The sequence below is a fragment of the Desmodus rotundus genome, chromosome 7 (genome assembly GCF_022682495.2).
Source record: "Desmodus rotundus isolate HL8 chromosome 7, HLdesRot8A.1, whole genome shotgun sequence".
Lineage (NCBI taxonomy): Eukaryota > Metazoa > Chordata > Mammalia > Chiroptera > Phyllostomidae > Desmodus > Desmodus rotundus.
The window spans coordinates 130,626,242-130,756,997 of NC_071393.1; the positions used below are offsets into that span (position 1 = coordinate 130,626,242).

General features: G+C 47.4%; 1 protein-coding gene across 4 annotated transcripts; it reads right to left on the reverse strand.

The window, feature by feature from the left end:
- Positions 1–49,942: 49,942 nt before the first annotated feature.
- On the reverse strand, positions 49,943–117,019 carry DICER1 (dicer 1, ribonuclease III). 4 transcript variants are annotated; one of them, XM_053927660.2, is made up of 29 exons: positions 116,389–116,689; positions 97,138–97,201; positions 96,099–96,199; positions 92,448–92,635; positions 91,662–91,824; positions 90,585–90,715; positions 89,483–89,617; positions 88,914–89,074; positions 86,918–87,086; positions 85,239–85,711; positions 78,645–78,777; positions 77,214–77,456; positions 76,485–76,639; positions 73,908–74,040; positions 73,031–73,106; positions 72,243–72,382; positions 71,280–71,459; positions 70,839–71,052; positions 70,486–70,639; positions 69,532–69,714; positions 69,176–69,281; positions 68,005–68,180; positions 66,380–67,160; positions 63,608–63,763; positions 59,409–60,297; positions 57,520–57,788; positions 55,012–55,174; positions 54,841–54,916; positions 49,943–54,488 (listed from the first exon to the last, which is right to left on the reverse strand). In XM_053927660.2, the coding sequence occupies exons 4-29, from the start codon at positions 92,592–92,594 to the stop codon at positions 54,323–54,325; spliced, it is 5,772 nt and encodes a 1,923-aa protein (XP_053783635.1). In that variant the 5' UTR covers positions 92,595–92,635; positions 96,099–96,199; positions 97,138–97,201; positions 116,389–116,689; the 3' UTR covers positions 49,943–54,322. The 4 variants fall into 4 exon arrangements, with proteins under 4 accessions (XP_053783635.1, XP_024423167.2, XP_053783634.1 ...); XM_024567399.4 differs by lacking the exon at positions 116,389–116,689 and adding an exon at positions 116,015–116,331; XM_053927659.2 differs by lacking the exons at positions 96,099–96,199; positions 97,138–97,201 and having other exon boundaries at positions 116,389–116,583.
- Between the last annotated feature and the right edge of the window lie 13,737 nt (positions 117,020–130,756).

The window sequence follows — 130,756 nt, forward strand, 5'->3', positions numbered from 1 at the left end:
ACAGCAGCTGAAAGGAAATATAAACTTGACCTGCTTGCAAATTCATCCCCCTAAGTAAAGGGCCTCCATAAGCTCCAGATTTCTTCTTATAAGCTGTGCTGCTTTCTGAGAAGGGTAAGCCACACATGGGTACTCAGCGTCATTTTGGAATCTGTACTCTCTGCTGGAATCTCTTTCTGACCTGTGCCTGGCACCCTCCTCCAGCTATTCAGATAGTGGAAGTAACCAGAACCCTTTGCTCCTAGCTGCCTCAACCCTTTGGGAAGAAGAGGACACAACACTTTACACATCATTGAGTCCTTAACCCCCTGGGCAAGGCTGAGTGCGTCTCTTCACCTTCCCCGCCCTGACATAGAGGGGCAGATGTGGTCAATGGGTCAATGATGGAAGTCTGGGGGCCTCAGATTTTGCTCCTGGTCTAGGAGCACCAGAAGAGGAAAGATTAGGGACAGAAAGTGACATTCACTGTTCACTGGGAGAAACAGTGAAGGCTAGTCAGGAGAAATCCCGAAATCACAGCCAGAACTAGACCAGAACCAGAGACATTTGGCAGCCTCCAAGGAGGCGAGTGGTTGAGACATGGAAGTCACATCCAGGAATCAGAGAGGGTGAGTGAGTCTTGTAGGCACACACAGGCGCCGTGGGCCTCAGGCCGGCAGACCATCTTGTGGCCACACCCGGCTCTGATGCCATGGTTCCCCCAACCCTGATACCGGAAACAACTCCAGGACGATGGTTTCTGCCTCAGCTTCCACTGGGATCAGTCATAGCGATGAAACCTTTCCAATGACACTCCCCTGCTAATACCCGACTGCGGTTTTCCAAGAGGCCTGCCTCCAAGGAAGAGTTTACGAATGTTGGGATCTAACCAAAGGCACCGGGGTGGGCAACCACGTGGCTGGCTCCTGGCAGGGGGAGCAAACCCCGAGACACGGAGTCCCCGGGGACGGGGTGGGCAGCAGAGGAGGGTGCTCACAATGCAGCTCCGTGGAAATGGCTCAGCCCACCCTGCAGTCCCTCCACTGCTGTGTCCCCAGCCCATCCCACAGCCAACGGAGCCACAGAGGCCGCGAGTGTCAACTGGTCACCCCTTTGGTCCCTCCTCTGTCAGCATCCCTTCTGGAATGGAGCGAGGTAGCTCACCATCCAGCTGTGTCTCGCTGACAAAAATATTCAAAGAACTTTAGTGTGGGGTAGGGATGCGGAGGCAGGAAGGGAAAAAACCCACTCACATGTTCTTCAGCTCAGGCTTCCCCCCAATGCAGGACCTAACAGGAGGCACCATTCATAAATAGAGTTAACCGCTGGCTAAGATTTTCTTTTTCTTCTTTTTTCAAATCTGGTGTTTATAATTCCAATTGGTGTAAAATTTCCTGATGGTTAACACATCCCATTACTGACACTTTTGAATGAATGACTCATTCCCGAATAATTGACTAGCTTTGTAATTTGGGAAGTAAAATCACATTTACGAGTCCCCCGAGTGGAGGCTCTATATTGTCGTGCATAAAAAGTAGATAAATCATAAAAGCAAAATCTGCAAACACTCCCATTAGCCTTTGTCCTTGCATTAAAGGCAGCGCCTCTTAAAAGCGTGCAGCTGCTTAGACTCAGCCGAGCGCTTTAAAATCGAGCCCTGTTGTATCTTGATGGTAAAATTGCACGTTGGTTGCCCTAATCCTGTCTGTGTCCGGCGGGCTGGCCGTGCTCCGAGTCCCCCTTTCCCAGCCCAGCTTCTCACTCCCGTTCCAACCACCCAGGCCACGCCAACTCTAGGTGCTTTGTGGCCAAACGTGGAACCCCATCCAGGAGAAGCACTCCCAAGGAAGCCAGATTCGATTACAAGCAGCACCCACAAATAATAAATAGGTACGTGGCCGATTTAGGGTTCGACAAACCCACAACATGATCCTAATCAGACCTGACAAGAGCAGTTTTGTTGGGTTTTTTTTTTTAGTGGTCAAGAGTCAACTATTATTATTTTGTTTTAACTCCGCACATGCATGCATTTTTGAGCCTACCTGTTTTTAAGGGCAGAAAGTACGCATGGCGTCCTAAAGGCAGACTCGAGCGCGCGCGGTCTGGTGCCGAACTCTAATTGTGTTTTTATGTGCTGGGGATTTGAAATCTAGAAGTCCTGGGATTTTAAGCCTCAGGTTCTTTTCCCACTTTTCCAGAGGACTGTAAATTAGTTTAGTATGCTTGAAAGAACCCCTAATTGTAACTGCTCTTGTTGACATATCAACTTGAGGCCGCACAGAGCTGGCTCCGGCCCTGTTGCCCTTGGTTTTGTAGTTACAGTGCATTTTAAGGGCCTGACAGGTCCGGTGCTAAGATGTTCTGAATTAGATTTGAATTACAACCGCTAAATGCCCTTGTCAAAGATCGTTAGTCCTGACACTAGCCATATACCTTCAGCTGACTGTTCTGATGGAAGGCCGACGGCTTAAACAAAGACATGCCCCGAGTTTCATTCCGAATTGTCAAAACGTAATTGAGTTAAAAAGAGCAACTACAGCATAAGAATTGCAATCTTTGCTGCTTCTTTTTGCTTTGAAATAAATCCAAGGGACAATTTAGCGGCATCATAGGCGCAAAATGAGAAGAGGGTTTTCCACCAAGATGCGGTATGCTTAAAAAATAAAAATCCAGACCCGACCCTGTGTTGCAGGATGAGAACAGCCAAAGACCTTTGCTGATGCCTTTCAGTTTTGGACTTAGTCCTCTCAAGTGAAAGAAGTAGAAAGAGCCAGCTACACAACTGACCTGGCAAGGCCAGGTCCACGGTTGTCACTCAACAAATGCTGGCCACAGAAGTGAACGAACGCATTTTAAGATAGATGTGTCATGGGTAGAGATATGGGCCATTGGAGTCAGGCGCCCCTTTGTGCCGCCAGACACGTGCCCTGACCGGTGAGCTATCTTTGCTGGGCCCCACACCCCATCGGCAGCCTGGGGGTCATCATGCCCCCCTCCTCAAACATGATGGGGTCCGTGGCTATGAAAGCGGTGTTGGCACATTATAAGCCGTGGAGACATTCTCTCTTCTTTCTTCAAAAGATGACTCACAACAGGGCTTCATGAAGCTACACTGGAGGCCTCTGGCCAGAATCCATGGGGGAGCAAGGCCAGGAAAGGCTGGAACGGGGTGCCCACCTCTCAGCAGGGAGACCGGGCCGCATGTGTACCTGGAGGCTCTCGGTGCCATGCAAAAGGGGTGGGGATCGTGGGGCCTGAAGAGCCCCTACCCTATCTAAAATGTCCCAAAGTCCAAGTTCAAATACATCAGCAGAAATAAACTTAGCTGCTAGTGGATTCAGCCAGGGGCAAATGGTTTGCAACTGAAGGGTTCCTATCTTCATGTATCTTAGGGAAGATGGCTGGTGATTGGAGAGTGGGTTTTCAGATAAAATACAGCATGCCCAGTTAAGTTTGAATTTCATATAAGCAAATAACTTTTTAGTATATGGAAGTCCTGAATATCACATGGGCATATTTTTAAAGTATCCATTATTATCCAAATTTAAATTTATGGGGGAGTCTTTTTTCCTTCTTCTGACAATCTTCATTAGAAAGAACTTAAAGCTGAAAGTCGAAAAGGACCAGAAGTAAAGTCCTGCCCCCACCCCCACCCCGACCCCCACCTCCGTAGTAACACAGTTTACCTCTGGGAGCCTTGGGTCTCCCAGCAGGAAAACGATTGCAGCAGCCCTAATTCCGGGGCGGGGGCGGGGAAGGAGACAGTGAGCCAGGGAGGATTTTGGATGCTGTGAAATGTTCTTATGTTCACTGCTGCTCTTACTTCACACCTGGCGAGAGCCATGGGACGCAAATGGAAGAGGCTAGTCCTTACCAGAGGGAGAAGTCCTTCCCTCCCTTGCTGAGAGAAGGTCTCATCGCCAAGCCCTTACTATATGAAATGTTAGAGGGGCTTATCTAAGAAAAATAAGACCAAAACTATGTATAGTAAAATGACAACAAAGTCATAACTATCAATAACTGAATATAAAAAAACCATAACAAAAACAAACTAAGCAAACAACTAGAACAGGAACAGAATCACAGAAATGGAGATCACATGGAGGGTTATCAGCAGGGAGGAGGAGAGGGGAGAATGGGGGAAAAGGTACAGGGAATAAGAAGCATAAATGGTAGGTACAAAATAGACAGGGGGTGGTTAAGAATAGTATTGGAAATGGAGAAGCCAAAGAACTTATATGCACAACCCATGGACATGAACTAAGGAGGGGGAATGCGGGAGGGATGGGGGGTACTAGGTGGAGGGGGGCAAAGGGGAAAAAATTGGGGCAACCGTAATAGCATAATCAATAAAATATACTTTAAAAAAGTGGATTAAACAAAAAATTGGAAGACAACAAAAGGAAAGGTCTCAGTGTCTGACTACACACGTATTTCTTAGCAGGAATGGAAATAGCAAGTTATCGAATTGTAGTCGGATTCTTGGACTCGGAGCATGGAGCACAAATCCGGGCTGCTTAGCATGAAAAAAGATTCCCCAGAGAAGATGTCCCAGGGGCTTGTTTGGGGGATCCCCCATCCAGGGACAAGGGGGTGAAATGAAAGATGAGGTTCACGGCCTGCATCTGGAAAGACCATTTTGTGCTTCATTAGGGAAAAGCATGAGACCCATCGGAATTCTGGCCCTTTGCAGAGTGGACGAGAAGACAGCAAGAGCAGGTAGCGGACAGGGGCCGGGAGCTCGCTACAACTAGAGGTTTTCACTTGGCCTTAAACTTTGACCCAGAGGATGGGAGCAGCCGCCCGTTCCTCTTCTGGGTGGCACAAAAGTCTCTTCCGTGCTCTCAAGTAAATACATGAGAGGAAAAATAATGATTTCTGTGGGCCATGCATAAAGCCAAAAGCAAAATATTCTCTTTTTCAAAAGGAGGGAAGGGGGAGCTGAAATGATAAAATACGCACCTGAAATTGCCTACTGGCACAAACCTTGAGGGACACACAGGCCTTTACCAAAGTAAGGTATTTCTCAGTTCGGAGCAGACTCAGAATGACCAAGGAGAACGAGAGCCTTGTCTCCCGGCCCATCTGCTCCAGCGTTTAAACCACAGGTTGGGGGCAATCAGCTCTAGGAGACACCCCTTCCCCGGTTTGGGTGTTAGTTTCCGATTCCATTAAGGAGGCGATGGGCTCCGTGCAGCCCCCACCCCCTTCCCACTGGCCTGATTCGGATGCAAGTCCCAGCCCCCAAGTTCAAGCTGCTGCCGCTTAAGAAGGCTTATTTTGACACAGTAATTACAGGGCTCGAACGATGCTTTACATTAGAGTATAAAACACTCATTAAATTAAAATTCTTCCATGAAATCATGAAAATAAACAGTCTGTCCAAACTGGCATCAACAAATTCACAGGGCGCCTCTGCGTTTTCTCAGGCTGGGCCAGCTACAGGCTGCATTTAACCACGAAGTGTGAATGGCTCGCATTCCTTTGAAGGCCCGCATTCTGCTTCTTTTTAAGATTATTGCTTTAATTGTTTTTACAACTTGTAAGATTTTAAAGCTATTAAGCTTCAAAGTTGGGGGTGGGAGAACTTAAAATGGGGGCCCTTTGTACCCAGGCCAGCTTGTGGGTGGGGGGACAGGTTACCACTCTCAGCCCCCAGACCCTTCTGGGACAATTAAAATCCAGGGGACAAGTGGGGATGGGCAATTTTTCCATGACCCCTTAAGGGATAGAAAATAAACCTTGTCTTCCAGAGACTGTAGGCAGGAGAGCAGGGAGCTAGGAGGTGGGGCAGTGGGGCCAGCCCAGCTTCGTGGGAAGAGCAAGGGCCTCAGAACCAGCCAACCTGGGCATGAACTTGGCAACTGCCTTCTCTGAGCTCACCTCCCTTGTGTATGAAATGAGAAGGGTAAGTAAGCACAGTGGATTCTCATTATTCACGGTAGTTACGTGCTATAAAGTTGCCGTGCACACTGAGTTAGCAACGACGGAGCCCTCGCCCCTCAGAGAAACACAGGGTTAGGCTCCTGCGAGCATCTGGTCACGACACTTTCGTTTACCAGTTAAGACATAAGCTTGTTTTACGTGTGTTTCTGTTTAAAGATACCTTATTTAACATGTATTGTTGATGTATGAATATTAAACTCACAGCCAACCGCACTGTAACTCGTGCCTGAAGGAACACGTATTTTCTGGATGGAACACGTCACAGTCTTCTTTTTTATTTTCATTATTTTTAAAGATTTTATTTATTTATTCTTAGAGAGACGGGGTGGGAGGGAGAAAGAGAAGGAGAGAAACATCAATCTGTTGCCCCTGGCATGCCCCCCAACCAGAGGCCAGGCCTGGATCTGGGGCATGTGCCCTGATTGGGAATAGAACCAGTGGTCTTTCACTTTGCAGGACGACACCCAACCAACGGAGCCACATGGCTCAGGGCTTTTTAAAAATTATCATCATCGTCATCATCACCATCACCACCACCACCACCATCATCATCACCACCACCATCATCATCATCACAGCCTGTGCTAGCCTAGCCAACATCATGCTTCCAGGGGCATTATAACAGGACCACCACCAGAAAAACGTGCAAAAATGCAAAACAAATATGCCACAAAGTACCACAGGACTCTGGCTTACAGCACGTGAGCATGGACTAGGGGCACAGCGTCACCTTGTTCGGCCTCAGGTGCAGATGGGCACACCTGCAGACTCCATTCTCAAGGCTCTGCGCGCGCGTGTGTAAAATGGGAGTTACAGACAACAGTTCAGCGAGGAGGCAAGTGCACAAATACAGAATCCGAGAACAAGGAGGGTCGACTGTGCCTTAGGGGCATGAAATGGAGAATGTTTAAAAAAAAATAAAACAACTGAACATAGCCACTTTGCCTTCCAAGCAGGGGTTTTGGGGAAGGGAGTGCAAATGACAGATGACACAGTGTCATTTGTATCAGAGAAGGAATAATCTCAGTACTGCTCTCTGCCACCTACAGAGACCGAGGAACAAACACTGTGACAAAGAGTTCAAGTCCAGCGAAGAGGAACTTTAAGCCACGTGCATCGCTGTGGTGCCAGGGCCGGAGCTCGCCTGTGCTCCAGCTCCTGCCTCGGCCTTTCATGGGTTGTCTGGGGGAAACCCCGATGGAGGGAGGGAGCGGAATTGTGGGCCAGAACACGGGAGGTGGATGAAGGTGCCGCGAGGAACTCAGTGGAGGCAGGGCTTAGCGTTGGTGGACACTAGCAGACGTGGGCACCGCCCACCAAGATTCTCCAAAGAAACTGGGGGGAGGGTGTTGATGAGGGTCTCATCACAGGTGGGTAGGGGTTCAAGTTGTTCTCCTTTAACTCTTCAAAGGAAAAGTGACCCCAAAGCAATATTAGGGAACACCCAGGAGGCTAAATACTTGGGACATATTAGATGGCCGTGAAGATTCCAAATGATTTGTCTAAAGAGCTGAGAACATAATGGAGCTCAAAAACAGTAATTCTTTTGCGCAACAGTTTCAGATAAAATGTATTCTCCTTTACCTCCAATTCTAACCCACGCTTCTCAGTCTGTGATAACTCCTCAGAGCAGAAGCTACCTCAGCCATTTCTGAACCCCCAGTGCTTCAGACAAGGCCTGGCACCCACAGACACTCAGGAAACATTGGCCACCAGCAGAAATGCGCATGGATTCCACGGAGACCATCACCTGCTTCTGAAGGGAAGGGTTGCTTGATGGGAAGAAATTTTCAGGGCCCACAGTCTGTCACTTAGACTCTTGAACTGGGGGCAGATGTGGGGGTGGGGAGAGGTCAAGCAGAGGGAAGGCCAAGCAGGCCTGGTTCTGGAAGCCCCACTCAGCATCCTCCACCCGCCAGGCAGCAAAGCTTTAAGTTTATATTCATTGGGATGACAGGGTAGATATTATTCAACAAAAAGGAGCACTTGACTTAAAAAATAATAAAACATACCCCAGACGCCATTAATACCCAATCGCTTGATATTGGAGATGAGAAAACGAAGATTCAGGGGAAATGACTTGAGTAAGGTCACAAAAGGGACAGACTTCAGCCTAAAAACCAGGTTCTACCACACCACAGGATGGTCCCCATGGAGGGCATCCATCTATGTGTGAGTTTCTTGTATTGGTCAGCTCAGCTAGGCTGCAGTAACAAACGCTCCCCCAAAACCTCAGTCACTTAACACAAAACTTGATTGCTTACTCACCCAAAGCTCTCGACACAGGTCTGGGTGATTCTCCAGGGCAGCCACCCTCGGGATTCAGGATGCTTCTTTTGTGTGGCCCCACCATACGCCCACATGGGTGCCCCTCCTAAATCACGTCAGCTGGGGGTGAGAGAGACAGGAGACTCATTCACAAAAGAGCCCTTCCTGCTTCAGCCTGGAATAACAGGCGTTACTTCCGCTCATCCCCGAGCCAGTCATATGACTCCCACTGTGTGGGGGCTGGAAGTGCAGTCTCCCTGTGCCCAGGAAGGAAAAAAGATCTGGAGATGGTGTAGGCACTGCTCACTCTGACCAGGTGTGGGTTGTTATTCAGTCCCTCGGAGTAGAAAATCTTTGGGAGCTGGAGTCAGAGAACAAGAGTTCAAGCTCTGGTTCCGCCAACATGTGATCATGTGATCACAGGCAAGTCAACAGAACGCCCGAAAACTCACTTTTCTCTGAAAAATGGGTGTGATGGTAATACTCACCTTCTCTCAGGAATAGTTTGAGGTTCAAAGGAGCTGAGGCATGTGAAGTTGATTTGAAAATTACAATGTAGTCTACAAACATTATTTATTTTAATTGTTACCCAAAGGTTAGGCCCTTGTCAGAGCTAAGCCAGGAGAGTGTTAAGCCCAATTAAAGCACATAATTAACTCTCAAATGAGTTTGCATTTGACAAAAAGAACCCGCGCAGAGCAGGAAAGAAATCTACATGCCTGTGTGTGCCTGAGAAGGACCTGGGATTGTAGCCCACATCCGCCGGGGCTGCAAAGAGCCGCGAAGACCCGCTCGCTCCTGCTTCTCACTGACCAGAGGAGGAGACAGGGTGCATCATGAAAACTCTGGCATTTGAAGTATAAATACCACCATGCACTTAGGAGGATTGAATGAACCCCACTTCTGCAACAACTATTTTGGCCCTTCCCCATCTCGTTCATCCTGGAGCTTCGTGTCATGCTGAGCACTCAGCCAAATGCAGTTGTGGTGGGAAACCGAAACCAAACCAAACCCTGATGGTGTTTGGGGACGTTGAGCTTGAAATGAAACGGACATGTGTGCCTTGCTGGTCTGGACACGGGTCTGAACAAAATACTTGAATAGACTTATTTCAATAGCAACATGTCAGCAATCTTTGACCCAGTAATTTTACATTGAGGGATCTATTTAAAATATATGCAGCTACGCATGGAGATGATAGTCGTGACATTTTATGTAATACTGAAAGATTTTAAACTCTTAAAATATGGAACAATGGGAGACCAGTAAAGGGTTAAGTGGCAGAATGTTATGCAGCCATTGAAAGTAATTACAATAAAGAGTTTGTAATGAAGTGAGAGCGTGTTTCTGATAAAAAGTTATGAAAAAACAGCACTTAATTATTTTCTTGAATTTTAATGGGAAGCTACTAGGTGCCAGCCTGGGGGCTGAGATAAAAAGTGTTCATTTATTTTCTTGTTTATTCATTCAACCAAGATTTACTGATGGCCTACTATGTACCAGGCACCCTGCTAGATCTGGGACGCAGTATCGCCAGTTTGCTTAGCCATTCATTGATTACGTGTTTGCCGAAGTCTTCCTAGCCAGGCACTGTGATAGGCGCTAGGCAGAAATGGTATGTCAGTACGTAAATAATAGCAATGTGGAAAAAAGACTGGAAGGAAACCACACCAAAATGTTCTTAGTGATTAACTGTGGGAATGAGATCCTGGATGATTTTGATTTTCCCCCTTAGATTGTCCAAATTGTCTGCAATAGACACCTACTGCTCTTGAAAATGGTGACTAGAAGGGAATGGCTGAAGCCAGGAACGGGTTGCAGCTGTGAACAGGAGTTTGAAGAGAGCCCGCTACAGGGGACAGTGAACTCAGATGCAGACATCGTCCCCTTGGACCCCGACGGAATTTGCTCTCTAGATGAACGGGGTTCCCCTCTCCTTCCCCAGTGCAGTCAGATTTCTCTTAGAAACACAAAAATCATGGAACTTCCAGTTAAATAGATCTGGACTGGGGTCCTAGTTCTGCCACTTGATAGTCAGAAAACCTGGAAAGATTGTTTAAGCTGTCTGGCCCTGCTTCCTGATCTATAAAATGGGGATAGTAATACCTGCCCCATTAGCTGTCCTCAAAGGGTAGGGGACATGCTGTAGGCAAGGCACCTGGTACATACCTTAGAGGTGTTTAGTACATGTCATTTCCTTCCTCCAAACATTCCCCATCCTCCACCCCTCTGGGAAACACAGGAATTCTGGTATGATATTCCAAAATACTTTAGGAATGACAGACCAATGAGAAATATTCTGAGAGTCCAGAAATAGGGTCTAGGGCTGAGGCACCCCCTCCATGATGTCCACAGTGGCCAGGGTCCTTCTGTCTGTCTGCTCCACCAGCCTAAGGGGCGGCTTCCCTCCTCCTGGTCTCAGAATTGCTCCTTTTTAAACCAGAAGTCGATAGTTTTCCCAGGCATCTGAAGTTCGGGCTTCTGCTTGCTTCTTGTTGAGGCAAAGGGCTGGGCCAGCTGCAAGGGAATCTGGGAAAGCAATTTTAATATTGAACAGGATCTGAGGTGCTGTTTATAAAGATGAAGAGGTATTGTGTAGACAACTGTGTCTGCTGTGGTTTAATACCGTTTACCAGGAATGTTCCTCTGGGACTCCATCCTAAAGAAATCATCTAAGAAGACTTGGTGCATAAAAGTATTTATTGCTGAATTGTTTTTAACAGTAAAAAGTTGAAGGCAACTCAGGTATCCAAAAAGAAGACATTGGTTAATCAAGTTGTAAGGTACATTCACTCAATAAAATATTATGCAGCAACTAAAATTATTCTTCAGGAGGCTAGGAGGCAACATGGGAAAATGTTTATGCTATTATGTTAAGTGAAAAAGCAGAATATAACATCGCCTCTGTTCCTGACTCAAACTATGTAAAATATGTGTGCATATGGAAAAGCACGGAAAGGGGCCACAGCAAATGATAGCAGATCTGATGGGGTGGTCTATTGGGCAGGAACAATTTTATTTCAAAATGTTCCACAATGTTGTTATATTAGTTTTTCCAAAAAAAAAAAAAAGCTATACATAAAAACTTACATTATCCCCAAAGCCTAGCAGAAAAACAATCCAATATTTGTCAGGCTCCTGGAGAAGCAGTTACTTTCTAAGCTTTGAAGCCAACGAGAAAATTGCAAAGGAAAAGGCACGCAAGTCTGATGAAACGAAATATAAACATCAGGCCAAATGCAACCTTTAACCAATCCACTTTATTTAGCAAACGAAATCGTTTTAACAGGACACAAACTTCTGGCAATAGTAGAGTAACCCAGGGCTCTCTGGCGGGCGGGGCGGGTACGCAGCCTTTTTGGAGGGAGGTTTGGCAGCATAGCTCAAGCGCTGTAAGTAGGATCCCAGGTCTGGCCTGGTCTGACCACCCTGGAGGCGATATGCTGAAGACACAATTCGGTGTGTCCAGCTACGTGCAGATGGACGTCCCTTGCAGTGTTGTTGATAAATACGGCGCGTGTAAAACTTCTTGAGAAGGACCAGCACCCCGCGCAGAGTCCTCGTCAGCCTTCGGCTGTGAGGACGATGCCACAAACTGGAAATGTGTTTTGCTTTAATAATAGATGTTATAGAACAAAACTGACAGGGCTGCAGAGGCAACTTAGTCAACAAGCGTTTATTGAGCACCTGCTGTGTCCTAGGTGCTGGCGATAAGTGCAGGGCTCTGGGAGGGTGTCTGAGGGAGGATCGTTGAACTTAACCTTGTCTGATGTGCAAAATGGCAGTGTGCGCATGTGTGTGAGGAATGTGGAGCGCGATGCGGGCGGTGTGGACGCGTACCCGCAGGCTACCCACGCATGTGCAAGGCGAGGTCATGGGCGATTGTTTTCTCTGTTCCAATTTCTCTTACAGTTGTTATATTGCTTTTAAAATAAAATTTTAAGCTTCCAAAAATAAAGTAATTCCATTCCTGTTCTTCAAGCACAAGAAGCCGAGAAAGGGTAGGTGTCTGAACCATTACAAAATGTAACTTCATTCCAAAAGTTGGACGTTAGACAGTTAAGAGCAAAGGCTGAGCCACCGCCACGTGGAAAATGTGATCAGCGCTACTGAGGAACTGAGTTTTTAATTTTATTGAATGTATTTCAATTTAAAACCTGAGGCGGTTTGAGTATTTTTCATTAAAACTTTATTATATATGCTACATATTGTTAACATGAATTAAAACTAATTTGATCCGCTTCTTTTTATTAAGACTACCAAAAAAATGAAAGTAGACATGTACCTTCCATTATATTTCTATCGGGCGGGGCGTTCTACATGTCAGTCTCACGTCAAGAAAGCTGAGGGCCTGGAGGGCCGAAGGGGGCTCCGGTTGTCAAGGGAAAGTGAGTTCCTGACGGCTCTGCAGCCTGTTTCTGGCGTCTTGCCTCCTCTCTTTTGCCTCTGGTGGTCTGAGCAGTCCTGGAAGCCCACCTCTCACTTCTTCGGGGACAAAGCTAGACGAGGCTGGCCTCCATCCATCGAGTGGGGCAGGGACGCCCCACATTAGGGCCAGCAGACAGAGCTCTGGAAAGCCAGCCTGCTGTCTGCAGGAGGAGCAGCGCCCCCCTGGTTGGAGGCCTGGGCCCGGGCTCCCTGAGGCAGGGCTGATGCAACCCCGGTGGTTGGGAACATTCTTGGAACATCTCTGTCCCAGCAGAGTCCTTAATTATGGTGCCGGGGCTCCGTGTGAAGCCGTTCCAGGCGATGGCCCGCCTCCGTAATGGCCCCATTTTATCTCAAGATGCAGATCTGGAGGCTCATCTCCCAGCCTCGTGACGTTACCACCAATGCGGTGCTTTTTCCATTTGCATAAGACAAATCTGAAACATACACAAACAGGAATTCTGTCTTGCATTTGTGAACACGCACAAACCCCAGCGACTCCAAGGGGAGGAGTCTAAACTCCTAACCATTGAATCACCCAGGTTGTGCATCCCAGACCACCTGGGGCTGGGGACGGGGCGGGGGTGGGGGCGTGGGGGGGCCTGTTTCCATATTCTGACAATTTCATGGGCACATCTTTGGGTGTCATGGGGGTTTTACCTACTTCAGCCACACATATAAGTGGATGGTGGGAATACTGGGGACAACCACCTCTCCCAATCCATGCCACAGCTATGCCACACAGGTCTTGAGATGACTTGGCGCATGCACAGTGTCCCCTCGAGCAGAGGACCTTGAAGGTCTTCCTTCTCTACAAGCTCAAAGGATTCACAAATGTGAGAGGTGGGGCCCGGGAGCAGGGTCATGGACTGGGATTCAGATGAGGCTCACTAGTGAACTTTAACACCAAAGAAATGAAAGGACTTATTAAATGCTGGGTTACATTCTTCCAAGAGTTTTTATCCTTTTCTGCAGGACTCCTCAGAGCCTTTCACATTCCAAGGTGCCTTGTGAGTTTCTAAGAGGGAGACCTAGCTATGGCATTTCCCAAGCAAAGACCCACAAAGCCCTTCAGGAGCAGGTGCAGTGGGCATCCGTGACTTTCTGCTTGCCCGGCACCCTCCCCTCTTCTTCTGGTGACAGATGCTCCTGGTTTCCATGGTGGTTTAAAAGGGGCTGAACCGGAACCTCTCCCAGAAGTCTTGTCACAAAAGTGGACGGCTGACGCAAGGCTGTCCGAAAGCGTTCTTTCTGTCGGCGAGCCCTCTTTTTGTCAGGGCCACTGAGCTGATAGGGTGCAGGCCTTCAAGCCTAAGTATGCGTCCCAGCAACATGGGGAGTGACTTTGGGTCCAGCCATGCCTGAGGCCGTCTCCCCCGCCTTGGGGTTGGGTTTCGTTCCAAGGAGCCGGGAGAGCTGGCAGCTACAGAGAATCAGCTATGGGACAGCACTGGAGTGCACTTCAGGGGATGCTTCCAGCTGCCAAGAGCAGAAACCTCCACTCCAAGTGGGTTCAGCAGTGAAGAACAGGGAGTCCCTCATCCACACAAACATGCCCGTGGGGCGGCCCCCAGGCTGCTCAGAGACACCTCAAGGCACTGGCTCCTTCCTGGGGGCCACCCACGACGGGTCCCTTTAAGAAGTGCTTCCAGCTTCCTGAGACTCAGTTTTCTTATTTATAGATGAAGGAAGAGTGACAGTGAATGTCCCTCCCATCCACTGAGGGCCACACGCCTGCATACTGTCACCATGGTCTCCGCTAGGATGTCCCCCATGCTGTTCGCACATGTTCAACCAGAGCTCCTAGTTTTCTCCTCCCAAAAATGATGGGGCTCTCCCTTCCTCCTCAGTACATGGTGTGAATTTGGGGGGCCGAAACCCCGGAGTTGCCGGATTCCCCTGCTCGCCCCCACCCTCCGTGGCCACCCCATTCCTGCGACGCATCGCACCTGTCATGGTGCGCCACCCTTTTTGTACCTGACCGCGTCGGTCAGAGAATGTTTGTTTTCTTCAATATTTGCGAGAGATGTTGGTCTCGTTCTCGTCATGATATCTGTGTCTGGTTTTGGTGTCAGGGTAGCGGTGGCCTTATAGAATGACTTGGAAAGTGTTCCCTGCTCTTCTTTTTTGGAAGAATTGGTGAAAAATTGGTATCAACTCTTTAAATGTATGGTAGAATTCACCATCTGAGCCTGAGTTTTTCTTTGTGGCAAGTTTTTTAAGTGACTGACTCAATACCTTTATTTTGCAGAAGTCTATTTGGATCATGCGTTTTGGTAGATGGTGTGTTTCTAGCAACTTGTAGGTTTCATCTGTTACCTAATTTGTTGGCATAGTTACTCGGAGTACTCCTTTGTAATCCTTTTGATTTCCATAGAGCCAGTTTTGACGTCTCCTCTTTCATTCCCAATGTGAGCCACTTGAGTCTTTTCTCCTCTGCATAGGTCGGTCTAGCTACAGGTATGTCCATTTAGTTGGTCTTTTCCAAGACCCAACTTTTGGTTGCCTTGATTTTTTCTATGGTTGGTCTATTCTCTATTTTATTTATTTCCTCTCTAACATTCATTATGTGCTTCCTTCCTCTCACTCAAGGGTTAGTTTGCTCTTTTTATTCCAGTCATGTAAGATGGAAAATTAAGTGGCCGACCTGAGATCTTTTTTCTTCCTTAGTACACACATTCACGCTCAGAAGTTCCCACCAAAGCGCGGCTTCGGCTGCACCCACGTGTGTTGGATGTCATTCCTCACTTTCGTGAGTCTCACAATATTTTCGAATTTTCCTGGGTTATTTAGGAGTGGGTTAATTTCCACGTATTTGTGAATTTCCCTAGTTTCCATCTGTCATTGGTTTCTAATGCCATTCCTTTAGAGCCAGAGAACACACTTTGTTCCGACCACTTACGAATTTAACGAAGCTTGTTTATTTATGACCTAGCATCTGGTCCACTCTGGAGAACGTTCCACGCACCCTGAGGAGACTGCGTACTCACTCTGCCGTCGTTGGGTAGGCTGCTTTATCTGTGAGATCTTCTTGACTTATATTGTGGTTCAGGGCTTCTACGTGCACGCCGGTCTCCCGTTAGGGAGTCTCCACCTTGGGAGCAAGCTGGCACCCGGAGCCCCAGTAACCCTGGCCTGCCCACCTGGGCTTCAGCTACCACTCTCCCAGTGGGGGCTAACGGGATGCTTGCCTCGGGGAGAGCCTCTGCAGCCCAGAGCTGGGGATGGTGAGAAACACTGGCAGCTCGTTCCTCCTGAGGAGACACTGTAGCTTCGGCTGGGGGCTGGGGAGAGAGGGATCCTGTGTTTTTGGACAGGAGGGAGTGGATTACAAATGCATTGCCACGGATTTAATAGATTCTCTTGGATAAATGTTTCTTCGTTTGTTGTGTGTCCTTAGAACAATTTCCAGAGACTTTAATAGTTGCTCTCTAATATTTTTACCAGCCCTGCCTATTTCATTGTCGAGAGGATTTGCAGAGCTCCCAACAGTGCCGGGAGCTGTTTCTTCTCCCCTGGATTTTTGCAGCAGCCTCACAACTGGGCTCTCCATTTGCAACCCTATTTCCCTACACCGTTCTTCACCCAGCAGCCAGAGCAGCTCTCCAAAAACATAAATCAGATCATGTCATTCCCTTGCTTATGACTTTCTAAAGCCTCCCCATTAACTGTGGAATATAAATGGCCTACTGACTCCAGAACGGTGCAGCCACTGTCTGCCCCTCCAACCTCATGACACACCCCTTCGCTCCTTCCGGTTATAGGAGCTCTCCTTCTGATCGCAGGCTGTTTCCCTCCTCGGGGCTTTGCGCTGCCTGTTCCCTGTTCCAGAAACATGCTTCCCTCCCATTGTCTCATCGCTGGCTCCTTCACATCATTCAGATCTTGGCCGAGATGTTACCTTCCCAGAGAGGTGACCCTCCACTCCACCCACCTTGCCCTCTCTCTGCCCAGAACTACGTGTCACTTCTCCCCATCACACCGTCCTGCTGCATTTTCTCCACGGCTGCTCCCACTCCCTGAACTTGCCTCGTGTATGTGTCTGCTCGCTCCACCGCCAGGCTTCCTCCAGGGGGCTGTCTGAAGCCTGGCCCCCCAGTTTCCCACACATTCCCCAGTACCGCAAAGAACACTCGGCTCATCGGAGGGGCTGAGCAACTAGGGGAACTCCACACTGAACTGTACAAGTTGTGGGCTCCTTTCAAGTTGTTTGATAAACACACTGGTTAATTTTACGGGTCAACTTGACCAGGCTCCGGTACTTGGCTATTTAGTCAAACACCAGTGTTGCTGCTGCTGTGAAGGTATTTCTTAGATGAGATGAATACTTAATTGGTAGAATCGAGCAAAGGGAAGTACCCTCCATAATGTGGTGGGCCCCATCCAATGGGCTGAAGACCTTCAGAGCAAACACTGAGGTTTTCTGCCGAGGAGGAATCTGCCCCTAGGCTGCCTTCTGACTCAAGGCTGCAGTGCCAAGTCCTGCTGGAGCTTCCCGCTTGCAGGTTTCGGACCTGCCCCCACAATCACATGAGCCAATGTCAATATAAATATCTAGATAGATAAACGTAGGAATATAGAGATAGACATACAGATAGATAATACATAGATAGATAGATTCACACATATATACGATGTCTGTCTGGAAAAAAGTCCAACCATCGTTAATGTAACGAGAACAGTTTGCACTACGTCAATGTAAATAGGCAGCCAAGGAGAGTGGCCTGGAATGTGCATTCGTGAACAATGATGATTTCACTGTGCTATCGGTGTGGGTGGTAGACGCCGTGGAGTGAGCATGTGTACTGTGTGGCCATCACATTCAAATGACTGGGCGAGTAGAGCAACAGATCTGCATCGAATTTGGCGTTAAGCTTGAACATTCCTCTGTGGGAACTATTTGGGTGACTCAGAAGGCTGCAGCGATGGGCACCTGGTGACTGGCAGCTTCATCACGACAGCGTGCCTGCTCATGCCTCACGTCTCATGCAGAGCTTTTTGGCAAAACATCAAATCACCCAGGTGACTCAGTCCCCTTATTTGGTGCCCTGTGGCTTCTGGCTTTTCCCAAAACTAAAATCACCTTTGAAAAGGAAGAGATTTCAGACCGTTGATGAGATTGAGGAAACTACAACGTGGAAAGTGATGGCGATTGGGAGAACTGTGTGAAGTCCCAAGGGACCTACTTTGAAGGGGACTGAGGCATCATCGTCCTGTGTACAGTGTTTCTTGTATCTTCTCCAATACATGTCTCTGTGTTTCATAGGACACGGCTGGATGCCTTCTGGACAGACCTCTACACATATACACAGATGTGTAACTTACTCTGTTTCCCTAGGGAACCCCGACTAACACATTCAGGGTCAGTCTTATTTAGCAGGAGGACTGAGATTCCTTGAAGCAGGAACCATAACCTACGACTCTACCTGTTACTCCGCGTCTCCCCAGCACCCAGCGAGGTCAGACAGGCTCCTCCACGGGGCGTCAATGACGTGACTGAAAACCAAGGAAGATCCCTGGGTACCCTTGCAGTCAGACCCTGTACAGCTGTGCAGAAAAGGGGGGGCAGAAGAAAACCTATCTGTGCCCCAGGTCTCCAATCTGTTTCTTTTAAAAACAGCTCAGTTTATGTTATACGGGAGCCTCTTAAAAACAGCAGGCTTTATCCCATTGAAACTGAGTCTGTAAATGCAAAACATTAAAAAAAGAACCAATTGGTATTTGATATTCCTATATTTCAATATTCTTTTGATATTCCAATACGAAACTTAAACTTCTGGGGTTTTATGCATTCCTTGTTTTCCCTTTGATTTGGCACAGCCCTTTGCTTTGAATATGTTTGCTTTAATCACCGGACCACGGAGCAGGAGGGACGTGCATCTTGTGTGGGGCAGGGCTGGGGGCGCAGCCATCTGGGCCCAGAAAACGCCTGCCTTCTGCAAGTCACTGAATCTTCCTGCTGGAAGCCGCTGGAGGGGACTGCCAGGCCCCCAGGGACGGGTGGGCCCCCTGGCCTTGCTCCAACCGGACACTTGAGCCTCTACCTTGCAGTTCAAAGGCAGAAAGGCAGAAAAAAGCAGCTGCAGCAGGGCCCCTGGCAGGTGCCAGGACCAGGGACAAGTTCTGGGGACATCTGATTATCAGCTGACCTGGGACGCAATCGTGTGGAGCGCCTGCTGCCAGCGTGCGTGCAGGGTTCGTGGGAGGCAGAGAGGGCGGATGGGTAAATCTGCTACATTAGGCAGCCGGTCCACAGTGCAAACATACTTTGATGACCACGGTGACGGTGACAGTGGCGATGCCAATGACGGAAGCGGGTAATGATACAGCTACAATGACCTCTGTTCATTAAGCACTTGTTTCACTCCAGGTATGATGCTAAGCTCTAGAGACAGATGGTCTTGTTTTACCCTCAAAGCCATTGTCTCCATTTGCATTCCCCACAAGCAGACCCGGAGACCAGTCCTTGGGGACAGTTGTTGATTTCCAGTTTGTCCCAGGAGGAGCAAGTGAAGGATGGAGGACAAAGCAGGGCAGGAGAGGTGGGCTAACGGCTAGTTGCCTCTGTGGGCATTGGGGCCCCACCTGGCGGCGGCTGTCTGGGAAATCAGAGACTGCACCCCAGGACTGTCCCAGCGGGGGACAGGAGGCTGGCACAGGTGTCCACTGATCTCCTTCCCGCTCTGCGAAGAGGAGTGAGGACCACAAACCGGAGGGCCCCCACACCCGAGTGTCAGACCCCCCCAAGGCAGAGCACAGGTTACTCTCAGAGGGACAGGCCAGCATTAGGGAAGCAGGCCTGGAGCTGCCCCAAAGGGGAATGACAAAGCAAGAGTGGGAGCTGGGACACGGAAACCTGATTTTCAGTCCTGGCTCCACCCCTTCACCAGTCACTTAACCAGCCACCCAGCCTACCCTTCTGCTCTCCATGCCTGGCCACCTAGCTCCCTCTTCACACCAAAGTGCCCCCAGGCCTGTCATCCCCTCAATCCCCCTGTACTTACTGCTCAGGGTGCCTTTGGGTGAACGGGATGGACCCAACCCACACCAGCTGGGCACAGGGAAGGCAGGTAAATTGCCTCTAATGGAGCCCAAGTGAGGCTCCGCCCTGTAACAGGCTGGCCAGGGAGCACCAGGGGGCTGGAGGAATGGGCCTCAGTCTGGACCCTGCTTCCTCCCTCGTGGGTCCACTCCACGCATTTCAGGGCTCTCAGTCCACCAGTGTAATTGAGGGGACAGCCTCCTTCTGGAAAGTTCCAGACAAGGGCCGCCGTTGGCCAAGCTGGGCCATGTGCCCGTCGTTGAGCCATGGCACGCCTCTGCTTGGCCAGGTCTGGCTCCCTGAGCTCCTGAGCTCCCTGGTGGGGTCAGCCCAGGCTGAACCCTACATGCTGAGCCCAGAGAGGGGCAGGCCCCTAAAAGAAGTCCAGGCTGCCGATGCTAGGAAGAGGAAGAATGTGTGCAGGCCGGAGGGGGGCTGGTGGTCCACAGGGGGAATGGTGGGGCTTTCAGGAGAGAACGCCCACCCCCCGCTCTTCCCTGGGGCGGGAGAGTGCACTGTGGAGGGGCCTGTGTGTGCACGTACGTGTGTGTGTGTGTGTGTGTGTGTGTGAGCACCTGGTTGCTTGTGGAACTGTCCCTGGGACCAAGCGTGTGGGCGTGGGTACGACTGCTTGAACAGATGTGTGGGCGATCAGAGTGGGGTGTGAGTGAGCACCTGGGTGGGGTACAGCCCCATGGTGGCGGGAGTGTGGGAGCGTGGGGGTAGGGGGACTTGAGAGAGGACGGGGTCTGCTTGTGACTGCAAGCGCCCACGCAGGGTGAGGTCTGTCCTACCAGGCTGACACACCAGGAGGCCCGGCCGCTGCCCCGACCTTTCCCAGAGGCCTCCTGCAGGCTCCAGGACCGGAGCAGCAAGTCGCACCAATGTGGAGACCGTGGGCCACCCAAATGCCCCGCATTGCACAGACCAGATGGGACAGTAAGGGGGCCCTGTGCCCACCTGTGTGTATGTGAGAGCAGCGCCCCTGGGAGGGAAATGGATCATCACATGTTCCATCCCAGAACAGGGACCCCGGAGCAGGCTGCGCAGGGCTGGGTCTCAGGCTCCCAGCCCAGGCCCAGGCCCGGGGCCCCGGTCAGTTATGGTCACCACATCCTTATGCCTGAACCCCTCACCTTTCCACTGAGAGTTTCAGCCTCTGTGGGGAAGACGGGCTCAGCCTGAACCCACTGCTGGGCTGGACAGTCATCCTTCGCTTCTCTCTAGACAGCGCCCGCCATGCCCACGGGCTCCTGGGGTGTTTACGGGACAGAAGAAAACTCAAACAAACACTCCAGGAAAGGAATGTGCCCAGGCTGGGCAGGGGTCCCCAGGCCTTCGGCCTCCCGGATCGTTCAGGAACAAGGAGTGGGCATGGGGGCGGGGAGACGCCATGCTCGCAGGGAGGGGTGCTGTGTGTGGTACGAGGTGGGGGAGGGGTGCTGGGGCAGGGGTCTCGGGACTAGACGCCACCCTGCTTCTCATAGCCCTGGACCAGTCCCTAAACCTGAGAGTGACACAGAGCACATGCCAACAGCCACAGTGTCTGTCAGTCAGTCCACCCTGCCTGGCTCTAAAGCTTACAAGGGCTGGGGCAGCATGAAAGGACACATAACGTGTAACAAAAGAAAGCATGTGGAGAAACCCACCTAGACAAATACACGATGCCCCGAGGCAGATCAGCAGTCACGCGGAGGCAGAGGGCTAGAGCCTTGGGCCGTGGTGGCCTGCAGGCTGAGCTAGCGCCTTCCTAGAAGCCCACCATCCTCAGAAGTCATTCCGCCAAGGACCACAATGTGTAAAAAGATGGGGCTGGGAAGGGAGCATTCAGGAGCCTGACCTCACCCCACCCATTGCCCCACGCCCACTGCTGCCCTGAGCCACCTCCTCAGAACCCCAGGCGCCCGGTCCCTCCGTCTGAAACCTCTGGGCTGGTCAGGTCAGTCCGTGAGCTCACAGCAAGCCCAGCGAGGCCCGGGGCGGGCAGCCCAAGCTGTGCCTGGGACTGCAGAGACAGAAGTGTCCACCTTAGGTCCTCACAGGACATGCTGCCAAGTGCCGACTAGTGTCCTCCTAACCCGGACAGCACAGAAGGAGCTCCTAGGGCTCCTCCCCTGTCCTGGGAGGCTCCCTGTATCACCACGCCCCACGAGACGGGCCCCGGGGCTATCCGCACGTCGCAGAGGAGGGTACACAGAGGGATAGGTAGTTCGGAGCTCAGACCCACGCTGGTACCGCCACCTGTCTGAAGGGCTGTCCTTTGGAAAAGGGAGGAGCTGGTCCACTCTGTCCCTAAACCATAGGCTGAGACTGGAGGCTGTGAGGGAGGAGCAGCCTTGTGTGTAGGAGTCAGAATGGCCCACAAACAAGTGGGCTCCCTCCTCACCCAGGTGTCCAGCACCGCTGACCTGCAGCAGCACAGGGGACCAGAAGCCGTGACATCAGGGACTCCCACCCCCAGGAACTCTGTGCACCCAGAGCCCAAAGGGTGTCTCCTCCCAGCAGCCCTCTGCCTCCCCCTCCACCCCGCACATGCTGACCCCGTGCAGGAGTTTATCTGCTTCCGGAACTGGGTGCCAGCCGAGTCTGGTCAGCACCAGCCTCTCTCTGCGGTTGCCTAGACCCCGCACCACTCACGAAAGCATAGCTGTGACTATCACTGCAAGGGCCAGGGTGGAAGAGAATTCTTTCCCTCTGACTGCGGGCCTTGCCACAGACATCCTGCTTTCTGTGCGCTTCCTACAGCACACGTGTCGCGGATGGGAATCCTTCTCACTCGGTGGTTTGCGTTGTCAGAGGGTGAACCCTGATGCATAGCAAATGTCTCCAAGTTCACCAGTAACCACCCCCGGGAGACCGCGCTGAGGAAGTTATACACTACCAAATAATAAAGCATCTCCATCTATTTTCAGAAGCTTTGGACAGCAAAGAGAGACCGCCAGGGGCCTCGGAAAACCTTCAGACAGGCTCTGTCTGGCTCACCCAGCCTAATTCATAGTGACTTAGCACGCCGGGGGAGGGGAAGCCAAGCACAGCCAGATTTCTTCCCTATAAAACGACCATCAACTGAAAGATTTAACTACAGTTCTGGGGGACAAAACACACCCAGATGCGTGGTGTGTCGTGACTTCAAACACACTGAGAGTAGGAGGAAAGAAAGAACGTTGACTTCAAATGAAAGAAATACAGTAGGCTCCTTCCCCTCTGGACCTGCTAAGTCTTCACCTCCAACCCCTTCCCCAGGGGTGTGCTTTGAAAAGCTCCCACAGCCATGGCGTAGTGTGGATCTAGAAATGAAGGAGAGAACACTCCAAGCCCAACATGTCAAAGGGGCCCCGGCAATCTGATCTGTCTCCGGAGCCCCCCCTCCCCCATAGCCACCAGCACTGTCCACGTGTCTCTGGACGAGAAGACTCTTGAGGAAATTCAAGGAAAGGGAAGAACTAGCGAGCCTTTATGGAGCACCTGCTCTGTGCCGGGCACTGGCTCTGTGCTGGCCTGACAAGGCCAGACAAGGCCCGAGGCCCGCCCGAGGCGACGGGTGTTGGGAAGATGATTATAATTTATTGATGGCCTGTTGCGTCCGCCGCTGTGCTGGGTGCCACGCACATACCATCCCATTCGGGTCTGCAACAGCTCCATGAGACAAGGACTATACCCATTCTACAGATGGGGAAAGAGAGGCTGCAGAAACTAAGTCACTTCAGCAGGCCCAGGCAGCTGGTAAACAGTGGAGCAGAATCTGAACTCGGCCCCTCTGTCCAGAGCCGGTTCGCACCCTCTCTGCCACCTCACTCAGCGCTTCCCCCATAACCCACGGCGCGGAGTGGCGATGCGGGCCCACGACAGTGGCGTGCCCAGACTTGTCTCCACCCACACCTCCCATGGTTCCCATCTATGGTCAGCCTCTATGGTCAACCTCTCTAGTTGGTCCAGTTCTCTAAGTTTCCAGTGCCGAATGCTTAGACCAGTCGGCCACGGTCATGGTCACAGGAGGCCACCGTGACCTCCCAACAAGTCTCCAGCTGCCACCCACGCCCTAGGGTCCGATAGCCACCCACACTGCAACCAGCGTGTCTGTGAGAAACCCAGGCCAGGCAGTACCTCTGCCATTTCAAACACTGGAAAGGTGTCCCCTTGCCCTGGATGTAAAAGGCACCACCTACGAGGACCCAGGCGATGACCCAGCCTTACCTCGGGCCCCTGGGTCATGTTCCAGCACTTCCGTCTTCCGACAATTTTCCCAGCGAGTGAAATGATAGAAGTCTATAATGACAGAAGTCTATCATTATAGACTCATAAGATATTATGAGTCTCCACTAGCACAAGGCTGTGGGCATGGCATTACCTTAACCTGGCTAGCCCTGAGTCCTGCCTGTCTACCCGTGCGAGGGGCGGGCAGAGATGGGGCTCTCCGAGGCGACCCGGTAACTGGATTGGTCTGGTATAGGGGAATGAGCACTGGACTTGGAGTCCCTGATTGACTGTGAAGCTCTAAGTTAGCCCCTTCCCCTCCCCAGGCCTCAGTTTCCTGACTTTCAACGTGCCTTGACCTCTGAGGTCCTCGTCAGTCACTGACCTGCACCTGGGCCTCTCGATCACAGCGCAGCAGACACTGTGAGGCAGACCGCTTTGCTGGGGGCCGTTGTGGGCATTGTAGGATGCTCAGTAGCATCCTTGGCCTCCACCCACGAGGTGCCAGAACAGTACCCCCCAAATGGCTCCAGACCCTGATGGCTGTCCCCTGGGGGGTAAGATCACCCCTGGTAGAGAAACACTGCCCTAGATTCACAGGCACCGAGAGCCAGGAGAAGCGAGGCGTCGAGACCCTCGCCTGATGGAGGAACCCCGCACGCCTGCCCCCTCCCATGACCCTGCTTCCCCCTCTGGTCCCTGCCTCCTGCACCAGAGCTCTGAGCAGGGTCCCTCCCCCAGGGTGGCGCCTCATTCAGAGGCCCCTGCACTGAGCTACGGTGTCCCTCGCCGGGACCTCCGGCACTGGGCTGAGACTGCCCCTGGGTCCCAGGCCATTGTCTTTTTGCAGAGAACACTGATTTCCCTCCTTTCCCAAAGCCACACTCGGGGAAGGTGGGGCAGATGACACCAGTGGGAGGGCTGCCTCTTAGGGGCCACCTTCTAACTCTGTGCTCACGTGACCCCTTCTCCACGTGTGAGCAGAGAGAACTCTGGTGTCTCTTCCTCTTCCTAAGAGGGCACTGATCCCACCACGGCAGCGCCACCCAACCACACGGCCTCATCTAAACCCAGTGACTCCCAAAGGCCCTGCCCCTCACACTGGGGGTCGGAGCTCCCACACATAGGTGAGGGGGGACACAAACATTCAGTCCAGGGCACCCCAAACTCCCAGCAGCCCGCCCATGGAGCACCATTAGCCTCAGGTGCCCAGCCCTGCACTGCAGCCAGCAGGTGGGCAGCGGCTCCGCCAGTGTGACCAGGCCACACACCTGTGTGGCCACCTGGCCCTGTCTGCCCCTGCCTCATCCCCATCACTGTCCCCTCACTCCCACTTCAAACCCCGTCCCTGCTCCTGCCTCCCAGCCTTCGTCCCTGCTGTCCCCCGGTCCCCCGCCTGGAGTCCTCTTGTCCCAGATGCCTGCATGGAGTTTTCCATGGAAAACTGTTTTGGATTTTTACTCAATGTTAACTTCTCAGTTAAAGCTTGCTTAGTCACTCTTCCTTAAATGTCACATCCCTGCTCTGGACAGCCCATCGCTGTCCTCTGCCTTGCGTTCTCCCTGCGCCTGCCCCCAGCTGGCTTTCCACGCAAACAAGCAGCAAGAGGCTCCTGGTTGCCACTCTCCAAGAACTCCTGGGTCCGCTCTAACAAAAAGATAATGGGATTTTAAAGGAAAGGGGAGGGACAAAGGCAAGAAAATTTCTTTGTTTTTTTTTTAAACCTTCACCTGAGGATATGTTTTATTCATTTTAGAGAGAGAGGAAGGGAGAGAGAAACAACATCAACCAGCTGCCTCTCGTGCGTGCCCCGACCAGGGAGCAAACCCACAAGCAAGGAATGTTCTTGAATACCCAGCACCATCTGTTAATATTCTCTTTCGTTCTTCACAGGAACCTATGAATTGGGTGCTGTCACCCCACGTTTCAGACATGAAAATCGAGGCTCTGAGGGTTGAAGGTCAAGATCACAGAATCATTCGGCACAGAGCCAGGAGCAGCCCCGGGACGCCCAGCTCCGAAGCCCGAGCCCTCTCTCTGCGCAGCCTCCGCAGGGAGACAGAAACGAAACCCCCCGGGCCAGAGCCTTCTGCTCAACTGGGCCCCACCAAGGGTCCCCCCGGCCTGGGTCTCAGTGGCAAGGACCTGACACTCGGGAGACAGGAGCTCGCGTCCCCCACTCGGAGTGCCTGCCTGTCAAGGCTGTCCGCTCCCATCAGGACAGGGCTTCTGACGAACAAAAGCCAGGCCCTGCCCGGGCCGCTCTCAGGTTTCCACCGCACAGTGAATCGGCGTGTTTTTATTTCTCCATCTGTAAACATCTCTTCATCTAATACGGTAACTGCCGTTTACACAGAGCTGTAAAAACAGCGGTCCGCGCACAATGCGATTATAGTCTTACTTCAATACGTCCAATCCATAATAAAGTCGAATCCTGCACACGATCCCGGGGAGCCGCCCGGGGGTTCTGTACGAATTAATGTCCGTCGTATGTAAGGATTCTATCTGGGCATAATATTTCCCACAGCTGTCAGGGCCTATTTAAAAGGCAATATCCTTTCACTAGCATTTGATTTAGACTCTGTTTATACCATGTGGAGGATTGTTAATTCTGCGACATCTGACTCGGGTGTCTGATTACACCGGGGCCACCGTCAGGGGGATGACATGATGTACTGTGAGGTCAGGGAGCGGGGCTGTGGCCCTGCTCTCGCCAGGCCCCTGTTGCTGATGAGGTGCGCCTGCGGGGATGGGACCCAGCAGCGGGGAGGTGACACGTTCAGCTTTCCAGGCAGCCCGGGCTGGTGGCAAGAAGAGCTTTGGCACGCAGTGAACGGGACGTGGCCCAGCCGTGTGCTGGTGATGGGCTTCAGGTGAGTCATTTGCCTCTGGGTGACTCAGCCTCCCAATGAGTTGGTGGAGGACAAGGAAGTCCTGTCCCTTTCGAGGTGGTATGGGCTGAATTGTGTGTCCGCTAAATCCCCACGTTGAAGTTCTAACCCCTAGTGCCTCGGAATGTGACCGTGTCTGAAGACGGGGCCTTTCAAGAGGGGATTAATGAAAAATGGGCAACTTTGGGCGGGCGCTACTCGAGTCTGACTGGTGTTTTATAAGAAGAGGGCACAGACACGCCAGGGGCAGGACCAGGTGAAGACACGTGGGGGAAGAACAAGCTGTCTGCACATCCCGGAGAGAGGCCTCGGAACAAGGAGCCCTCTGTGTCTCCAAGGGCAGCCCCCGCGGGAGTTGTGGGGGACAGAGCCTGTGAGCGCTTCAGAGGAAGGCCGGGTCAGTGCCTCACGGCTGCCCACTCCAGGAGTTCGGTGGCAGCGGCCGGCGTGCGTCTTTAAAACACGCATTAGGTGCCAGCCCTGCGTTATCACCTACTTCATCCGCAGAACAACCCAGCTAGGTTACACTGCCGCCCCATTTTGGAGGGAGGGAAAGTGGATGCAGAGTCCAAGCCAGTGTGCCCAAGGGCACACAGCTAGCAGGTGCTGCAGCAGGACCAAGCCCCGCTCTCCTGCCGGCCGTGTCTCCACATGTCCCCACTGGAGGAAGGAAGCAGTGGTCCCTAGCAGGTGTCCACACGAGGGTGCTGGCAAGAAGACATGGGCTTTCATGCGGTTCTTTGTTCTGCTCTATTCCTCTGGAGGTCATTGAATACCCCAGACAGGAAGGACCCCAAAGCCCATCGGGTACACGGGGACACCTGGACAGAGGGAAACAGCAGCATGTAGCAGGACTGCGGCTTGGCCACGGTCCCAGAGCACAGACATGGCAGGGGGCTTAGTCTTGGGTGCTCTGTCTAGACTCCACGTGTTTTCCTCCTCTGCTTCTACCTGCTGGGAAGCCCACTGTGCTCCCCACAGCGCCTTGGCTTCACCAGGCTTCCCGGGCCACTCTGGATGCCAGAAGCTTCCATTCAAGTCAATTTCAGGTTGCCCAGTCTTGGGCTCTCTCTCCTACTGTCATCCACACTCTTGGGCAGGTAGATTAGTCAGGGTTCTCCAGAAAACCAGAGCCAATAGGATGGATGGATAGACTTTTAAGAAATCAGCTCGCACAATTATGGAGATCAGCAAGTCCCAACTCTGCAGGGTGGCCTGGCAAGCTGGAGAACCAGGGAGAACACCAGCATTCAAGTTCAGCACCTGTCTACTGCACAATTCCCTCTCGCCAAGGGAGGTCAGTCTTCTGTTCTATTCAGGCCTTCAGCTGATTCGATGAGGCCCACCTGCATTAGGGAGTACAATCTGCTTTACTCAAAGTCCACCAATTTAAATTCCAATCTCACCCCAAACACCCTCTGTGGAAACATCTAGAATAATGTTTGGCCACATATCTGGACCCCGTGGTCCAGTCAAGTTGACACATAAGTTAATCATCACAGAAGGTGAGAACGTCCGTGCAACAAGCAGTGAGGCAGGTCCTCCCACAACACAGCGGCTCCAGCTCAGGTCTGCTGCAGCTCTACCTGCCCCCTGCTGGGGGGTGGTGGATGAGTCACCTTGTGTGTCTGGTGTCCTGCCATCCACTGGAATGGCAGTAGGAGCCCTTTACCTTGATGCTGAGGTGCACGTTGAATGGGACAGTGTCCATACAGCTGAGCAGAGGGGCCCGCACGCAGGGATGTCCAGGAAATGCTACTTCAGTGTGGCAGCAGCATCAGCGAGGCCCCGTCGTCTGTGGAGACGAGGACCTGCTCCCCACCCTCCACTCCCCTGTCCCTCACCTGCCAGTCCTCTCTGCATCTATCACACATCTGACTCGTGCTGAGTCTTTAGCTCGATCCCCTGCCTTCCTCTTTGGGGGCAGATCCATTCCACTCTCTCCACTCGCTTGTGGATGCCCTGGCCCCTGGCTGAGGCAGCAGGCCCTTTGGACCCCTCCTTGGCTTCTGTCCATGTGGCCACCAGCACAGCCCCCTCTGGAGCGGATCTCCGTTCCCCCACCACACACGTGTGCACACACACAGTGCATCCAACACATACACACACATACACACACCCCGGCACACTCCAGGATTGGGCAGCTCTCCTGATTTGTAGAGGAGAATGTTTGGTGTATAAATCTTTTGTCTCCAGGCTAACGTGAGAGCCAGTCACATCCCGCCCTCTTAGCAGGCCATCATCCTGGACTAAATGGGTCTAAATATTATACAGTTCTGTTCAAACGTTGTTTACAGAGCCCCCCGTGCCCGCCCTGTGCTGCATTCTGGGTGTACAGAGACAACAGCAAGAACGGGTGACGTCTGCTGCTCGGCACCGTGGTGTTACTTGAAGGGGTTATTGTGGCTGCGGGGCAGATGGGTGCCTGGCACAGAAAAGGGGCCGACCGCCAAGGAACTTCCCTTCCACCCAGTTACCAAGCCCCCATGAATGTGCCAGGGGCATGACTGACCCCTCTAAAAGCTCCCATCAGAGGATGTCGTTGTCCCAGCTGTGAGCCGTCCCTGGGATATGCCCCTTGGGTATGGTGCTCTGCCCTGCCCCCATGGTTGCTAGAAACCCCAGCTCCAGGTGTGGTCTGTGACCCCAGAAATGCTTCTCTGCAGAGCTGGAACAGGGAGCTCCCTCGCTCAAGGGCAGCAGGACCCTGACTCTGTGCTATCCAGCACTGCCCAGGTTCACAGACAGGGCTTGCCATGGCCCTGTTCCTGGGGAGCAGGATAACCAGCAAACCCACACGGGGCATCCGTCCTCCCTGGGTAAGAGACGACACCAGCACCGAGGGCAAGAGCCCACACGTACCTACCGGCACTCCAGCACCTCCCACTGCCTCAGGGTGCCCTGCTGCCTGGCCTGGGGTCAGAGCCACCTCCTGGGGAGCCCACCCAGCCTTGCCCCTCCCTGCACTCCCATGGATCCACTTCCCCACCCAAGCCCCAGCCCACAGAGCTGGCGGGTGTGGAGCCAGGATGGAGGAAGAAGTGTACCTGGGAGCTCCTGGTACTGCTGCCCCCGGCTGGTCCCAGGCACCGTCTGTGGGGTGGTGGGGTGCGGGGTTGGCAGGGAGGAGGAGTCATCTGCATTATTTAATGTGGCTTTTACACCCGTTTTTTATTTGGGCACATACAGTTGAGTGTAAACCCAGTGTCGGTTGTGTTGTGTGACTTCCAGGTGAGTCCTGAAATCACAGTTCCGAGGGGCGTGTCTATGACATGGGATGCGGTTCTCGTGGGTCTGTGACGTGTCCCGTGATGTCATTGTATGTAAAGATGCCCACCAAGAGCTCCAGCCGTGCCCCAAAGCTGTACAGGCTGCTTTCACGTGGCACATGCAGCTTCACAGAGCAAAGCGACGAGTTCAGGCAGGGAGGCCGGCTCTCTCAGCCCAGCGCCACCCTGTCACTTGCCTCGTCTGTGCCTGCGCCAGGAGCAGATTAGAGGAGGCCCTGCTGGCTCTAATACTCTTGTGCAATGTGGGCTCCGAAGTCAGGCAGACCTGCCTCCTGACCCTGCTCTGCTCCTTGCAGGCTGTGTGGCCTTGGGGAAGTCACTCTACCTCTCTGAGCCTCAATTCCTCTGTCTGCAAAGTGGAACTGACGACCACCGCACCGACCACAGAGGGAGGGCTACAGGTGAGAGCATATCACACAGGAACTGAAGGTGAGCTGCCGACAAACACTAGGTGTTTCCCAACGCTGCCGTTGTTGTCCCTGAAACCTGTGCCCAGGGTGCACGCACGCAGCCCCTTCCCCCGCGGCGGACCAGCCCCATCCCCAGCAGCATTTTGCCTGTGAAAACATTTTGGTGCAATTTTCTGACCCACAAAAATATTTTTACAGCGAAAACGCATGTCTGGCGTGGAGCTGCTCAGTCTCGCTGGCTTGTTTAGCTTCTTGGGAAAATAAACAGAAGTGAGTTTGTGGACACCAGGGGATGGACTCGAATCAAACAAACGAACGTGGCACTCGCCAGCGCCCAGCGTGCCCCCCACACACAGCAGAGCAGCAGAGTCTCAGACCCGGTCACTCCACCAGGCCACCTGAGAGGCCACCGAGCGCAGAGCCCCGCAGCCGCAGGGCAGCTGGGACCGTCCTGGAGGGCAGGAGCTCTGCTTCTGTCTCCCAGTCCCAGGTCCCATCCTCAGCTCCCCCAAGTGTCCGATTCAGTCATCAGTCACATGCTCAGGACCGTGCCCTCTTCACTCCCAGGTGGTGCCTGCACCTTCCTGCTCACCAGCTCCAGGGCCCTGTGGTCTGGGAGCACCAAGGACCTCGAGACCTGCCAGGCCACCCTAAGGGCGCGAGCCATCCCTGCTGCAGCAAAGCCGAGCTGAAGGGGCCCAGGGAGCGTCCAGGTGAATACGCCCAAGGTAGGGTGTATGGGGGTCTGAGCCCAGAGAGCCCTGGGTGGGCGTGCACAGTGAAGGAATCCTAGCAGAGGGCCTGCAGGCGGGAGGCTGCGTCAGTCTCCCGGGGCGGCCGGAACAAGGACCCACATCTGGGTGTCTAAACGCACGGAGACCCATCCTCTCCCAGTGTTGGAGGCTGGCAGTGCGAAATCGGGGTGTCAGCAGGGCCCTCTCCCTCTGAAGTCTCTTGGGAAGAATCCTTCCTGGCTTCCGTGGCTGGCGGCCGTGTCACTCCGATCCCTGTCCCCATCTTCACATGGCCTTCTCATCAAAACACCAGGCGTATTTGATTAGGGCCCTTCTCCACCTGAACTTGACTACATCTGCAAAGGTCCTATTTCCAATGAGGTCACATTCACGGGTATCGGGGGTAGGAATTCAACCCGTCTTTTGAGGAGACACAACCAGCCCACGACAATGAGGAAACCAAGACAGTAGGTGGAACAAGGCGGGAGCCAGAAGCCTCCCAGGGCTGCCCACCAGCACGCTCGTCCCCGGGGCCCCTCGCAGGCGAGGACCAGCTAGACGCCTGCCCTTTCCACAGCCTCTTGGGCTGCCCAGCAGTGAGGTCCCGGCCTGGAAACTCTGCTCCATTGGCTGTAAACTGTTTGTAAGGTTTTAAATAAACACCCACAGCCCTCTGAAGTCTGGTGGCTCACAGCTCACCCAGGGCTTTGGCAATTGTCAGCAAACTCCATCGCCTCGGGCTCTGAAAACTAACCAATGGGCAGAGCCACCCACACAGGCCAAAGAGGAGGTTCCCGCCAGGCGCTCACACTGGGCCCACCCCCCACCTCCCCCACAATGGTCCAACCAGGCTGTGCCAGCTGTGGGGACAGAGCCCAGGAGGCCAGGGACAGGGCGGGTTCTCCTCTGCTCAGACACTGCCTGGAGGGTGGGAATTAGTAGCCTCCCTCCCCTGCCCACATGGGCGTCCCCTGGTTGTACAGGGAGGTTCAGCTCAGCCCCATATGGCGTGCGCCAGTGAAGAGATTTCACCCCCGACCCTCCAGCTGGGCCCAGGAAGGGGTCCCCCATGCACCGTAATGGAAGTTGGGGATCTGGGTTTCTCTAGGGAACAGGAGACAGCAGGCACAACCTTGCAGCTCTGGCTGGTGTCACAGCACAGCCAGGGTCACTAGCTGGCAGCTGTGGACAAAATTCAGCCCCCAGATGGGGACAATTGGGCCACCAGAGGGAGGATTTTAAATGTCTCTAAATAGCGGCCAGTATCTTAAAATGGGAAGTTTCATCGAGAAATTGGGATTTTGAACATTCCATGAAAAATCCCAGCCGACGGCATGGAGCCGGCACTGCCTTTGGGTGGGGGGGGGACGTGAGCCTTCATCCGGGCTGCTGACCAGGGAGGTGCCCTGTGCCCCGTGTCTGTGTCAGGTGGGACAGCAAGAAGGCTGAGTGGTGACCCATGAGGAGTGCCTGGCCCAGAGAGCTTCTGAGTTCCTAGGACTCCTCAGCACCACCTGGATGATGTCCACCTTGCTTTCCCCAAGTCATGCTTCTGGAAGTTTCCACCACAGGGCACTGATCAAAATGGCTGTTTGCCTGGAGGTTAGAGGTCACTCAAGACTCTTCAGGAGCTGGAATCCCAGTGGCCACTCACCAGCTGTGTGGCCTGGGGGCACTCTCTCAACCGCCTGCTGGGGAACCAGGAGATTAAGTGAAGATAGGGTGGGTGGGTGCGTGAAAACGATTAGCACGCCAATTGGCAGCTGTTGTGTTGTTGTTATGGTTGTTTTCCTTGCTGGCTGCTGGTGGTAGACAGAGTCCAGTCTTAGCTTCACTCTCCCAGAGGCAGGCTCCGGAGATCAGTGTGTGAGAGGAAGAACCCCAGGACCACCCGTGGGGGCTGGGACGGGAAGGGAACCACCCCCTATGCTGCTGAAGCCAACGCAGCCCACACACCCGGAACCCGCACACCTCAGAGCTAGGCGCCCACGCTGTGCCCACCTCCGCAAGCGTGGTGGTATGGATACACCAACGCCAGCTGCTCATTGCTAGAGGGCTGCTGCCAGCAAGCGGGGCGTGTCTCCTGGCCCTGCCTGTGAAGGGTGAGGAGACATGGGCAGGCCACCAATGGTGTCTGCTAAAGCATTCAATGCCATAATATGTCCATGGTTTTTTTTTAATAAATTTTGTTAATTTTTCTTTTTTCAAGTACAATCGTCTCCATTTCCCCCCACCCTCACTCCAGCCATCCCCACTTCCCACCCTTGATCCTACCTCCCCCTTTGGCTTTGTCCATGTGTCCTTTATACCTGTTCCTCGGCAACCCTTCCCTCTGTTCCCTCAGTTATCCCCGCCCACCTCCCCTCCAGTTACTGTCAGTTTGTTCTTAATTTCAATGCCTTTGGTTATATTTGGCAATGGGGTGGATGCTGGTGTCACTCCCTGAGCATAGGAGGAGTGGTTTTGGAGGGGCTGGGGGGACACTCCCTCCTCAATGAGCTGATGTTGAGGGCCATCCAGGGGGAGAGTCCTGGAGGTGGATGGAAATACGGATCTGGAAGTGGGAAGATTGTTCTGGACAAGAGACTGAGGCCTCAGGAGCCATTGGCACCCAGAGTAATTGTGGCCGTGGGGGTCGAAGACAGAGACTGAGGAGGAAGGGAGAGGGGGACAGAGCTGAACCCACGGCAGAGCCTGAAGAGCACCCCCACTTCCCAGAGTCGGGCAGAGGACAAGCCAGGAGAGACGACCCAGCTGTGGTCGCAGGCCGAGCAATACCTGGAGAAAGAAGAAGCTGGTGGCCAAGGGCAGAAGTTGGGCTCCTGCAGCCTCCCTCCCTGGGACTGGCACACAGCGGTCGCTCGAAGGCTCTACCAGCGGTGTCCAACCTGGGACGCACAGGCCGCGTGCAGCTCAGGGCGGCTGTGAATGCGGCCCAGCGCAAAATCGTGAATTTACTTAAAACTTTGTGAGATCTTTTTGTGAAAACGTGTCACAATGTATTTAATGTGTGGCCCAAGACAACTATTCTTCTTCCAGCATGACCCAGAGATGCCAAAAGTTTGGGCACCCCTGCTAGACCGAAGGGGTGGACAGATAAATTGCGTTTCCTCAGTGCGTTGCAGCCTGCAAAGTTGTTCCACAGCTACGGGCCCATTTGTCCCTTGCAGGAGGCCTGCAAGGCTGAGCCCGAACTCCGTAAACTTCCTCCGCGGGTGGAGACCTGGACTTGTAGAAGCTCCACAAGGTGATTTCTCCTGCTTTAAGCCTGCTGGACAGTTGGGCCTTTCCCCGGCTCCCCATGGCTCTGTCTGGCCCTGAGGGCAACTAATTAGTGCCCTGGAGTTAAGTGCTTTCCCAGAGTCCCCCTCTCCACCCCTCCCACTGCCTCTCACTCCCCTAAAGGCCAGGCTGGTTGCTTGCAGGAGAGGGGATGTTTGGTGTGTGAGAGCTGATTGGTTTTTGACAAATCCAGCTTGGCCTCTTTTTAGCACCTACTCGTCCCCCAGAGGCTGGAAACCTGATATTTTAATGATTCGCTCCAGACCCTTTGGGGGGTGGGGCGGTGACGGTGCTGAGCCAAATTCCCGGAGGGGCAGGCCTGGTAGATGTGATTAGCAGGTGAGGACTTGCTGGGGGAACTTGGGGTGCTGTCAGCGCCCGGTGGGCTGTGCTGGGAGCCCACTTTCCTCCCAGCAGCGCAGGGCCGGCCTTCCCAGCCGGGGACGACGGAGACTTTCAGGACAGGTGGCTCCATTGTCTCATGACCACACAGAAGCTTCCCTCTCTGCTCCTGTTTGTTCAGCCACAACTTGCCTGGTTTCCTCCAGCTTTTTTCTTTTCTTTCCTGAAACGTTTTCCTGCCTCCTCCTGATCCTTTCCCTGGATCACAGAATCTCAGAGGAGGAAGAAGGCTGAAGTTGTACCTCTTCATCAATGGAGAAACTGAGGCCCAGGGAAAATGGAGGGCTTGCCCAAGGTCACACAAGGGGGTTAATATTATCACCATCATCATCATCACCATTGTCACCACCACCACCATGTCATCCTTCATCATCACCAACGTCATCACTGCTGTCACCCGCACTTACATATTTGTCCAGACCCAACATTATTCCAAAAAGATTCAGAGTACCTTAGCCCCCCAACAAAATCTTGGGTCTTCAGCCTCCTTCCTTAGGGACCCTTCCGCCCCATTGTGCCCCTCTCTCTCTCTGCGGGTGCCCCACTTCCACAACTCCTCTTCCTCCCCGTCATCCCACAGCCCTCATAGTGGAGCTGGCTTCTGTCACCTAGGACCTTCCCTCCAGTTCTCCCACCCCTCCCAGTGGTTTCTCATGTACACACCCCTTTTCAAAATCCCCTCTGTCATGGCTTCTTCCCTCGGCTGAGGGGATGACCGAGACAGAAAGAGCCTGGAGAAGAAAAATATAAAACATGGAGGATGTGGTGGGGCTGGGGGAGGAAGTGAAGAAGGAGCATGGGTGTTAAGTGAAAAGGGTCCCTGGCAGGCGGCTGCTTCGGGGCCACAGCCAGGTAAGTGCCAGGCAGGCGGGGATATAGGACGAGCCACTTCCCCTCTCTTTGCCCCATTCTCCCCGTTAGAAAATGGTCTGGGGAGGGAAGGAAGGATTCTTTTGGGAGATCTGAATGCCCCACACAGCTCTCAAGTTGCATGATTGTGGAGGGAGCAGGAAGGAGGCCCCTCATCTGGGTGTTCCCCGATGAGGGCAGAGGAACATTGCGTCACAGTCCCCAGCCCCCGAAAGCTGCCCGGCCCCAGAGTTGGGGCTGCATCTCCACAGCCCGTGACAGGCCACTTCTTTTTCTGGATGCCTGTTATGGGAACCTCCTTAGGTAGGGCCCAGGGTTTGGGGTTCATGCATGGGGGGCACCAGTGATCTCTGCAGGGACAGCTACACCCACCCTGGCGCCGCCACCTTCTGGGCTGAGCCTGCCTGGGTGAGCTCCCAAACACATAAGTCCCCAGCCTCCCCCTTCCCACCCACAACCCCGCCATGTCCTCTTCCCCACGCTCCATCCTCCAGCCCTGCCCTTTGCAGCCCGACACTTATAAATGTGGGGCCCCTTTTTCAGCTGAGTTTGGCCAGAAAACCTCCATCCATCACGGTCGCATCTTTGGACTGAGGATGAAATTCACAAACCCTCCCACAGGAGCTCCAGAGTGACGAGTGAAGGGCCACAGCTGAATTCCAGCTGCTCAAGGGCCCTGTGAATCCGTGGGCTTGTGGCTCAGCCGAGGCCCAAGTTCTGCCAGGCAGAGCAAGGACTTCCCAGACAAGGGCTGCGAGGCAGCCAGGCCAGAGCACAGGTGACAGGGACACCAGTTCAACCGTGCCACACCTGACCTCAGCAAGCTTGGCCCAGCAAGCAACTCCAGGCTGGCCTGCAATTCTGGACTGCTCCACAGTCCATGGTCCCCAAGAGCTGGGCCTTTTGGGGAAAAGGCATCCAGGGTGGCCTCAAAACAAATGGGGGACAGCCAAGAGCAGCGCCCTTTCCCATCCCTTGGGGGTGGGGCCAGCTGGCAGGGGACGTGTGCCTGGCCCGGTGCTAAGCACTGAAACAACCCGATGGTGCTGTCGGGCTCGCTTTTTCCAGAAGGTCATACAGCTGGTAAGTGGCGCAGTCTGGGTTCGAACCCAGCCCTGCCTGACTCCACGCTAGACTGTTCTCCGTGACGGCATGTCACCTCCATCTCTGACTGCTCACTCCAACCAACACATTCATCTTAGTGACACGAGAACCAAGAAGGGTCATGGGGCAAGTAGCTAGTCCAAGGTTACCCAGCCAATGCATGGAGCCTAGAATGTGCAGCCCCAGTGAAGGCGGTGGACGGGCAGGGAAGCAGAGATGAAGGAGGAAGGCAGGAGCCAGGTGGCCGCTGGGACAGGCCAGCTGGGATGCTCAGCAAGGCAGAGGGGCCAGAGCTTGGAGGAAGAGGGAGGAGGAGGAGGCATGTGAGGAGGGCTGGGCGGGAACTGAGCAGTCTTTGTCCAAAATTTTGACAGCTGCCCAGGACGGGGTTGGCGGGAGAAGAAGGCTGAAGACAGGCAGCCACGTGGGAGCTATGACAAAGGTCCAGACAGGCCGGCAGGAAGGGCAGAGCCTGGCGATGGTCGTGGCAGGAGAGCCATTTCTACAGCAGCGGGGAGAGAGGGAAAGGAGGGGGGCCGGGTGTTTCTGGAGAAAGAGGGAAGCAGGTCCAGCACCCGGCGGAGAAGACCAGGGGCACAACAGGTACCCTGCACAGGCTGCGTTTGGGGAGAGCGGGAGGCCCTGGGGAAATCAGGCTGGGACTAAAGCTCAGGGTTGGCGTGTGGGTTTAGGACCTGCTCATACATTCAACTTCATTCGTTCATCCGATCATTCATTCAGTATGCATCGGGAACCTCCTGTTTCAGGCTCTGGACTAGACCCTGAGGGAGACTAAGATGACTTTTGATGGCCCTTGTACTGCAGGAGCTCAGACTGTCCCCACCCCCGGCACTAGGAATGACAAGCACAGAGAGTCCTCACCTCCTTCCTCTCAGACAAGATCCAGGATGTTGCATCTCCATCCTTCCCTACCTCCCTGGCCCAAATGCGGGTTCTTCTCACTGTGTTGCTCTCTGTTTGCCTCTGTGCCGCCTCCCCACCTGGCAGGGTCGCCCCCATGGCAGGAGCCACCAACCCCCACAGAGCCCAGTCCTCTGCAGACGCTCAGCAACCAGATGGGGCCACCTTGGTCACAATGCTGAGTTACCTAAGAAAGATCCCCAGAGACAAATAATCACCAGAGTCCCAAGTTGAATGTTTTAAAACAACAAATCAAGCAACTTCCAAAACTGGTGGATGGAGAAAGCTCTTTGGGATCAGTTCCTCCTCTGGGCTTCCCCCTTCATTCAACAAGAGGCCACCCCCTCCGGTGATCCAGAGAGGAATCTGACTCCCGGCCCCCCAACAGCTCACCATGGGGCTCCAGGAACACAAAGAACAGGACTGACAACACGTGATAGGCAGGCCTGGAGGAAACTGTCAATTCCACCAAGACCTGGAATCCAGGAAGGCTTCCCAGAGGAGGGCTGGGTGGGGATAGAAGGCTGTTGGCAGAGCAGAGGTGGAAGGCAGAGGCCACGACAGTGGGGGCATGTAGGGTGGCTGGACTGTATGAATTCACTCCTTTGGGGGCTTAGGAGCATCTGCCAACCTGTTCATAATTTGTGGACCAAGCTAGGCTATTCGGCTGAACGGACCCTGGGGTCTCCCAATCAGGAGTCCTTGAGGACAACGTTCCCAGACCTAAAACCATCTGACACTGGACCACTGACCTCCGGAGACCAAGTTCTACCCAGAATACCCCACTGCCACCACAGCTCACGAGTCCTGCCCAGGACTCGTCAAGAGTTTCCACCCCTTTGTGGGAGGTAACACAGCACAGTGGGTAAGTGTGGGATCTGGAGTCAGGATAGCTGGGGGAGGGCAAGGGAGGAACCGGAAAGCTTCCTGGAGGAGGTGACCAAACTGTACTGTGGAAGGTGTACAAGACTTTGCAAGATGAAGAGGAGGGAGGAGGAAGAGAAATTCCAGCAGAGAAAGTAGCACAGGCAAAGGCTGGAAGCATGAAAATACTTGGCAAGGGATTGGGTGAGGCAAAGTGTAGGGGGCTTGGTTGAATAGGATGTGGAGTTCGTGGGGTGGGGTCATGATGAACTGCTCAGGTGGTGTCCAAAAAGGTAGAGACAGTCCCTCTGAGCCCCTGGACTGGAGTGCACATCAGAGGCCACCGGCAGATGTTGGCCGCAGAGCCTCTTGGATGACCCAACGCCTTCAGCCGGCCCAACCCTGCAAAACACCAAGGCGGCTCCTAGAGAGTCTTCTCACTGACCCCACCAGTGGGTAGCTTTCTGGCCGGACCCAGCTGAGCCCTCCCTCTCCCCTCCTATACGGGGTCTCCAAGTCTGCGATCCTATCAGGCGTCGTTCCTTTTTTTTTTGTTCATCCACTCACTGATCATTATCCTCCGCCTTCCGATGCCGCAGACAGACCATCCATTTAATTCTGGAAAACTAAACAGCACGCTCAGCCCTTTCAGGACGCACTCTGAGCGTGATATGTTCTGGGGAATGTTTTTCAGAGCAGTGAAAAATTTAATTTTTTCCCCCAGCATCGAGATGTGTCAAACATAATTTATGCCTGGACATAATTTATCCCTAAAGATAAATATTGAAACCCAAGAGAGGAGAGACGGCTGCAGAATTTCCAGGGGCGGGGGTGGGGGAGGCCAGGGGGTCTCCCTTCCTGATCCCACCACTGGAGGGGCAAAAGAAGTGTAAACTGAACGACAGGAAAGCAGCTAACTCCAGGCCTGGTCCCAGTCCCATTCGAGACTGGCTACAGACTTTTTTTTTTTTTTTTTTTTTTACAGGCCTCTTTTGTGTCTGTTGAACTGTTGCTCTGTCTTGCATAAAACCTCTTGCAATCGAAGTCCTCAATTAAAGTCACCTGCTGGTCTTTGTCAGCTGAGCTTGACGCTGTCAAATCAGGCAGAGCTCCTTAAGCCAATACAAGTCATTAGAGATCCGATGTGGCGGACAGGAGCCATACATAATCAATTGATATCTTCCTCTGCGGGGGGTGGGGTCTCGGGGACCCCCCTCCCCACTCGCCTGCTCCTCAGGGGCCCCTGCCCCTGGATCTAATTAGGCTGAGCCTCAGCAGGGCCGAGGCAGCGCTGAAAGGCCATCAGTAGGCGAGCCCATTAATAACTCGCCGGTGCCCTGCGTATTGTAATTGTCAGGCCGCAATTTACAGTAATCCTCCGATGCAAAAACCTAAATCGGGGCAGCTGATTGGAAATTCATACGCCCATTTGAAGGAGAAAAACACAAGATGCGTGGGTTAAAGAGTCAAAGCGTGCGAGTGTGCGTGTTGAGTGACAGACACTTTAGTACTAGCCTGGGACCGTATTTTAAAAGGTCACTGAAAACTCGTGGCTCGGGCCCTCTGACAAACAATGAACGTTCCATATATTTATTTGCCATCTCTTTGTTTTTACAGCGAGCAGAATAAATGAGTGAAATGACGTTGTGCGGGCCTGCATATTGTCAGCACAGGTTATAAGTCATTATTAAACGCCATCAAATCAAACCAAACCCAGCGAAGGCAATGAGACTAAAAGTTATTTGCATTCCTTCTGTCATAAAAAATCATATCCCCTTACTCAGGACTTTCGTTTCTTTATTAAATGCAGCCACAAGAGTATTTCAGGTCTGGCAATGTGAGCTCAGGAAACCCTTTCTCGGTATAACTCAGTGTAACAGCTTAGACCCGATTCCACTAAAAAGTCCCAGCTGAGAGGATCTGGGCACTCAATCAAGACATACATATTACTTTTAAATAAGATTAGCCTTTATATTTTGCTGCTTAAGTTAAAACTTTTCATGTCATTCTCTACTTTTATGTAAACTCCAACATAATTCTGTTTTAGCAAAACACTTCAAACAAATTAAAAACCTCAAGTCGAACGTGTCCTTAACAAAAACTTTCCTAATGGCATCGCAGCGTGTTTGCTGACACTAAAACACTTTTAAATAAGATGGATTTTCCCTCCATTTCCCTGCGTTTGTAATTACAGCCCTGCCGAGGGCGCCTCTGGTTACAACGGCGCGAGCAGGTATCTGTGCGCCAGAGACGATTTGGCTAATGGCCTAGCGGTGACCTGTAGCGGCCGCGCAAACGGACGGTCTCCTCCTCTCTGGGTCCAGCTGGGCTCTGCATTGATTGTGAAATGGAAGGTGATCAAGGGGACTACTGGGGGGGTGGGGGTGCCGGGAAGGAGGGGGCGTGTGCCCCCGAGCGCCACTCACGGGCGGTCACGGAGATGCTGAGTATGGCATCTTTCTGATCTCAGTGCATGGCTGGGAGGACATCAGAGTCGAGGTAAGCTCTGGACACTGCATCCACTGCTAAATCCGCCCCTCAAAACACATGTCCGTGGCCACTGCTCAGAGTGTGGGGATCGGAAAAGGCAACTGCTGTGAAAAGTGGGCGCCGATAGGAGCGATTTCGGTGCCCGTTTGGACCACTGTTGAAAGGAAAGGAAGGGAAGGCTTGTCCCCACTGTCTCCCTTTTTATGTCCACTTAGGTGCTCAGGTGGTATCTTCGGCCCCAAGCAGAGCTGCAACATTAGTAACACGCCCCACATCTTCGCCCACTCGGGGACTTCCCACCTGCCCCTCGCACGCGGAGCACTGCACTCGGGGCTTCCCCACAGTCTCTCGTCAAGGCCGACGGCAACCTCCAAGACAGGCAGGAACTCCCATGGCTACGTGGCAGCTGTCGAAAGGAAAGCTCCAAGATGAGAAGAGACTTGTCTAAGGTCACAGCCATAGTGTGACAGGTGAGATGGCCCCCGGGACTCCCACCCCTTGGTATATGTGCCCTGTATAACACCCTCCCCTTGAGGGTGGGCAGGACCTGAGACTAGGATGGGATGTCACGGTCCTGGTTAGGTAATATGGCAAAGGTGAAAGGGTTTTGCAGATGTGATTAAGGTCCCTAATCAGTTGACCTTGAATTAATCAAAATCGACATTATCCTAGGTGGGCCCAACCTAACGAGGTGAACTCTTGAAAAAAGGGGCCAGGCCTCCCCCGAAAAGAGACTGAAGTGGGAGTGCAGCTGCCTCGCTGGCCTTGCAAAAGCAAGCTGGCAGGAGTTCCGCATCTTCAACCACGGGAGCTTGGGAGGCTCCGGAGCCTAGGTGAGACCTCAGCCCAGGTGAGACCTCAGAGGCAGCCTGTGAGCCCCTAGGCAGAAGGCCCCGCAGAGCTGCGCCCAGACTCCTGAGCCACAGAAGCTGGGAGGGAATGAGTACATGTGGTTTTGAGCCATCAAACTTACGTGAATTTGTTACACAGCGATTCAAAACAAACACAGTGGCCAGTAATGAGTGCCTGGCCACCACCCTAGTGGACTTGCCCCAACTGCCACACTCTGGCCACATTTCAACCCATGTATGTATCTCTTCCTAATAATTACAGCCTAAACATCAAATAAAAGCTTGCTTTCAAGTTGCTTATTCTAAAATATATTCTTAAAGATACTAAAATCTACTTCTTGATTTGGCTATTACTGTGAATATTATCAAAGAGCTTTCTTATAATACAAAAAAAAAAAAAACCCACTACAAAACGGCTTCCTTCTTCATTTCAAAGGCCCACAAACAGCAGCACACTGACACCAGTATGAAATTTTCTTGTTAAGCCCATAAAAGTTAGTACCTTATGAGAAAAGTCATACCTTTAAAAACACCTGACTAAATATTTCATAAACGCAACACACAGCAAATTCCTATAGTAGATTCACTGGATTTACAACCATCAAACTATATTAAACTTACAACATCAAGATTTATCACCTATTAAATGGAGTCTCGTTTAGTAATATCTTGCATCGGATCCCAAAGGATCTCAAATACCTTCACCCCTTCACCAGGGCACTCGGCAGTAACTCACAAGGAGGCAATCAAACCCCTCATTGTAATGCTGCGTGACCACATTCGGGGATTAGCTCACCTATTCAGGAAAGGTGGCCAGACCTGGGAGTGAGGCTGCAGCTGCTTTGAGTGCAGAAATGGTACCGACCCAAATTGTGCAGGTGGGGGTGGGCTGGGAGTGGAGCCCCACTACAGGGAACCACAGATGGGGAGTCCAGTTGGGGGGGGGGCTCCTAACAGGCTTCTGTCCCAGTGATTTTCAAACGTTAATTTTTGACAGTCAAGCCCTTTCTTCCAACATAATGTTCTAAGAAAGCTCAAAAAGCAGAGCAGATAAAATCGGAAGAGCTGTCTGGCTGAGAGAGAAGAAGCCCAGCCCTGCAGACGCCCCCCTTCCTGGCCCCACCAGCCTTTGCAGAGCCCTGTGGGAGACCCTGTTTCCACCTCCTTATTTCCTCACCTCAGCTGCACGTTCAAGTCACCTGGGCAAACTTTTTAAAAATGCAAACACCTGGGCTCACTCGGGGTTCTGATTTTGTTGTGATTCTAACTCAGATTCACTTGGTCTGCTTCAGGCCCTGTCTTATGCTTGAGGAGCCTGAGATGCAGAGAGGAAAAGAGATTTGCTTAAGGACACACAGGTTTAAAACTACAGTGAAGAAAAATATAGCCTGCTCTCAGAATATTTGCAGGGCGTCACTCTCCGCATTGAAACTGTGTATTTGGATTCGAATGTGAGAGTTAATTTTGAAGGTTTACAGCGATCGCTTACCTCCAATAATTCCTCAGACATCCAGGACTTTATGACACGGGCAAATACGAGCCATCTCAGGGGCCTCCCTGGACCCGTCGTCCCGAGAATAACGTGGTCTGTTGAAGAGACTGCAGACGTCCACGGCGCCCCGACCAACTGCTACAGCAAGAACGTCCACTCACCCCTCAAACCCGTCAGTAAACATTCCCTTAATCCTCCAGCCTTTTTCTACTGTGCCCAGGTCAGTCCTTTACTGGGGCGGGGGGGCACTGGACCGAAACTCCTTGGTTACAGGTACACAATTGTCCCCACCTAAACGTGAGGCGCTGTGTCTTCAGTCTCCCTGCGTATCTTTACTCATCTCTAAAGTGGAAACGCCAGTAGTACTGACTCTTCTATGACACTCAGCGGACGTGGTCAGAGCAGTAGGGACTCAGTAAACGTTTCTTCCCGTTGTTTAAACGTGGCCACAGCGCTCTACCTGTCACTCGATTACACTGCCCTGTCTCACTGTCTTCCTAGCAAGTATCATTCCCTAAAATTATCAGGTTTATTTAACGTTCGTTTCCCCAGCCCCCCTCCAACCCCCCCTCCTCCACCACTGGATGGTGAGACTGTCCGTCGGACTGGTTCCTACTGACCCCACAGCACCCGGGGGGCCCAGCCACAGTCAATGCTGGATTATGTTTGTGGATGAATGCATACATGTTGAGCAAAAAGGTCATGAACGTGACCTTGGCCTCTAGGAACTCACAGTCTTGACCAGCCATGATTCAAATCTCTCTATGTCTGCATTCACAAATTAAATTTGTGGCTTTTGTCAGTAGATCCCGTGAGCCCACTCCTTCACTGTATAGACAAGGAGACCAAGAGGCCAGAGGTGGTGGATGGATCGAGGCTACCTTTGGGTGCAGGGGCCCGGCCCCAGCGGACTGGCTCCTTCCAGCATCCCTGGCACAGGAGGGTTAAACTTGAGTGGCCCTGGGGGCATGTCTGCCGCTCCAGAATCCAGCTGCCTAAAAATGCTCACACCACTAGTTGACAGTACCTCCCCTTTGTCAACAAAACTGGTTTGAGTGAGTTTTAGTTCTGGAAAGCCTAGATGGTCTATTTATAAACATGACCTCAAGTTGGAATTCTGGCTTGTTAAGAGGACTGATTCAGCCCTTTATTCCTAAATAGGTAAATATAAGCAAAAATAACTACCCACCCAACAAAACCCGAAGTGGCCTTATACTCTTAAAAGAACTTACAGCCCAAACACACTTTCCCATAAAAGCAACTTGCGTCCCACGGTGTCTGCTCACACGCAAGCCTGAGCTCCCAACGCGACAAAACTGAGAGCACAGTGCCCCGTCTCGTGGGGAGCCACGCGGGCTGTCGTCTCCCTTGTCTTCACAAAAGCGGCGCGCACGCTTTGGCAGTACCCATGTACCACGGTGGCCCACTGCGACCTCACAGCAAAGGCTCAGAGCTGCAACTAGAGAATGCTGCCTGCCTCCTCGGGAACCCCTTCCTCACCTAGGCCAGCTCCCGTCCCACCCCTACTAGCTGCTGTGGGAATGCATTTTGGACTGAGCACATCCATGTTTGATACAGCTCATCTTGTCCCCAAAAGCACCCGTGACAACGAGTGTACAGATGACGTAACAGGAGGAAGGGAAATTAGGAAGGAAGGAGCTAAAACAAGCACAGGATTTTATTTCCAGGAAACAACCACCCTTTGCTGTGGCTGCGGCCGGTCCTCCCCACCTGGGTCCCCTCGGATGCAACTGCCGGTAACGAGGGCAAGAACTTCACGTACATGCTGCTCTGTCCCCTGGATTTCAAAGGTGCTTAATAAATATTTAAGTGAATAGATGAACTAGACATCTGCTAGGAATCTGGCTCCAAGTTGCCCAGCAGTCAAAGCAAACAAGGACAAGATCAGCTGCAAGATTCACAATGTCGGTTCAAACCCAATCTCCAGGCAACGCACGGGCTCTGGGATCTTCCAGATGTTTCTCTGCTGGGTCTCCAACCCTACCTGTAGCAACGGTGTCAGACTGGCCGGCCGTCACCCAAGACTATGACACACATTCAGGAGGGACCCGGGTCCCATTCCCCTTGGTGGTAGAAAGCAGAGACACCCTTTACTCTGCTAGAAGCCACCCCCTGCCCTCACCCCTTCCCCCCTGACCCTTTGCTTCCACTGACTCCTGAAGAGCCACCCACGTCTGCACAGAGGGCAGCGCAGCAGCACTTGGGACCCGGAACGTGGAGGGGTGTGTTTAGAACAGTCCTTTGCACCCCAGCAGCTTGGGGACAGGCAGGTGGTGAAATGTGCTGGGAGAAGAGATTGGGCCTGTGGTGGGGACCTGGGCCGAGGGCGGGGCTGGGTACCGGAAGGAGGTTGCTGGGGACTTCAGCATCCAGGTAGCTCTGCGGGGAAGGGTGGTGTTACTTGAGTAAATGTGTCCTAAGGGCATTTGGGCAGAGGTGACAGCACCCAGAAAGGCCTCCCTACAAACCACAGCCTTGGGGTCACTGGGAAGACAACAGCCTTCGACCCTTTGAGGGAGGCCAGCTCCATGTGTCACAACCTGCTCTGGGACTGCCAGGGTCTAGCACCTGGACACACCCCAAACCCGTTTTGACGTAAAACATTTTAGTGGCTTTACTTTATGAGTCTTCATTGCAAGCCCAGTTCAGCCAGGACCACAGGACCTAGCTCACTTGCCATGAACGGGGAGCCAGAGTGGCCCAGGAATTGGAGAGCCTTAGCATCCCCTTCCAGTCCACCAACTACAGGGACCGCTGGTCAGCTTCCCACGTGACCTCGGGCGGGCCGGCTGACAGACCCGTCAGGCTGAGCTCCCATCACCTCCAGGGATGTGGCTCGCCATCTGCCCAGGACCCTGGGTAGGGCACGTCTTCAGGTCTGCTGCCCAGATGCTGGTGCCACAAGGCCTACTGTGAGGGCCTGTGGTTGGACCCGTTTGGGAGAGCAGCGCTCTCCACGAGCCCCAAGGCACCGTCCAGAGCCTGAGAAGGCCCGCAAACGGCCCCTCTGACTGTTTAACCGCGACGTCCAAACTTAGGTAACCACGGTCCCCCTTTCTGCTGGATCACATGTGTTTAACACCCCTGGAAACTGCTGCAGTGGGGGAGGGTGGGAAGTCTTACAAGTGAAGGGCAATGTTCAAAGCAAAAACAGACGGGGGGCACCATCCAGGCTAATATGCAGCTCATCAAAAATGATTTCCAAAAAAGTCAGAAAAAATGTTCAAGGTAAACACAGCACCCAGTAACCCTTCACCGTCTACTTTAGACTCCTAGTTAGACCCTCAGTTGTGCTCACACCAACCGCTGCCACCCTCCCCCAACCACCGGGCAAAACTGCACATGGTCACAGGGTCAGAAAACATCCCCCACCCAGGGCAAAGTGCCGCCAGGGGCCGCGCTTCTGCTGTGAGGCTGTGTGTGTGTGTGTGTGTGTGTGTGTGAGAGAGAGAGAGACAGACAGACAGACAGACAGACACTGGAACTGAAGCCCCGGCTCCACTACAGTCCGGTGACAATTACAGTGACACCTCACAGCACAACGGGAGTGGCTTTACTGAGGGTGGTTTGCATTCTCAAAATACTGGGAATGCAAGCGCAGGTGGGAAAAAGCAAGAGGTCCAAGCAGAGGCTGGCTTCTTGGCTGGGCGTCATCTAAAACGGGGAAGCGATGGTTTTTCTCCCCGAGGCTGGCCTCCCGCGCAGCCCTTCAGTGGCCACTGGGCAGGTCTAGTTGCTCAGGCTACTGTGAGTCGCGCAGCAGGGTAATAATAATAGCAGGTCCCGAACCTGGCTCTCTAACGAAGGTCTCTCTTCCTCATTTGAAGGAAACGAGCTAGCAGGTCACCTTCAAAACAAAGGAAAAGAAATCCCGAGACTGCTGCCTGCCCTGCTCCCGAGTCAGCCTCTGGCTTCCTTCTCCACAGGAGATACATGTAACACATGCGTACAGCCCCATTTCTTAACGCCCCTTTCATCTCAAAAGACCCACTGAGTTAGAGTTACTGAGTGATGGGTAAACATTTCTTGACTTAGGCAGACATGGGTTCAAGGCCCTGACTCATTACTGTGATGTCATTCAAGTAACTTCACTTCTCTGTGCCTTATTGTCCCCATCTGTAAAATGGGGGTCGTGGTAACAATCAGCATTAAGTGATGGGCTCCTCGTGTGTAGGGTTCTTCGCCCAGCGTCTTACAGGAACTCTCCCTGATCCTAACGACTGCTCCTCATGCTGCAGGCCAGGGCGTGGGGCTGAGAGGGCGTAATGAACTTGCCCCAAGCAATGGTGCTGGGATCCAGGTGGTCTGCCTGCAGTTCTCAGGTTCAATCTCTGCGCTTTAATTTCCCTCCAAAAGGAGCCATTTTTGGTGCTGTGGTGAGGAGGAAATGGCATAAAACCGCCAAACTGCCACACAGCCCGGGCACCTGGCGTGTGTTCGACACCTTCACTATTGTAGGCCCAGCCGAGGTCGGCGGGTTTTGCAATTCAGAATTTTCAAGAGAGAATTTTCAAGGGAGTAAAAAGATAATCCACAGACTGGGGAAAAAAATCTAGTTCGGGTTTATTATCCAGAATATATAAAGAACTCCTAAAACTCAACAACAAAAAATAAACAATCCAATTCAAAAATGGACAAAGGACTTCAATACGTGTTTCTCTGAATATATATTAAGGGCCAACAAACACCTGGAAAAAAATGCTCAACATCCAAATCAAAACCACAGTAAGATACCAGCTCATGCCATTAGCACAGCTATTATCAAAAACAGCATCAACAAGAAAACAAGTGTCGGTGAGGAGGAGGAGGGACTGAACCCCTTGTGCGCTGCTGGCGGCAATGGCAAATGGTGCAGCCGCGGCGTTAACCTGTGTGGTGGTTTCTCAAAATGTTAAGTGTGGCACTGCCAATGACGTAGTAACCGCACGCACTAACCGCACGCACTTCTGGATGCGTACACTGAGGAACTGAAGGCGGGGATTGGGTGTGAGCACCCCGGTGTTCACAGCAGCACCATTCACACAGCCCAGTGGTGGCAGCCGCCCAGCATCAGCAGATGAATGGACAAAGTCTGTAAGATACCACTCAGCCTCAGACAGGAATTTGTGACATGGCACAACAGGCACGGGCCTTGAGGATTCACTTCCTGTGCTGAGTGATAAAAAGGCCAGACCCCAGAAGACATATACTGTCTGATTCCAGTAGAGGAAGGACCTAGAACAGTCAGACTCAGAGGCAGAAAGTGGAATGGTGGTTGCCAGGGGCTGAGGGCGAAGGGAAGGGAAGCTCGTGTTTACCGGGGAGTTTCAGTTTGAGATAAAGTGCTGGAAATGGACGGTGGGGGCGGTCACGTAACAATGTTAATGAACTTTGCGCCACTAAAGTATACACTAAAACATGGCTAAAATGTTAAGTTTCCTGTTCTACCACAGGAAGAAACAAAAAGATGGAAGAGGGGTTCACGCCACGCCTGGCAGACAGGCTGGGAAGCCCGCTCCTGGCCCGCACACCCACGTAGGGGCTCCCCCAGCTCCGAGTGTTGTCCAGAAACCACAGCCTGGCCCACAGCTGCGCCAGCGGAGTCGGCGTCTACCGTTCCATGTAAACGTGCACTATGGTTATGGAGCTGCACAAAGAAAAAATGTTCCCTTCCATCTGGATTCTTTTCACGCACATCACGATCTGCAAACTGATACGCCTGGCCTGGCTGTATGCTCTCTGCTGGCCAAGGGGCGCAGTCGAGAGGTGGCAGGAAGGAGCTGTGGCCGAGGCTTGGCCTTCGCTATCCAACGGATTCTGGGCGGTAACACCAACACATGCAGGCGTGTAGCGCTTAACCCAATTCCTCAGGACAGAAATGCATGCACTTTTTCTCCTTCAGTTAGAGAAGTGAAAGGGAGGGGAAAGGAAGGAATTAATTTAAGCTCTTACAAAGGAAAACTAAAATCTTTTTCTTGTTCTAAGAAACTTACATTTACCATCTTGTTCCTACAGCCAAGTCATTTCTATTAGTGCTTAGTTTACTGCGGTTACAGAAAGGTTGGGTCAAAGCTTGAAATAATAAAATTCTTTCTTAACCAACAATTTGGAAGTGGGTCCTGCAAGCCTGGAAGCTGAACACTCTGTGCACTTGATTTCAGAATAACCAAATTCTCTTAAGGAATGTGTCAAATCTATCATAAGTAACCAAGGGCTGGAACGCATCAGTCGGTGGGGCAGAACGGCAGAAAAACACACTGGGATTATTTAAATCTTGAGAAGAAAAAGACAATTGTTCCTGTGCAACTCTACAAGTAGATGTGAAGCAGAACTTGGTAAACAAAATTTCATCACATTAAAATACGCATTTTCATATGACCATGGAATTAAAACATTTTAAAGATCATTTCTGCTACGACTACTTGAGGTATCACCCACTCGAGCCGATCAAACTGAGCAAAGAAAAAGATGAGAGGACACGGAGTGAACATGAACAGACCATAGCTTTATTGGAGATTTACTCGGCTACAATTATTTAAAAGAAAACAAAAACGAAAGGTAATTGACCCATAAGGTGCAGACTGCAAATTTCTGCAGCATGATTACCGTATGAATGAGTTCCATCATGTTCCTTAGAAACATATGCAGCATGTAATGGTAAATATTTTGTTGTCAAATTATATGTGAGTTTTACTTGATTTTAGTCATTTTCCTTCCCTCTATTTACAGCAGCAAAGCCAGAAATGTTATTTCCTGTTCACCTTCGCAGTTTTGCTGTCACCTGCCGCCGCAGTGAATTCTGAACACGTCTACAAAATTTAAATTGTCTGTGGTTGATGTCCAAATAAAAAGAGACTGGAAAAAAAAGCAATTAATGATTAAAATATATTTACAAGTTAGTTTCGCAAGATCGTGGTCACTGCCAGTGGAAAATACAATAGTCTCAATGCAAATCCCCTAGACGGGCCACTGGCATCTCCAACAACTTTTAAAATCACTTTAATATTCTTGATCTTCAACACATCTCGAAAACTTTTCATGTCCAATATAAAATAAAGACATTTATTAGGAAGTAATTAAATTCCTGAAAGGTAATCAGTGGCTGAAAGAGCACGCCTAGCTGAATGTGACGGGAGGGACCGTGCAGGTCCCGGACACGACAAGGACTTCTCTGCGGAGAACACAGGCCGGTGAGGGACTCAACCTCGTTTCAGACGCAGTTTAAATACGAACACCAAGGTGTCAGTTTGGTGGCTTAAATTTTGTGTAAAAGAATTAGATACTCCAACAGAGCAAGATATGACTGTAAAACCCACTGGGCCTCAAGACTGAACCGCGGTGGGCCTGGGCTCTGACTGCTCTCTGCCCTGCGCAGCCGCCGTCTGACCTCGGGTAACGACTGCAGGAGCTGACTGCTCGGTGAGTAATCGTGTTCACGAACTGAACCAGCGGGACCAAAGGAGCCTCAAGTCTCTTGCGATTTAGGCAGGGTAATTTGAGTCTTTCTGAGGGTAAGCTATTATTAAGAAAATAAAAATATTAGTATTTTAAAAGGTAATTACAGGAGTGTTAGAGGTCACTCTAAATTTAATCACTTCACATAAGGTAAAAGAAAAAAGTAACAAACATTTTAAAAACATAACTAAGAGTTCAGTTAACAAATCTTTGTCATACTTTCACAAACAGTAAAAATGCCACAGACAAAAATGGTCTATTTAAGTTGTGCAAGGATGTGACACATTGCAGGCATTACAATGATCTTCCTCGGATTCGGTAAATCAAAACAGCAGCGAGGCCAAACCCCGTTTTTCCTCTCCGTGAAGCCTGTTTCCTTGAACTGAGGTAAAGCTCGGTACCAAGTGCACGCTCATCTGTGCCACGCGAACGGAAGGGGAGGCTGTGACAACACGAAATGCAGCATCGTGAGGACTGCGGAAGGTACATTACAGAGGAAGCTAAGAGCGTCTACAATGCAGGTCCAGGCTGACTAGCCTCCACACAGCCACCGTGAGGAATCTCTGTAGTTGCTTTTCAAGACGGGCTGCGCCGGCCCTTTACAGGGGTGCCGGCCGCACGAGGACACCCCCGCGGGTGGGGCTTCCGTGGTACATTCAGTCGCACGTCGCAGTCACAGGACAAAGGGATAACACACACAGTTGCAAAGTGGGGCAACACAGAGTGATTTTCTTTCCCTTAATTAATGGACACAAAACATTTCAACAAGCTAAACTGGGGAAATCGTTACAGCATTAAAGTCAGCAGCACAAAAGCATTCATAACCATCTCATAGATCTAACTCATAGCTTTTCATTTTTAACCTAGTAACCAGGGGATCATAGGGTGCTTCAAAGTGTGAGTCACAAATTAAAATCAGCTACTTTTCTCCAGCAAAGAGAGAGACAGAGACAGAGAGAGAGAGGGAGAGAGAGAAAGGGAGAGAGAGAAGGGGCGGAGAGAGAAAAGAGAAAGAAATAGCTTAGGTTCGCTGTTGATAAAACATTTTGAATGGTAGTGGGAAATTTGAACCCCTGAGAATGTATGACCTAATCATATCGAAGTCTGAACTTTTTAGTACTAAAAAAAAATACTCTTCTTAAGGTTACAAAATATATTGAGGCATTTTTCTCCCAATGGGAATTGTAAGTGTGGAACGATCTGGTTTGGGTGCCAGGAGGCGAGAGAATCCCTTGACACTGGGATCAGTGCATTGGGCACAACGCACGGCCCGAGCCCCTGGCAGCAGGTAGTTTACAAATTACTCAGAGATCTGTGATGTGACTTCATCACAAATCACCCTCGTAAGTAAAATTCACACCCAGCCTTACTTGTTCATTGTACGAGCTTACAGTTATATTATTCAAGAATTGCTTAGTTTTAACTTGCCAGGAGATCTTACGTTGAGATTTTTTTTTAAAAAAAAGAAAAAAAAGAAATCTATGTTGCCAAATCAGAATTCAGTATTTTAAAAATAAGTCCACCCAAATTAATTTGCTCAAAAACTCAATAATTTAGAGCCACTGCAATGCAAGTGTAAGACTGGAGGCAACACACACCGGAGGGGCTTCGCATCCCCTGCACTCAGGTCTCCTCAGCCGGCGAGGCTGACAGTTTCTGGACGACGGGCGTGCAGATGGGCTCCCCTGGGGCGGGTGGTGCAGACAGAGCGAGGAGTACAGTATTCAGCTGCAATCTGCAATGCGAGGGCAGCACTGCGTGAAGCATCGAGTTCAGAACAGTGTGCTAGAAAATGTTAGACACCTCTGCTCAGCGTCCTTCAACTTCAAGCATAATTAACGGGGCAAACTGTGGCAAACCTCTACTGGTATGTTGGTGGGAGTGCAAGACTGACCCACAGCTTTTATAAAGGTAAATTAAGAGGTATTATAGGTACAGTGCAAAAAAAAAATTAAAACTTCAAGCATAACACATAAACATAGCACCAAACGGGGAAACGCGTGCCAAAGGAAAGAAGAACTGAGGTATTTAAGTGAAGAGTGCCTATCGGTCTAATTAAAGGAACTCAGGCAAATGCCTAAAAATGTCTTTTTTTCCTTTTCCAAAGATGGAAACAACGAGCTGGTGTATCTAAATTAACGAGCTAAATCACAGATGTATCAAAATTGCGGCAGTTTATCGCAAACATGAACTTTCACGGCGTGAAGAGCACAGCTTTGGTAGGTGAAATACACTGGCAACACTGTGAAAAGTACAGTAAGAAACTCATGTGAGAAGGTGCTGGGTCCTGCTTCTTTAAGTAAGTGACCAACGGGTTATAAAATCTGCAGCATATTTTAGGTGCGATATGTCTAAAGTTTACTTTGTTAGAGAAACAGCCTACAGGGCAAAAGTATTTGCCACAAACAATTTCCATCAGTGGAACTACCTAGTAGGAGGGTTTTTTTTTTTTTTTTTTTTAGTAAAATTGGGTATTTAGCCAAAGATCATTTTTATTATGGTGTTTTAAAAAATCCATAGGCTACAGATTCTGGTCTTTAAAATGTTTTCAGTACATGTGACAGAAACCCTAATATCCTGTTTTAACTAGAGTCACAACTCTACTAGTGAACTGTGAGCATCACGCTGTCTCAACCTCTAATGCACAACAAAATGAAGGGAATGTAAAATTAGTTTGTTCCAAAAAAGATCCGAAATTAAGGACTATTCACGAGGATATTACTTTTAAGGCAAGAACCTTTTTTATGCAAGACCTATGTGGCATGAGAAAACTAAAACTGGATTCACCAACACGCCAGCCAACGTTCACTGAAACCTGGCCCTCACCACTAAGTGCACTGGCGCCTGGGGAACGTCACCTCGCACGAGGGAGCACGGAGACAAAGACAGCACCGGCTCGCTCCCTGCTCCCTGCTCCCGCAGACCGCAGCCTCCTGCCGGCTCCCCGGCGAGGCGGGACTGGCGATACCCCACAGACTGAGGGCGGCACAAGGGCTCTAGTATCGCTCTGGGGGCTGTCTGAGGGTTCAGCTCCGCGGCCTCTTAACACTAAGCAAAGGTGACAGAAATTAAACCAAAAACAAAACAAAACAAAACACCCCAAACCTGTCAATAATTATTTTGAACACTTGCTAAATGTCATCATTAAAGCACTCTTGTGATTTAAACAAAGCAGAAGTGAGGAAAGAAGACAAGATTGTGTTTGCGCAAAAAACTAAAACTACAATTAGTTCCAAAGTTTTTATACACATGTTAAATGTTTTATTCTGTAATCTATCTTGTTATCAAACAAACTTTAAATTCTGCCTTCAATTCGTTCTGCTCAGTATCAACTTTAAAATCATCCTTTTCAATTTAAATATTTCCACCTTAATTCTGCCTTTTTCTTTTTTAATTTTAAAAAGGGGTTTCAGCTGTTGGGAACCTGAGGTTGATTAGCTTTGAGGCTTCGAAGGGCTCTTCTTGCTGCTGCAGATTTGGCGATCCTGTAACTGCGGCCAACACCTTTAAACTTCCCCTTGCCTACTACTTCCACGGTGACTCTGACCTTGCCGTCGTAAGTTCTCTCAGCCGGGCTGCAAAGAGGCCGAACAGCTTGAATTAGCAGTCAGAAGTATTTATTATGACTGTCAGTCAGCCGCGAGCGCGCCCTCCGGGCCGAGAGCCCCGCGTGCAGGCTGACGGCACAGAGGAGGCATGCACCACGGCTTACTGCACGCCCGGCAGACGGGGCTGCCGCTCCTCCTCCTAAGGCGGCATCGCTTTGTGAAAACAGAGAGACAAGTCAATCAGACTCCAAGTGGAAATTGCATGAGAGCGTGCCCCAGTGTAAATATTTTTCAGAATCATTCATTTATGGCATCTTTGAGAACTCCCCCTGCCTCGTTTTTAAGTAAGTTAATTTTTTCCATGCACATTTTTGCTCACCTAAATTTGGCGGTTTCTGGTTCCATTTCAAGCAATTCTCGCACAGGGGACCGGGGCACATTTGCAGAAAATTTTTCTATAATCGAAATGAAAGAATAATGTAAATAATACCCTTGAAGTTGTTTTTAATTCTGACTTTGCTTCTTTCGAAGGGGAGCCAACAGTACCTACCTATTAGCGGCCGCATCATAGGGTAGTACACCTGCCACACCATCTCCAGTGACATCCCGCTGTCCATGTAGATGGCACCAGCAAGTGACTCAAAAATATCTCCCATGGCCTTTGGGACTTCAATGTCCTCTTCCTTCTCTTCGTCCTCCTCAGACCTCCTAAGCTATTACAGAGAGAAAAGTGACTTGTCAGCACAAAGGCCGTTTTTAAAGGCAGTCCACGGAAGCATGTTTCTTTCCCTGGCTACGACTTTTACTACACCTGTAACAGAGGTGACAGTACCAACCGCTTACGGCACGCCTACTGTGTTGTAACAGGGTCTTCACACACAGCATTCATCCGAAACTAAAAGTGTTTTCAAACTTCTCAAGAAAAAACAAAAGAAAAAAAAAAATCCCTCCCATTTAGTATTCTACACCCAACAAAGAAAACAAGGATTATTTCTTAATAAAAACAAAAACGACTTTTAACACAAAACTAGAAATAGTCAATACATGTATTTTAAAAACTTTTCAAATTCCCTCACCATCAAAAACCTGTACATGAACGATTCTACCTCCAGTGGCTTGGCAAGGATCAGGCAGAATACTTTTGGCAGGGAGATGCCATCACTTAGAAGATATTTTCCTCCAAGCTCCTTTTTATAAAACACTTAATACATGTTCGCTACAAAACGAGTACCTGACACATAGCAGGTATTCAAGTTCACAGAATAAAAACTTACATATATTTCAAAAGCCTTTTAAAGATTCATAATTCTTTGACACAGCAATTCCATGTCTGGAAATTTCTCTGAAGGAGGTAACTGAATAAATAAGAATATTTATCACAGGTTTAGTAGAAGCCCTCATCACAAACAGTGGAAACCCCGGCCACACAGGGCTAGTGCGCACATCAGCCGACAGCTGTGCGCCGACCTGCAGCAGCTACCGAGAGCTGTCATGCCGATCGGCACCGGAAGGTCGTCCACAATGCGGGCAGTGAAAAGAAGGGTTAATCTGGCTATTTCTCAGGTTGTGTATTTGTGTAACTTTAATTTTCTTTTTGCTTATTTGTATTTTCTAAAATAAACATGAATTACTTGTGAAAGAAATAAAAAGCAGGGTGCCAGTAATTTCTAAACAGACTGTTTAGTGACACAGTTCTATGTAACATGTATAATGCCAACTGCTGGGAAAAGAAGACAGTTCTTGCTCCTAAGCAGTATTTTAAAACTTATGAAGTTTAATCATCTCCTTTTACAGATGAGGAAATTGAGGCCCAGAAAGGTAAAGAGATTTTCTTAAAATCAAATAGTAAATTAGAAAAGTAGGACCATGACATTTCCAATCAGGTTTTGCAACTTCTACACCTGTTTCTATAAACAAAGGGAAGAAAAAGAATGAACAAAAATGAACAGAACCAGTCACTTAAGAGAATTTAAATCTAATTTTAACGAATCCCTCAAACTCTAAGTTTAAAACACCCCCACAGAATGGACCGAAAGGACGCTGCTCTAATGTGCGGTGAGGGCTCCGACCCCGCTCGCGCTCGCTGCGACTGGGCTGGCCCGGCCCTCAGACCGCCGGCCTGGCTGGTGTCCGTGGGGGGACACTGCCAGCGGGGCTCCCCCGCCCACAGACTCTCTCCTGTTACAGCTGACGGCCTTCCTGCACAGGATCCATCCCGCACGCACGACTGCCTGCCGGCCCGTGGTGACCCCCCAACACTGAGGCCCTTCACTTCTCACAGGAAGTCAAGAAAACGCACTCAATGCCCAACAATGGTTTGGTGCTATTAAAAAAAGGGAAGGTGCAAATCAAAGAAAGAACAATTCAAACAGCTACCAGAGGAATTTATGAATGAATTCCTTAACCTCTTACAAGAAACCCAGGAAAATAAAAACAAAGGAACCAGCAGGGGAAGGACGAGAGCGTTCTCCTGGGCGCACGGGTGTGCAGGTGGACGGCAGTGAGCGCTTAGGGGCGCTGGAATCATCTAAGCAACGCCCTTTCAGACAAAACTGCTCAACAGCCCACAAACACATTAGAGTTAGCTCCATCACCAGAGAACCTTTGGCTGAACTTCCAGTAGGAGCCTCTCAAACTCCAATGGTTACAAATGTAGAGGCTTGGTTTTTAACTGAGACCCTCTCACTCCCGCAGAACACGTATTTGTGCTGCTCACCTGAGATGTGAGCAAATACCCTGATCCACTCGGAGCAGCAAGGCAGAGCAGGTAAACACCGCGGAGCCTGCCCTGGGTTGCGGCTACCGTGGGGTGGGGGCTGCCCTTCTCTGCCAGCGCGAATGGAGCCGGGAAAGGTACAATCTCTGACTGCTCTGGTCAGCCGTCCCCCTGTCCCCCTGCCCCAGTGCGGGCGGCCAAGTTTAGAAGGTGCCCTGCAGGCTCTGGCGCAGTCCCAGTTCTCCCCGGGAATGTGCAGATGCAGCCAGAGCGCTGAAACTACCGAGAGCCCAGACGTCTGGCTGATACTCGGATTTGAACACACTCCCCAGCAGCACTGACCTCGGAATCCATCCCCTGCATCTCGTTCTTCTCGAGCTGGAACTGCACAAAGTCATCGATGACATGGAAGAGCTCCGGGGACACCGCCTTGAAGTACTTGTGGTAGTCGTACTTCACGGCCAGCGATGCGAAGATGGTGTTGTTGACCAGCGCGGAGCGCAGGTCGGTCAGGACCCCCGGGGAGTGCTGCCGCGGGTCTTCGTAAAGGTGCTTGGTTATGAGGTAGTCCAAAATCGCATCTCCCAGGAACTCCAAGCGCTGGTAACAATCTGAGGGAGGAGCCAAAGGGGAGCCGTGAGCCTGGGCAGAACATCCCCATGGGTTCCAGAGTAACTGACAAAGGCCTGACCCCAGGGCCATTTAAGAGACTTTCACGTGGGTTCGTTTTCATATGTATTCTTCAATGGCAAAATTACTTAACATCTCATACTTACTGAAGCCTCTGGCAATTCAACTTTACTGGCATATTAAGCACATTTCTTATATATAAGTTGCAGTCATAAAATCTTTAAGTGGCCCAAAGACAGATGGCTTGTTACAGAGAAAACTGTTCCCCGGTGACATTAGGATCACTGAGCCCCTTTCCTCTGGCACCGTCCTAGAGCCCCCGTCACACAACATCACTTCCGGGAGGCCAGGCCCTGCACACATGCCTCCACCTGCTGTATGCTTTGCAGCGTCAATGTACACTGGCCCACTCACACTCGAATGTGTCTAAGTGTCACCGGGCCTCGTCACACCTGGGTTATATCTGTTACACAAGATGACAGTTAGCACAAGAAGACCCTCCTCTCAACTTGGATTAGAAATGTTGAATTTGACACAAACCAAGAGATTGAGAAAGAAGAGTTGCGAGAGTGAGCCACGACCTTAGGCAAAAGCAGTTGGTTGTCAAAACGTGAAAAGTTATCAGTATTAACCAGAGTCTAAATATTCTCAGTGATTAAATAGAGCCCATCCAACTGGGGAAACCGAGGCAGGGACAGACAAAGTGACTTGCTCCGGCACCCCCAGTGATTTAGGAGGCAGGGGCAGAGACAGGCTAGAAACCAGAATGCACCCCAGGATGGTGTAGCAGATGACCACGCCTCGGTTCTGCTCCCCCAGGAAAACAGGTTTCGTTTTGTCTGTCTAGTCCAGAGCTGGATCATTTTCTACCTTTTAGCTCTACATTTTTCAGACCACCTCATTCTACATTGTTTTTCTTATACAAACTTTATAGTTTGCTTTGGTATCCTGGATTCAAGCCCTCATTACTCTGATACAGAAAAAATACGTAGACTTTAGCTGTGTTTCCCAGGCTGAAGCCGACTTCAGTTTTCAGGTGCCTACCCCCACTTCCCATCTAACAGACAGGGAGCCTACGGAAGAGGGGAGGGCAGACAGGTGGAGCTGTCAGAGCCGGGGCAGTGCGCCCTTTTGTGAAGTAGGTTCTTACAATCTATTCATCTTTAGACTTAAAAAGACCTCTAAGAGAGGGGCCTTTTTGTTCAGGAAGAATGATAAAAGCATGTGGAAGTACATCCAGAATACCCAAATAAATCAAGACCCGAAGGCAGCACTGTGCGGCCTCAGAGAGAGACACGGGGGTGGGACGCAACAGGGAGAGCACAGCGGAGGCTGCAGCCCGCTTCCCCTCTGGCGCAGCGCGCACAAGGACAGCAGGAGCGCAGAGGCAGCTACCCGCCCAACGGTCAGAGCAGCTGCGCATGCTCTCAGAAAGAGGAGGAAATCAAGGCTTCTTTCATTTTTCGTGCTTCCTCCCCCGACCGTGCACATTAAGCACTAAGTGTGTACACGCTTAGATCATTTTTTTACAAGGCCAAAACAATGCGATTAACACGTGATCTGATTTTCAGAGAAATGAAGCGGGGCCTGGGGCTCCTTACCAGTAATGGTATTGTAGTGGTAGGAGGCATGTGTAAAAGCCTGTAGAAGGTAAGCCTTATTCTTGAATCTGTAGCTGATTTTCTTTTCAAAATTTTCAAAACCTGATATCAGGTGATTCAGTGTTTTATCCGCGTCTGGATGATCAAACATGCACCTCGGTGGAATCTTCAAACAACCATACTCCAAGTCTTTAAACACAGAAGAGCGTGAGCTGGCTGCAGCGGCAGCAGCACGGCTTCCTGAAAGGTTCTTTTGTTGGCTGCTGAAAGTCTCCCTGGCGGGGCACACGGCCTTTTCCCGATCAGTCCTTTTAATTACCGGGAGCACCTTCAGCCCCAGCGAGCAGAGGAAGAGCTGAGCAGCCCGCTCGCCGCAGCTGGTTAGGTAGCAGCCCAGCAGGGCTTCCACGCAGTCGGCTATGCTCTTGTCAGCGATGCACTGCTCGGTGTGCAGGTCGTAAGAAATGGACTGCTTCCCCGTGTCGGCCCCGCAGTTCTCTTCTGACGGGCTCCAGAACCCCACCACAAAGTCGTCTTCCTCCACAGCTTTGCTGGGGTCCAGGTAGCACATCGCATCCCAAGAGCTATAGTCAAAATCCTCAAAGTCGGATGAAAACGGCATACTGCCTAGGGAGGATTTTTTGGGCATTTTCCATTCATATGCAGAATCAGTGGTTGAAAAAGGAGAAAGAGGAATTTTCTTTACAAAAGCTCCTGATCCCATCAACATGTTGTCTATAAACTTGATATGCTCCTGATCGTACTCCAGGAAGTCATCTTCGTAATCAGCATCCTCCTTGGGAGCCCTCCACATCAGGTCCTCCTCCTCCTCTTCGTCCTCCTCAAAGGCCTCGTCCAGCTTGCCATTAGCCAGCATGCAGTCCTTTGTCTGAAATGAGGGGGAATGGAATGGGGAAGGAGAGGAGACATAGCTGCTGTTTTTAAAAGGGTTTGAGACTCAATAAAAGCAAGGGTTATGGATAATTTCAAATGACAACCACAAATACTAAAAGGCAACTTTAAAATCATGGCCATTTGTTTTCAATTAACATAAAATAAGTTATTTAATCATATAAACAAAGTAAAACATGTTCTTTGAATGTTCATTTTCTAAGTTATAAAATGACCTTTATCCAGTATGAAGCTTTAAGTTAAGGGTTTTATACATGGTATACGAAGTTAAAATTAATGTGCATGAGGCGAAGCTTCAGCTAAGAAGTCTAACTCTGGCGGGTCACAACGGAAAGCACTCACACGCGAATCAGAGAGGTCTTCGATTTTGCTGACAAAGTTTTAAAAAGATTTTCAAATTAACAAAATTAAATTCCAGATGTAGAAAAAGCATTATCTTTGCAATTCAGAGTATAATATGAAAACAGATAAAATTATTTTTTATATCTCTGTAACATTACAAATGTGCAAGAGTTTCATTATGAAGTTTCTGTCCCTATTTCTACATAACAATAAAAATGTGTGACAGAGTTTCACAGTAAAGTTTCTGTCCTTGTTTTACTTCTACATTTGCTACGATGTAAAACTAAACTACGTTACTTGAAAACCAAAAGTGATCACTGAGCCTTTAAGCTATGAATTTGAGAAATTATGCTTCCCCTCCATGGAGCTACAGTAATCGGGGTAACAGACTATAGCAGAACTGACAAAAATGGAAGAAAATCTAGACTAACATGAAACACAACAATCCAATTTCTGTCAGAAGACCTTTGCTAATTCCAATTGCTTTGGCAAAAGCTTATTTGTTAATGACAACCTTAATAATGGGCTAGGACTCAGTAGTGATATACCTTTTTTTTGCAATGCTAGAAAGATGCCAAATTTCTGTTGGGCAATAAAATTAAAAACAAACAAACCCCAGGACTATACTTTGGGTGATAAGCAGGAGGGTGTGCTTCCATTTTAATACTGACAACTTTCCAGAGTATTCTGAAAAAAAGTTTTCAAACTTTCTGTCAAGCACTTTTTAAATACCACAAATATTTTCATTTTAAGCCAGACTCAAAGAGATACAAACTATAACTGTTTGAAAAAAAATAAGAGCAGTAAGCCCAGCCATACACCTATAACTACTTATATTTTTTAAATAAAAAAAGTTCACAAAACTGTCTCAAGAATAAGGAAGTACGCCAAAGGAACTGCAATGGCAGACCTCTAGGAGACATTTCCTTCCTGCTAAAAACCCTCTACTTTCCAGGTAACATCAGATGGATTTGACTATTGTTTTGGTCCTTGGAAGAAAGGGAAAATCACAATTAAAAAAAAAATCAGACTGAATAGGATTTTTGAAAGATTTTATTTTTTTAGAGACATGGGAAGGGAGGGAGAAATAGAGGGAGAGAAACGTCAGTTGGCTGCCTCTCCCATGCACCCCAACCTGGGGCTGGGCTGCAGCCCAGAACGTGCCTGACCCAGCAAGTGCCCTGCCTGGAAACGGAACCTGTGGCCCTGTGCTCTGCAGCACAATGCCCAACCCCCTGAGCCTCACCGGTCGGGGCAGAGACTGAATAATTTTTTATTTAGACCACCCTTATATATCTCCTAGTGAGATGCTAACAGGAACTATAATTGGCAGAGCACAAAAAAGGACTGGGTTTTATCAAACATAAGCTGTATGATCTTGGGCAACATTCTTAAGACTCTGGGTTTCGGTTTCTTTATCTGCAAAGCCATGCAATTCTACCTCACTAAATAGTTTCCAAGAGCACTTCAAGCATTTTAAAAATAAGAAACCAGCATGGAATTCTTCTCTTACAGTTCAAGTGAGCTTTCTACCTGAGTTACTACCACCTTCGGCATTTGCATGTGATGTTCACCTCACCTTCTTAGTTGATGCACAGGGCAGGTAGAACGGGAATGGGTTTCATAACCATAAATTATTCCGTGAAAGAATACACAGTATTTTAATGTATTCAAAGAACCACAGTGTCAGTTCATCTGAAATGTCAAGAACTGCATGCTTTATCTTTGGACACATTTTTCTAATCAAACTACACGTCAATGTCAACTTTATGCTAAACTTGTTTTTTTAGACAGATTCAATTATATTATGAAACAGTATTCACAAGGCAGCATACATTTTTTACTAGGATAATTTTTGTAAAAATGTAATATTTTCTCTAAAATTCTCAGAATCTATACATTTTTTCCTAGGGTTCCACCTATTTCTATATTGATGACAAATATGCTTTTTATAACCCAACTTGCCTCAAAACACTCTCTTATTTCTTTTTCATAAAAGCCTAATTTCTATAATAAGTCAAATACTGCATGACTTAAAAATATACTCAATAAAGAGGCAAAAACCCAAATAGAGTCATAGAGCATGCAACCTGGAGACACTTAAGGCAGATATCTAGGACACGCACGTCAGAAAGAAGATAAGAACGTGTACAGTCAGGAAATACAACCTGTGAAAGAAACAGTATTCTCACTGCTGGCCTGAAGTAAAAATGAAGTAACAACGCGCCAGTTTATCATTAGCACAAAATAAATATCCAGGAAAGCAAAGTGCCCGAGACCGCCGCTCCCTTTGGAAGGGGCTCTGGAGTCTTCCTGCCAACCGCCGGACTGAAGGCTTCCGCAGCGAGGCTCCGAGGCCCTCTGAGGTGCCCCCTGGTGGCCTTCAAGACAAGACACCACGAAGCAGCTGCAGCTAACATTTGGAGTCTTCGGCAGTCACTGGCAAGACTGAAACTATTTCCAGAAAACGACAACCTCTAGGTATGGAGATTTATTTATTATTATTTTTAGGTCACAAGAGGAGAAACAGTCCTGAAGAACCCTGAGCTGCCAAAGCAGACTTTATTGGTATTTCATTATTTCACAGACTGGAAAGCATAGGTCACCGAAAAGGCATTTCACTGAACAGAGCTAAGGATCTATTACAAACCATAACACGTAACAGGAAAGACAAATGTTGCAGGGTTCCTCTTTTTCTTCTTTTTTTTTGAACCACAGCACCACATACTCTTCGCCTCTGGCAAGTAAGATAATAGAAGTTGTCTTCCATCGAAATTGCAGGAGTGGTTGTAAATTCAATGAAAAGACAGTCTATTTATAGAGTTATTAACCCAATATATCAAATATCTACTCAATTATAAACATACCAGGGAAAAGACATAAAAAATAGAACAAAATTCTCCCCATCACCAAAAAATAACTCCTTCCAGTCACCAAAAACTTACCATTTCATCTTTTTCCCATTTATCTGTGTTACTTTTGTCTTGGTTTACTACATAACCAGGAGGAAGCCAGTTCACAGGGGGATCAAATATCGACACCACCATGCGGCTGGGCAGTCCCTTCTTTTTGCCGAGTCGGTAGAGATTACAGTTGCTGACCTTTAGCAGAAAAAGTTTGTAAGACACTATAAATGATCACTCCTGAAATTCATACAAGGCACGCTAACATGTTTTCACCAAGTTACTGTAACTGGTCCTCAGTTGTAAAGACTAGCAGAAAATACTAAATTCTATATTCTTTAGCATAGTTAGATGACTATTTCTGAATATAAAATGCAGATCAGAAAAAAACTGATACATATATACACGCGCACGCGCGAATTCCTTATGAAGTCAGAAGAATTCAATTTCAACCTTTCAAAAGCATGACCTGATGATATAAAATGCAAATTGCTAATTGGGGCTATCAGAAAAAGATGTGTATAAAAAGTCCAAGATGTCACAACATTCTCAATGAAATAAAGTAAAAACTGGCACTGAACAGAGCTAAGATAATTTTATGTTGCTAGAACCTAAGCCACAAATGTGATTTCAACTGCAGTGTTTTCTCAAACCCTATTCTTTGTCTTGGATGGTATTTCAAGACAGTTTTGTTCAACCATCTGAAAACAAAGCAAAAGGCAGTCAGCGACCACTCCCACGTTTATTCGCGTCAATGAACACTCCACTCTGCTTTCCCTAAGGCCTCATCTCCTCCCTCATTTACTCAAATCAATGCATTTCTGTCTCATTTTTGCTTGCAAACTAGGGTCTAGAACTGTCAGCCTTATTTTTGTTTTCTAAAAACTGGGTTTCCTTTTATTAAGTACTGCATGAGCCCTTTCCCCCGCCATAACGCCATCCCACGGGACAAGCGCCCACCCCAGGAGAGGTGCTGGGTCAGGCATCCCTTAGACAGCAAAGTCAGCAAGGCAGGGGTATCCACCCGACACTCACAATGTGCCAAAGGGCTTTCCTATGCTGCTTGAAACGTAACAGCTCAAATAACGCTCGTTTCCTTTTCCATACTAGGAGAACACGACATCCCAGAAGCCAACGAGAGGATCAAGTGCAACAGGGACTCGAAAGGGGGAATCACATTCAAAGTTGACAGAAATGGCTGGCAGGATAGAAAAGGAAGAAAGAACTAAGGACTTATATGAAGCTCAACGTGGGCCAAGCGGAATTCCAGACAGAAATGGGGCCCAAGTGCTCTGAGAACACCGGCCACCTGTGTGCACAAGGGCCGGGCAAGAACAAGGGTGTCAGCCTGGTTACCTGGGGTGGAGCGCCCTGAAAGGTGGAGGGAAGGGAGGATTTCTGCAGGAAATAGGAGTCAAAGCTTTCTGAGCAGGCGAGTGGATGAATCTGCGCAATCTACAATAGCATCTTTCTCCCCTACAGAGTGCACAGACTGTTCCTTCTAGTCATTCAGCCTCTGGAACTGTCTTCCTGCAGCCGCCTCTGGGAAATCTCATTCATGCTCAGGGCTTCAACTATCACTTGTATGAAGACTATTCCCCCAAACCTCTTTGCCATGGGACCCCGGGCAAGGTGACCTCTGCTGACCCAGTACCCTCACCTAGCAAATGGCACAGGAAAGAGAGCAGTGTCTGGCCAGAGTAAGCTCTTCCTAAGCGCTGGCTAGGATTACGACCCTCCCCTGGTCCTTTCCTTACTGCCAGAGCTCAGTTCTATCGCATCTCCTGCCTATGCCTGGACCTCCTCAGAGCCTATCCGGTCGCTCAGCTTGGGGTGGTCTTGCTTTTCAACTCACACTGCATTCTGCTACCAGACTGATCACTTAAAGCCACCACCTTTGTTAATATTAACAGTCCCTTATGCAGAAAGTGCCTTCAACATTCAACAGTGCCAGCACCTTTCAAAGTGCAAACTCCTTTGCCCAGCATGGAAGATCTTCCACAATACGGCTTCAGCCCACCTTCCTTTTCATGTCTTTTTTCAGAAATGCCCACACTTCTGCTGCTGCCACATCTGGTTCACCGAGAGCCAGCACACCCTGCCACTTGTCCCTCTCACGTACGCACTGTGAACTCGCCTCTTCTGTTAGCCCCTGCCCTGAGTGCTGGGGGAACGGGCAGCTTTCTAAGTTATCTGTCAAGCAGGTACGTGTTGCCTTGTGACACCTCTTTTACCGTCATTAAATATTTTACCTTCATTTTTTTTCTCCCTTAAACCCTGATTCCACACTAAACTTAAGCAGCTACCCTTCCTTTGGGTTCTCAAGTGCTGCTTACTCAGAACCCTGGGCTCACTCTCCTTAGGCGGCAGTCACAGAGTTCAGGCAACGTGCTACCCTACCCCTTCCCCGGCTTCCTAGAGCCTGGAAGATGAGCTGCTCCGGGAAAGCCCTGGGTCATGTCCATGCCCGTATGCCTGGTATGCCAAGGCAGCACCCTCCCGAAGAAATGTTCGCTCACCTCAGCTGAGTAGGGCACCAGCTCTCACCAACAGTTTTATCTGGACGGAATGTCTATCGATAAACGAGGTGCACACACATCGGCTGGCCCCCACACCTGAGGGCGTCACCAGTGAAACACAGACCCGTGTCAATTCCTGGGCGGCTATGCCACAGGCTGGAGCTGCACAGGTCAGGTGTGGCAAGCCCTGAGGCTGACCCTCTCCTCATCCTCGGAAACCATCCAATCCTTTAAAGCCATTTAGGCACCCTGAGTAATTCCTCTAACTGCTCAGAACAGGAGAACGCCGCCTTACCTTTTTGCTTCTCATGTAGGAAAGGCGGCCCTCGTGAGCATCGGGGTAAGTGCAAAATAGGTACGTGGTGATGGCATGCTTTAAAAAGGAGTCACCGAGCATCTCAAGCCGCTCCAGGTTAAATCCATCACTAGCATTCGAAAGGGTCAAAGCCTGAAGAATGAGTCCAGGGTTTGGGCCCAGAGTCCTCGAGGAGTACCCGGGAGAAGGACTCTGCTCAGAGCCCGTCCCGCCCTTGAGGACCGGAACAGCTTCCGGAGTACCAGGCACCGCGGCCACCACGGGACTGCCATCTGAGGTAGATGAGTTAGCATTTCCATCAAGGTATTTGTTACTCAGTAGAGTACATTCATCGCTGGGCTTGGGCTGGTTCTCGTAAGTGTATAAATTTTGAATGGGATATGAGGTAGTTGGTTGTACAGGTATTTCCTGCTTGTAGCATTTCAGCTGATTTCCTTGGCAAAAGTCTCTGTTAGCTAAGTCGCAACTGCCATTGGCAAGATTTCCATGGTAAGAAAGACCATTAACTGCGGTCAGATCTGTCGAAACTGCAATTGGGAGTCTGGCAGACGGCTCACTGAAGCGCGGGCTGCAGCTCACAGACATTTGGTCGGGATCTTCTAGGGAGGAGGCTCTATTAGCACCTGGATGCGCAGCATTTTCAGGGACAATTGTGCTGTGCTTGCAGTAATTATCATTTTCAGCTGGAGAGGAGTTAGCAATTGAGATGAAGGATTTGCTGTCGATAGATTTTTTCCACCCGAAGTCTAAGTTAGGGTATCTGCAAAGACATTTTTGTAAGATTTCATCAGATCCTTCCAGAGGGCTAGGCTTAGAGCAAGGGTAATGTGAATGAAAAATAAATAAAGACCCTTATAAGTAAACTACTTGGGAAGAGAAACCAGTTTTCCAGAGCAGAAACCCACACCACTGAAGTCTGCACAAGGAGAGCCGCACAGCGGGACACGGCCCACCGCACCACGCCGCTCTCCTCCTGGGCCCCGCGGCAGTGTGGTGCTGAGGCCGTGCAGCCAGCAGCCGGCCTGAGAGGCCTGGGATCCCAGACCCTCTGGTTAACTGGCTGGGTGACTGGGCAACTTACGTAACCTCTCTGTGCCTAAGCTTCCTACTTGAAAGGGAAGCTAGTAACAACTCCTACCATTATAAACTTCTTCAATCTCTAGAAGCACCTTGGTCTTGCCAATTGGATAACCAAAACTAATTTGAGCGGTTAAACCAGTAACTTCCTAGAACGCAGAAACTTTACCAGTGGAAGGAAAATAATGAGGACAAAGCACCTTTCGAGGCGACTACTTCTCAATACACACTGGGTTTTGTAGGAGGGAGCAGCCTTCGAGTGCCAGCACAGTGACAAAGGCCTGCTGTCACTTTCCCGCCAGCTGCCCGCTGAGGGAGGAGTGACAGTTCTGTCTGAGTGCTCCACCTCCCACTGCAAATTTACGACCCAAGGGCTGTGCAGATCTTCGCTTCGGAATCGAAGGGTGCGTGTATGTCATCGATTAGACACCCATTTTTATGGATCTTTCAAGAACCAATTCATTTAAAATTAAAATGTAAACTTCATGCCCTTCTTTTGCTCTCTCTGGCCAACAGCGCGGGCCTACCGAAAATCCACAGGAAGTGACCGGACGCCCACGCCAGCGTCGCTGGCCGTCTGGGCCCGCAGCTCCTCTGCGGTCAGAAGGCAGTGAAGGCGATAGAGTATGCTGGGGAGGCAGACCGCTTTTCTCCACAGTGATGCTGGAATGGGGTGGATAGCACAGAGTTCCGGGACCAGTATCTTTGAACGTGAGAAACGTGAATAAATTTCAATCGAACACAAAAGAATGAAAAACAAATTTAAGACCAATTTCGCTAACGAATACAGACAAAAATCGTAAGTACTAGCAAAATCTTATTTTTAAAAACATCAAAAAAAAAATCCTTGAAGGCCACATGGGTCTTATCCTAGGATTTATAAGGACAATTTCATGATGTAATTGTTCAGTAGACCAAATATATAGGCTAAACTGACAGCTGCCAGGTGAGAAGGGGGTAGAGGACTAAGTCAAAAAGGTGAAGGGATTAAGAAGTAGAAATTGGTGGTGACAAAACAGTCATGGGGATGTAAAGTAAAGCATAGGGAAAATAACCAATAATACTGTAATAACTGTGTATGGTGTCAAGGAGACACTGGACTTACCGAGGGGATTCCTTTGTAAGTTATATAAATGTCTAGCCACTATGCTGTACATCTGAAAATAATGTCAACTGTAATTGAAAAACTGGAAAGTATATCTCAGCCCTGGCTGGTGTGGCTCAGGGGACTGAGTGCAGGCCTGCAAATCAAAGGGTAGCCAGTTTGACTCCTAGTCGGGGCACATGCCTGGGTTTGGGCTAGGTCCCCAGTAGGGGGCATATGAGAGGAAACCACATTGTGTCCCTCTTTCTCCCTGTCTTCCTCCTCTCTAAAAATAAATAAATAAAACCTTAAAAAATTAAGAAAAAATATTTCTTAAAAATAATCCTTGAAGGCCAAATGAGATTTACACTGGGATTTATAAGGGTGATTTCATATAATTGTATTAATGGACTGAATATAAAAGCTGATCCACTCATACTTACCAAAAAGACAGTGAGATAAAAGTCAACACATAATATCAATTAAACCAAAACAAAACCCAAGAGTTGGGCAATTTCCAAAATATCCTCCAGTCTCTTAGTTCACTTGGTATTATGAAATTCAAACTTATCTTTAAAAATATTAAGGTACGCTAATAACCATTAGTTCATCACCTGTTTATTTTGCAGACTTTCCCACTTGGCTTTCCTCTTCTCAGCACTGCTTAGAGGAAGAGCTTTCCCTTTCTGATTCAAATGGCGAGGTGTCAGGAGGTTAAGTCTGTAGAAATTTCAAAATAACTTTATCCAACAGACAAGAACAAGCACATTTGCACAGGGATTCTCCAACTTCGGTGTGCCTACAAACCACCCGCAGAGCCCACTTCAACCACAGACCCCTGGACCACACCCTGGATGACTGACTGTGAGCAAAAACTCCGCATCAGAGTCTACAGGTGGGCAGCAGGGACAGTGAGCCCCCACAAGTGCCTAGTGCCCTCTGGAGAAACGCCAGAAGCGGGACTCCTTACCTGGAAGATGTGTGGTCCACATCCAGCAGCGGCTGGTTGAGATTGGTCAGGTCAAGGTTATACTTTGTTTTATAATATTCTGCAAAAGTTTCATACTCGGGGGAAGGAAATTTACTCAGTGGGGTAAGATCAGTGTACACATCAGCTACATAAAATCGATGAGGCTGATCAAAATTTCGATACCTAAAAAAGAAAAACAATCAGTATCTTTCCATTTAAATCAACTGTTCTTAAAACACGACTGATTTTAATATGGAATAGCAATGATGATTTTAATGTAAGAGTTCAAAAGATTAAAAATAAATAACATTAATGAAAACTTCAGTTCCAAATTATATATTTCAAGCGGATTTGAAAAAAAGAACTACATTTCTATCAAGTAAAACCTAACTGACCATTCACTCTTCCCTACTTCCTATTATCCTTGTCTTGCCCATCTACACTTAGATACCACAGGGACGCTAAATGGCACATCCAAGCATCCATTTCATCAGTGTGAGCGTCTACAAAACTCCCAGTATCCCGACTGTAAACACGGAGGACACTACTAATGCTGTCCGTGGCAGACGCCAGCCCCGTGACATGCGTTACTGCACCATTTATGATGCTGACAGTTGGATGACAACTGACGTTTAAAATGCGGCACTGAGGTGCACAAAGAAAAAGAATTAGAGCCAGTACTCTAATTCTTTGAAAAGTGCCTATATTTAGTCGTATTGCTAAAAGCCTCCATTCCCTAAATTTTTACAAAATAAGATCTCTTCAACTACGCTGTTTAGGCTTTGTTTTTTAAGGACATAAATTATGGAGAACAAGTCCACCTTGAAGAGATACTTAAATTTTCTAGTAGAAACATCAATGCCAAAATCACAGCCCACTTCCATTCTCTCCCGAACAAGTTAATCTTTTGAAACAAAGTATCACCAGCACTTTGATTTCCTCTTAACTACTTACCTTGGAATGATAACTGCATCCTGGTAATCTTCCAATTTAAAAACAAAGGGTGTTTCTTTTGAATACTTTGTACTGGGAATGCCTATGCGAGCTTCAGATTTCTCAATATCTTCCATGAATTTGAAGTCAATGTCCAAAGTGCTGGAGTCGTTGACTGAGGGAAGACACAGACCCCAGCTTGTTAATGTCTAATCACACAGAAAAGATTCTCTCTTAAGCTATACACTCACATCTGCGCCTAATTAGTTATCACAGTAAGAGGTCCTGTAGCACACACAAAAGCTGGTCGTCAAGCAAAACTTCCCTTTTCTAGTGAGTAGAAGTGAGCGCGTTAGAGTCCGGGTCCTGCTTACCAACATTCAGAGGTAGAACACAGTATGCTGAATCGGCATCTGTGGGTTTGAATTCTAGTGCAGGTTTTTCAAGGCGAAGAATATGTGAGAATATATACTGGTGGAGTCTTGTAATCAACTCAAGCATTTGAAGAGACAACGTGAAACCAGACTTCTTCAACTCAATAGATATGGTAACCTCTCCAGAGCGAGTGTACACAGGAAAGTGCGGAATCTTAGCAAAAAGAAAAATAAAGCATCCCAAAGGTTAGCGGGTGTTTCTTCCTTTGTAAATACTTAAATTCAGAAGAGGAATGATGCTCTCTATCAGGAAATAGAAGACACACCTCAATTTTTACATATGAAACATACTGAGATAACAAAACGCAGTCATTCTTAGATTTCCTTTGTTACGGAAACAATGTATTTTTTAACATAAACTGTCATTACGAAGTGTCTTACTTGAGGTATGGGTTTGGCTGTCAGTATTCCAAAGCATCTTGTGGTGTCCTCAGGGGGATAGAGCTTCCGCCTTCTGAAGTTGAGTTCATCAGGTAATGGTGTTGTGAGAACCATTCCTATCACATACAGGTAACAGGGCTGATCAGGTTTGGGATAGCTATCCCTTAGACATTCTGGAATCTAGAAGTGGAAAAAAAAAAAAGCATTAAGCTCAAGTATAATAGCCCCTTTCCCAGATGTTGGCAAGAAAACACATTTATTTCTGGCTTTAGTAAACAATTAAGAGGAAAAGATAAGGAACACCGAGGCACGAGACCTCCAGATTACCTAACCCACTGGGAGTAAGCATTTCTCAGGTCAGGGATACAAGGTGGTCCAGGTTCACCGACCTTAGAATATGCTGTTGCTTATACATCTCTAAGTAGGAGCCAGACTCGGGACCCTTCAGTGCATGAACCCTGCCACAGACCAGCCTGGACACACACACTGAGACAACTGATTCTGACTCCCAGGAGGCCACGCACCAACTCCTTACACATACCTGTACTCACACCTGCAGGTGTGCCCCTCATGAACAGGCATCCCTTCACTCGTCTATTTTATCATACAAATCCTCTTTTGTCTTAGCCCCAAACATAAGTAAAGCAATAATCTTATCACTACAGTGAATGAAAGAATTTTTCTTTAAATGAAATAAAATTATTCTGGATAGAATCGGATAGGTGAGTCGAAGAATCTCTTGGAGAAGGAAGCAGACGCAGTGTCTGAGTGGGAGAGAGTGCCCCGTGCACACACGAGAGCGAGGGGCTGACGTGAGAGGAGGTGTGGGGAGAGCTGAGTGGAGGCCCAGAGTGGACCGAATCACAGGGGATTGGGAAGCCGAGCAGAGGGACTGAGATTTGATGTGCAGGAAATAAAAAGTCAGAAAGGGCGAGATTTTTACTCATTCTAACCAATACTAACTGCTTTTGGGTAGCACTGTCTTCGTTTTGTGGAACCTGGTCTGCCTGGGACACTGGTCTCTTCTTCATCATGTAAATCAAGCTCTTCTTCGTATTTAACAGTTTCTTTCCCAACGGGCATCAAATGGTCATCCAGTTCACCTAGGAAAGTTAAAGAGAATTAACACAATACCAGTGGTGCCTCCCTAATTAGCCGGTAAGTGATAAAGAGCAGCACCACGTTAGGGGGCAACCGAGGACCAATGGCAACCAGAGCACCTTGGCTCTCAGGGGGAGCGTCGTCGAGCGTGACACGTCAGGCAGAGTCTGCGCTGACATTCACATACTCCGCACGAGCAGGATCACACACTGCTCCCGGTTTCGGAGATAAAGATCAGGTGGACAGGAAAACAGCACATTATCACCACTTGACAAAAGTCATGGAAAACGAGTCTTTCCATTTTTAAAAGGTGAATTAGTTTGTACACTAATATAGTTATTTGAGAGCTGCAGTAAAATATAAGCACTTGTGATTCGATAGCGTAAGAAAACCTTTATGTATTTACAAGAAGTCAGTCAAGAAACAAAAATGACAGCTGTGTGCAGCTCAGCCTCGGAAAACAAAGCGCTCCTACACCCGCACCAGACCTCCCTGTCCCGTCCGTCACACCCACAGGGACCGAGGCTCCTCGAGGGCAACACATCCGTCGGCCGCTCCACACCACACCTCCCACAGAGGCCTACGACGCGCTTCTGTCTCACAATGTTTTCAACTCTACTTTTATTTGCACGTGCTTTTCCAACACTTACCAATTTTGTGCAGTTTTTCACAGCAAATAAGAGCTACAACTCTCTCAGCCAATCGTATACAACTCATTGGTGGACCCTGAAAGTAACAAAATATACATATACATTTTGTTATATGTGTATATACACGTAGCTACATTAACACCAAAACAGCCATGAAGCCTCTGCCCCAACGCCTTTAAAGCTGAAATTTACCAGAGTAAAGTTCTTTATTCTGAAAAATGTCAACAAGTTTAAGATATCCTAATCTCCAAATCTAAAGTAGCCGTCTTTAAAAATCTTGCCCAGGAAAAGCTAAACCAATTTTAATTAACTTTTGACAATTTTGGTGAATCTAAATTTTAATAAGACATTAATATATTTTCTCACTAACCTACAAATATACAACCCCCAAAATAAAGACGCATCAGGGCGTGACCACGGCATGCACGCAGGTCGCAATGAACAGCGGGTAACGTGCGTTAGAGACGGTCACCTTGGAACGGCGTCCGGAAAGTGGCGTGGGACCTAGGACAGCAGTTACTCAAAGGCAGACTGTCAAGTCAACAACAAAGTAACTAGCAGCCCAACCGTATTTAATGAATTCGGTGTCACTGTCTGTATCTAAGCTGCAGCTGAATGATTCTGCCAGAAATGTCTGCATTAGTCAGCTCTCACAGGAAATTTCAGAGGTCATATATTCCAACTCTCAGAGTCTGTAGGTTATATAGTCTATTAAAAAATTGAACATGTAGTTGACTACAAAAGAGATGTATGTATTTACTTTTCAAAGTAGACATAAAGCCTTATTTACCTATAAATTGCATAGGCTTAGAGAAGTGAAAGAGAGTCCACTAACAGCATACGTTAAAAGCACGACACCTTGGTTTTCTAAACTTACCACAATGGAGGCTCGAAGAGGCGAGTTGATCGGCAGATAAAGCGTTGAGTAGAAGGTGCCATCAGGCAACTCTCGAGTCCTGCATTTGGGAGCCAGGTGAGTGAACGGGTCACTTGGTAGTCTCGCGCAGTATCTGTGGGGAAAAGGAAGTGCAGATGCTCGGTCACAGCTGAGAAACAGATGAAAAACGTCTGCCGGTGCTCAGATCCTCGAGTTTGATTCCTCCCGTCCCTCTTCCCCTCTACTGGAGTGGTATCTACACGTGGAACCAGAGCGTGATCGCCACTTCCGACTTTCAATGAGACGGGACAGGGCCGTCTAAGAGAACTTTTCTGCCATGACGCTCTGTATGTGCCCTGTCCAACAGGGTTGCCACCGAGCCCCTGAAATGTGGTGAGGACAGCCAGGGAACTAAAATCATTTTATTTAACTTTAATGATAACTGAAATTTGAAGTTAAATAGCCCCATATGTCTAGTGACTACTACGCTGGACAGTGCAGAAAACACTGTTCTGAATCCGTTAAGAGAACACACTCTTACACCTGTCAGCCACTACTGGGGCCTGTGCAAGGAAGGTGTCAGCAGAGGGCAGAAGGACAGCCCAGCGCTGACAGAGGAGGGCCTGAGGACAAGACCACCAGCGGGGGCACAGGACGGTGTGACTGCAGGGCAAGCAGCCAGCTTACAGGGAGCTGAGGTGGAGTGAGGAGGCTGCTGGGACAGGAAGGCACCCCAGAGGGGGGCTGGGCCCACGCAGTTAGGGTACCCAAACATGACGACAGCCCTGCAGTGCAGGGGACTGGCTACATACAGGGAGACTGAACACAAAATCCTTTGGAAGACAACGAGAATCCTACTTCTTGCAACTGAGGAAGCCAGGCATGAAGATGGGAAAGAGGAAAACTAGAACGAACCCTCTGGTGTCACACTAGAAACACAGTAGCAAGAGATAAACAGCCAGATACAGAAATGTGGGTGGAAATGCGCACGTGAATATGCACGCATGGATGGGCACAGGTTATTTTCTAGCTCTGTTGACTACGGAGCCTGGCAGCAGCAGTTCTCCAGTGGCCATGATGCACCTAGCGTTCAGATCTTGTTTTTAAACATTGCTCATTCTGTACTAAAAAGAACCATGCCCTTTGGGGGAAAGAGCCAACATCCAGTCCAGGGCAGGGCAAGCGGGCGTTCAGTGTAGAACATGTTGGTATGCCATATAGCAAGGCAGCTCTCAGAGAATAATAGTAACGTGGTAAGAAGACATGGAAGCTAGCTTGAAGGGGCTCCCACTGGCCAAAATCTTAACATCAAAACAAACAGTAAATTAGACTAGTAGATTATAACCCACTGAATAAAACCAGCAGTCCATAATTCACACTGGATGGTAAGAGAAAGCTCTCCCTTACAATAGGAGGCCAACTAATAAATGCAGAAAGAAAAAATAAAATGAGAAAATCTCCATCCTACAGAAATCACAGTAATAATCAATTTAAGCAAGAAACATCAACACATACTTAAGGTAACGGGTGAAATGGGGAAGAGGAGTAAGTTTTATATAGTCTCTTTCCATGAAGTGAGTCACGAGCTGTAAGGGGGGAAGGTGATTTCATAGCAGCGAGGGCCAGCGGACCTCCCACAAGTGATCCAAGTCGCCGCGGCCCGGGGGAGCACAAACGGACACCGAGTGCCCCTGACAAAATGGGGTGAGAAGACTTACTGGCCAATCGTGCATAACCTGGGTCTCATCACCAAAATATCAGATGAACCCAAACCAAACTGAGAGACAGGCCACGAAGTGGCTGGCTTGTAAATCTTCAAAACCTTCAAGGTCATTAAAGTTAAGGAAAGACTGGAGAACAGCTCCAGGCTGAAGGAGACCAGGGATGATGAGAAAACAGAGACAACCCCATGGCCCGGGATGGGGCGCTTTCACTACAAAGACCGTGCTCGTGAGACTGGAATGGACCTCCCTGGGTGAACGGAACACAGGAGCTCTGCGTGGCATTCTGGAAACTTTTTCAAGTCTGAAATTATTTCCAAATAAAAGTTAAAAAGAATAACTCATGCTTGCTGCTGTATTTTGCCTCTACGTGAAATTTATCCTGAAACATAATATAGGTATGTATCTGCTTTTCTTAGTTCTTAAAAATGTCATTGCCAGCTCAGGACAAAGTAAATTAGAATATACTCAAAAACACAAGTTAATTCATCATAATCTTAAATCACTGCTGATGAAAAATGCAGTATCTCCCAACACTTGTGGCACAAAACAGTAACATCGGAATTCAGAAAAACATCAGTGAGCGCTGTAAAATTAAACCTAATTGAAATAAGCACGCCTTCGTTATGTCAGTCCTGTCAATGAGAACTGAACGTCTCACTGTCCAATACTCTGTGCCTCCTGACCAAAAAGAATAAATGGAAAAAACCTTTTCTTTCTCTTATCAAAATATTACAAGCCATAAATGGTGAGACTGCTGGTTGTTTACAAAAGGTAAGTAACACGATACTTACAGGTTTTGACTTAAATCTTGCAATACTCATAGGTATTCCATGCAAATGAGTCCATGCCATACCTATTGATGTGTCCAATGGCCGTGTTGATGGTGACTCGTGGGCCTCCGTCATCGGGCCTCAGCACGTACGGTGGGAAAACATCGTCGTCATCCACAACAGGCTCAAGGTCAGTCTCACCAGCATCAACTGACTTGGAACACTTGTTTCTCAAGATCTGGACATTTTATAAACAGAATCTGTGATGAGAACAGACGGCTTCTTTGCCATATGTGGGTTGTCTACCTCTGTACCTAGGGAAGAAGTTTCTTTGACACGAAACCTCTCTCTACTAAACACACTTCAAAACTTCAAAGTCACCTGCTGCAGAAAATTTCTCCCAGTGCATCCCTCCTAGCACAGACACCATGGAGACACTCGTCCTACAGGTGCAGGGTGAGAGCACCGAGCCCAGCAGTGCGCGCCTCGCCTGCAGTCACCCACCTTTCTTCAGCGCAGGAGCGGTGCCATCGCTCTCTGGTCCCTTCACTACTCAATCAACTGTCACTACACTGTGCACATGACCAGTGTGCTTTGCAGGCATCCTTCCTCAATAGTCCACGTGACCATTCCCACTACTTTACTACCAGATTTCAAACACTTTATAAAATACTGCTGGCTCTCTGTATGTTCAACTTTCTTATAATGTACACAGTGCACGTGCCTTTTGAAACCATTCTCTGTAGAGACTTGTTTTTATTATTTCCGTGTACATAAAGAACAAAGATACTGTGTTAATTTTGGGATCTTACCTTTTCAATAGCTTTGTAGGTTTTCAGATCTTCTTCGAAACTTTTTATTTTGTCCGTGTCTGCTAACATTATATAGTTGGAGATCGGTGCCCTGGCTCTTCCCTTGGATTGAACATAGGAGCGATACTCTGTGGGCAAATCGAAACGGACCACCAAGTTGCATTTTGGTATGTCAACACCCTCTTCCACAATACTTGTTGCAATAAGCAGGTTGGTCTCATGAGCTCGAAATTTTCTGAGTACCTAGAAAAAAATCCACCAAAGAAAGCAATTCTAAGAAATTCTCCAAAGAAACCAATGTTGTAAAAGTAAGTGACAACAGTCACTTCTGACACATACTCTGGGCATGCTAAACTTTTAAGGCCAGGCAAAAGAAGATGACATCAAAAAAAAGATGCATGAACACATGGGCAAAGAAACAGTTTTCAACTAAGTCTGACTTGAAAAATTGAAATGCCTTTCAACTGTACAAAAGTGTCCACGTACAAATCACAGAAAGCCTTCGGCTGAAGGGGTGGGCTTCTTCAAGGGCACAAAAGAATCTAGCCAACAAAGCGAACGGATGAATGTGCTCCTTGAGTCCTGCCGACATTCTGACCCTCTGCAATGGTGTCTTATGTCTGTGAGGTTGTGCCAACATCCCTCCAGAGATGTAAAAATTCACTAAGATCCCTCAATCAGTTGGAATTAAAATTATAAGCAAGGCATTATTTACTTTTCTGGAATCTTGGGGAATTTTCGATTGCAGAAATCAAAATTAATTAGAAAGTAAAGTGAAAACTTTTTTCCTACCAGATTTAAAGGCAGATCACATCCCAATCCAGAATAAATACTAAAGTGAACTGGGTTTCAGGCAGATCTATCGGGCTCTGGCTACTGGACTCCCCGGACCAGAGATGTCATCAAAAAGCTATGACGTAGGATATGACATCAATGTGAATTATTCTGCTACTTTTAAGTTGAATAACAAACTTTAAATAAAATTTTTTTGTGGGCCAGAACACTATATTAGGTTTTCACACCTTCAAAATGCTGTTTTCTGTATTAAAATTGTAAAAAGCATGAAGAAAAAAATAAAGCCAAAATCCTGATGGAAAGCAAAACAAAACCCACTCAGGAGAAACTTCCACCCGTTGCTTCAGAGTCACAGGATTGGAATCACACACGCTGCCTGTCCGTGAGATGCACTTGAGTGCCACCAGGTTGACAGGGGAAAATGAAATGGCCAGTAGCAATTAGGACACAAAACTGATTGACTGGCCCGTGGCTCTAATCCTGAACGTAGGAATCGCTGTTCAGCTACCTCGGAGGAGACAGCTACTCTCCACACTGCGAGCAGCAGCGCTGAGGAATCACGAAGAAGGGAGCGCCCACGGGCAGTGCGCCTGCTTGTGCTCGGAAAACCGCCGCTGTGCGATGACTCCAACTCACCTCTTCCTGTTTTCTGAATTCTGCTTCCATCTGTTTGTTACGAGGCTGATTCTTTCCGATGCCATGTCCAGTTATAAAATTGCTGCTGATGTAAGCCAGCTCTGGATCTTGTTTGCCAGCTTCCTTTATCAATCTAAGAAAATTACATACATTTTGAAGTTAAGCACTGGTGAGGGGAAAAAAATTTAGACCTTGTTTGGAAGGTCTCCCTTAAAATGGAAATGCATGTATTTTTTGCCAACATACCTAACAAAATGATCTTGTATTTTTTTTCCCAAGAAGCTTAAACAGAAATCACTGCCACCCTCCACTGAGCAGACTGTGAACCCAAGCACTTATAACACCCAATACAGGGGTGATTTACCCTGACGAATAAAATGGTCACAGTGCCTCCACCTTCCTAACTGGGCAGTGATGACTTAATAGAAACGTGGCCCAGAGAGGACCGAGCCAGGCAGAGAAACAGGAATCCCTCCTCCTTCTTGTCTTCAGGCCTCACACACTTGTCCAAGCGCAAGCAGGACCTGCGGCTGCAGTCATGCCCTCGTCTCCATGGCCTTGCTTTCACGACAGAAGTATCACACACACTGACGCCAAAGGGAGAAATTCCATAGCAAAGGCAACCTCACCTTCCTCCGAGTGCAAGAGGACAGTTCCAGCTGTGCGTGAAAAGAGGGCTGGTTAATTCTTTTAGTCTTACCCAACACCCTGTACTACTGCAAGCAGGGCTCCAGGGAAAGGAATGCCTACGTCTATGAAAAGCATCTCCAGTCCCAACACCTGGGTGTCCAGGCACTGACCACAGCTCTGCACAACAGATACTGGACTTGGGCACAATGATGCCAGAGCCCCATCCCATCCTCTGATGAAAGAGCAAGATTCCGGAGCTCTCTCTTCCCGCCTGCTCCTCTGCATTAACCCACAATGCTCGTCACCGAAAGCTGGCCTTCCAGCTAACAAATGGAAAGGAGCTACAGGAGGAGATCACGTTACACAGTACAGAAGGTTAACAGTTAGTGTTGCCATTACAGCTATTTTGGAAATATCCACATTCAGAAACTCGGCACACAGGATAAACGGTTCCACACCTGACATAAGTGATTCCATATGGTCCTTCTGAAGTCATACAACATAGCATAAATTCCTAATAGAAAATTGCATTTTTAAGTCAAACCATTCTTTTTTTTTCTTTCATAAATACATGAAACGGACTAATATCAAAGAGCTGGAAGAAACCTTGAGTGGCCGTCTAAAATATCTTCTGCCTCCAAGTCAGCACAACCCCGGCACATCCAGGTGAGTGTGAAAGCCTGTCTATAATTCAAGTACTTAAATGTTCAGAATCAGGAACTTCCTTAGTATGTTCCAAGTGTTGTTTAATTATCATAGTAAGCTTAAGACGTGTGGAGCAGAAAGCAGTGCCACAGGCAAACAAATAACAGGACCCAAAATCTAAAATATGAAATTATCTTAGAAATATGTGCTTCCAAATTTTAGCTTATGTAAGTAAGCATCAGTGTGAATCCAACAGAGGCTAAAACAATTCATTTCAAGCTACTCCGAATTAGGCACATACTGTACTTCACCTTGCCAGGATAATCAGTCTGGCAGACTTCAATCAGCTGAGAAATGGAAGCACTGAGTTGATTTCTCCCTCATGAAACTCACGTCAATACTGCAGAGAACAGAAGAGACCACATGCACAGGAATAAACAAAATCTCCTGTAAGCAGTAATTAAAGGCTATATACGTGGGCTGGTAACATGTAGAGAGAAAAAAGTTATTTCTCTCTCAGATAAGTCGAAGGGATGCCAAACCCTGCGCCCCAGACAGAGCTGCGGGCTCCCGGGGAAGGGGCGCCAGAGCACTGGAAGACGAAGTCTTACCGGCCTCTCCCGACTCCTACCCCGAGTCCATGCGGCTCGTGCCACAAGCGAGCTGGGTAGTGAAGCGCGCCGTCCTCCAGTGCACAGACCTTCTGAAACAATCTGTAGTGACCTGGTTATTGCTTTTTCCTAATTTCAAATCCTGTGACCAATATTTTTGTAACATTCCACCAACATTACCTGCTAACAACATAAAACTTAAAAATCATCACTCTTGTATCACCTTCAGCAGACACAACTTACTGTTTGCCCTCCCCTCTCTACCTAAGTCACCACAGCTGGCACAGACCCCAGGTCATACCGTGTGCAAATGCACGGTGCCCCCCAATTATACAGGAAACAGCAGGGCCCCAAACAGGAAACAAGCATGCTAGATCCTGATGTACGAGGTCTGTCCAGAAAGCACCCGGCCACACACTATGAGAAACGGAGACATTTACTGAAGATACAAGATACAAGATACAAGAAACATTGTCCACAGACAATGACACTTTAGTCCCCTTCAAAGTTGGCACCCTGGGACCTCACACAGTTCTCTGATCTGTGCTGACTGCAGCCCATACACATTCAACGCTCGCAGGTGTTCTGCTTGCTGCAGGCCTTCCAGAACGTGGGTCACTCTCACAGATTCTCAACCTTCTTTGAAGCATTCGTGCCACACTTGTATTTGGGCTGCACTCACTGCATCGTTACTGAAAGCCTTCTGAATCATCCCAATAGTTTCTGTGGAGGAATGTTCAAGCTTAAGGCAAGATTCGATGCAGATTTGTTGCCCTATTCGCTCATTTTGAATGCAACAGCCACACAGTACACACGCTCATTCAATGGCGTCTACCATCGTCCCCCACTGACTCGTGCAGTGACGGTGTCCTTGTTCACACACGCACATTCCAGTCCACTCTCCTTGGCTGCCAGGGTACATCGATGTTGTGCAAAGTCCTCTCATTGTATTAACAATGGCCAGACTTTTTCTGGACAGACCTCGTTGTACTATTGAAAACTGTGATTTTACTAAACCTGCTAATTCACAGACAACCATAAGGGGAAAAAAATTCAAAGACACCCACACATCATCTGAAATGTCTGCCAGGTACTGACGTATGCTCTCAACAATACCTTTAGTAATAGCCTTACTCCTCATATTTTCTTATCAATGTCAGAAAGTCAAATGTAACCCCTTTATGATCTTACCACAAAGACCATCACTGACAGTTACAATACACTGATAATGTATTCCCCAACCCAAGGGCATGCATACAGAACATGAGAAGTTAGCACCTACTGTGTCAGGCGAGAAAACAGCCATTTTTTACATATAATGTTGCTTATTAAAAACCCAATAGGAGAGGGAACTACTGTTACTATTTTACAGGAGAAGAGGCTGAAGCTTTAAAAAATTAAATAACTTTTGCAAAATATACATATAAAAAGTGGGTAGAAGTAAAGGACCAGAGCTCCGGGGAGGAATGACGATTCTACAGCAGGAAAAATACAAGAGCCTAGGCATGCTGCAGCACCAGAAGAAAGGAAGCGCTGAAAACACAGCAGGCGGAGGGCGCAGCTAAGGGACTCAGGAGCGACCCCAGTGACAAGGAACAACGTGAACAACAAAATAAATAACCTAACATTAGATTCTAACCCAGAGATAAAATCAACAAACGTGAGTCCGTCCTGATGAAAGAACATGATTCAACAAATACAAACAGGTAACCAGGGTAAGAGACACGTTTCCCTACAGAAGAATTCCGATCATATACATAGATGCGCCCCTTTCCAGGAATGGAGCTTACCCTCCCCACCCCGAGGATAAACTAGACTTGGTGACTTGCTTCCAAAGAATAAAGATAAGGGCAAAATAACATGTACAGGGGAGAAAACTGGCAAACATTAATTAGCATAACCATGTGATACGGTGTAACACCACCAGTGATGTTTCATGTTGGTATCATGAACCCCCTGATACAGTGTGAAGAAAAGGGCACTTCATCTCTGTGGAATTCTTCCAAATCCTCACACCCCAGTCTAATACTGAGAAAAACACCTAAGTTGAGAGGCTTTCTACAGAATACCTGACTAGTGCTCCTCAAGACTGTCAAGGTCATCAAAACCCAGAAAGCCTGAGAAGCCGTAACAGACCAGAGATGAACGCAGTACGGTGCCCTGGATTATAAAGAGGATGTCAGTGCGCGCTTCGGCAGCACGTACACTGAAAAAAAGGGTATTCCTGGGGAAAACGGTGGAATTCAAATGAAGTCTGGGGTCTAGTCAACAGTAATGCCACAGTGTCGTTCCTGGTTGTGCCGTGTGAGTGCACCTCGGCCACAGAGGACGGTAGTAAGAGGTGGGGGCGCCGGGCTAAAGGGAAACCCTATACTATCTGCATTTTTCCGTAAACAAGAATTATTAGGAGAATGCACATAAGCCCAGGTTAGTCCAACCCCAAAGTCACAATGTCACATAATACTAATAAATTACACAGTGAAAAGAACACTAGACTGAGAGAATGGAAGCTGTTTGCTGCCACGTGATATCGATGTGATTTTGGGAGAGTCACAAATTGAGTCTTGGTTTCCTCATCTGTAATAGAGTAAAAATATCTGCCTTCCCCTCTCATGAAGGGTTGTGAAATTGAAAAATACATATATAAAGATCTATGTGGCAAAAGCAAAACTCTAAGTATAAGACTGTACACACACACCTACACTGCATACAGAAGGAGCTGTGAGTTACTTTTTTAATCAGGAGACGAGAAAACTGCCCATGTATTACAATAGCTCACGTCCCCGTGAAACCGTTCGCTGAAGAAGGGGTTTTTCCTCCCATTAAGTTGATGGAAGGAAAGAATCTGGATTCTGGATTTCAGGAAGTTTTTCTAAGCTTATTAAAAAGCTAACTGGAACAAGACCTCTATTGTATATTTAATTAGCTGCCCATAAAGTCAACCCTCAAACCGCTCTTGATTCATCATCCAACACTAAATTCCAGCCACATTTTATGAGAGTTGATCACAATTCATCTGATCCTCAGAGTCAATAGGAGGTAACTGGTTGATTTTTGATAAAACCTTTTCAGGCTAATACTCCTGCAATGAAAACGGGCCCATCTCTACATTTAAACACACACAGAGAAGAGTGGCAAGGAAGAAAATAAACCCCCATCGCTCCTCTCCGAGCCCCAGAAAATGGACCGAAATCCCACAGCCCCCTGGGAGGGGCGGGGAGCACGTCTGCAAGGGGGCTGAGAGCTGTGACAGCCTCGAACTCTCGAGATCCCGGCAGCCTTCCCGCCCAGCCATCTGGGCAGCATTCCCACTCTACAGCGCCCGGTTAGTGTCCACTGATGCCCGGGGGGCGTTCTGATTGCAGGAATGGAGACTGGGGGGAGGCACCAGGATTCTCAACTTGTCTCTGTCCCTAACTAGCAATTCAACTTGGAGACCACCACTTTCCCCCAAGGCCCTTTCTCTTTTTCATAAAACTAAGTGGGTTGGATTAGCTAGTCAGTGAGGTCCCTTTCCAACCTTAACTTCTGATTTCAGTATAATTCACTACCTCAAGTTATTTCCCTCTGTATTCATCACGAGGATCAGCCCCAATGACCATGAAAATTACCAGACTGAAAACCACCAGATGACGACCCCAGAGTCCAATTTCTCGTTACTCAAGTAAGTTTTCAAAAATCCCAAACCAGTCAGAAGCAGTTTAGGAAAAAAAAAAATCCCAAATTACCTCAGAAAACAAAGCTTAATTTCCCCTCAGAGATCACTACTTGCAGAAAAGGCTCTTAGGGATCAACTCTGGCAATTAATGGGTCTCACGGAGAAGTAGATGGCCCGGAGGACAAAACACATGCCCCCCCCACCTCCCCGCCACCCCCCCCCCCCCCCGGGCCCTTACAAATAACGAAGCATCTGTGCACAAACCAAAAGAACTAGACACTAGGTGACAATCTCACACGAACTTCAAGTCCAGCTCCTTGGCAGGTCTGTGTTCAAGAAAGACACACGACTGTCGAAGGGGGGGGGGGGGAAGGCACCTCCTCGTTCAGATTCACTGTCTTCTTTGCCAACAGCTTCCAAATTCCTCCCTACCGTTTTATTCTCTCTGGACTCAGGTCCTTTTTAATACACAGTCTATGAAGCAATCCAAACTGCAAAACCAGTGGTTCTAAGCTTTTTCCACTGCAAACTTGCAAATTTACAAACTTGAATCAACATCTGCTAAGGGAAAAAAAAGCTAACATAAAAAAAAAATAGCCACAATACTTCTCAGGATGAAATTTATCCAAAGATTGCCTTCAGAAGAAAGCTCGCTGTGTGTAGAATGCTTAACACAGCGCCTAACACATTGTCAAAGAACAATAAATATCTGAACGGAATTAACAACTGAACACAAAACAAGGACTGAGCACAAAACAAGGAATAATTTTCTATACTTGCTCTTTGTCTTAGATGAATTAGAATAGGTCAGCATCCTCTAAGAAAAAGTCTTAGCCGTGAAACCTAGCCGTTTGGGAAAGCTTCTGTGCACACACACCTTCGCTGCCGACCCCGTGTGGCGTCCCACTGCACGTTAATTACACCACGATGGGGCCAAGGAGGGCCACTTACGTCACCCTTCTGCTGGCTCTTAAGGCCATCCCAGATCAGTCACAAAACAGAAAGCTGCTTTGTTCTACTATGGGGAAAATGTTCATCTTAGAGATTTACCTGTTTAAGACAACTGCTGTGTATCTTCTTTCCACAAAAATAATTCCACATAAAATATTGGTAAATGGAGAAGGAAAATTTGTCTCTGGCTTCTCCTTTTCTCCAATTTCTTCATCCTCATCATCATCCTCAGAATCACTCCAAGACACATAATTATCCTGGTTCCTATTATTGTACCACTCAACGCTTTCAAACTGCTGCCGCTCATATGGTTTGTATTTGCGTAGGATTTCAAGCAGTTTTATCACTTTAGGAGTTACAAATTTCAGGTCAAGTGAGGCAGGTGAGAAGTGCTCTTCACATAGTGCATGTATCTTCCGTAGGAAAGTGTCTGTAAACAATAGAAACTTCCTGTGCAGCTCCTCTTGCTCATGCTTGATGTATTTCTGCAGTTCTCTTACCATCATTCCGGCTACTTTATCTGCGCACCAGGGTCCCAGAACTACCAACACTGCACGACAGTCTGACAGTATCTACAAAAGAATGTGCAGAGCTAAATGCTAAACAATCATGCAGCATTTTCCTGTAGGGTTTAACTGGGGTTTAAGTTGTCTTCAAACTGCCCCTTTGAAATAAATTTACCCCACTAATACCACTAATATAAACACTGAGGTTAATTCCCTGAAGTTGGGGGGAGCAGCCAGAGGTCTTTTCAAGCTCTGCTTTTTCATATATATTATGTCCAGAACCATTCTTTTATTTTCCCCAGCAAAAATAATTAAATAATAAGAATTAAAAGATGCAATTGTATAAGGATAATAACATTTAATTTTACATCTGTAACTAGTTAGAAGTACAAATGAGCCATTTTCTTCCAGGTAACTATGCAAGGAATTCCATAGCAGAGTGATTTTATTTTAGGTATCAAAGAGCAAGTAATTTTCCTTTAACTTTGAGCCCAGAGAACCACGCCTTCCAACCCTAGCTCAGAGCAAAATGTAAATCCATAGCGAGTAACAGAGGGATCTTCTGCCATCAAGAAGAGGCCCATTGGATTGAACACAGACTTGATGAAAATTCAAGTGCTGGGAAGAGTCTGGGCACTGCTGCTTCAGAAAAAATCAGCAAGAGAGAAATTAAGATGCAGATTCAATAGTGTCAACATTCACAAATGGCTGCAAAGTCCTAGAACAAGTTCTCAAGTTTTAATGCGTCAGGATAACTGGAGGGCTTGTCAAATCTCAGCCAGTTGGACCACACCCCAGAGCTTCAGACAGAGTGGTCAGGGATGGGCCCGTAATTGCATGTCTAAGAAGTTCCAGGGGGTCCCTAACTTTGAGAACCACTATCATAAGAATCTCTTCTCAAAGCTGTATCCCACTCAGGACAATGAGCTCATACCCACTTCATATAAGGAAACCTAACAAAGGGTTTGAACAGGAACTAACCCATCTGACCAAGGGGAAAAAAAAACTGGACCTCTTTTATTTAAATAACCATGACATGAATCCTAAGTCATCTCTCAAGTCGGGGAGGTCTGCACTTAACAGAAACGTCTGTCACGTAGTAGTAAACTCAACCCAATACATGTTTAATAAAAAAACTCATTAAACATGATAAGAATGTAAGGTCTTGAATTAAAATGAACAGAAAATAGCCTCATTAGAAGCATATTTTCATTTCAGTTCTAAAACAGAAGCCTTTTATTATACTGCCTGTACTTTCTTGTAGATGCTTACCTGTTTAGAAATTAAAGTAGAATCTCTTTCTTTTGAATGTACAGATATGTTACAGTCATTGATAAAATTAAGTGCTTCTTCTAATTCCATCAGCAGTCTTTCATAAAGCCCACTTCTGTCCATAAATGGTCCACAGTCTACCACAATCTCATACGGCTGCGACGTATACCTTGAACATCAGAAACAGGAGTCACTGATACTACGATAAGTTCGCTACTGCATTATGATCCGCTGCACGTCTAAACCGGAAAGAAGCTTCCCACATTCAGCCCGCCCACCTGCTCAGGACGGCGGGCGGGCCTCGCTGGCGCCCGTGCTGTGTGTTGGCCTGCCAGGGCTCAAGGGATGGCTGCAGAAAGCTGGCAGCCTAAGGGTTTTGTGAGCTCATCATTATCCCAGGTTTTTCATTTTGTTTTTTAGGGTTAGACTTTCATCTTTTATATGCTTAGGAACAATGCTGGTCAAAATACTCCAGAAACCCAGTAATGACTACTTCTCAGAAGGAGAAATTGGTGATGGGGGTGGATCATAGGGAGAAAGTGTTATCATTAAATTGACTCATTTCCATACTATTTGAAGCTTTAGCATTTGCAAATGTCAACTTTGTTTTTAATGTCTCCTGACATAAGGAAAGCTCCCCTCCACTTTCAATCAATTACAATGTCATTCCTTGGATCTGTCATGCGTTTCATAAACTATGACAACCAGAACAGCACGTATTATTCTAAAAGCACATGCAATAATTAAGGAAAAGAAATACAGCGAAGACATATCTACTACTTTCGTTTTCATTATGCTCAACCATAACCTATACTTAACCAAAGACCCGCATTTAGAGAACTAGGTAATGCCAAATTCAACAGATTACTTGTCAGTTTTACTTAAATGCTCTACCACTTCTACTGTTTTTAAAGATTTCAGTAGTACAGCCTACCAATCTAACTCAGGTCAAATAAAAGCAGAAGTATAGCCTTAACTGCTATATCATGGACTGTTTTGGCTCAGAGGTCAAAAGTACCAAGTCCTAAAGATTATAGATCTGTATCTCATATGGCATTCGGATACCTAAATTCCATCACCTGAAACAATTCCTTTTCTTCTCATTCTACCTAGAGAACTTTTCCAAAATTCTACTAAATGACAGGCACACTGAAAGTTGTTTTCTAGGTGTCAATATAATTAATCATCAAAAAGCTCCCTGAAACCACTGTCGACAGTAAATGACTCACTTGAAGTCACAGAGCTTATAATTCGTGGAGCCAGTATTCAAAATCCGTGTCTGATTCAAATCCACACCTTAGAAATCAGTCTTCTCTGTTTTTTATAACTGTCCCACTTGGTCATCTTTAGCCTTGTTAAAGACTATATTTTACATGGCTATAAAGGTATTTTAATATGAACTGAATTAATTACATTTATTTTAAAACCTAATTTATACAGGCTCCCTTCCAGGAACTTAAATCAAAAAGCATGTTGTGTGTGCGTGTTAATGAAACACAAAACAGCAACCTCCTCAAAGAGACAAACTTAGAAATCATAAACATCTTTCTCAGAAATTCACTCCCATTTTCAAAGTGTTTCCAATTATTTTAAAGCATATTGTAAAATACTAAATTCTCTAAATAATATTCTTTCCAAACCATCACATGGGATGCTTGGGTCAGAAAGACAAAGCCCACGCATTGACAGAAAAGGACGTGACTATCCCGCCCACGTTCCCAGCCCTTGCCCATGTCAGCCAGTATGAAGGGCCCACGCTGATGCAACTTGCTCTCTTAAGGCAGAAGGAGCTCCACCTGCCACTGTGGAAAACAGGTTAGATCCCTGCAGTCGCCAGTAACTGTCCTGATGAAGAACTGCTAGGCTTGCTCATTCCTGTTAACAGCCATTGCTCTCTCTTAAACAGGCGCTAGCTGCAAGGCACAGTGGAAGGTACTAAAGGCTCAAAATTAGTTACCGCTAGTCCGGCCACACCAAGTCCAGCCTGAGCGCGTACCTGTCTAAGACCACCAAGTCAGTTGCAGTTTCAGCGTTACTCTTAAGAATTTTCTCCAGTTTCTGAATCTTTTCTTCTAATTCCTCTGGATCACATTTCCCATTTAAAATGGAAGCAGTTAGTCCCAAAATACGAGGGCATGATGGGCAACTTTCACAGAGCTAACAAAATAAAAGATAAGAAATTCATTTTGCAAGGCCATAACAAAACAGATAATACCATACTACAACATGTCAAAGAGACTGACGAACACTAAAAATATTACTTACAGAAGTATGGTAGCTTGTTTAAAAGCTCTGTTTATCAAAAAGGAAGATTTAAATATACTATGACAGATTGTATAATTCATTTTATGTTTAAAATTTTATTAGATTTAGATTATAGATTTATTATAGTTTCTTATTATAGAGTATAGATATAAATGAACATTAATTTAATATTCATTCATTCACACACTGGAACCACGTTCTCAAAGTTGGTAACTGATACTATTTTTAATCTATAAAAACACTGCTTATACGCAGTAATTTGACCTGAATTATTAAGACTAGTACAATATAAAAGCTTACCTTCATAATTTCTCGGTAGGGGTGGTCTAGAATTGCAAGATGACACTCGTCAAACACCAAAAGGTTAATGTCCGACAGCGATAAGTAACCATTTTTCAAAACAACCAAGGCAACATAGCAAGTCATAATGAGGACCTAGAACAAAACCAGCATCAGTGCGCAGACAAACGCACCGCTAACCTGCCGCGTCCACTCACGGAAAAGGAGACCACGGAGCTGTCGTGCTGTGAGAACTACGAAACCCACGAGTCACAACTAAAACTGAAGTTTACAGGTTTGGAAGCTCACACTTCAGAACCAAGCAGCAGAATTAGGAAAACATGAAACAGACTATGAGAAAAAATTCTTGATAATGAAGGCCTTTTTTTAAAGTGACAGATCTATTAAACCTACTTCAGGTTTTTAGGTTCCTATGGACAAATTTGACTGGTGAGTCCTATCAACTGAATCAAGTCACGAAATAATTCACACTGTTTTTTCTTTTCTCTCCCCACTGAATCGACAAGGCTGTCTAGAAGATGACCCGAACTACATGCCCTTGTTACAGCTCGTCTTCCCGGGACATCCCAGTGCTCTTTAAATGCGGACGCCGCCCACTCTGGGAGACATGCTAGGGCACTGTTTCCGCCTGCACCGGCTGGCTGGGAAGCCGCCCTTCAGAGCCGCCGACACCGGCGCTCCAAAGGCCTCCGCACATGCTGGCTGCATGGACACGTGGAGTCAGAGGAGACCTCCTGTTAAAGTCCCAAGGATCTCAACCACGAAATGTCTTCAGTTCCAAGACATCCAACTCAAGAGTAAATTTTCTGAAGGCAGGTTATCTGCAAGTTGGAAATAAGTAGATGGAACTTACGCTTTTTTCCAACCAAGTAAATCACAGGATAAAGCTGTTGCTTTTCTAAGAGCAATACAAATGAGCAGTTTATTTGGCCTGAGGATGAGACGCACAAGGAGAAAGTGCACAGGGCTAGCTGCTGGGCTGACAGGCACAGGGAACTAGAATTTTCAAGTCCTACTCCGACAGCCAAGGATAAGGTCATCTTATAAACGAAGTCAAGGACTTGCAGGAATTTGTAGAATGAAATTTCTCTACAGGTCTTACCTGGTGCTTAGTAAACTCTTGGTTCCATTTCTCTTTTGTCCAAGATGCATTTACTTCTAGGTTTGAGTATTCCCCAACCTTGAGATCAGAATGAGTTCTGACAGCTGACACTTGCTGAGCAACCTGGTTTGCTGATTACAAACAAAAACTCTGTGTAAATATGACAAGTTGGCTCTAGTTGGTCCTCTGAACTAATGACTAAGACAGTTAAGAAAACCCTTACCATTACGTATTACACCTAGCCACCGACACATCAGGTGTTTCCAAAACGCACGATTCAGACTCACCGCCCTGCCTCTGTCACTCACTCCAGAGAACCCCTCGTCACCTTCTCGCTCTATAGCTGATTCTCCCCAACCTACACATAGAGCTTTTAGGCTCGAATGGTAACTACTGCAGACCCACCCCTCCTGTTTTCTTCAATAAAATCCGATCGTTTCACTAAGAAACAAGAGAGACTAATACATATTTAAAGCAGATAAGAACATCACATGCTGAGATCATCCAAAAAAAAAAGAGGAATGACACAGTTGTTATTAGTACCCAGGCAGCTCGTGTCCACATTTTATACTTTTTAATTTTAATATGTAATCCCAAACACAAAAAAACCAGTGTTGGAAACTTACTGAGTAACTACTACAAAGCAGGTAACTCACTTTCTACAACTGGTATAAGCAAAGTCATAAATCAAAAAGTTACCTATCTCATAATCGAGCGCACTCTGACATATTTTATGAAGCTAAACCACCAAACACAAAATAACTGTCACAGCTTTGATTATGTTCCAATAGTAATCCACTCAAAAGAAATACAGAATCAGAATTAAATGCAATTACACTTAAAAGAAAAGCTAAAGTTTAACACCTATGAAATAAAATGTCTAGGATTTAAGAGAAATACCATATGTTAAGAAAGAAGACAAAATTATATTTCTGCTATCAGAGCTTCAACAAGCACATTATTTGTCAAACTCACTACATTTTAAATAATTTAACCTGGTGCGCAGAGAAAATCTGCTTAACCATAAAATCTCATCCAGCGTCCTCCACGCAATCTGGTAAAGTAAGTGCCGGTTACCAGAGTTGACCAGGAAGACCGTCCTCTTCCCATGTCTGGCGAAGTCCCCCCTGATCTGATAGGACAGCTCTTTAGTGAGCAGCACTGCGATGAACGTCTTCCCTGAGCCAGTGTTCAAACAGACGATGGTGTTGCGGTCCAGAGCTGCTTCAAGCAGTTCGACCTGGAACACAGCGGGAGAAGAGATTATACACCTCCTGTCTAAGCACAAAATTCAGAAAACTGGATTTTGTTTTAATTCAGGAAATTCCACTGTTTTCTAAAATCTTCCTCCCATAAACCTGCATACCTTCTGCATCTGTATATGCAAATAATAATCAGAGGCATTAAAATGCCTGTTATACATAGCTGTGCTGCACAAACATACGTTGAAACGCACATGCGATTTCTTCAGGAAAGACTTTTGCATGGACAGAATTCCTCTCTAGAACGACAGGAACGGCTACATTTACAGCGACCATGGTTCTGCCCACTCGCAGTTGCTCAAAGCAATTCCAATTCCACCCAGCTCGTGAGGACAGACACATCCAAATGGATATTAAGGAACAGCGAGGTTTTCAGAGGGGGGAAGAAAATGAAAAACTTCACAAATAAAACTATCAAACCAATTACCCAGCAGATGTTAGAACAGAAAAGGACTATTAAGAACAAAGGCATTTGGAATGAGAAAATTAATCAGAAGAGGAAAGCTTGAAAAGGTAAATGAGTTTTATAAGTTGTGTCAACTATATGCTAATTTACTCCATTTTAGTGAAAATGCTTCAGTATTAGTGTTCTCATTAGTACCTGATACTTTCTTGGCGTGTAAATGTTATCATGAATTGCTTCTTGTTGCCATGGCAGTCCAAAGAAAGGACCCATTGGTGAGGAAGCGGGGGTCATGAGCTGCAGGCCTGCCATGCTGGGGGCTGCAAAGCAGGGCTTTTCATTCATCCAGTGTCTCTTTCATTGCGTTTTTGTTCTAGCACAGCTTACTACAAAAGGGAAAAAGAATACCATTACACAACCATGCAGGGTTAAAACCAAAAGAAAGCACAGAAACAAGAGAAACATCAGAATATCACCCCTATGAGCCTTTCAAACTCCTCCTGTAACTGTTTTAGCTTTTTCTTGATCAAAGAGGATCAATTTTAAAAGTCAAGCATTCTCTTCTCTCCAATCCAGCAACCTTTTCACTAGAAATTTGTCTAAAAGAATTAGACAACTGTACAAACAGGTAAGTACATGAACATTTATTGCTGCATTATTACTAAGAACAAGAAATAACTTTAAATGTATTAATAAAAAATCAGCTAAGCAGACGATGGTACGGCTATATTGAAATACCTGGAATCCATGAAGATAACACACGTCTGTATTTACTGAATCCATGTCTGTAACATGTACAGTAGGACGCCCTTTTAAATACATGCATACATAAAACAGGTAAGTATGTACACGCATACATCCCAAGTGTCATCTGTGAAGCCTGCGGCGCCATCCTTGCTAAGGTTAGCAGACAATGTGCGGAAGGCACTTAGCGCTGTGCCTGCGCAGAGGGGAGATTCGGACGCCTGCCAACACTGAGCCATTTCATCACAAGACCAAAACCACAGGTCTCTTCTCAATGAACAACCTAGCAGAGATGATCAACTATTTAAATACGCATCTTTAAAATGACACGTATCCTAGATAAATTAAAACAAACACACCACCCTGTGACATGGCCTTTTTTTATGGTACCTAAGCACTCCTGTGTCTTTCTGTCTTCTTTCTCAAAGATAAATGTTATGTAAAATGACAAAAATCGAGTTTTTCTAAGAGTCCTAACCTGCAGACAGAGGTTTAGGATTTCAAATCTCTACGTCAAAGTCCACCACCAGCCTTCCTGACTGTCAGTGGAATTTACTTGCCCCCCAGAAGGCAATTTTCTCCCTTGTACTGCTTTGCAGTGTTCACTGTTTTCATTGTTATTACCCTATGAAACTGAAAGAAGGAATACAGCTCTTTGTCCCCTGACAACAAAAACTGTGAACATCCTGACATTTATATTCATTTATAACCTGGTACAACAGAGGAGACTTCAGTTGCCGCACCTAGCCCAACACGAAGTCTCCAGCGCAGTCCCCTCTCATGTGTGAACACGACACCAATTCTGATCTCAGAGACTGATTCAGTGGACCAGAATTCACCACCCAACTGACACAGTGCAATCTCCAGTAAGCGAACAGGGGCGTAAGGCTGCAGGAGCCACGACCTCGGCAAGGCAGGCGCCATCTGGGGACCAGGGAGTACAACCCCTCTCATGACGCTTCTCGGAGGAAGACGGCAAGCAAAGCGTCCCAGAGTACATTATGAAAAACTGCCAAGTCACTATTTTCCCTGGATCAAAGAAACAATCTGCACATTCCCCACTGCACCAAAACCCCAACAGCCATTCCTTTCACCCCACACTAAGCACTCACTTTTCTCAATTCTGCAGACCCACAAGGTGCACACCCTCAGGTTCATCACTCAAGCTTTTTACTCAACACAGCTGCCAAGAGCCCAAAGTGAAAACCTATTTTACCTAACTTCCTGAGAGTCAACGGGTCACTCTGAAGGCCCAGGCTGAGACCTGCAGGCACCTCCCACCTGGCTACGTTCTTAGGCTCCTCTATACTTCTTCCTCACTACAGGCTGCTTCCTGTCTAGGATTATGTATCCTTAAGCCTGACCCCTCACCTTCTACCCAACCCAGATCACAGACATGGCAGAAAGTATCCGGAAACGAGTCTAAATCCCAGGGAGGAATGGGGGAAAAGGAAGAGAGAAGAGGGCAACAGAGTGAACCCCCGAATGCACCTTCCTCCGTCACATACAGGCAGAAACCAGCAACACCCCCCTCCTTCCACTGTCACCAGGTAACTATTTCTTCTCAGACAGGTGACATCAATAATTATAATAATTAATAACTCCAGAAAAAACTGTCCCAAGACAAATGAAAGAATTTTTTTTAAAGGGAGGTTTGCATTCTTCAAAAATATACCATAAAATCCAACAAAAAAAACCCATGAAAATGTTCCAGACTACAGAAGACTTTCGAGACACAACACCGCAATGCAGAACCCAATCTCAGACTGGATCCTGTGTGGCAGAGCAATGCCATAAAGGACGTTACAAGTCCGCCGAGAAAAGGGCACTGTTAAGGTCACTGAGTTGTAACTGCAGTGTGGCTGTGGGCTGTGTAAGGGAATAACAGCCTTATTCTTAGGAAGGATACACTGAAGTATTTAGTGATACTTCAAGGGCCATGATACATGCAACTGATTCTCAAGCGGTTCAGAAAGGGAAACCACATACACACATGTGTACGGTGTGTGTGTGTGTGAAACTGATAAAGCAAACGGGCAAGGTGGGTGAAGCACGTGCGTATTCTCTGTCCTCTTCGTGCCTTGCAACTGTTTTGTAAAATTGAAATTTCCAAGTAAAGAGTTGCAAAAAGTAAATAAACACAGCCAACTAGACCAGGGTTTCCTTGAGTGCAGGAGCTGTGCCACCCGCTGCACCCAACCACACCCGGGACAGGCCACATGAACAATGGCTGCACGAGTGGCCTGGGAACCTTCAAAGAGCCTCTCTCCGCCTTTCAGAATACACACCATATTGCATGTATTCAGAGACACACTCACACGCCTTGTGCTTTTACTGGCACACATGCTCCATGAGAACAAGATGTGCAGTCTCATTCTCCACAACTCTTAAATTGCTTGGTACATGTACCGTGTGCATAGTTAGGTAAGTAAGTATCCAGTGAACTTCATCAGAGACCCACGAACGTCCACACAATAACGTACGGAACAGAATCACAGACTGCTCAAAGAGATCGTTCTGTTTGGTTTGGAAATCCACACCCACCCCGCTCCTCCCGGCCTTGAAGGGTGCAGGAGAGAGGGTCTGCAAGGAAATAGAGGACAGCAAGTTCACCCTCCCAGTTAGTATCCACCAGGCCCTACTGTCTACATCGATTTTCACCCTTTCAGAATACAGCGGCTGGCCCCAGGGATAGACTTCCTAGTGAGAGGAAAGCAGGTCTAAGATTTAAAAATTCAACAGGTAATCCAGTAATGTAAAAACAGAAAAATCTATAACTTTTTGCCAATTTTTACTTTCTTTGGCATGTTGAAATAGATTTTTCCTTTTTTCCTTAACTTGCCCTTTCTGAGAAGCTCTGAATCCCTGCTGGTAAGTAAAAGTTCTGCAGCTCACAGATGAGCTGACTACAGCTAACTGCCTTCGCAGCACCCACAGTAACTACGCAGGCCTGTTTTCCAATCAGACTGTAACTCTGGTCAAACAATTCACTCCCATGAAACAGCGAGCTTGTCTCACAGCTCCCGCATATTATTCATTTAGAAACAGTGCAACATACAAATAAACGCTTTTCCATTTTGCACATAGGATAAATTGCTGGTTTACCGTTTTAATGTCTGAGATCTCTGTGTTGCTGTTGTCTGAACTGCATTTTGACATTGTGATAGCAGCTTATTGGAAAATCACAGCATGCCCATGCTTCTGCTCTAAAAACAAATGCAAAAATAGCCAATTTTAAGAATCCTGCACTTAAACTGAATATAAATACATCTATAAGAGCGTTTTATTGATACAAAGAGTTGAATAAGGGCCATTATTTTTGTATTAAGTCTTAAACAAAAGACGTTTGGGTTACTGTAGGACACTAAGCTATTCTAAAACAAAGGACAAGAAAAGGAACAATAGCAGGCCTAATTCCAAGAGATGTGGGGGAAAAGAAAAAAGTGCAAGAAGAGATTCTGAAATGAATACAAGGAAATGAAACAAAGTAAATAAATTCTGAAACAAAGTAAAACTCTAAAGATAGCAACTAGGAAAATGAAAACATAAAAGGAGAACCGTGTGTTATTCCCTAAATCCACACACACAGAACAATGAAGGCCACCAGAAGAGGTAACCTGGCTAAAAAGGCCAAGTCACCTAGAAATAGGTCTTCAGTATATGTATAAAATACATCGGCCATTTCAATTTCTCAAAATGAAATTAAAAACGAACTCAAAGAACAGTTAAACCCACACTATAAACTTACAGAATTCATTGATGAATGAAAGAATTTAGGAACATAGCTCACCAATGTTAATACTGTAGAGAAATTTAAACGTGGGGGTGGTTCTCCTAACAGAGATTATAAATCGAAAACTAAGGAAGCACAAAGGACTGAGACAAGAGCTTAATTCAGCCAACACCAGCAACTGTACGGTTTGAGCCCGGACTTCACCGGCTACTGCAATGCCCCTGGGAGCAGGGGGGCAGGAAGAGCGGGCCGGCAGCGGCTTCCTCTCACTTAGCTCTAAGTCCAGCCTAGTTGTTTAGGGAACAGTCCTGCGGAGGCTCAACTTCCTCATTCACACACAAATGTATTTCCTAGAAGTTAACAAGGCAGAATGGGGACACCTTACCACTATTTAAGGATGTACACATTTACCTCAAAACGCTGAGTCTAAGTTCTTTCGGTCTCCGAGTCTGTATTAATTCACACCCTAGGTAACCTAAAAGCAATCAGAGAGAATATCTTAGAACATGCAACTCACTTTTAAAAACCAACTTTAAGAAATTTCCTATTGAACAAAGTTTCCATACTGAACTCATCAGAGTTAAGATCCCTGATAAGATAATTTAGTTGTATCTATTGGGAGTCAAGAAAACGGTACGTGTGTGAAAGAGGCGCCCTTTAAAATTTGTATTTATTATGTTCTAGTTCGAAAATTTTAAGAAGTTGTTAGTACAATCTGACATAAGGGAGAATTCCTGGCAGTACATTACATTTCCCCCAGGAAAATCTGGCTTTAAATACACTTAAACGCGACGCTAAGCCAGTTTCAGTCCTTTACAGGAAGGAGCATGCCAGCGACTCCCTATCCCCTGGTTTGCCAATTCCTGCTTCCTAAAGCTGCCTCCTGCTTTGACCTATAATTCCATCCTAGACTGCCACCCAGTAAGACGTGCATTCAATAAACCAACATCACTCCCTCTTTTCTACTTCAAATTCACCTCTTTTCTAGAAGCACCATAACCAAAATAGTGAGCTGATAATCCTTTAAAATTCATTGCAGCTCCACTATTACTGCTGAGTTATCCAGATTATTTCCCTGGACAATCCTGTATAGATACTTTAGAAAGTTAACATGCCAAGTACAATGAGAACTTATTTTATGTTCATAATACAGAGACAATCGGTCACGTTTTTAATTTTAATTGATGACTATGACTTACAAACATGCCAACTCCTGTTTGATAGGCTCCTTTAACTCTGAAAAAGACACGCCACACCTGCTGTCAAGTTTCAGTATAAACCAACGAACTCAGCACACATCAGCGTCTACCCCAGCACAGGGCTGCACTGCTTCACACAAAGGCTTGCGACAACAGGCAACTGACCCTCTGGTCTCAAGGCGAAAGGCATCTAGAGCCTCCTGGTAAAAGTTCCAACTCACTCATTTTCTTGTAATGTGTCACAGAGTCTGATACGAGTAACTTTACAGATATCAATGTCCAGATTGTATTCCTGCTCTTGTGAAGGCCAAATGCACAACTACCATTAAGTCCTACAGCGGACAAAAGTGAATAAAACAGAAGAAAAACAACATGGACACTGTTACATCAAAACAGGGCCAAAAGTACTCCTGTAAACAGATGAAACTAAAAAACCGTTGAAGAGCTGTTAGATTAGTTCATAGTAATCCATGAACTAATTCTGAGTTCACAGATTACAGGAAAACAATTCTGAGATGTTCTAAATTAAAATCACAGTGCCTAGAGAGACAGAGAGAGAGAGACGGACAAAGAACACTGAGCCTGTTTAAAGCTCCGAGCCAGCGCTAACAAGACTGCTCACCCTGCTTGGCCTCTGTTGAAATTGTGGATTCATTTCCAGGTGGCCACTTCCCAGGTTATTCCAAGGAGTGAACAGCAAGGTAACTCCGAACCCCAGGAACCTCAGCTTTTTATTTACACCTGAGCTTTCCAGACTTGCCCACGGCCTACCCAAGGGAGCAGGCACCTCTTCCCCAGACTCTGCTATCCCAGAAGTAGCCCCGCGTCACCTTCTCCTGTCCTTTTTGTCTGCAGCCAGTGCCAATCGTTCCAGAAGGGCTTACCTCTTTCTCTCCCCGACCTGATGTATAAAAACACTCGCAAAACTCCAGGACTACAAACAAGCTGTCTCTCCCACCTAGCCACTGCATGCCCCAAGGCCAGTCCCACCCCCCCAGCAATGGCCTAATAAACCCTTTTTTTTAGAGACTTTCAGCCACAGAGGTTAAAAATTTTTGTTTAACATTACAAATACGCTATGGCATCCAAGGCATGATTTTAACTCCAACCAAGCCTAAATTGCTCAAGGCATCCCTGGCCCTGGATACAAAGTGACAGCTTTATATGGTTGCTTATATGGTCGTTGGTTTAAGGGCAAAATTAGAAGGAAGAGGCTAATTCTCCCACTTAAAAATAAATGGAAGAGACTCTTTCCCTATCCTTTTTTTTTTTTTTTTTTACAAAATTCTTTCTCAGTCCTTTCCAAATGTGAGTGAATCTTAAACCTGAGTCCTTCTCACTTCTCGGGAATGTTTCCTTAAGGACCGGAGAGCCAAATCTGAAACGTAATCAAGAAAAATAATGCCCAGTCTCCGAGTCTCCTAGGAAGTGATGGGCCTATTTTGCAGTGTGACTCCAAATTGCAAAACCTGCCTCCAGTGACAAAAATATAAGAAGTCAGCAGTTTATCCTGACAACATGGATGTAACGGGTTGTACCCACTGAGCCGCATGAAGGAACGAGATCTCTGTCTGCCTCTGCGACCTTCAGTGGCCAACCTGTGATGCACTTCACATTCTGGCTCAGTGTTTACTCAGTAACAAAGCTGTTTTCTTTCCTTCTACCTTTGTGGAGAGATTTTCTGGGTTGTGAGGAGATTGTGTTTCTAATTATATTTCCCCAGCACCAGCTATAAAAAAATTAAAAACTCCAATTCTCAAATAGCATGCATGCCAAATAACAAAATTCCATTTCATGGAACTTAAATACTAGAGAAATCCTACACTGTGCTGCCTGGCTGTACTGGGGAAAGGAGTTTCAAAAAAGAAGAGGGAACTCAGATGACAAACAGTTACTTAGCTCCTACCAACCACACTTTTCTACGTTCCAGTTAGAGCAGAATCCACCCGTTCAGGCTACCTGCCTAAGTCACGGTGACAGGCTCACCTGTGAGCAGGTCCTCATATACAGTCACCCCTCCCTGACAGAGGCCCTTTGACGTAGGAGGGGCACCAAGTAAGACCACTGGGGATGTAGAAAGCAAAGTCTTTTTTGTTTTTTCAAGTGTTTTTCATTTAAAACCATCTGAATGCCAGCAAGGGGTCCAGTGTCAGGGAGACCAAGGTTTATCAGACTCCACCGCCTTTCTCGAAGGTTGTTTCCTGCCCACGAGGTAGGAGCACCTGACTATCATGGAGACAAAGTGAGACCACGGTCGTAGTATTTTAAGCCTTGTGGAGAAAAAGTGCTTGCAGCACAGAAAATGCTAAGTGGCAATTTTTAAAAAACCACAGAACCATCTCTACCTAGAACCATGTTTTCAAACAATTCTTAGAGCTTTAAGGACCTTCCTGAAGAAAATCTAAGATGTTTTATTAATCCCAAAATTCAGTATAGAAAGTGTATTCTCATAAAAATTTAGAGTATACAAGATTTTATACAGTATTTTAACCCAATGAACACGAAAAACCCAAAACTTAAGTCACAAAATATAGTATATAATGTAAAATAAAATTAAATAGCTTTGTATCCACTAGTTTTCTTTAAAAGCAAAACACAAAAAGTCACATGCTATTTCTGTTGGCTCCACAGACATCACTGAAAATACTACTTCCCTTACTGTTTCTTAGGCAATAAAATGGTACACAAATGGGCAAGAAATCGTCATCACCAAATGAACAAGTTTTGAAAATAGAGAAAGTTAGAAAACACAAAAAAATTGGAAACGCCCAAAATTCCTATAGTACACAGAGTAGACATTTCAAGGGTTTATCAGCTAGTATCTGGTGAGCGCAGAGTGTGACAACACTAAGGACAGACCAAAGACTGAGACCAAAGAGAAGACAGACAGGTGACAACTTCAAGAATGTCAACACCGACCTCTTCAGATTCTTAATCACACGGACACTTCCATTTTAACTTGTCATATCCGTCATCTTTAATTAGACATCCTTGCAGATTAATCTAGCCTACAACACGAACAAAAAAAACCTCAGAGAGAAATGCTTCCCTCAGCGTTACCAACTACAATAGCAAAAAGTGCCCCTCCCACCCCATGCCCAGATCTGAATGTCTCACAGTGAATGAGGGAATGGTTTGGTAAACATGGTTCATTTTATATAACAACGTTCAACTGAGCCGTTAAAAACAATGAGCTTATAATGAACAAAAATGCTTACGTTATAGCATTCAATGAAAAAAGTAGAACATTTTTATTTACAGTAGTACCATGACTACGTCTTCAAGTTAAAAACTTATGGGGGAGGGAGGCAAAAATGGGAAGAAAATACGCACTCAAATATTGAGCATGGATTGCCAGCAGTAATTTCTTTTCCTGAGAACTTTTCTGCATTTTAGAATTCCCTACAATTTGATCATTTTATTACTTTTAGAATTGGAAAACAAACTTCCAAACTGAGACTGATTTGTATAAAGACGATAGTTTAGAGATAAATGATTCTGTTTTAGGTACTAGAGAAGAAAACTCCCTTCCTTCTGAAGCCATTAAATGCAGTACCTTTTACCCCAGTTCCTATAACTTAAACCACAGACTCAATAGCCTCCTCTTTCCTGCACTCCTCTATGAACCCAATGTCTGGGTTTCTCTAAATCTGTAACATAAATATATTATGTTTACACTGCAACGTAATTATGCCTAAAATTAGATTTGTCCAAAATTGAAGCTGAATGCAGGTCAAATACCATTTTAACAAATTCCATCCATCAAAATTTCCATATACAAAGTATCTCTAGGCTGTCAGCCAACAGCCCACTTACTGGGAATGCTTTCCAACTCATCAAAATCGCAGACACCTGTCCTTCCCCTTCTAGTTACCTATAATGCCATTCACCCTGCAGTTCTGCTTCAAGAGAAGTAAATTCTTAAATTACCACTAGCGTTCAAGGTGAGTTTTATGGTTAATGTTTGATTCCCAGTTTCTGTACTTGACTCAATAAAAACACTGTTCAACAAGTGCTAGAATTTTACTCAGTTCACAACACCTTCTACGTATCCTTGACGCCACTTAAGGCACCCACGAGGAAAAAGGGGCCACAATTTTCCATGTCAAGCGATTTTAACACCATATAACACAGACGTTTTAATACTAAAGAGAAGTCCTGAGACAACATGAGCCTGAGAGAGGCTGAGTGTGAGGTCACGTTAGGCAACGTGGAGTCAGAAAAGAAAGCACTGACACCTCCCGGCTGGGAGGAAAGCCCCACGCCACTGCTGTGTCACCACATGGTGAGCTACCGCTGGGTGAGCTGCCTCCCCTGGGCCGCGTGCGTCCCAGCCTCCTCGGATGAGCTGCTCCTTCCCGCCCGACCCTCACCCCGCCAAGCTTCCCCTTAAAGCTTCCATCACGTGGCTCCCCTCTCATCCAGCACGCAGGGGCTATCGATACGGTCCAAACCAGGGCTTAGTGATGTCTTCCTGAGTCCAAGCAAAGCGGGAAATACCCAGAAATGTAATTTCGTTAATTAACTCTGTCGAGAATAAACTTTATTTATCTAACCTTAAATTAACATGTGTCTTTGTAGGTCAAAGAAAATTTCAATTTACATACTTCCTGCTTTTTGAAGCCTTTAAACAGCCCAAATTATTTCAGTCAGTTTAATGCCTCCATCCTTGCCCCCTCCTCCTACGGAGAAGAGCTCAGGACTGACCTGAAAGGACCGAAGCTAGAGAGGCATCGATGCGAACGATGGCATTTTTGATGTCATCCACTGCACTCATCCTCCCGTCAGAGAGCCCTTCCGGGTCAGCCCCCAGCCACTACACAGCTGTCTCCTGCAAGAACGCAGTCTGACCTGACACGAACCTTGACAATGTTTCCGCAACAATTTAAAGCCCGACAGTTTCAGGTACAACTGGGAAAACCCAAAGACTCAAAAAATACTTCTCATTAGTTTTTCATTTTAGAAACTGTATTTTTATTAGGTTTACAGTCCATATAAAACTCTATTCAACATCAACTAATAAGTGTAGAAGATAAACAAAAAAAATCACCATTTTTAACCATATTAGTAAAATTGAGGCAAGAATCATTAATGGATGCTAATACTATTAGGTAATGACTATAAAAGAATATTTACAACACCTTAAAATATCTCTGCACAGATTGCTATTTGAAATGGAAATCGAAGTTTTCCACTGGAAAACCTGACAGATACCACTTTAACTTACCCCAAGTGACAAAGTTAACATCACCAATATTGGGACCAACTGACAACATGTACCTCCTAATGTGATGAACTGAGAAATATCACGTATGTAGTTTTCCTGCTAAAAGTGCAAAACCTGAATCCAACCGATTCTGAAATGCATTACAAAACAATTGGCTTGTGCTCTTCAAAACTGTCAGTATCATAAAAGATAAAAGCTGAGAAACTATCAGAATTAAAGAGTAAAGAGATGCCCTGGTTGGGTGGCTCAGTTGGTTGGAGCATTGTCCCAGGCACCAAAAGGTTGCAGGTTCCATCCCTGGTCAGGGCACATACCTAGGTTTCAGGTTCAATCCCAGGTCAGGGTGCATGCAGAGGGCAACTGTCTCTCTCTCTCTCAAATAAATAAATAAAGTCTTAAAAAAAACCCCCACCATATCCTGGGGTAAGGATTAAAAAATAATAACAAAATAAAAGAGTAAAGAGACATAACAATTAAGTGCGATGTACATTCCTGGGCTGGCCCTTGTATTAGGGAAGGAAACTTGTAAAAAGGGCATAATCAGAATATGCCACCTCACATGTCACTTTGGCATAAGAGTTACTCGGAGCTGAAGGCAAGAGAGAAAAGCAGACACGGAGGAAGTCTGCCCTCCCCATCTCTGCCTGGAAGCAGGCCGCACACACCCCTTTGTGAGGGCAGCCCCTCGCTCCTCTGGCACCAAGGGGGGGACCACTCATCACTGGAGGCCCCTGGACTTAAGTCTGCATAAACCAACCTCCTCTTCCTTTAGTTTCCCTCCGAGATTTACCTAGCCACAATTTACCATCCCTAGAAGCCCAGACTCCTTTTCCTTGGTCTTGTCCCCTCTCCACAGCTTATCAGCCTGTATTAAAACAGCAAGGAGCTCTCTCCAGCCTAACTTCTCCTTTGGGTTTTCACTTCTCCCTGTGACTCTCTTGCGTGCCTGCAAGCAAAATAAAACTTTTCTTCTCCTGTTAATCTGTCCTCTGCCAGTTTAATTAACAGTCCCCATCCCCTGAACCCGAACACGGAAAGTTTCTTCCTTCCCCTATAGTAACGTAGGTAAAATTTAAATATTACCAATGTCAAATCCCCTAATTTAATAACTGTACTGTGATTATGTTAAGAGAATATTCTTGTTCTTAGAAAACATGCCTCAAATATTTAGTAGTGAAGAGTATAACGCCTGGAATGGTAAATGTAGGGAATTCTATTTTGAAATATTTTACAACATAAAGAGAAAAACAAAACTCCACTAAATACTGATAAATCAGTATTTGGCTAACAGTAGAAAACAGAACAATGGAACTTAGCCAATTTCATTTCAGAGTAGTATAAAAAATCATATTTAAGGTGGTTTTCCCCACTTAAAAACATTTGTTTTACCTCCTGACTCTTAAATTATTCATTCATTCCACACGTATTTACTGAGCAAGGCATCCCTGACGCGAGTGTGTACCATGGGGAAGGTGAGCCCTGGACTGGAGGCCAGTTTTGCAGGATGGGTAGTAACAGCACTAGTCAGGAAAGGGATGGATCACACAGGGAGCCCTGGAGACGAGAGCGCCTGCGGTTCGGGCTGAGGACACCGTGAGCCGCAGCGTGCTGGAGCCCCCGCCCACAGGAGGATGGAGAGACAATGGAACTGGTAGGACAAGCAGGAGCAAGATCATAAAGGGCCTTCTGCATGGCTCTGCGAGGATCTGAACCTCGTCCTGCCCGCTTCAAGCAAGACGTGGGCTTCTGCTTTTCTATTCTCGGTACACACCAAGGGTTCTCACCTAGTTAACCTCGGTCCAAGCACAACTAACTCTGTATCCAGGGCCCACAGGCAAGAACATCTAAACACAAGGAAGAGACCCCTGAACTTGAACTCTTCCCCTCAGAGCAGACACTCCTTTTCCTGGTTGCAAACACTACCTGTATTCCTACTGGCTTGCCTGCAACTGTCCCTGTCTGTGCACTGGGAGTCCCCTGTCCCATGAACCACCTGCCCATCGACTGCAACCCTGGCAGAACAGGACGGTTTGCCACCCCATCTCAAGCTCTGAGTCTCTATCCTTGCCTGCCTACTGCACATTGCCACCTGGAGAGCCACACATAGCTGCCAAGGGAATTTGGGCGTTCCAAAAATTAAATTAATCTAAAAAGAAAGATAAAGATGTGCTACTTGCTAAATACAAAAAAAAAAAAAATTATACCATCCATTATAGGAATTCAGGAACTCTGGGGGAAAAGCAGCAGCATCAGAATAAATGAAGCCTCCTAGGCTAACAACTGTTATTCTACTCAATTATGTCACAATGAAACCCAACACACATACACTGCAGAACAGTTCAGACGCAAGACGGAAGGAAGCAGGCTCAAAGTCAGAGTGGTGGTGGGACCCGTGTCCCACCTGTAAGGCCTCATTTCTATACGGAGGATGACAGAGAGGTCAGCTCCAAGGGCCTCTTGCTCCCTAAATAACCCATAACACATACATCTCATTCATTAGCCAAGTCATATATGTAGATTGCTAAAAAAATACCTAAGATGTTTGGTGTGGAAAAAGAATTGCATATATCAGCGGGAGGAAGCTAAATGTATCCACTGTGCTCTTCTCAAAATGTTTTAAAGATACTCCTATTTTATACTTTACACATTTTTATTATTACTTAGAAACAATCATTCAAAGAGCAATAAAGCATATGTTAAATGATAATTCACTGGTTGGATTAGTCCGAAGTGAATTTTGGTCAAAGATTAAAAATTTAGCATCCGTGCCCTGGCTGGAGTGGCTCTGTGGGTTGAGCACCAGCCTGCAAACCAAAGAGTCACCAGTTCAATTCCCAGTCAGGGCACATGCCTGGGTTGCAGGCCAGGTCCTCAGTAGAGGGTGTGCGAGAGGCAGTCACACACTGATGTTTCTCTCCCTCTCGTTCTCCCTCCATTCCCTCTCTAAAAATAAATAAATAAAATCTTTAAAAAAATAAAAATAAAAGTTTAGCTTCCAATCTAATCACAGATTTCACATACCAAGAGCTTTTGTATATCATTAGTTTTCAGGAAACTAACTCTGTCCACATAAACCATACTGTGCCTAACTGAGAGTATAACAAACCTAATTTAAGTGGCATTAACCAGTCTATTCTTCAATACACACAACAAAGAGTATTCTTTGTATTACTTAGTGATCTCTTAAAAAGTTGCAATTTTTCCAAATGGAGTAAAGTTTTATCTGGTTATTTTTAGTATGAATTATTTCCTAGTGGTCACTCAAGGAAATGTTTTAGATGAAGTGGACAAACACCTTGAAAAACACAATCTACCGAAGTTAACATCTGAAGAAACGGAAAATTTGAAGAGGCCTATACCTTATAAAGAAAAAGGAATATTAAAAACTAATTCTTAAAAACTCCAAGCCCAGATGACTTCACTAGTGGTTCTTCTAAGTGTTTGAGAATAACTCCAATGTTAAAAACAAACTCTTCAGGACAGAAACAAGAGAGATTACTTCCCAACTCTCACAGAAACCAAGCACAAAGCTGACACCACACCCAGCAAGGACAGTGAAGTCACAGTAAAGTGAAAGGACAGGCCCGGCTCTCACACCGAAATCATGAACATCCTGAAGAAAATCCTAACAAACCGCATCCAGGGAACATATGAAGAGAAAAATGCATCTCAACCAGCCGTGGTTTGTCACAGGAATGCAAAGACGGCTTAACACAAAAAAAGCCAATCGATTTGTTAGGACTTACCATGACACTCGAGTAATCAAGGTAGTGTGGGCACTGGCGCGAGAACAGGCCTCCATCTGCAAGGTCAGAGGCAGAAAACGCTGTGTGCCGCAGGGAAAAGAACGATCTTTCCAGTAAGAGCCAGGCCGTGCACCCAGACGGAGAAGATGAGTCTTGAGCCCTGCACCTCGCGTCACACACAGAAATCAGCGCCAGCCAGATTACACACCCAAATGTACAAACCCAAACAACAAAGTTATTTAAAACACAGACAGACGAACACCTTCATGTCCTTGAGGTAAGCAGAAATTTCTTAGACAAGACATAAAAAGCACTAATCATAAAGGAAAAAACTGACAAACTGGATTGCATTATAATTAGAATTGTTCATTAAATTATCTTATTAAGAGCACGAGATATATAAACAACTCCTACAAATCAATAAGCAAAAGGCAGTCAAGCAAATAGAGTGGGCATAAAGGACTTCACAGCATAGGATATAAAAATGGTCAATAAACTTCATAAGCAATTAGAGTAATCAGATTATTGGGTTGGCCAGGAAGCCCATTTACTGTTAAAAATAAATAAAGGTAATTCGGTCAGCGTGGGGGTCGTACCTGGGGGAGGCATTAAGAGGGGCTGACGGCATACTGGGCCTGCTTGCTCCTTGAACGGGCCCTGGCTGCAGGTGTGCTCCCTTTGTGTGTCCTGGGGATTTATGCACTTGCCTGTTTAGCTAGTGAAACTAATGTAATTTAAAGTTTATTTTAAAAGAGAAGAAAACAGCCCTGGCTGGTGTGGCTCAGTGGATTGAGCACCAGCCTGTGAAGCGAAGGGTTGTGGGCTGGATTCCCAGTCGGGACACATGCCTGGGTTGTGGGCCAGGTCCCCAGTAGGGGGCGCGTGAGAGGCAACCACACATTGATGTTTCTCTTCTCGTCTCCTTCCCTTCCCCTTTCTGTAAAAACAAATACATAAAACCATTTTTTAAAAAAGAAAAACTTATTTTTAAAAAAGAAGAAAATAATCCTTAACACAGTATGTAAAAATTCTTCTTTTACCACAGTGGGTATAAAATAGCAAAAGCTCCCAGAGTACGAGGGGAAGGGAGAAGACTTTACTGAGCTTTTAAATTCCATTATCTGGTTTAAAACTGTCCTCAAAACAACACTAAGTATCATCTCCACTTTACAGAGATTTAAAATAACTTATCAAAAGCCATTTGACTAATAAATGAGAAAGGTGGAATTCTACTTAAAATTTTGTCTGACTCCCTTATTTCCACAATGTACACTACACTATGATCTCAAACGAGGTATCTATTTACAATGACATGCCGGTCAAAATAAGCTGCATCTGGGTAAGCGCCTTTCGATCTCAAGGGGTTGAAAAAGAGTGGATCCAATTTCAGATGAGAGGCAAAATAACTGAATATTTTATTTTTAACTGAACCTGCATAAACATATCTAAGTAAACATTGCTTTAATTGTGAAGCCTTAACAACTGAAATCAGTCCTGTCCACTTAGGTTTCTCTCGGTCTCGCTAGTCTAGACACACAGGTGCTCCATAAATACACAATAACTGACTACATGTCTCACCATTTTTCTAGTGTTTTTACTCCATTCAGTTGCGGACTAAACATGGCTTCCTGTTTGACACAAACGCTACATAATGACTTCTTTCCCCAGCGAATGAAAAGTTCTATCATAAGAGATATCATCAAACAGGGGGTTCAGACACAGTAAATCAAACCAGATAAATTAATTTTACACAAACTATGGGGCAATTTTTTTCCTTACTCAAGACAAACGACACAGTAGGCACTTTGCGGAATGTCTGTTTCTTCGGTCAGACACAGGTTTCACTGCGTGTGTGTGTATCGGTGCTAAAGAGGCTTTAAAAATTATTTATTTTCCTACTCTTGGTCCAAGTATGGACCCAACTCATATGTTAAAAAAAAAAAAAAAAAAAAAAACCTTCCAAATTCCCCTAATGTTCAGGAACAGGAAGAGCTACCGGTTTTTACAAAGATTGAGTATAAAACCAACATTCTCCTTAAGAATACTGTTCATGCAGCATGGGCAAAAGTAGGTTTACAGTTGTTTGTGTGGAAAACAATGAAATTAATAAATAATAATAAAAGAATAAGTTGTTTCACGTACTGGCAACCGTAAACCTATTCTGTCCCACCCTGTATGTTGGTGGAAACTGTACAAATGTTTCCAGAAAAGAATACTGTTCGGCGACGGCTTACTGTTGGAAGACGCGCTGGAAACCCAAGCCCGCACTTCACATAAGCAACACAGAATCACTCCTCCTAGGGCTCTAGCACAGCCGCACGCGGGAGCTGCAGCTTGCCCGCTGCGGTTCCCTCGACATACGACATTAAATACCCAGTTTAGGTTGTTCTGTTCTTTGTCCTTATTTTTTATCAACAAATTTCTGCATTTCCCTTAGAACACCCAAAATAATGTTTGGTATAAGTTAATAATCACTTAAGTTTATTATATGTAACAGGTACGTATAAAGATTTAGAAATTGGGTTTTTTTCCTTTTCATGTTCAGCTACACAAAACTGAAAAAGGCTATGTCATCTCACTATAGTGTTATATATAAAATAAATGCTTCTAAAATTAAAACACCAGGTAACTATTAGGCACTTTTCTTCTCAACGATTGTACCGGAGCCTCTCACCAGGGCACCTGGGCCCCGCCGTATCCATCAGACAGAAAGCATTAAATACTTGCAGAGTCTCATCCGCTAACAAACGTGTACTAAGCCACACCAGATGCAGAGCTAGATGATGAAAAGACGCAATTGTCTCAGGAAGATTCTGCCGTCCATTCAAGGCAAAAATCTGACTTTATCTACTTTTTAAGACTACTTCCCAGGGTTTTTATCCTACATTTCTTGCTCAGAACACCTCTCAATTCCATCATGTCCTTTCTTTTCGCCACTATATACAAACCTGAATGCTCAGGCAGTCTCTCTTTTTCACATCTAGTATTTAGTTTAGAATCTCAGCTTGAAATAGAGAGGTACCTGAATTACATGGATGCTTCAAAGATCACTGATGATAACATATGCTGGAGACTTGTAAATGTTCTCATTTTATAGTGAGAGAACTAAAGATAAGTCTAGAAAGGCCAAGGCAGCCTTCCCTTAACGCACAGCTAGTTAGTTAAGAGTGAAACCGAACGAGAACACAGATTTCTCCACTGTTCATTATTTCACACTGTTCATTCAGTCCCGACCGTGTGGACCTCATGCCTCCATCACCCAGAATTCTGTCGTCCTGAGGGAACTTATTACTCATCGTTACCTGTGCAGACATAACCTAAATGCAGCGTGGATGGAGAGGGTCCGAGGGAATCCCTGTGCCCCCTATAATTTTATGTAAGATTATGAGTACGAGTACGTACAAATCAGAAGGCTCCAAAGAGTAAAATCCATCGGCCACATCAAGTCCATGCGACACCATAAAAAGCTTACGCTGGCTGGAAATGCAGATTCAAGGACGCCATGCCACGTGTAACCGAAGAGTGGTTAGGTGGGGAAGTCAGCGGTACGCAAGGCACTGCTCCGCTTGTCACTACGTACCAACCGTGTGATCCAGCACAGACGGCCCGCAACACAGGGGCTGTCTGGAAGCTGGGCTCTCAAGCCCGCTTTTCTTTTTCATCTCCCACTATAAATACAGACACACACCTCAATATTAATAATTTCAGGGAAAAATACCATCTGATCAGTTGAAGAATATAGCATGATTTTTCTGTTTAAATTTTTTAAAAATCAACTAAATTTTATCAAATGGTAGTTATGTGCTAGAAATCAGCTAAGAGTTTAAGAAACTGATTTTCTCAAAACTTCCAGAAGTAGATACTGTTATTATGACCAGTTTGCCAATGAGGAAGCTGAGACTCAGAGGCTGCCATGCCTGTGTTCCCCAGCTATAATCCCCAGATTATAATCCCCAGATTATCTCGGGATTATAGCTGGGGGTTCTGTATTTGAACCCTGGTCTCTCTGACACCAAAGACTTGATCTTAAACATCTCTATAATGCTGTTATAAAATGTTAATATTTAATTCTGTGCAGTGGGAAAGGCTTAAGATGCCACCGATCAGAGCTCCAGGTGAGTGACGGCTGTGCAGCAGGATGTGTAAGAGGGGCCTTCAAATCAGTGGGCTCGTCACGTTGACCTTGGCCTCCTAGGCTGTTACCAGTATAGAAGGGAGACAGAAACCCTGGAATCTCAAAATATCAGGTAAGTCTACTGCCTTTTTCCCCCTTCAAATAGGGCTACTGATCTAACTTCTCCATTAAAGAAGCTTTCCCTATCATTTCAAGATCAGTTTTCAAATTGAGATCCTTCTTTCATTATGATTTGCTGGCATTTTTTAACCCCCAAAAGAATTTCTAAATGTGTGTTTAAAATCCCAACTTTATTACATATATTGAGCTGTGACCTAAAAAAGAACCACTGCAACTATGAGGCTTAGCCCACTTCAACGATGAGAAAGCCTATACTACCAGTAAAACCCCCCATTTGTATAGCAATTTTCTTCTACGAAGTTCTTAACACTTCTCTCAGTCCACAATGTTTCTATGCAACTAATTATACGCACCTCATTAATGGAGAAGAACCAAGCAGCATAATTTGTCTGAAATCAGAACAGTAATAATCCTTTTAAAAGCTTAATATAAAAGCAGTGTTATTCTCCATAAACCTGTGTTAGCTTCTAAGTACTTAAAAAAGTAATACAAACTAATTTATTCACTAAACAAATCTGAGCACCTTCTGTATGCCAGGCACTGTTCTATTCCACCCTTATCCTTCTATAAACCTTAACAGACATTTAATGTCACCGTAAGTATCGAAAACCAAAACATTAAGGACAAAATTCAAGTACTTCATGTCTTATTTCTATTAAGTCTCATAGACATCCTCAGACAATGCTTTCTTGTGGCAACTTCTTAGTCATTTGACATGTATAGCAACTTCACATATTAAAGGTGAACCAACAATGCATGGACGATTTTAGACATAAAGAGGAAAGTCACTCTCTACTCAGACTTTAAAAAGGCCTTCTGATGTTACTGAAAGCCTCAATTTCATCAGGTAGACCTCAAAAACACAGCTGACCCTTGAACACCACCACGAGGCTCAAGGATCCACTTACACGCGGGGTTTTATTCAATAAATACCGGTACGGTTTTCGATCCACGGTTGCAGAGGGCCATCACATACGGGGAACTTGAGCACCCGAGGATTTTGGTATTCGCAGGGGGTCTGGGGCGGGGAGGACTGGTCCAGGAACCGATTCTGTGCTGAGCGCGAGGGACACACAAGTTTTTAAGAAATCAAAAATTACATGTAGATTTTCGCCTGGGTGGGGATCAGCACCCCTTACGCCCCACGCTGTTCAAGAATGAACTGCAAGGCGCCCTCTGAATTCACTTGTTGAGTACGCACAGCCACACGAGCAGCCCTCCCTCTTAGGTCAGCACTCATCCCTGAAGACAGGCAGAGAGAGCCTGGAAATTCTGTCTGCCGCACCGCCCAGCATCAAGTTCACTGTGAACAGGTTACCACTCGGCACCCGTCAAAAGCCTGAATCAGATAACTGGTATTTCAGGGGAATCATCTGAAAGATAAATGAACTACATCTAATAAATCAAATCACCAGAATGACGTGTATAACTAAAACTTTTTTATTATGCCTGAGACTTCTATCTAGTTTCTCTAAAACCGCATGTGAAAAATGTTTTTCATTTGTAAAACATTCTGTCCTTATATTATTAATGTCACTTTTGTAAGATTTCAAACAATTGCTTATTCATCATACAAGAGAAAAGTCTTTCTCCTGGTTAATTGGTATACTTCCTTTCATTAATCAATGCCAACTATAATTAGTGCTGTTTCCTCTTTTGCTTTGACTAATACTTAAATAAATAAAAAAGCCTTCAGTTACAAGCAAATATCGAACTGTCCTTGCCCTAAGCTTCTTATCTACTCTCTAGTCCCCTCCACACCGTGCCCCTCAACCGTTACCACCTGCGGTCCTTTCAAACACCTGTTACTGTTAACACCGTCTCAAACCCTTCCTCAAAGTAGACAGATAATAAAACAGACCGTACATCCACCGGGCTTTTAGGATGAACTAAACCTTGCATGTCCAAGAAAGCAAAGCCCACGGTAAACGAGATAAATCACTCGGCTCCAGCTTACTATGTACACAAGTTAAACCCAGACCCCACCAGCACCGTCCTCCGGCATCCGCGAGGACAGCCTAGCTCCATGATGGACCAACGGACTAAACTCAGTTATTTCGAGTGCCCGTTAGCCAGACACTGACAGGAACTGCAATCATAAAAATGAGTCAACCCTGGGCCTCAAGGAGATTAAGTCTTTATGACAAAGAGGAACCATTTGTAGGAAAGTCAACATCTGGAAGAACCCTGAGAAAATTCGTATTACGATAGATTCCGTGTCCAGTGTTTTGAAGATCAAGAAACAATGGGACCACTTTGGGGCACACACCCGTGAGAAATGGAAGCAGGGACTCACACAGGTATTTGTACCCCTATGTTTGCAGCAGCCCTACTCACGAAGCCAAAAGGCAGAAGCAACCCAGGTGCCGACCTCTGGATGAATGGACAAGTAAAATGCGGGTGTGCCTAGACCATGAACCATTATTCAGCCTTAAAAAGAAAGGACATCCTGACCCATGCTACAACTTATACGAGCCCTGCAGATGCTACCTACGCGCAGTGACAGAAACCCGCTACAGAGGAATAAACACCACGTGACCCCACTCAGGTGAGGCTCCCAGGGCAGTCCGGGCACTGAACTCGGAAGGAGGGCTGCGGGGCTGGAAGGAGGGGGAGGGGAGCTGCAGTGCAATGGGGACGGAGTCTCAGCTGAGGGAGATGGAAAAGTTCTGGAGATGGATGGCGGTGATGTCCCACAACAACGTGATTTAGTGCCACAAAACCGTACACTTAAAAACAGTTAAAATGACAGATTTTGTTACGTATGTTTTACCCCAAATAAAGAAAAAAGCCTGAAATATTCAAATAATGAGAGGTCACCTGAACATTTAAAAATGGTGAGACAGTGTTTCCTTCACTCAGCAAGTATTAACTGGAGACTTACCTACGTGTTGTGTAGGTTTTCCCCTAAAACCCACGTAGGACAGCAACGTGACACACTAGGAGAGCACCCGCCAGGGCCCCGGAATCACACCAGGGCAGCCCCGCTCGGCCACGTGCAGACTCCTGGCTCCGGGCAGCACCCCGAGTCTCAGTCTCCTGGCGTCAGTGAGGACCGAGTGAGGACGCACCTGCAACATCCTGGCACAGGACAAGGAGGCAGCTCTCACCAACAAACACTCCCCTTCTCCCCTTCCCACCAGCAACGACCACAGGACGTTAAGGCCGCAAGTGAGAGAATGTCTATTAAACATCTACCTTCTCAAGTGAAACAAACGAGCGTCTCGCAGGGCACACAGCAGCCTGGAACGAGTATCTCAATGCCAAAGACGTCCTTCCTCCCGGAAGGTAGGTAGCGCTGCACTATAAACCTAATGCCCAGCACGCAACACCGCAAAATCGCTGCCAATTAAGATCCGGAGCCACATCAAAATAAAATGTCTTCTACAACCAAGAAAATAAAACTCAGCCACGACAGCACCACTTCACTGTACAATTCATGCACCAAGCCGCAAGCACCACACAGCACTCAATCCTTACCCTTTAAGGGTGCCACGGCCGCACCAGAAGTAAAGCAAGCCCCTACTAAAATCACTGCAGGAAAAGTCTTTCTCCCCACATTAAATTTGACTAATACGTCTCTTTTTAAAAGAGCACTTTGATGCCATGAATAAACCTGTAAACCAACATTACCATTTAAATGCTTACAGTGACCATATTAAAAGCAATTTTTCATGTTTCTAACGGCAGGGTAAGTTTTATAAAATATGGCTTAACATGAAGTTCTGAAAAAACTCTATTTTTCTATATACGTGGCACATAGTACATATAATATGTACGTACCACACGTAGCTACCTAGTTTTAAAGACAACACTCAGCAAAATAACATTATTCCAGATCCTACTTCCTGCAGACATTAGTATTGTTAAAACTACTGTCAGGAGCCACCTCGCCCAGGCTCCTGTTCCATCATCCACCCTATAATATATTATTGGGGCTCTTGATTAACATGGGTATTTTTATTTAGAAATTTTAATGTTTCTATCAATACATTTTTCAACTTAGTTAACCTTTTTAAAATTGGCCTTTACTGTACGTTTCCACTACCATTTGCCCTTTTATTAAAGCCCATTAAAAAACCACATAATTTCCAAGTTACCTAACTTGTGCCCTTTCCCATTCACTGAGTGCGCTGCACTTGAAGAACAAGCAACACAAAGACGACTGAAAATCAGAATTGTAAAGATTCAGAAAATGCAAAGAACAAAGTACCTCAAGGAGCACAGACTTCAAAGCAATACTCTCATTAGATGAATGTTGTTAAAACCCGCTCGCTCCTTGGAAGAACACTCAACTTGCGTGCATCAGTAACGCGTGCCTTTCGGCATGACTTTCTGCACACACTCGCACGCACGCGCACACACATACTAAACACTACAGAGCAAGGGCTCCCCACTCATCTCCGTTTTCGCCAATCTTCAGGGTACTGAAGGTACACTACGTGGTTTGTTAGCTCTGTATGGCGCACAAAGCCATCGGGGCAGCTCAGCTTTTCCAGATAATCTACATAAATCTGATGTGCTAACTTAAACCATACACTGATTTCCCCATCAAGCTTGTAAACCCTGAAGAAAGGCTTCTCTGCAAGTCCAGAAGTTCTCGCACAAAAACATCGGAGGGGAGGGGCGGAAAGATGGCCTCGGTCACCGGTCCCCTGGGACCCAGAGCTTGGTCACCTGCCAATAAACACGAACAATCCTCCCAATCCTTCCCGGGCGGGCCCCGAAGGCTTCCTTCCCTCCCGGCCCTTCCGAAGGTGTCCAGTGACGCCCAGAGCAGTGACCGCCACCACCGCAGGTCCCTAGGATGCTCCCGAGACGCCGCAGCCGTGTCCGCACCACACGATGCGCGTAACCGGACCTGTCAAACCCCTTCTCTCCAACCACCGGGAAGAGCGCTGAGGACGCGCTCCGCTCTGTGTGCGGAGGCGCCCGCATCTCCACGCAGGGCCGCAGCGACCGCACAAAGTGAATCCAAAGCGGCGACTCGGGAGGCGCGCCAGGGCCGGGGCAGCCGCAGAGTCGGGCGGGTGGGCGCCCGCCCCGCAGGCCGCGCAGCCCAAGACCAGGCGAGACCGCACCATCTGCCCATGCCGTCTCCGCCCCGCAAGCCAGGCCGGGGCGCGGGCCTAGGGCCCCGGCGCCCACGCGGGCCGGGAGCGGAGGCGCGCGCGGGGCCGGGCGGAGCCGCTCCCCGCCCCGGACACAAAGCGGCTCAGCAGGAGCCCGCCTCACCTGCAGCACGGGGCGCCGCGGGCCTTCGAGAACCATCGGACCCCGCTCCGGCGCGTGCGTCACAGCCCAGGCCTCTCGGTGCCGCCCGGCGCCGCCGCCGCCGCCATTTCCTCCCGCTCGCCGTCGCCTCGTCCCCGCTGTCAGGTTACTCCATTCACCTGGGCCTGGAGCAGCCTGCGCCGCGCCGCGCCTCCGCCTCGACCCCTCCCGCCGGCGCCTGCGGAGACTGCGCAGCGCCCGGCCGCCGGAAGCCCGCGCACAGCCCGCGGCGACGGCGCACGGCCGCTTGGAGAATGCCACTGGCGCCCGCGCCGCCCCGCGCGCCCCCCGGCTCCGCGCGCCGCGCGCCGGCATGAGAGCCGGCCTGTGATTGGGCAGGGCGCAGCGGTGAAAGGTTAACCCCGGCCCCTCGGCCACTCAGGAGCCGGGACACGGCGGCAGCGGCCGCGGGAGCCGAGGCGGGGTTTGCGGCCCAGCGCCCTGCAGGCCGGGCGTTGCGCTGCCGCGGCCCCGCGCCGGGGCGGCCATCGTGGGCCGCGCGCCTGGGTTGTGGATGCTCGCCCCGCGCGGCGGGATCTGCGGGCTCTCGGAATTCGTCCGCATCCTTCATTGCCCTTTCTGGCGCCCACCGCTTCCTAAAAGTGGCCCTGCCTCACAGCCGTAATTGTTCTTCGGGGGGGAAACTCGGCGTCCTTTTGCCACTTGCCTCCCATTTTTAAAAGACTTTCCCACTCTCCTGCCTTACCCCGCTATAGTGGTGCAGGGGCCAACGAACGCATTTAGGGGCACAACAGACCCCCACCTCCCACCCCCAACCCCGGAACTGGGACAACCACAAACTGAGATGGAGAGAGTGGCCTCCCCCTTGTGTAAATCGTTCATTTGCAGAGGTTGCCGGCACCACGCCTTGCAGCTGTGAATTAAAATAACGGAGGCCAACTGAGTTGGCTTGAAGTAAAGCCTATTGATTTATCCCAAAATGCAGGCATCTCACCCAGAGGACTCCCCCCTACCCCCACAGGCTTACTCCAGGCGAGGGGTGGTAACAGCAACTGCATCTGCTTACAAGAATTAACACCTACTATGTGCTGCACCCTGGCCAGTTCCGCAGGGCTCCACACACAGGCCTACTGAGCACTTAAAAGACAGCGAGTCCCGATTGAGACACGCTGATCGGAACTCGGATGTATGTGCTCTATACCAAAAAATAATGTGAAACATCTCACTAATAATTTTACATTGATCACATGTTAAAGTAGTATTTTTTCATGTATGGGGATCAATGTTAGTTTCATTTGTGTCTTTTTAAAATGGGAGTGCTAGGAGAATTTTAATGCTTCCTACAGCCCACATTGTATTGCTACTGGGCAGGCTGGGGTAAGCCTGTGGTCCCTACTTACAGGGACCCTGTGAGGCACGTGCTTTGATGCCCCCACCGTGCCATCCCCTGTCTATCGAGATGAACAAAATGAATAATCTGCAGCAAGTAAACAGCTAGTGAGCCAACAACTGCGATGTGAGCCCGGAATTCTGGCTCCCAAGCCGGTGTGCCCCAGCCACCTCCGGCGCTTGCTCTCTCATCACTTACATGGTCGCTGTCAACTCACCTACACGCGGAACGTCCGTGGGGGACTAGTCAGACGCTCTCGGCAGACTTCCCCAAGAGTGATGTTTCTTCTGCGACAAGCACCGTGGGCAATGGACCTCCCCAGTAACATCCGGAACGGCTTCGCGGGGTGGGGGTAAAACTTCATGAGAAGGATGGCATCTCAGGGTGGGGATGTCCCCTGGGGTCCCCCGGCAGTGGGAATTTGTGGGCAGATAAAACTTTCAGCCCCTCCTGCTGTCCTCTCAATCTGTCAAAAGTAGCTGGGCTCCTCTGATTTCATCAATTTTAAAATTTTTTTCATTAAGTATTTATATATGGTTCATTCATCAGAAAGCATAAAAAAGTTTACTGTATAAAGGATTTCTCCCCCCACACACACACACCTGTCCCCATGCCCAAACATGTAACCACTATTTTTTGCTCATTCTTCTAGAGAATTCCTTATGGCTGTAGAAGCCAAGACATTCCCTGACTTACAAAAATGGTAGCATGCCATACACAATGATTACGTCTTGCTTTTTATTACTTAATATATCAAGAAGATGTCTATTGCAATATACACAGAGTTCCTCACTATTTTTTCAATCCCCATAACTTTTATTGCAGGGATATGCCTAATTTATTTACCAATACTGTGCTGATGGACAGTTAGAGTTCCAGTCTTTTGCAATTAAACATCGATCCATGGGGAACTGATTCAGTGTATGGGGTGAGGTATGGGTCCAAAATAATAATATATTTTCCAGATAGCTACAAAGTTTGCCACTTATTGGCCATTTGTTGAAGGGGTCACTCCTAGGCTCTTTTGCTTGCATCTGCTCACCCTCCAGTTGAACCTGGAGACAAAATCTTGTCAGGGACAGCATTTCATACTTAGTTTAGATCACTAAAAATCTTAGCGCTAGTATTTCAGCTCCTATTAAACATTAATACAGTACCGTGTGGTGTGCATTTTCTGTGGGCTAATTTTTAATTTCCCTTTGCCCTGATTGTATTCCAAATTTGTTGTTTTTTTTAATTTTTATTTTTTGTAGCACAAACCAGGATATAAATAGACCCTTGCTTATGACTCTGTTTACAAGTAACAGAAACCAACCTGAAGCTACTTAACCGAAAGGGAAGAATTCATCATCAGGATGTAGGAGTTTCTCACAAAGCCAGGAACAGGAAGGAACACAGCCACCTCCTAGCAAAGGACTAGAGGGAGGAGTTGGAAAGCTTCCAGGAACCCAAAAGATACTCTGTGTCCTTTGATTTTTGATGTATCTCTCTCTACTAATTTGTTCTCTCTGCTTTTCTCTCTACATAGGAAATTATAGCCACCCCCACGTTCAGCTAGGAAGTCAGGTTCTGTGGGGGTCAGAGCCAAACAATGAGGGTAGGGCAGCCTGAAAGTCAGGTGGCTGGGTATGTCAAGGGGAACTACACACAGAAAACCTATACTGAGGACAATATGAGCCAAATTTCTCACTGTCGGCGACAGATATAGTAGTGAGAAAAGCAAGGCTTGTGATTGGATTGGAATTAGAGGTATTGATGTGAATTCAAGGTTTTCTATATATGTATATAGCTATATAAATAAATATAAATGTATTTTAACTACCACATAAGTGAGCCCAGAACATCTTACTATGCCAGAAAGTATGAAAATGTTCAAGGAGTTAAGGAAACATTTCAACAAGACCAAGCAGTCATCTTGAAGGGGCTTCTACTGGCCAAATCTGGGACAATTTGAGCATCAAAATAAATTATAATAGGAGAATATAGTCCATGTAATAAAGCATAATCCTTGAGTTCACACTGATATTTTTTAATGAATAAATAAATGGGTAGAAGAGATAGCCCTTAGAGTACAATGCAGCCAATTAATTTGGAAGGAATGATGGAATGAGAAAAATCACCATTTGGCAATCATCAAACAAGAAATATCAATGTTTACTAAATCCAGTGGGTAGCAGCTAGACAGGGAATGAGATGTTTACATAGGTCCAAAGCATCTCCCCATAAAATTCTTCTTTAAAAAAATGAGTACTTCACAAACAGAATCTAGCACACAGCACCTTAGTGAAGCTTTCAAAGTTAATTTTTGGACTCCTAGTCAAGATGGCAGCATAGGCAGACAAGGCTCACCTCCTTGCACAAAGCATCAAAATTACAACTAAGCTATAGAGCAACCATCACTCAGAACCATCAGAAATCAAGTTGAATGGAAGTCCGACAACTATGGAATTAAAGAATCCACATCCATCTAGACTGGTAGGAGGGGTAGAGACGTGGAATGGGCTGGTTCCACGCCCACATGTGGTGGATAAAAATTCGGAAGGGATATCTTGGGAGTGAGGAGTCCCAGTCCCACACCAGTCCCCTCAACCCAGGGTTCCAGTGCCAGGAAAATAAACTCCCATAACTTCTGGCTGGAAAAACCAGTAGGATTTGACTCGGGGGAAGAAACTTCTGAGTCCCAAGCAGTTCTTAAATAATCCACACACACACTTACTGAAACCCACTCCCTCTGAGCTCCAGCACCGGGGTAGCAGCTTGAAAGGCACCAGTGGCATATACAGAGGAACGGAAGAGTCTAGCATCAAGGCAAGAGCTAGGGGACAAGTTTCTCCCAGACAGAAAGGAGAGCAGAGGCCATTGTCCCTTTTCTGAACCCTCCCTCCACAGAGCCAGCAGGTGGGTGCCTTATGTGAGACTCCACCAACCTGGCTAACACTGTTTACCCCAACCTGGGGATCCATTGAGACTCCATCCCACCCAACTTACCAGCCCACCCAAGCTGCTTTTCCATGTGGATGAGTGGTGTTGGCTCATGCTTCACAATGTCCTAAATCCTCTCAAACAAGCAAGAGTTGGCCTCAGTGAGTCCCCAGCCCACATACCTCTTGCTAAGTGGCCTCAGGCCCAGCAGCAACCAGCCTAGATTCACAGCTTGGCTTTGCCTGGGAATCTCCAAGCCCAGCACAAGTAGCAGCCATCTCAGATTGCTTTATGGTTCAGGCAGGGAGGCCCCAGCTGAACATAGGTAGGGGGCTGACCTTGGCCTGACCACCCAGGAAACTCCAGAGCCTGCACACCTGCCTATAGGATGGCTATAGACCACGTCAGAGCACCACCACCCTGCCCCTGCACAGCTGATCCTCCACTGAGGGTGGAGGTTGGTGGTCAGTGGCCATAGCCAGACCTTGCAGCTGACTGGCCTTGATAAATCCCTCCCATTGACTTTCCAACAGTAACCAAGGCTCAACTACAAGAGGAAGGTGTACTCAGCCCATACAAAGGGTGCACCTCGAGTACCCAGCTTGGGTGATAGGGGAGGCTGTTCCATTGGACCCTACAGAACACCTACTACATCAGGCCACAGTACCAAGACACAGAGACATAGCAGCTCTACCTAATACATAGAAACCAACACAGGAAAGCTGCCAAAATGAGAAGACAAAGAAACATGGCCCAAATGAATGAATAGATCAAAACTCCAGAAAAAGAACTAAACAAAATGGAGATAAGAATTCTACCTGATGCAGAGTTCAAAACACTGTTTATAAGGATGCTCAAGGAACTTAGTGAGGACCTCAACAGCATAAAAAAAAAATCCAGTCAGAAATGAAGGACTCACTAATTAAAGAACAATTTACAGGGAACTAACAGTAGAGTTCATGAAGCCAAGAATCAAATCAATGATTTAGAACATAAGGAAGCAAAAACAACCAATCAGAACAAGAAGAAGAAAAAAGAATCCAAAAAAATGAAGATAGTATAAGCAGCCTTTAGAACAACTTTAAGAGGTCCAACATTCACATCATAGGGGTGCCAGAAGGAGAAGAGAAAGAGCAGGAAAATAGAAACCTATTTGAAAAAATAATGAATGAAAATGTTCCTAATTTGGTGAAGGAAATAGACATGCAAGTCCAGAAAGCTCAGAGAGTCCCAAACAAGATGCATGCAAAAAAGGCCCATGCCAAGACGTATCATAATGAAAATGCCAAAGGTTAAATATAAAGAGGATAATCTTAAAAGCAGCAAGAGAATAGCAGTTAGTTATCTACAGTGGAGTTCCCATAAGATTGCTAGCCAATTTCTCAAGAGAAACTTTGCAGGCCAGAAGGGATTGGCAAGAAATACTCCAGGTCATGAAAAGCAGGGACCTACAGCCAAGATTCCTCTACCCAGCAAAGTTATCATTTAGAATTGAAGTGCAGATAAAGAGATTTGCAGACAAGAAAAATCTGAAGGAGTTCATCATCACCAAACCATTACTATATAAGAGTTCATCATCACCAAACCATTACTATATAAAATGTTAAAGGGACTTATTTAAGGAAAAGAAGAAGATCAAAACTATGAATAATAAAATGACAATAAATACGTATCTATCAACAATTGAATCTAAAAAACAAACTAAGCAAACAAGAACGGAGACAGAATCATGGATACAGAGAGCATTTTGATGGTTGCCTGATGGGAGGGGGTGTGGGGGAATGGGTGAGGAGGCGAGGGGATTAAGAAGCACAAATAGGTAGTTATAGAATAGCCACGGGGATGTAAAGTACAGTATAGGAAATGAAGTAGCCAAAGAACTTAATACGTATGACCCATGGACACAAAACAATGGTGTCGGGATTACTTGAGGGAGTGAGGAGTGCTGGGAGGAGGGGGGCAAAGGGGGAAAAATTGGGACAACTGTCATAGTGTAATCAATAAAATATAATTAAAAACTAAATAAAATAAATAAAGTTAATGTCATGCAAGGGGTCAGGCCTCTTTAGACTCCAGGAATAAAATTAACTCAGTAGTTCTTGGCATCTCATCTTTGGGGGCAACTTTTAATTCCATCATATCCTTTTCCCTGACATCAGTATGGACTCCCTCAGGCTTGTTTCACTTAGAATTACAGAACCCTGACCTTCAAACTGTGTGGCATTTTACCAGGGAAAGTTACCTAAAACCACTTTCTGCTCTTCCCCGGACCCTGAATAGCCCTCCTACAGAGCTTCCGTGTTTTTTCACTCCTACGGGGGAGAAGAAGACAACAGAAAGACTGCATTCATGCAGTAACCCTCTCGGTATTATACACTGTGTGACTGACTTCTTTCCCCCTCAACCGAAATAAACCATTTTCCCATATCTTTTTTTTATTGTTTTTGCTATTACAGTTGTCCTTGCTTTTTCCCCCTTTGCCCACCTCCTACCCCAGCCCCCGCCCTCCCCTCCCTCCGTCAAACCCCAAACCATCGCCCATGTCCGTGGGTCAGGCATAAATGTTCTTGGCTACTCCCTGACCGCCTCTCATCCAGTCCCCCTCCACCCCGCTGAGAGCTGTCCACCTGTTCCACGTGTCCACGTTTCTGTTTCTGTTTTGTTTGTTAGTTTATTTTGTTCATTGGACTTAATATACAAGTGAGATCGTGCAGTATTTCTCTTTCACTCACTGGCTTCTTTCAGTTAGCATAATACTCTCCAGGTCTCTCTATGCTGTCGCAAAGGGTAGGACTTCCATCTTCTTGACTGCCGTGTGGCACTCCATTGTATAAATGGATCTCGGCTTTTTATCCACTCATCTACCGATGGGCACTTAGGAATTTTCCCATTTCTTAGTATCAGCTTTTTCTTTTTTGCATTTGAAAAAAAATACTGTAATCTTAATTCGTATTGAATTTTTACTCAGTAAACAACAACCAGGCAGCGTTAGTACTTCGGCTAAGCAAATTTCTAAAGAAGCCTGGAATTACTAAATCAAATTTGCCCGGATTTTTTTAAAGCAGTTAAGCAGAACTGCTATAGACTTTAAAATTGTTTTTAAGTAGTCTTACCCATTCCCTCTCTCTTCACTACATTCACCAACCTGGACAAATGAAACATCGTGTGGTTTTCTCTCTTCGTTCTCACGGTCCAGATTTTCTTCCAGCCAATTCTCTGACCTTCTCCCCCTGTGATAGGAGCCAAGCAGTTGAGATAAGGCAACTGCTCCCTGCTATGGTCTGAATGTTTGTGACCCCGAAACGCAGATGCTGAAATCCCAAGGTGATGGCACTGGGAGGTGGGGCGTGGGGGAGGTGGTTAGGTCTTGAGGGTGGAGCCCTCATGAATGGGATTAGTGACCATCAGAAAGGGATGCCTGAGAGCTTGCTCTCCCCTTCTACCACGTGAGGATGCAGTAAAGACTCAGCCGTCCGCCACCTCAAAGAAGACTGCGACCACAACCCGGCCATGCTCATGCCCTGGATTTGGACTCCCAAACTCCAGAACTGAGAGCAGTAAGTCCCTGTTGTTATTGGCAGTCTGAGGCATTTTGTTAGAGCGGCCCAAACAGACTAAGCCGCTATCTCTGTGCAGCTAGCAACTGGGGTCACTTTGCCATACGGCACGTATTAGGCTGCTGGGGCTGCCGTAGCAAAATGCTACAGGTGGGCGGTTTAAACGACAGCAAGTCTTTTCCCATGGTTCTGAAGTCCAAGGCCAAGGGGCCCAGGGCTTTGGTTTCTTCTGGCACTTCCCTCCTTGGCTCGCAGACGGTCACCTTCTCCCTGCGTTTTCACGCGGTCTCTCGGCTGTGCACCCACTCCTCTGGGGTCTCCTCTTGTGTGTCCGAAGCTCTCTTGTCTTACAGTGTTGCCAACCCCACTGCTTTAGGACCCACCCACGTTGTACCCTAACGGCCTCTTGGAAGACCCTGTCTCCAAATAGAGTCACCTTCTGAAGCACTGGGGTTAAAGCTTCAGAATATGGATTTTGTGGGGACACCGTCCCGCCTGTACCACCATTCAATGCTTCTGCCATCAGCGTGGGGTCAAGGTGCCTGTACCTGACCCCTGGAATGCCATCCCAATCCGAACACTGGTGGGAGACACCTTTTTGCTTCTTCATTGTCCAATGAGGGTCTTTCCTCTCACCTAAGAATTCAGAGGAAAAGAGAGGCTACCAGGTGCGAATCCCCTGAGATCTCTTCAACCTCAGACTCATCCCTCTTCATTTCACGTACTACACTGCTTCTAGGCCAATTTTCCTAACACTGAGGTCTGACTGAATCGTTCCACCGCTCCAAAGCTTCAGTTGCCCCCCATGCAAACGTGTTAGTGCGGCCTTCGAGGTGCCCCATAACCTGGCTTCCACGGCGGTCTGTGGCCTCATGTCCTGCTTCCCTGAACTCCTGTTCTCTGTTCTGGCAACACGGGCCTCCTCGTGCTGCTGTGAAAACACTCTTCTTTCCAGAGACAGGATATTTAGATCCCTTAACAAGTTTTGGCTTGTTAAGGTGGTTATCCTACTAGTATTTGCTAGAAAGCTTTCTTCCCTTTCTCTGTCCTCGGAGCCCCTTGTCCTTCAAGCCTCCCGCTGGGCAGCACTTCATCATGCTGCCTTCCCTGACTCCTATTCCCCAGACGAGCTAATGTTCCCCCTACTTTGGGGTTTCCATAGCAACTTCACCCAGTTGTGACATTGATCACGTACATTTGCTCTTCTCTCTGTCTCCCCACCTTCAGCCCCAGCCACTTCCCCACTAAGCAGAGCCCCTCAAGGGCACAAATAGAGGCGTTTGGGTCTTACTCATCTCGGTATCTCCAAAGGACACGCATAGCAAGAATAAAAAAAGAAGGAGAGGGAGGAAGGAAGGAGGGAGGGAGGGAGGACAAAACCCATGCCTTCATAGGGTTCCCTATGGCTGAAACACATGTTCCCTTGTGTCCAAACCTGGGCGATAGGGAGGGAAACCTGGGCCACTGCTAAGAGAACATCAAGATGGCACGCAGAAGCTGGCACTGTCCCAGGCAAGCAGGATTGTAGTCAACCCACACGCCTGTGTCCTGCGACTTATCTCCTCGGGGCTCCATTTGCAGACAGCTTATTGAAAGCAAAAAGTAAATAAGACTCTGCAAGGTGTTAATAGATAATAATAAGTATGCCTCTGGGAGGTATGTATTAGCACTGGGAAAGAGATCTGCAATCACGATGTAACTCCACAAGGAAAAATCGCAAGTGGTATTATTTCCAGCTGGAGAGAGCCTGGGGCCAGGTGTTTGGGGTGGGGAAATGAGAGAGCAGGGAATCAAAGAAGGAAAGAGAAATACTTTAGATGGAGGGCTTTCTAGACTCCACCCCACCTCATTAAAAACTCCACATCCATAGAAACCACCTCTGCACGCCCCTAAGACTAGTCTTAGGTCTCCCCACCTTTGCTGTTGGCTGACTGATGGCCTTAACTTCAGGTCATCATGGATCTCAGCAGGGGACTGAGGGAAGGGGCAGAGAGTGCTGGAGTCAGCAGGGTTCCCAGGATCCAAAAAGGTGGACAGGCCCGGTCGTGGCCCAAAGACAGTCTGCTGGGTAGGATCCAGGAGCAGGTGTGTTTCTCAGGGAGCATCGTGACTTCACGTAGTTCCCCAGGTGCAATCCAAGCTGGATTTCAATTGATAAGTGAAAGTATTTGGATAATAGCTTTGGGCTCCCAGGAATGAGCTAGAAAAGGCTGAGCAAAGTATCTAAGTCTCAGCCTCATGAGCAGGATTTAGGGCTGTTCTTGAACCTTTGCCTAGTGAGCTGAGGGAAAACCAAGAACTTGGGTAGAAGCCCAGAGCCACAGTTTGGGGAAACAAGGCTGGAGTTCGGAGGAAATTTGCAGATTGGTGGGCAAACGAGGGCTATTTGACCAGCCATCAAGCTCAGAACTAATCAGCAATTACAGCGGCTCAGGCAGGGCCCCCCCCACTGCCACCATACCCCACTCCACAGCACCAGCCACACCACCTGGTGGCTTCCCCCAGTGCCAGTCTTGCACGTGTAGGGGAGGAAAAATAATTTTCTTTTTATCTTCTGAGGTTTTGGCCAAGACTCCTATACTAAGAGACAGATTAACAAGAGAAAAAACAAGTATTTCATTGATACACGCAGTACGCATCCCATGGGAGGGATGTAAATGCAAAGTAACCCCAAACAGTGGCTTAGAATCCCAGCTATGCAGCATCTTCAACAAAGAGCAATGACCTTGGAGCGAAATGACTGGACAGAGGAAAGCATGTTTAGGCTCCCAAGGTACGCACACTTGGGGGGGGGTATGTTTATACAGGCGGAAACTCACGGAATAAGGTTTGCTGGCAGGTTCCTTTGGCGCTGTCTCGGGGCTGATAAGAATGTCTTCTTTCCTCCTAGTACAGAGAGGGGACCTTTCACAGAATGCGCAAACCGAGCTAGCGAGCAACATACAGACAGACGTAGATAGAGAGCAGGCTGGGGGCTGGGGGGTGGGGGTAGGAAAGGGGGCTGGGGAAGGGATTGAGCAAAATAGGAAAAAAAAAGAGAAAGACCTGTTGGACACGGACAACAGTGTGGTGAATGCAGGTGGGACGGGGTGGGTGGAGGCAGAAGAGGGGATAGGGAGGATACCTGGTGAGGAAAAAATTAAATTAAAAAATAAATAATTAAGGAGGGTCGGAGTGTTTTTATTGTGTCTGCTGTTTCTTAACAGCCTATAGTTCAAAGTCATCAACAGGCCAAAGCGGCATCTTGGGGGTAACACAGTGTAGGTGGCCCCCAGCTCAGTGCCAGGAGCACCCAGGACCAGCACCCAGCATCTTGCCCTGGCTTCCAGTTCAGTGCCAGGAGCACCCAGCACCAGCACCCAGCATCTTGCCCTGGCAGTTTTGCAGCACCTGCAGTGACACCCACAGTGACACACCACATCATGGGCGCCTTTCCCTGGCACCCAGAGGACGGGTTTCGCTCTGTAGTCCAATAAGCCAGGACCTGCCCTCGGACCACTTCTGGACCTCAGCTCTCAGCCCTCTTTAGAGCCGCAATTTCTATATTCTTTCTTTCTTTTTTTTAGATTTTATTTATTTATCTTTAGAGAGAGGGGAAGGCAGGGAGGAACAGAGGGAGAGAAACATCAATGAGTGGTTGCCTCTCGTGCATCCCCTGGTGGGGACCTGGCTGCCCACCCAGCCATGTGCCCTGGCTGGGAATCGAACCAGTTACCTTTGCTTCACAGTCCGGCGCTCAATCCACCAGCCAGGGGGCAATTTCTATATTCTGTAGTGTTCTCTTTACGTCTCACTAGTCAGTCCCTCGGGACGTCAGTCCCTGTTATCATTAGCCATGTTTTGTAGTAAAGCTTCCCCTCTCAGATCTCTCTGTGGTCCCCGTGTCCTCCTTGAACCCCGGAGGCTGCAGAGCCTGGGGACACCAAAATGGGGAGAGTGGCCACACGATGTTAGTGCCTCCCTGGCTCTGTTCATCTTACTCTATCGGGGGGTCCTTAAACTGGGTCCACAGAACCCGAGAAGCCTTTGAGTAGAATTCACGATGTTCATGCACCAGGATGAGAAAAAAATTCCATCTTTTTTGTGCCTAAGCTCTAATGAAATTCAGCATTTTCTCCCATGATGTATGTAGGAAGGATGGGCACGGAATGATGAACAGGGCCTGTGACTTTGCCACCAGAAGGAATCACAGATATTTTTATGTCACGTTACAGTGGTAGCTAGCTTGACATTTTGTTTAGACTCATCATGACTTTGAAGTCTGGTTATTACACTTGCTATCACACTCCTTCTTAATGCGACAATGAGCAGCACGATGGCAACTGTTTCACAAGTATTTCTAAACGCAAATGTCACTGAGGATACATTTGAGAATTCGGAGAAGCAGGTGCACGAGACTGACAAAGGGGTCCAGGGCATAGGAAGGGTAAAGGCCCCTCCCTGCTTTGTAATGGGAGAAGTGTTAGCCAGGCACGTGGGGAGCCCGCTAAAAGCTTAATTTCTCAGCCTCCTTTCTAGGGAATGTGGCCATGTGACCAGGGTTTGGTCAATGAGATGGGAAAAGAAATGTGTGCAACTTCTGGGTGAGACTCTTAAAATTAAAGGAAGATTCCTCCCCTCCTCGTTCCCCTCTCTCCTGGGGCTGGAACAGGACTCGGGGCTGGAGAGCTGGAGTCACGTTAGATGAGACGGTAGAAGCTGCATGTTGAGGACGACAGACCTACATGGTAGAAAGGACTTGGATTCCCGATTCCTGGGAGCCCAAACTCTTCAGTGAGAAACATGATCTTGCATCTTATTTAAATCATCGGCATTTGGGGTTTTGTCCTGGGAGCTAAATCAATATCCTAAAACAAAAAGCCTATAGAATCTGAAAAAAATTCTAAACATTATTAGAAACAGAATCCAAATTATTTGCAGGTGAAGCTTGCCCTCTTTGGTGAATTTATTGAGCTGAGAAGCTACTCTGGAGAGGGGGAGCCCAGGGGGGTTCACTTCGGTTCCCCTGGGTAGGAAGCTGGCCCGTGTTTATTATGGGCTCCAGCGTGTCTTCCTGCCTGTCGAGGGCTCATTCTATTCATCCCTTGGCTGGATCATTCGAGCAATTTCCAAGTATGATACGCATAATACTGAATCCAAAAGAAGGAGTTTAAAAGAAAGGATTTAGTGGCTATTATTGTTCCATCCATCCATCCATCCATCCAATCACTCATTCATTCATTCATTCATTCATTCTTCATCAAAGGGCCCTGGAGCGCTGCCATGGTGGAAGGTCCCCCTAGAAACTGGGCACCGGGTGGTGCAGGAGTCAGAGTCTGCCTTCGGGGAGCTGGCAGGCCAGTGAGAGGGCCAGACACCGAAGAAGACCGCGTGCAGCGACATTCTCACACTTTGCGGGGAGCGGCCCGATGGGCCAGCCTGGAATACACCAACCTGCGAAGGCTCTGATTTGCAGGTTAGTGATCTCAGACGCAGGACAGCGGCTTTTCTAGGGATCTCTGCTGTTTTGCTGCACATGAAGAAACCTGGTGACAGGACTTCCCTAAAAATTATCTATGAAAAGGCGTACCTGAAAAAAATCACAGAAGAGGACAATCCTTGAGGTATGTAAGACTAGTAACAATGGTAGTGATGGTAATCAGTAACATGGATAGAACACGTTCAGTGTGTCACATGCTGCACCAACAGGTGGATCGCGATCCACCCGAAATGCCCGAAAAATCCTCCTCTGAATGTCCTGTCCTGGTTACAGATGGCACGCAGCCCAGTCAGTGGCCCAGCGCGAGCCATTTCAAAGGTGAATGTGAACACCCTCTTGTCCTTCTGTTTCGGCTGCTTCGCCGCCCCAGTTCTGATCTTGTTTCTATTCTGACCTCCTCAGCATCATAGCTTCCTCACTGGCCTCTCCGACCGCCAGTCTCAACCTGCTGCAAGCCACCCTCTGCTCTGCATCCTGATGATTGTTCCTGCCCTGCTTCCAAGCTCTCCAGGGCTCCCCAGTGCCTGCAGACTTTTCACCCTGGAGGTCAAGGTCCCACAGAAGCTGGTCCCTGCTTATGTAACTTCCTGCCCTGCCATCTCACGAAGCGTTTGCTGCACCAGGCTGCCCTGTTTCCTAAACCCGTGCTGAAATTTCACACCTCTGTGCAGTTGTTCAGGCTGTTCCTCTGGCCTGAAATGCCCTTCCTCTCTGAGCCTTAGAAACCCTCCCATTCTCCAGTGTTGGCCTCCTTCTCTGTGCAGTCGTCCCATTCGCGACCTGGCTCCCCACTGCTCCAGCCCCTACGCCCTGCAGCAGATTGACTGCCTTCTCTCCACATTGAAGGCACTCCGCAAATACTTTTTTCCAGCATTTATCACAGGGCATGGTTGTTACGTGCGTATCCTTTTATCGCTGGGCAGCAGTTGTTTCGGGGTTCGCCCAGTGCAGGCAGCATGCTATCTGGCCTGGGGTTGGCAAAACTGCTGTACACAAATGACCTTGTGAGTCACACGACTG

Excerpts from the sequence above, each read along its gene's own strand:
- DICER1 (XM_053927658.2), bottom strand. The coding sequence starts at position 116,742 with ATGCCGGCGCGCGGCGCGCGGAGCCGGGGGGCGCGCGGGGCGGCGCGG. Across the intron at positions 90,716-91,661 it reads GGTCTTCCTGGTCAACTCTG|CAAACCAGGTTGCTCAGCAA; the intron begins GTAACCGGCACT and ends GTTTGTAATCAG. Across the intron at positions 68,181-69,175 it reads AAAGTCTGCAAAATAAACAG|ATACTGGTCCCGGAACTCTG; the intron begins GTGATGAACTAA and ends TCACGTTCAAAG.